Source organism: Seriola dumerili, unplaced genomic scaffold, assembly GCF_002260705.1.
Source record: "Seriola dumerili isolate Sdu_G_001 unplaced genomic scaffold, Sdu_1.0 BDQW01001995.1, whole genome shotgun sequence".
NCBI classification, from domain to species: Eukaryota; Metazoa; Chordata; class Actinopteri; order Carangiformes; family Carangidae; genus Seriola; species Seriola dumerili.
In genome coordinates, this window is record NW_019176250.1 from 64,944 (window position 1) to 209,122 (window position 144,179).

General features: G+C 40.1%; 4 protein-coding genes across 9 annotated transcripts; 1 reads left to right on the top strand and 3 right to left on the bottom strand.

The window, feature by feature from the left end:
• Window positions 1-13,024: 13,024 nt before the first annotated feature.
• On the bottom strand, window positions 13,025-16,122 carry p2ry1 (purinergic receptor P2Y1). Its single transcript, XM_022768972.1, has 2 exons — window positions 15,811-16,122; window positions 13,025-15,473 (listed from the first exon to the last, which is right to left on the bottom strand). Exon 2 carries the CDS (start codon window positions 15,442-15,444, stop codon window positions 14,383-14,385), a length of 1,062 nt encoding a protein of 353 aa, XP_022624693.1. The 5' UTR covers window positions 15,445-15,473; window positions 15,811-16,122; the 3' UTR covers window positions 13,025-14,382.
• A 21,495-nt stretch (window positions 16,123-37,617) lies between these two features.
• LOC111239156 (muscleblind-like protein 1) lies at window positions 37,618-101,182 on the bottom strand. Of its 6 annotated transcripts, none has more exons than XM_022768968.1 (11): window positions 100,931-101,182; window positions 80,959-81,970; window positions 54,320-54,490; window positions 49,602-49,820; window positions 46,227-46,466; window positions 44,459-44,512; window positions 43,458-43,575; window positions 41,931-41,966; window positions 41,045-41,136; window positions 40,621-40,694; window positions 37,618-39,504 (listed from the first exon to the last, which is right to left on the bottom strand). In XM_022768968.1, the coding sequence occupies exons 2-10, from the start codon at window positions 81,130-81,132 to the stop codon at window positions 40,638-40,640; spliced, it is 1,161 nt and encodes a 386-aa protein (XP_022624689.1). In that variant the 5' UTR covers window positions 81,133-81,970; window positions 100,931-101,182; the 3' UTR covers window positions 37,618-39,504; window positions 40,621-40,637. The 6 variants fall into 6 exon arrangements, with proteins under 6 accessions (XP_022624689.1, XP_022624686.1, XP_022624687.1 ...); XM_022768965.1 differs by having other exon boundaries at window positions 43,458-43,608; window positions 100,931-101,181; XM_022768966.1 differs by lacking the exon at window positions 100,931-101,182 and adding an exon at window positions 95,375-95,409 and having other exon boundaries at window positions 43,458-43,608.
• Window positions 101,183-123,473: 22,291 nt separating this feature from the next.
• Window positions 123,474-126,048, top strand: sucnr1 (succinate receptor 1). The gene is made up of 3 exons (XM_022768980.1): window positions 123,474-123,515; window positions 124,276-124,355; window positions 124,594-126,048. The coding sequence occupies exons 2-3, from the start codon at window positions 124,353-124,355 to the stop codon at window positions 125,542-125,544; spliced, it is 954 nt and encodes a 317-aa protein (XP_022624701.1). The 5' UTR covers window positions 123,474-123,515; window positions 124,276-124,352; the 3' UTR covers window positions 125,545-126,048.
• A 3,476-nt stretch (window positions 126,049-129,524) lies between these two features.
• Window positions 129,525-140,317, bottom strand: LOC111239164 (arylacetamide deacetylase-like). The gene is made up of 5 exons (XM_022768981.1): window positions 139,797-140,317; window positions 138,039-138,267; window positions 137,382-137,451; window positions 135,601-135,772; window positions 129,525-132,907 (listed from the first exon to the last, which is right to left on the bottom strand). Exons 1-5 carry the CDS (start codon window positions 139,935-139,937, stop codon window positions 132,281-132,283), a joined length of 1,239 nt encoding a protein of 412 aa, XP_022624702.1. The 5' UTR covers window positions 139,938-140,317; the 3' UTR covers window positions 129,525-132,280.
• Window positions 140,318-144,179: the final 3,862 nt, after the last annotated feature.

The window sequence follows — 144,179 nt, forward strand, 5'->3', positions numbered from 1 at the left end:
AGGCCTTTCAAACAACAAGTTTCAGGCTTTAATTTCAAAGCGGAAAGACTGGTGGCAAAAATTTGTATTGCTTGCTTTGGATGGTCTGTTTATAGCCTCCTGACCTTGAATTAATTATTCTATTTTCATAGTTTTTATTTCAACTCATCCTCTGTGGCACTGGGTGTGTTTTGATTTATGAATTATTCAGATGGTGGAAGATGCCCATTCATCATTTCAATAGCATCAGAGAACAGTATGAACAAAATGTTTTCCATGGCCATCTTGTGATCATGATTCACACCTTTGAAGCCACACTTGTGGCCAAAATGTGGGAGCTATATACTTTATACTTTAGGGTTTCCAAGTGTTACTCATTACACAAAAAAACTCAATATAGACTATGAAGAACTGTTATGTCTAAATCACCCCCTCTTTTTTTATCTCTTCCTCATAGCTGATTACCACAGTTCCTCCTATCGGTGTTGCCTGAGTTGTTCAGCATGTTGTCTTCACAGGTCAAAACAATTTGACCATTGTTGTATGATGTTTTTAAAGAGGGAGAAAAAGTTCATTCTTGACCCTGGAAATACTATTTTGACAAAATAATCTTAAATTAAATGTTCTGTTTGGTGTTTTTAACTGATTAAATGTGTCAGAAGTCTGCCTCAGAAAATTACATATTACTTCAGTTTGGGGTCTCAAATACCCCTGCTGTAAAACAAATACAATGGATTTTCATTCACTCTATGTCAGTGATTGGTGCTGACAGTCATTTTTATGCAGCATTACCCTTTCTAAATCCAAAATACATTTTTTTAAAGTTGTTTTATGGACATTTTTTCACATTTATTTGGACAGCCACAATGAGAGAGACATAGGAAAGTCAGGGAGAGAGAGAGGGGATGACATGCAGCAGGTTGGACTCGGCCACTGCGGGAGCCCCATATTCCAAATACATTTATTAGGTTTTCTGTTATTGGGGTTTTAATGGGGAGTAAGAACTCTCTTGGATTTAATTAACATGCACTGTGCATTTCTTTATTTTGGTTGTGAATGACTGTTTGGCTTTCAAATTTAATTAGTTCATGCATTGGTCATACAACAGATTAGTAAACTTAATTAATTGACAACTGAGTCACTTTCTCTGAGTTTGTCGTTACATTCTGAGTCATACCTCCACTGGACTATGAAAAATTCAAATGAAGCAATCAGAGAGGAACGTCACTCTTGAACTGACAACAACTATAAAGGCCATGAGCTATAAGGGTTGTGAAACACTTGATAGAATCAGTTCTGCCTTTCCTTTCTGCAGTGAGGCTTTTTGCCCAGTGGAGGGCAGCAGACTTGCATCCAATCAAGCAATCCAATCACCAAGTGCAGACCTTTCCTGCATGAGTTCAGATGTTGCTCGCTGCTCAGGTGAGCAACAGACTTGACACTGAGGGGAGAGTGCAGAGCATGTGTCATTTTACACAGAAAACAGAATTGCATGGATATTTTATGGGAGTTCATGTAAGTAAATACTAATATGTGATTGCTTTTTGATTTACGTCAGAACATGTTTTATTCATAAATATGTAACATGGCTTCCCAATTCAGAAAGAGACACAAATGTAACGCACAAACTCAGCAAGGACAGTGTTTTCTGTTGGCATCTAGCTGGATGAGAATTCAGTATTGTTCAAACTGCAGAAAGAATGAAGACAAAAGACAAAACACCATTATGTTCACCAACAAAGCTGGAACAGTCTGGAGAGAAACCGATAGAGTCATTGAAACTATGACATATAACTTTTCAACCGAACTAATTACAAAATGAATTGAAAAAAAAGGAGAGCTGGAGAATACATGATGTAAGGCAAGACAGAGAGCAGAAAACAGAAAGAAGAAGTAGTAAATAGATAGAAACAGTGTGGCTGAGATAGAGTAGACACAGGGTCTTTCATCCAGCCCACAATGCCAGCCTTTCATGTGTGGAATTTGGCCATCATTAATAATACATACAGTTCTACCCAGTCCACCACAGTTGGCTGCTGGGGGTTAAAGTTTAGGGTTGAGAGTCACAGCAGCCCTCATCATCACAGAGAAGAGTCTGACATTTTCACTTCCTCACTGAAGCTGATGGGGGAAGTTCAAAATAATGAGAAGTGCTGTGAGCGAGAGTGTTCTTTTCATGGTTTGGAGCTTGAAGGTTGGCGCGGGAGGCTACAGCAGTTTTGTAAAGTCCTCAGGCAGATGTAAATATTCTTGTCACAACCAGATGACATACTGGGGGAACGTAACTTCCATGGTTCAGTGTGGTGGCCGGAGAAAAAAAAATGACAGAATCCCAGCAGCAACGTAATTACTGCTGCTGCTAACACAATGGGAGCAATTCATCCATTAAAAAAGGAGGTGTGTGTATGTGTGCGTCTGTGCGAGCTTCCTCTAACCCACTCCACACACACACACACACACATACACACACACACACACACACACAGACACACAATCTGCTAAATTGGAATTGGAATTGGAAAGGCTCTGGGGTCCGCTGGGGTTTCACGGAAGACTTCGAATAGACACAAATAAAGTAACTGACTTCTCACCTTATATTCTTCCGCCAATGCAGCAAGTGCTTGGATGACATTTAAGACATGTTCACAATATTAAGGAAAAGGCATTTGTGTGCTGAAGGGTGTCTTTTCTCATGAGCATTTTTAGTCTAGTCTAAAATGACAAAACCCTATTGAATATCCTTAAATCTCTCCTTTTTCTCTTCTGTTGGAAATATGCTTATTTTAGCTTTCATGCCAAGAGTCAGATAAAAAGATCAATACCACATTCATGTGTATGTGCTTGATATGAAACCCCAGACAGGAGCAGTTAAAGTAGCTTAGCATAAAGATGTGAAGCAGAGCAGCACAACTAGCCTTTGTTCAAAGCTACTAAAATTACGCTGTTAATTAAGTTGTTACAAAACCAAAAGTGTAAGAACCACAAGTTGTGGTGTAACAAGAGTTTATGTGCGAGACTATTCTGCCCTAGTGCAGTGACCCCCTGCAGTCATGCCATCACTGTGAAGTAACCATGCAGTCTGCTGTTTCCCATGTTTCCAGTCTTTATGCTAAACTAAGCTAACAGTCTCCTAGCTTTACCTTCATATTTAATGGACAGAACACGAGAGTGGTAGGCCTATCAATCTTTCCATCAAACTCTCGGCAAAATGGTAGGTGTATTTCCCAAAATGTCAAACATTTCCTTTAATGGCTGCAAGTAATCCACAAAAAAACAGTTTGACGATCCTAAGATTTTAGTCATATTACATGGTCTTCTACAGCAGATGGAGTGTGCTCAGAACAGCATTAGATCCGTTGACATGAGAGCTCAGTAGCTGTATCATTTAGCCAGTTGATAAAATAATCCCAACTGAGTGTCCACTTACCAGATTTTCCCAAGGCTTTCAACCTTTTCACAGTCTTCATCATGACAGCGTGACAATATATTACCACCAGCATCTAAATGAAATAAATTAGGAGGATAGGGTGTTAATAAGGGTAAGAGTTTGATTGTGTCATTTCTAACTCTCTTTAAGATCACTTGGTATTTGGTATTTCAGTATAGTATAATACACAATACAGAAAAAAACACAAACTATGCAAATATGCAAGCTGGTTATTGCCACCAGTTTTAATGTTGTATTGTTAGGCAACCTCTAGCAACTGTAGTAATTATGACAAGGTCAAAGGAGGAAGTCAGCTGACGTAGTATAAGGAGCGACAAAGTTCATATTAGGAGAAAGTTGGGGTTGATGGACGGGTTTGTGCCTAAACCTAATCATACCATTACCATTCCACAACCTTATCCCTGTGTTTATTACTGTTATGGCTCATATCTGATGGTTGGGACAAGTGACCTATATGGTTGTTTATGCTGGAAGATTTGTTGCGGTGCAGGTGTTTCACTGACATAAATGTTTCTGTTATACACCTGCATGAGTCTAAATCAGTGATTTGACCAAGGGTCATTAACACACGATAACCAACTGCATTTCCTGGGTTTAACATTAACAAAGCTGATGAAATTGTTTGCATTGTTTTCTCACCCTCTGGCCACCATAGGCCTTTTTATTTGACTTGGCATGATAAGAAAAGCACAGTTACTGTTACTAATAACATTAAAAATAGCTCTGTTTTATTCAAGTGCGCCAATAAGCCATAACAGTGTGAAAACATGCACAACTCCAGCTTGTGTGACTCACAAGTGTAGCCACCCACCCCTGTCCCCCCCATTGGATCAATATTCATTTGACTGGTGCGTTCATGTGGTGTGAGATCAGCAGGCTGAAGCAACAGGTACTCAGGCCTCCTATACCCAGACAAAAGTGCTCGGTCACGGTCAAAATCCGCTCAGTGATCCGTACTGATGACCACTCAATCTCAACCACAGTCACTTGGCTAAGTTTAGCAGGGAATCCAGGACAAGTGGATCAGCTTACAGATACACACACACACACACAAGCGTACACACACATGTATTAGCTCAGAGGGGAATCACAATCACAGAAAACAAAAGTGGCGTACAAGCAAAAACAGTACAACCACTATTCAGTTACAGTTGTTACAGTTGTTTAGCGGTTTTCTCTTAACTGTCACACTTATGTTCCACCCCAATTTAATCCGTTACTGTTAGCAATAGTAGTTTCACAATTATATTCCTCTTAAATGATCCACAGCTCCTTTTAAAGAGCATCACTTCCCCTCCATTTTCACTACATCCCCATTTCACTTCCCTCTCGAAACAGTCCAGTCAGAGAGACACAACCTTGCTCCAGAATGTTTTTTCCGTCCAGACAGATGAACCCCTCCAGACAAGATATTAGCAGGACACCTGCGAGGTAAGTCTGTGTGTATGAAAGTGTCTGTTTGTGGGTTGGTGCATGTGTCTGTGTGTGTTGCCATTTTTCACCTCACCTAACCCAGACCATTAATCATCCACAGACATTCAGTGACCACAACATTCTCACACTGGCACCACTTTTAGTTTAGACATCCACACACACACACACACACACACACACACACACTGAACTGCTAGGATTAATAGGGTGAGGCAGCCAAGCAGCACAGGATAATAGAATCTAAACAACAAGGCTAGAGGGGGAGAGAAAAGAGGAAAGGAGAAGTAGGAAGGGGAGGTGTCTGCAGAGAGAGCAACTAATCACTGGAGGAGGTCAGGGAAGGGGAGGTGAATTAATGGTCAAGAGGGAGAGGTCAGAGGTGAAATTGGTAACACAAAGCACGTGTTGAATATAGAAAATACAAATTTAATTTTGTCAGGGTGTTTTTGTGTCTTTCTTTGATTAGCGCTCACACTCTGGATTTGTATGTAGGTGTCAGTGCAGCAGTTTTCGAGGGTGAAATGTTTTGTCAGCTATTTTCTTGACAGGGGAATGCACTCCCCTGCTGATCGTCTCTGTCTGCTAATGGATAATGGAGGAGTGTGTGCGTATGCGGAGCGTAGATGCATTTGTGTGTGTGTGGGGGGTTCGTTAATATTTGTGAATGCATTTGTGCGTGTGTGAGTAGAATTCGAAGAAAGTATGGCTGACGTAGAGAAAAGATACGGTGCAAGAAGAAATTGAACCTGAAGAGTGAAAATCATTTTGGTTTAATTTGTGTTGTTGCGTTTTAAATACCATTTCTTATTACATTTCAGACTTCATTTCTGGACGAGGAGGCTGAGGAAATCATATCTTGATTTGAATTTAATGGAGAAACCAATGGCACATTTTATGCTTTAAACACACCTAAACCAATAGAGCAGCAGCAATAAAAGAGCACCCGAGTCACCTGCAAGGTGCATCTCTGCCTAACACCCCTCCCACTGGAGGTAAGATTGTTGATAAGGCAGTTTTATCTGTGGTGGATCATTAACAATCCTGGGCCAGAACAGGAAGAACATACTGTATGAGGTAACAGTTTACAGATATACTGTAACTGTGCAGGAATCTACAGCGCACACACACATACAGTATGAGGAGGGGAAAAGAGACAAGATAATGGAGACATAGAATTAAAAAGAAGAGATTAATTAACTTTGAAGTAGCTAAATCAAAAATACAAAGGCAAAGTTAAATGCCAATTAGCACCACGTGTCAGCTTTAAAAGAGATCTGCTATCACTGCTTTTTCATATGAATTTTCAAAGCTGCCATTTTTAATTAGATTGCAATGGATTTTCTTAGCCCTTCGCTAATATTTTAAGACTTTATCAGCTTTTAAAATTAGTTGGCATTAAAGTTCTATGTGATACTGACATTTTGACTTTTTTTTTTTTTTAACCAGCAGTTGACTCCTCCAGGATGTTGCAAAGCATTTAGTTAAAGGCTACACCCTTTTCTGCCTTTTCTGAGCCATGGTGTAGAGAGGTCACTCTATGTAAGGGAAGAGATTGATTGATTTTGTTTGTTTTTATAAAACATACATGATAAAATCAAACATGTTACCATCTTGAAGTATCAGGAAATACACACTTATTTACTGTCCAGTGTCATCACAAGTTCAGCAGACTGCACCTGTGGATTCTGACTTCCTGCCATGCCTGTTGCTGTTGTGCATAATTAGTATTTAGAAGGCATGCACAAATATGTGCGGATTACATTGTTTAATTGCATTAAACATGCAGAAACAAACGAATATGGCATTTGTTGTGAACACATTCACCAATCCTTTGAAACAGTGTAGAGACAGAGAAAGAATTTCAAAATGTTTAGATTTGTTTGTGGCTGCACTTTAAACGAAAACAACACTTGTAGTACTTTCATGAGAAGATATGAGTTCTCATGCCCTTTTGCTTCTTCTTCACTCTACAGCCAGGGAGTAGATAGATTAAATATAAGCAGTGCTCCAAGTGTTTGAGTTTGTTCAGTGTTGTACAGGGCACTGTGTGTTGCTGGAATAATAGATCTAAAATTGAGAAAATACACCAAGGTAGGCCTATAGCATGCAATCGATTCCTAAACTTCTAGTAGTTTCCTTAAGAAACATTTTAAGATGATAATGGGCCCATAAATACTGCTGAACAAACTCAAGAGCAGTTTCATAAACGCCACTCGAGCCAGATCTAAACAAAAATGATCCTTCATGGGAGGTTGTAATCCCTTACAGAAACAGAGGTTTATGTCTATCCCACCACACACAGCTCAGGACCTGCCTGACAGCAAACCAAAACCTGTTGAGGAGGAGTGAACCTGTGAAGGCGAATAATGACCCTGCTTCTTACTCAGACTTCATATATGGTTATGTTTCCATTATTTATAAGTACTGTATATATAGATATGCCTACACACAGCTTGCTGCAAAGCCCTTTCCTTTCTTAGAACACAAGTTTATTCCCACTCTCTGTAACACACACGCTAAGACACCGTTAGTACGGAGCGGTGGAAGTAATCTACCGGTGCATAAACTTTAGTCTTAAGAGATTTATCATGCACCACACAGCAGGGCAGTGAGCAGACTGACAGGTTGCCAGCTAATAAAAGCATTGGACTCTCAGTGGAGTGCATAGCTCATCACCCTCAGTAGTTTCACAACTTGCAGACAAGCTGCAGGCAAAGTGGAGCTTGTTTCATAATTTAAAAAAAATGTCCTCTCTCTTTTGTTAGAGCTGTCTTCACAGCAGGGCCTTCCAGTTAGGCCCTTTGTATAGATTTCATTCTGACATAGTTGTGGGAGTTTGTTTGATGATTTTATTAAAAGTATTTCTTAAAACTCTTAAGTTTTTGACTTCATTATGAATGGTCCTTAGTTTTTACACACACACACACACACACACACACACACACACACACACACACATACAAACACACATATATATATATGTATATATCTCCATCCATTATCTATACTGCTTATCCTTATAGGGTTGCGGGGGGGGGGTGGAGTCAATCCCAGTGGGGTACAACCTGGACAGGTCACCATTATATATTATACTTGTGTATATGTATACATGTATGTATGGACATAGAAAATAAACATATTCTACCTATCAAGTCTAGAGAAAAGAAAAGCAGACATTAGACAATAGACAGATGATATGAACTGAAGGGCAGAGCAGCAGAACATGCAGAAGCCTGTGCAGTTACTGATGTGATTCGCCAAACCTGCTACATTAAGCAAGTCTTTGTTACCTTTACTTCACAAAAACCTCTCAGCATTTCATTACATGTATGTATGTATCTATCTGTATAGAACATATGCTACCACTGGTCTAAGTCAACTTATGTGGCCTTTTATTGTTAACTCTCTTTTTTCTATCTTTGTGTTTCTTTTGTCTTTCTCCTGAGGGTTTTTTCTATGCCTACTATCTATGCACATTTGGTATCGCCCCAGTTCTCAGCTACTTGTGTTCTCACACCTTGCCTTATCATTTCTCCTGCCTATCCTTCCAAGCAGCAGGCACCCTTTTATTTAGCCTCAGTTCATTTCAGAGCTACACTTCATATCTCATAATTCTTATCAGACAGGCCAGCCCATCTGCACTCTGACAACGCTCTTGCCGCCCAGCTGTGTTTGCAGAGCTATATCCTGTGAGAAATAGTACCAGCTTTACCTTTTTACCAAACGTATATTGCACAAAACCTATAGGATGAATATCAAAATAACTTTTAATTTTGATTCAACATCGAACAAGCCAAACCACATTTAGACCCTCAGATATCTTCCTCTCGGATAAGGTTAAACTGCTTTGTGACCCCATTGTGTAAAATCAAAGACGTAGGTTTGTGGATGTCAGCCAGTAAGCCGATCGTTCAAATTGATCGATGACAACGCCAGGAAGCAGCAGAAAATCAAGAAGAAGCCAGACAGGAGTGGCCGCACAGATATTGATCACAAACTTATGACAACCAAAATATGACAGCCCATGCTCCATCTCACACACCCTCTCCCTCTTCCTCTTCTTCTTCCAGTCCAAGCCATCTAATCCTTGCACATCTTATATACAATACAATATAATAATATTTATACTTGCAGCAGTCCAAACCATAAGCATGACATTACAATAAACCATGCAGTTGAAAATAATGACAGTAGCCATTTGTTGTTATGCTTACAGCATCTGTACAGTAACAGAGCGAAGAACGTATCTTTTCATCACACAAGTGTCATCATACAAAGCCTGTATTTGGCTTTAGCACTCAAACATGTATGTCTGACAATATGATGAACGTGAAGTAATTTCATGGTGTCAAAGCAGGCCAGTGCCAGAGGCGACCATAAATATATTGCATCAAGGACACTTGTCTCATTTCAAATAGCTTTTACTGTCAAAAGCAAACTCACCTTAGGCCATTGCTACTTTTCATAGCACATCATTCATTCTGTATACGTATATGTTTTTATTCCGATCTTGTCAGTATTGTTGTGGACAGTGGCACTGTTGATGTTGACATTAAAACACAACAAAATGCATGGTCACGATTGGATAATCCAATTCAACTGAAATGTTTACAAAAAATCTTCTTACTTTTATTAACTTGTGTTAGTTTGGTAAATTTGCAAATACAGTGCCTGGTAATTATTTTCATGCCGAATGTTTTTATTGTTGCTTACAGTGGTTAAAGAAGTATTCAAGTCCTTTACTTGAGTAAAACACTCCACTATCAAAACATACTTGATTACAAATAATGCATAACAAATTTACTTCAGTTTTGCACTTTAAAAATGTGTCAGTATTATCAGCAAAATGTACTTCAAGTATAAATGTACTCAACATTTGCAAATGGCTACTTATAGTAGAACATCATTTCACATAATAGTATGGGATTATTATCATTATTACTATTATGACTGCATTAAGATCTAAACAGCAGTTTAATGTTGCAGCTGACTTTAGTTGAGCTACTTTTAACCAATCTTATATAGGCTACTGTTGAGTGAGGTTTAATTTGCTGTATAATGATGAAATGTATTGTATATACTCAGTAACTGTAATTATCTTTAGCCACAATTATTTAATGTAGCGGAGTAAGAATACAAAGTAACATGTCATTAAAATACTATATTACAAGTACCTCACAATTGTACTTCAGAGCAATACTTGAGTCACCGTAGTTAACGTCTACCACTGGTTTGCACATGATGTGAAAGGACCTATTTGTAAGTTCTGCCAATACTACATAACCAGGGATAGCATTAACAGCCAGTCAAAAAGAAATGTTGCAAGTTCAGTATTAAACCTCATTTCTTTACTCGCCAAGAGCTTCCTCCAGATGTGGAAAACAACCCCCTTGTTTCATTTCTGTTTCTATCACTTCTTTTCTTCTACTTAAGTTAGCAAGCTAACCAGCTAGCTCCAGCCCTGTCCGGCTGTCTCGTCACTTTCCGATAGCAAGTCTCCGTAGCGTCCAGTCTGTCTGAAGAGGTAGCTGCTCAGAGGACGTATTATAACCTCTCGTATGGTAAATGCAACGATGGATGAAGCTCTCGTCAAGACTGGTAAGTAAATAGCGGCTAATTCTAATGTTGGCTATGTAGCTATAGCAAAACTTTCAAATAGCACCTTTAAGAGTGCAACAGATTTCATGTAAATCTGGAGACAAAAAACAAAAATATGCAAAAAATAGCAGATGCATCATATTGCAACTTATGTACCAATACTGGGAAAAAGAATATACAACAATAGGTTACATGGGTTGAGTTTCATGAGCACTGCTCATATGCAGACATACTAAATCAAGGTTAGATTGCTTTAAAGTCTCTTTAAAGTCCTCCTGTTGATAGGAAGACACGCTCCTTGGCATACCTACAAACACACACTCATAGGTTTATACAACCCTATAGACTTGCACAGTGTGAACACTAGGAAAATAGGTTTGAGTGATACATAATCATCTGTGTAATCTATAAAAAGGCATTTGTCATCCCACTTTCACACATGGGTGATCAGATTCAGCAGCAATACATACAGATTATTCTCTGGTAGTTTCTTTCATCAGGCATGTAAAATTGACTTTTAATGAATTTGACTATTAATGTTTGTGTGTGCAACTGCATGCCCAGCCTTACTGGTTAGAGCTGCGGTTTACTGTACAGTTATTATTGGCCCTTCAGAGTCTTATGTGTGATCTGTGGCTCCATAGATACACACACACGGGCAAACTTGTTTGCACTGTGGGCATGCATCAACAGCCTGAATCTTTTTTTAACTATCATTGAGGTGTGAACGCTCCTTACCTGACCAGCACAGGGTTTGGTCTGAGGTCTGATCCTCTCTCACAAGCAGGCTCCTGGCTGATGTAGGTGTGGTTACTGGGAAAATTTTCTGTGTTTTATATTTTATTTTTAAAAAGTTAACAACAATGTCCAACATCAGTACAGTCTGACATTACCATATATGTGCAACAATGCTCCATGAGGGCTCTGCTGCTGGGCTTGTTGCTGGGTTGACGCCTAAACACGCGTTAATATCGAAGCATAGCAGTAATGCAGTGCTGTAACCAAGAGTCACTGAACAAAATATTTTTCTAACAGCAGAACTGCTGTTAGAAAAATAAAGCCTTGATAAGTGCATACTGTTTTGCTACAGGTACTAAGCATTGCAAAAAGCAACATGTGTAATGTATCATGAAAGTATCATAGGGCTCCAGGTTTACATATAATACAGCAACAATGATGTGGGAGTTTATGTTGTTCAACATCGTTTTTGCAGCAGTGTCACGTGGAATCGATGGATGCACGAGAGTTTGCAGCTTAACCACATCACTGTGTATCACATGTTGCTCACCAAGGACCACACATTGACATATTGATTCTGTTTGTTTTTTGTGGTTAGCGGTAGTTTTTGTCTGAAGCAGATGGTGCCCCTGTGATGGATGTGGTTGTCCCAGCTCCCACTGTAAATCTTCAAGAACAAAGCTCAGTATTTTAGGTTAGCTGTCCTGACTGTGATTATACTGTTAGGCCCCCTCTCTGGAAAAGCACGCACACACACAAAACTTTGTTGTCCACAACTGCCATTACTCTTCACACTCAACTCTTCCTTCGGTCCTCCGCTGTGTTGCTGAACTCTCTCCTCCACACCCTTATTCAAATAATCTTCCCCTGCAGTAGGTGAAATGCAGCAAAGAAAAGCTTTTTTTCTAATTCTAGATACAGAATAATGAGATGTGAGAGAAAAGAGGTGAAAGGTGGCTGAGAAAGGGAGGGAGGATATACTGGCAAGCATCCCAACTTTCAACAAGTCAAGATTTGACACTCGGGTTCCAAAGCACTGACGCTGGCTCGAGATTTGGCGTTGGCTGAATCCAACCGTCCTTTCATCTAATCACGTGTACACAGCATAGAGGAACCAATATACATGTGTATTAATTTGCCTGCAGTCCATGAGCATGTTGTAGTGGCAACCTTTGACAATGAATCAACAAGCAGTAACCACCAAATGGAAATAACGGCTGAAACAGCTACCTAGTTGAATAAGGTTTCCCTCGCCTTTCGGGCTCTCCAACACAGAGAAACACACACATTTGCCAAAAACCAGCTATGCTGTTTGCACCTCAAAGCAAGGAAATCAAAAGCTGTTTGTCTTCATGGGCCCTGTTTGGGGGAAGAGGGTTGGTTGGTTTCCTGTGCCCACAACACCGTGCAGCCCTGGGGTCCTGGCGACAGCCTCAACACCCCTGTCTGCATCAATAACCCCCACACCATTGTGATGGACACAAAAGCTGTCTTAGGATAAGCCAGGAGAAAAAGGTGCCACTCTTTATTCCTCCCTCGTCCCCTCGCTTCCTCCTGGCTCTGTTGAAAAAGAAAGTCAACAGTAGCACAGAGAGAGAGAGAGAGAGAGAGAGAGAGAGAGAGAGAGAGAGAGAGAGAGAGAGAGGACACAACTCGGCACGAAATGTCTCCAAAACCAACAGCGTTTGCTCACACATAACATTGCACACATTTGACTAAGAAGACATGCAGCTGGTATAAACACGGAGACATAAATGCTAGAAATCAGAGACTTAAAATTACCCACAATCTTAGAGGAATTATGTGAGACTTATTACATTGTCTGGCATGTTTTAAATATAAAAATTTATTGACAAAGATACACGTGGCCCCAAATATCCTGTACAGGTGATTCACTTCCTTTCTTGACAATAGCTGACCACATCACAGATTTACAAATGTATTAGTAGAGACATCAAACATCTATGTAGTCCAGGGTAAAATATATACCGAGAGAGCTCCACAATCATTTCTCCAGAGTGACTACACTAGATACAAAACAATTATTATCTGCCAAAACACAAACACAGTGCAGTATTTACTTGAGGTATCTTATACAAAAAAAAAAGTCTTCAATATTGGTGGAGATACAAAGCAGGTGACCGAGTGTGTGTGTCTGTTTCTGCTCATTGATAAGCTATTATTCCCTATGTTACAATTAACTGTTGAGCAGTTCCAAACTGCCATGGTTGGCAAGTGTTTCACTGATGTGATTTGATAATAGACTCATGCACTAAAGGTCTGGATTAGTGGTACTGACTTGAACAAAACGGTTAACAACACAGATTCATCTGGAACGTCACAACATCCTGTACAGTACACCTCAGAAAAAACATTCACTATAGTATCATATACACAAAATACTGTAAGTATTATTTTCCCATTTTTCAGTAGGGAACAGGTTAACAAGGCAAGAAAGATTGTGGTAACAGAGCCGTTGCAGACCTCAACCTCAGGGCTGTCAAAATGAAAAACTCGACCACATTTCTCACACAGTCAGTTATAGATGCAGAAAGAAATGAGGAGTGATAGGTAGCCCTCTGAGCAGAGAGTCCCTGGTCATAGTGCATTACACTGTCTGCATGGCACATCCATGCAGCAAACTCAGGTTCAGTGCATTTACTTTTTTTCCTTTAAAAGCCATCCCAGGTACACTTCCTTAACCACAAGTTCCCGCCCGCTTAATAGCTATTGATTAAGCATCAGCTCGGTGGCTAGAGAGGGTGCTATCCATTCTGAGTCCAATTTTTCCTGATCAAATTGATGAACAGGGCATTAATTAAGCTGAAGGGAAACCTATTTTCCCCCGGCTTGTCTGATCATGATGTTCGTTTTGTCCAAAGTGTAAGCAATGCTAGCTATTCGATAAGAATGAAGAGAGATGGCTCTAACATTTAGAGTACAATACATGTACAGGACAATACAGTACGATAGCTTATCAACGTCGACAGGCTGCAAGCAAGCGATGGTTATCACAGGGTTAAATGGAGTATTTATCCTACAGGTCTATAAACCATCGTCCAGTATATTCTACATACAGCCGTCAGTCTAAACAGTGCATTTATTTATTTAATACCAAGTCCGTTGTGTTTTCTAAAGCTAACAGGGATCCGCACCCCCAGCACCAGGCACATTGAGGGGCCCTGTCACAGCTTCCTGTCCCCATTCTCCACATACTCAGCCAGGCTGTTGAGTGCCGTCTCCTCACTCTTGGACTGAAGGACATTGTCCCCCTTCCTGGAGGGTTTTTTAGTGGCCCGTGACAGCTTCCTCCTGAAGGTATCTCCAGCCAGGAAGTAAAGAATAGGATCCACACAGCTATTCAGGCTGGCCAGCCCGCGTGTCACCTGGTAGGTGGCGTAGACGCGGTTGTTAAACTCACACATGTCAGGGCTCTGGAAGTACAGCCGGGCCCTCATGTTGAGGTTCTTCATCACATGGAAAGGCAGGTAGGAGACGGCGAAGACCGCGAGCACGATGATAACCAAGTGGATTGATTTCTGCCGCAGGGGCGCGTTGTTCATATCATTGCAGATTAACGCTTTGACAATCATGCCATAGCAACAAAATATGATAATAAAAGGGATGCAGAACCCAAACACAGTCAAAGTCATGCTGTAGATGAAATAACCTGGTAACTCATCCTCAGTGGTGGTGTCATAACAAATGGTTGCATTACGCTTCAAGCCCGTCCTGGAATAATAAAGGATTGGGGAGATACTTATAACGACCACCAGCCACACCAGCACACTGGTAATAACTGCACTTTTCTTCTTCAGTCGACCCAGAGACTTGAGCGGGTGCACCACCCCAGTGTACCTGTGAACACTGATGCAGGTCAGAAACAGAATACTTCCGTAAAGATTCACATGGAATATAAAACGCTGTAGCCGGCACAGAATATCCCCGAATATCCAGTCCGTCTTGTTGAAGTAGTAGAAGATGAGGAAGGGCAGAGAGAGGACGTAGCAGAAGTCAGCCAGGGCCAGGTTGAACATGTAGACAGAGATGCTGCTCCACGGTCTCATGTGGCACACAAACATCCAGATGGCCAGGCTGTTGCCCACCAGCCCCGTGATGAAGACCATGATGTAAACAGTGGGCAGGTAGTAGAACTGGAAGCCTGTCTTGGTGAGGGAACATCCTCTTGAGTGATTGTGGAGATCGGTGACATTCAGCAGGGAGGTCAAGTTCAAATCTGTGGTCATGGTGTCAGGGGCAGAGGCAGGTGGTTTTACTGCAGGACAGGGATGGACAGATGAGGAAATATTCGATGTTTAACCTTATATTTGGTATTTGAATGTAATCATGAACACAGAAACAATAGGCTAGATTACTGGAGGCATTTGGTTTCAAGTGAAGTGGCGTTTGCATTCAAGATCAGTCGTGCACAGACTCGACACTGAAGCTCCAAACTTAATTTGAACGCCTACTGCAGTCCAACAAACACACACATGCACGCACGCACACGCACACACACACACACACACACACACACACACACACACACACACACACACACGTAGTGAGAGAGCGAAAGAAAGAGAGGATGATAAACGTTCTGCAACACTCACCGTTGAGATAGACTTGTATTCCACATTCCTATAGCCTTCACAGTTGCAAAGATTTCAGTAAACACGCGGATGGGGCGTTACGCGCTGTCAGGTGTCTTCATTCAGTTTCCTGTTGGAAAATGTCTAAAAGTTGCAATATCCTTCGGGATAGCGCTGAGTCTTGACGGGAAAAAAAAAAAAAAGTCTGGCGGCAGTTCGTCCTGAGAGGCGACGGTTTCCGACAACAGCGGCAGTGGGACGCAGCAGAGAGACAGCTGCAGACTCTGGCATGAAGAGCAAGAATTGCAAGCAGGCTCCGTAAAGCGAGAGGAAGCTCTTTGCGTTATGGAGAGGGGAGGTGCGCACCACAATAAACCACCGAGCAGCTTCCCGTCTACAAACGCGCTCCTTCTGTTCCTCCCTCCTCCCACCGGACTCTTATCAGACCTGACCTACCAGCGGCATATTGTTTAGAAATATGCATACATGCACTTTTCTACCCAGTCCTGGGAATCAAGATTAAAGATCATTTGTAAATTATAGCAGGCTTCTTTGGCAACTCTGTCTATCCAGGGGAACATTTAAGATTTAGGCTGTATAGTATAAGTGCTGTTGCAATATGAAATTTAAAAGGGAAATGTAAATTATTAGGCCACAAATCAGAGTGAGAATGATCATTTCAAAATGTTTTGGGGGTGATACTGCAGAGTAATGAGAAGAAAATTCATGGTCTTTATTATCATTCAACTTGAAAATGGACAGAGCTGTAATGGACTGTGGTCATTATGTCATGGTTATGGATTTGTCATTGCAACTCACATTTTGCATTAAATATTCTTCCACAAGTACTGTCAATCCCGGAGAGTCAATGTCCAATCAGGACACTGATTAAAATGGAAATGAGAAGGTTAGACAGGGCAGAAACATAAAAACAATATATTTCCGTTTTGTTCATGAAGCTGGTCATTTTGTGTGTCGCCCAAAAGGCTGAGACAGAAAGCTGGACATGTGTGTGTGACAGCGGCCAAGGACAAAGCAGACACAGGCAGGAGCAGCAGACAGAGGATGGTGGAGAATAGCCGTGGAGTGAGGGAGCCAAAGGTTAAGTTAATTATGCTGTGATGCCAAACATCTTAAAAATGGTGGAAAGTGGAGTGAGCCAAGACTTTAGCAATAATCTAATGGATGTTACTAATAAGGTAGAGCATAAACGTCCACCATAAACTTGGTAGATGTACATTATAGTCCATCAGAGGATATTAGGTGAGGCATAGTTTGGTGGGTTTTTTGTGTAGCCATGAAATGCCTTCATTTTTCATTTCAAATTTTGAAACAACTAAAGGAAAGGTGGCAAGGAAGCAACATCTACATATCATCAAGTTATATGCAACATGCATATTAGTATTTAGCTGCAGTGGCTACCTCAAAAGAATTGCTTTGTAGCAATAGTGGATGTTCACAAATCTGTGTACCTGTCACATGAATATCATTTTGCACAACTCCATGTGAAATACAAAGTATTACTGCAAAACTGTTAAATAGAATGAACAGCCAACTAGTCCCAATTGGAGTATACATACTTGCACGTGAACGTGAGAGTGAGAAATTATTTAAAGGGAATAATGAAAAAAACAGAAGAATTGAACATTTATCCACAATTATCTTTCTCCCTCACCAATTAACAGTTGTGGATATTTAAGCTGCTGTAAAGGCTTATTTGAGTATCTATTGCAGCATGGCAACTCGCTGTAGGTTGATAATCAGTTCAACATATCTAACAGTATCTGTAGGTACATCTGCCAAAACACAGTGTGTGATGGAATATGCCCCTTGTGGTAACAGTGCGATATCCTTTCTGTGCAGAGTAAACACAGCAAGTGTGCAGCGGTTGGCACTGAGGCAGATTTTAAAATAGGACATTTAGAGTGCATCTGCATATTCTGTCCTCTTCTGAATACCTCACCAAACCGCTCTCTGTGTTGTCTCATAAGAAAGAAGTTAAATGAAAAGCAAAGATGTAATATATAATAAAGTCTCAAGGTAGAGTGAGCAGCGTTAAGAAATGGTCTCTGCACCTGCTGTTAGATTTCCTGCCAAGGACCTGATCCCGTTTGGCTCTGACCTCCATTTTCTGCCTCAGAGGCTGACAGGGACAGAGACATATTGGGCACGGCTGGCCGCACACTGTAAGGTTAATTTAAATGTATTAAGCACCAACATTTGTGAGGTCAGTGTACCTGAACCTGTCAGAGGAGCTGCTGTGTGGTGTTAATGTTTCCACTATATTTCTAAGACATTTTTTGGTGATTCTTTGAGAGAAGCCCTTTTAAAAATGAGAAAGAATTATGTTTAGAGTTGATGCAGACCAATAAATAAAAAAAGATATTACTAAAATTATGTTTAGGTCATTTTATTTTTTTTACTCAAAAGCAAAAATTGTGTGTTTTCAGTTCTTTTTTGTTACCTGATATGTGCATATTCCTCACTGCTCCTGTTGTCTTTATTGGACATTGTGTCATGCACACCTGGTAGACAGGTGAGTAAAAGAATGAAGCAATACAAAAGAAGGTAGTCATTTTCTGTAGGCTGCCAGCAGCCTATTGAGAAATCAAAGGTTAGTCAAAGGTCACAGCAAATAAAAACACAGTCTTCCCACTAAAGCTGAGGCGGTGACGGCAGGTGAAAAAGAAGAATCACAAACAACTGAGCAGAGGTGTGTCTGATTTAAGTCAGACTTGAGTCACATGACTTAAATCAAGTCTTGACTTGGTATCCATGACTTGAGACTGAGTATGATTCAAATGGATTTTGTTTTTGAAACACGATTGTGCACCAACAATCATACACATTAAGGAATTAGATAAAACAAATTCCTAGATCTGCACCAAAATGTAATGGGTTCTTCCCTGACATATGCCCCATCCCTCCACCAAGTTTGGTGCCAATCCTTTCAGTATGTTTTGCTGATGAAAAAACAGATACAAGCTACAGTGGCTGCTGTTCATTAAAAAAAAAAAAAAAGTCATACAGAAAATTTGACATTTCACAATTCTAGTAGCTAATGAAGACAAATACAAGACCAATACATCAATGTGGTCTTTATTAAAATGAAAAAGAAAAAACAGTTCTGCATGTTGAACATTATTTATGGATAAACCTGGCCCGACTTCCATTTACTCTGCTCACACTGTCACAGCTTTTGGCGAGTCAGGTGTTCCCAGTCAGAACCAATCCATGTCTGAGGGAGCAGTGTTACACTTCACATGCCTCCAGGTGTGAAGTTAGATAAGGACAAAGTTAAAATTACCTTCTGCAGCTCCTATCGCCTCACTCAGTGTAGCCTATGGATCACTGCCTTGCATTCCAAAACCTCCTAACCACCGCTTCATTTGATCTCAAGTGCGTAAAAAGCAAAAGGGAATGCACCAAGATGTGTGACATTATTACAGACGCTTTAAAACAGGTCATTACTTGAGCGATACAGCTGAAATATATCGGAACACATTCTAAACTTTAACAAGCCCAATGGGTCCTGTTGTTTCTCAACTGCACCAGTGCACTAGTTTAGTCCCATTGCCAAAAGTCTCGAAACTGATTGGATGTAATAACCCTTCATCTCATGTCCCAGATGTAATCGTAATGACAAGTGTAAAACACAGAGGGGGAAATCTATTTGTCTCAGGCTGTGACCTGTATCTCTTTACAACCCGCTCTGCTGGCTTCTCTGACAACCCAATCACCATCAGAGTCAGGACGGCTAACAGTGTTTCCTGCTTCTGTCATTCTCATTAACTGTAGGTGAACCAGGACTCTGCAGCAACACTGAGTGAAGAAAATCAGACCCTTAGCTGTATTAGTATGCTTAGACCAGCATGCATCTGTCTCATTAGGAAAATCTAATTTGACAAATTAGTGGAATTGTGAGAAATGTATTTTCCTCTTTGCGGTTACAAATCTCTTGAGCTCTAGCGCATTGCACACCATCTTATCTCCTTTGTTCTCCTTGTAGGCTATGTTTCCGTCCTCTCATTCATCTCTTTGTTTTCTTTGTCTGCCTTTGTGCCCAGTTTATATATAGTTTTTATATTAAATTCACTGGCTTCTTTATGTTTTTTTTTTCATCATCCAATTCCAGACTCATCCCATTCCCATAAGAGGACCACCACACACAACACATGCATGTTTCTGATGAGCATCTACACTGGTATTGATCTCTCTTATCAGCCGTCCTACAGACTAGAGTGGAAAATAATTAATTTTTCTTCTGCTTCTCTTTTTCTGTCACTCCACCATTCTGCTTTCTTTTGCAAATCCTCTTTTATGTTTCTCTTGCTCTCCCTTCCATTCATCCTTATGTTTTAGATGACATCCACGTTCTTTACCCACTTCCATGAATTAATGCCTGCAGAGGGGACTTTACCCATATGGAAACTCTCAGGAGCCTGTATTTTCTCAAGCTTGTTCTGTCTTTCCAGCCTAAACACCCATTACCACTGGCGCTCTATACTGAGGGACTGAGTGAACGAAAAATTTTGCCACATTTCCAGTAATAGCGTGTCTGATAGTCTGGCTGGCTCTTTCCCCGTGGGACTCTTGCTGTAATGACACTGCATGGCTCACTGACTAACAAACTTGGTACCAAACATAGTTTCATCACCATGCGTCAGCTTTTAAAAATGTCGTGTTGTGTTTGGAGCAGGGCTCATGTTCACAGTGACATTTTTAAGCTTGCATATTTGGAATCAAAACATATTTATGATATCACATATTTAAACTCAAATATGTGTGTGTGCAAACTTGCAGAATGAATAAGCCTATTATAAGGTCCAAACTCTGATGAACTGTTTAATCCACATAGATATAAACTCATTCAATTCACGTCTTTTCTAAACAGGTGTATGTGAATGAAAACTATCATGACTCTAATTTCAGAAGGTGAGCGGAGTTTTTATTCTACAAAAGATCTGATATTAGTTCTCCCAGGAATACTTTGTAATCATGGAAAGAAACAGTTTACTTAAAGCTTCTATTCTTGATATTCTTTATATCAACAATAGAACACAGCACTACATACAGTGTATATGAAAAGGGTCACCGGTGGTGACAAACCCACAGAGAATAATAACCCAGCTCTGCAGTTACACATCAGCTTTATATGAAGCTTGTAAGCATCTTCCAGCTCACTGTTTTGGTTTTATGGCGCACAAACCAGCTGCAGAAGGCAGCAGTTTTCAGCAAAGTACCTCTGAAAACCCTGTACATACCTGCCCAACACCAAGTGGCAGACAAATTAGCAAAAAGCCAGCGAACGCAGTGGAGCATTTATCTGCTAAAGAGCCAGATATTACCCTAAAGAGTAAGTGGAGATCAAAACGGACAAGGAGAGTGAATATTGGACTTTTTCCAGGTGGCCAGAACCACTACTCTAAAGGAATTCTAATGTTTCTCCGTATCTGTTGTGTAATGTGTAAATAGCCAACTGTTTGTTAACACCATATCGACTTAAAAGGTGATGACACGTCAGTACTATGTTCACAGCTCGTTTCTGTTAGCCCAAGAGGCCAAAAAAAAAAAAAAAAATCAATGATTTTAAGATATACAGGACAGAGTTCTGGACAGACTCTAATATTACTCGTAAACACATCATCACAGTAACCTTGAAAAATGTTTGATGACATTCATAACTCATCTAAAGTACCACGCTCTATGATTACCCGAGAAGCAGCATTCACACTGGATGGACCTTAAAAGAAAGGTCAGTGAAGTCAGGTGCATTCTTTAGTTTTCAGTAAACAGCTCGGGAGTGCTCACACACACACACACACACACACACACACACACACACACAAAAAAGGTCAGCTGCTCCCTAGGGCTCCTCTGGCTGCAACTGTGATCAACAGGCTAAACCTTATGGTCAGCCCCACATGCAGCCTCAGCTCCACCTTTCTTTTTTTTTTTGGTCCTCCTTCTCTCTGCCTTCCTATCACTCTATCCAGTGGCGAATGGTGAGTATTAGAGCGAGGCCTTCAACCAGCCAACTGGGTCAAAGGACTCTGCAACAGTTACAGGTATTCGGCTTCTGCTCCGATCGCCAGTAATATAAACATGACACCTGGGTGAACACGCCAATTTTTGCCACTCTTCTGCGCAGTGACGTCTTTCAGAGCACACAAAACACTGTAAACAGACCTGTCACCTGCCCAGCACAGTGCTGTTAACCCAGAAACGCTGTGGCTACACCTTCCACTGAAAATGAGCTGCACTCCGGGGCTGCGCTCAGTTAGTTTTAAAAACACACAATCACAGTTTACAGGACTACCAACCCTGGGTTGAAACACGACAGATCCATTTTATCAGTCTGCATGGCAGCTAACAGTTCACTCCTTTCGTCTTAGTTGCTGCCAACCAGTTTAAAGCTCGTAGCATAGCAACATGCATAATGATATAAAAGTTGAAACTTTTGTCAATATTGATAAGCTACACATCGTTAGCTCAGATAGATTCTCCACAATTCAGCTGTTCAGTTCATTTAACAGAAACCATGAATACAAAAGAATAATTCATTCAGATTTACTGGCACCGTAAACCAGCATGAGAGCAAAGTGGTGGTGATTCTGTCTTTTCCTATATTATCTATATTCCTTTAACCCGTAAGGGTCCACTGATCAAATAAAGGTATTCCAGGTTGCCATCTGAACCCCAACCCCATGCAATAGCTCTGGCCTTGAGCCTTCAGAAAGGCCTAGGGCAGTGATCATTGGTCCCACCCACTACAAATCTAAATGTGATCAATTGGTGGTTAATTCACCTGCCACTTTCTAAACAAACACATGTGGTTGTAGGGGCTTCAGACCCTCTGTCCCAGTTATGAAGTCCTAACCAATGAGTGAGCCAGCTAACCTTAACCTCTCTGGCTAGGCACCAAAAAAAGAAATATCCGATTGGACAACTATTTTCATGTTTTTAGGTCAGAAACCTTTTAATTTCTGAAGCAAACTTGATAGAAAATGAAATTAGAATTAGATGAGAACAATTATTAAATGAAAGATCAAAAATAACATTTATAATGCTGATATGTTTGTACACCCTGAGGGTTCCCCACTGGCTCCATCTGCATCTCTAATATCTGACAGATGTCTATCTTAACCAAATGGCAAAGTATCATTTACTTTTGCTGGTGCACTTTGAGCAGCTGACTTTTCTATAAACTGATCAATGCAGCTGAATGTCACAGAGGCTTTCTATCAAGCAGAGAGAAGGTCAGTGTGGGTTCTGTGTAAACACCACACTAATGTAGTTCCCGCACAACCATGCTGCCAGGCCTTTTACAGTGGAGCAAGTGTGGCAAAGTGCAAAGTGTGGCTGATATTTGTATATTTTTGTAAGGCTATATGATGCAAATATCTTTTCCCAAGAATAAATATAAGCTGAAGTCTGACTTCATTGAATGATGAGGCAAAAGGTTTGGCAAAAGTTCCTGGTGATGTTTTGTGAGGTAGTGCTGACAAATCACAGCCTGGTTTTTTATCAAATTTCCGTTTAATCTGGTGATACAAATGAACCTGATCAAAATACATTACATAAAAAACACTACTGCTAAACCCAGTTTAGTGATTTTCCATCACATTTCCCATACGCACTGCAGTTCCTTGACAGGCTCAGTGGAGGTCATTGACACCTCCTTAGAACACTGAAGTATTTGTTTGTAAATTGTGGTCAAATGGATGTTTGGATGGATATTTTTCCAGCAAAGAGCACAATAATGATATCCTGAATGACCTTAATTTCTAACACGCCTCCCAGTTTTATGGGATTTTTACCCATCAGTCTGGCTGATCCTCCTTTCCAAAGATTCAATGTATTTTTGTCTTTCCTTGTTTATTTTCTCATGTCATTCTTCTTCCTTCAACTCATCAATATACTAAAGCAAAATGAGATCCTTCAGGACCTCAGACAACCAGAACACAAAGTTTATCATTATGGCACCAAGTCAACACACATTCATTGCAGTGACTCCAATTAAAGAGTGAACACAAATGTTCAATAGCAAACCCACATGTACACATTTCTTTTTCAATTTTCATTGGTTCTCTCTTAAATTTACAAATTTACAGAGTGTCCATTTATAGGCTACAATTACTTTCCCATCCCACCTGCACCAGCCCTCCACACCACACCATCTACTGTCCTCTAACAGATCCCCATGAGACTGTTCATGGAAAAGGGTTGAGAGTGTCCAGACTGTCATACACAAATTTAAGTATCTGATAAACATATCAAAAAAAGAATATAAATAATAAAAGAAATAATAAGACAAAATGGGGTTGTCCCCCCTCTAAGTCTATTCTTTCTGCATTCTCAAAAAGATAGAGCCGTGGTGACTGTTGGTGACTGTTGCCTCCATGAGATGAGAGTAAGTCTACTCGCAATTAAGGAGGTGAATGCTCTAATGGAGCGGGTTATTGGAGTAATTTAATGAAGTCACAAATGGGTTTCAGGAAAAATATCGCATCTGTGGTGAAGCATTAAAAAGACCAAAATACCAGGTATACCAGGTAGTGTGATATTTGGTTTTCACACAGGGCAATTCAAGTTTACATTAGGATAAACATTAACAAGCTTCCTGTTACTTTAATCAATGTTTAAAACATGAACCTGTAAATGGACCCTATCTAGCACAAAGTTTGTATGAGGTGAAGTGCTGCTGCCATTGATCATTACTCAGTTATTCTCAAAACACTGTTTTCCCTCAAACTCCCTCCAATAAATGTGAATTTATGCATGTAGTTACATATAATCTACCAATTTTGGGGAGATTGGGGGTTAACAGCAAGGGAGCAATGTGATCATATGTTTGTCAGTAAGTTGGAAAAGCAAAAATATTGTGGTTTAGTTCAAGAACACTGCATGAAGTAACTGTCATCAATACAGAGTTCACTCCCTCAGTCTGTAAAAGTGTATGGGTTGATTAATTAAAGCCTTCTTGATATTGAAAATCACTTTTTCAAGAGTGTCCTGGGCAAAATTGGAAGAAGTAATACTGAATTATTATTATTATTGAAATATAATTCAAATAGACATTTAAAAATCGATTCAAAACAGCCCAAGACCGGTCTAAAACCAAGTTATATATAAATTGTTTTTATTTTCAAACTAAAAATGACTTACACATCAAGATACTAAAATATCCCAAAATTTTGGCAGTAGGAGGAGAGTAAACCGTTTCTGCAGCAATTTTGCAGTTTTAACTACAGTGTCCCGGGAATGAGGAAAACAGTTATTCACCTATTTTTCTAGAACAAATAGATAAGAATGGATTTGTACATGTGTGTACCAATGCCTACAAAAATGAAGTAGGTCAGACCAACGAGCCTCGCTCAATCATTATCTCACAATATTCAAAAAATGTCTTGAATCTGCCTGAGGGTTTCCAACTGGCAGATTTAAATATATTGGAAAACGATTGTTGTTTCAGCTTGTCCAGTCTGTTTACCCTGAGGAACAACAGCTTCAACTTGGATGACAAAACAAGCACTTTTTTAAACTCAATTTGCAACGGTGAATCTGTAAAAACAGACTGAAGCCATGCACTTAACCTGATTTATGAGACGAGTCGGGTCGAATGACGAAACGTCTCCAAATTGGAGAGTTTTAAGTGTGAAATGTGAGGAATGTGGAGGGATGGATGGAGGAGATTGCAGGGTAGAGATGTTGTCTAATGGAGAGCGTTCTCTGTTACTCAATCATTTGTTTCCCCCTCGGCTGGAAAAAGGATGCTGACATACTGAGATGCTTAAAGCAAAGTGGAGGTGAAAGAGTGGGGGCTAATGGCGCACATTAGAGTAAAGCTCTTTGTGTGGCCATATGGGGCTGATGCTGACTCACAGAGACTCAGGAGCTTGGTGAGACATCCAGGATGTAGCCTACATTACCATGTTTCCAGGAGAGCTCCACATCGATCTACACTTTGCCAGAATTAAAATAGAACTAAATAAAGACTTAAATCAAATATTTCCTGGATGATTTCCATTTTTACCTAACATAACTGTAGTGCGTGCCTGTGGTAGTGCTGCGTTTGCATTTCTGTGTGTATATTTGTGCGAATGTGTAAGTGTTTTGGTGAAATATCCAATTTTGTGTGGAAGATGATAAATAAGTAAATGAATGGCGACATCTGAACGTACAGTACCTTTACAGCATTAACATTATCGTCCTGTCTGTGAGCCATCATCAGAATGGCTCTGATTCACTAAATCCTTAATGGAATAAAACCCAATGATACTGAAGGAAGTGGTATAAAGAGAGGAGGAAAGGAAATGACTTTGTCAAACTTTTCCCATTAGGCAACCAAGGTGCCGTAAAATTGCTGTAGATTCAGAGTGGAAAGCAAATGAGGTTGTGCATTTAATGAGCAGCTTGAGGAGATGAAAAAAATTTACGTTTGGTGTATTTGAGACAAAGCAGAAAACATGAGCAGTAAATCATTTCTTAGCTTAGGGATCTACTGCATGGTGTGTAAACTAGCTTGTCTAAACATGCTAAGTGTTACTCTGCACTTGGCACAAATGTTGCATACAAAAAAGAGGGAGCGAAAGAGAGAGAAGAAAAGAGATGGTGACATGTAGAAGTGAAAAAGGCATGATGCAACAAGTTTAGTACAGACTTAACTGACGATCACACACACACACGTGCACACTTGCGTTAATGTGTGCATACAATCATCATCTTTTCTCAAGAAATACACACAGGAGATTAACCACATTCCAAAGCTTTGACTCACTCGCATTCTTTTTTTCAGTTTCAGTTCAGTTTCTTAATTAACATGAGTGTTTTTATTGCAAACCACTACCATGACACAATGGATAATGGTGTGGTGTGGTTGCACACACAAAACCAAAGTAAAATGACATGTTCACATGAAGCAGCAAAGCACCTTGCCAATTCAAACAAGTCTTGGGTCGATGCCTGAGAAATAAAAGGAAAACATAGGATGCTAGGTGGATATTTTTCAGACGTTGCAGTTAAGGGTCTCTCCTTGTCAGACTGCTGGTTATCAATATTCTGCACCATGACAGGAGAGGGAGAGAGACGGATGAAGCACAGGAGGGAGGAAGACTTAAAAGGCACATGAAGGGACAGCACATAGAGGGAAGAGAGATGTGACAACGGGAAGCATTAGTGACAGAGAGAGGGACCAAAGGGTGAATGAATGAAAAGGAGAGAAGAGGATGAATATAGAGCTCAAAAAATTGGGAAAACGTACAGATATGAAAAGGGAAAGGAAGCAACAGTTTGTTACATCTGGTAGAGAAGGGAGTGCCAAGAAAGAAACAATCCATCCTTTCTTGTTGTTGGAGGCAAAGAAAAGAACAGGATAGCAGCAGTGCACCATGGGAGTTGAGGCATTTAACTAGAGATGAAGAGAAGCAGGCTAATAACCAGGTTCAAACTGAGTAGCAGTATAGTTTGATGTTGAGGGTGAACTTTGAACCACCCTTCTTGCGACGTGAAACATGACCTATCACGTTTCACTCCAGAAGTTAGAAAAACTTCACACTGACAACGCAAATGAGTGAAAGTGTGATGCTGAAAATATTCATGCTCTGCAGCATGTTGTGTGGTTCCCTCCATCCCAACAACTACTGGATGAATGCCACAAAATTTTGTACAGATATTTATAATTCCCAGTCTAGAGTTTCATGATCTCCTGACTTTTCCTCGAGCTCCACCATGAGGTTAACATTCATTGTTTTGACTGAAATGTCTTGATTGTCATGAAATTTAATTCAGACATTCCCCCCAGGATGAACTGTATCTAATCCCATCATCTGGTCTAACCTTTAATTAGTCTAATACTTGAGTTTTGGCCAACACACTAAACTAAGATGATGAACATGATACCCACTCAGTACCAGTGTGTTAGCATTCTCATGTTACCATTTAGTTCAAAGCACCACTGTGTTAAAATATGGCTTCAAAGTGACATTAATGATGCTGTATAGACTTTTTGTATTGTTAAGAATATATTTAACTGTTTCAATTTTTAACTGATGGTCAATGAATATTTTGTAGCAGGAACTTTAAAAACTGTTTTCAAAGTGGAAAAAGCCATGTCTGCAATGGAGTTCACATGACAATATTCACAACTGGGAATTCTTTAATGAAAACTCTTTTAAAGCTTTTGATTGGTGGACCTTTATGGACTTAAGGAATATGAATAATTGGGGAACAGAAATACAATGAGATGCCAGTAAATCTGAATGAACTACACTTACCATTACTATAGCCAAGGTTACTGTAAATTGAACTGAACAGTTGAATTGTGGAGAATCTATCTGAGCTAACGATGTAGCATGTCAATACTGATAAAAGTTTAAGCATTTGTAACTTTATGCATGTTACTACAGGGGGTCAGTGTTGAGTTGAAGGCCCAGCTCCAATACTGCAGTTCCCCACTGCTATACAGTATGTGTAAGAATATATTTTTAAAAATTGCTCAGTAATTACTCACCTGTTCTTGAAACAACCTCAACTGTATGCTGCCACTGCAACTTATTGTATAGTAAGCTACTTAAATTCCTCCCTTAACTTTTAGGAGATTAATGTCTTCGTTTCCTCCTCCTTCCTACATTCTCCAGTTTTTACCCGCACCCACTTTCTCATACCCATTAAACCGAAGAACAGATGCTACTTTTTTAACTTCATATCGGATAGCTGTATGCTCTGGTGAGCACCATTTTTCCAGGCCTAATAAGGTGACAGAAAGGATTACAAGAGGAAGTCAGTACAACTTCAAATACTTTGCTTCCCCAGTTTCATCCACTGGCTTGTTAATATTGGCTAATTAATATCAGATTTGCAAATACACAGATTAGTGGAAATATGATAGATTTCTAAACAGGTTCTGATGCTACATAGATCCAGCAGTGGCTCTAATGAAAAAAAAAATAGAGGCTCCTGAGCAGCTGTTTGTTCTTGTGTGATAAAGTGTCTGTCTGAGTCTGGGTGCTATTGAGAATTATTCACACACGGGTTCATGTGAAACTGCCTGCCTCAGGTTTGGCTGCCTACATGAATACACTCAAGCTGAAGGTCACATCGAGCAGCATGGCGGTGGGTTGGGAAATTAGAGTTACTGACCCTGGATGAAACAGCAATTCACTGTTTCTCCTTACCTCATTTAGACTCCCAGCACATTTTTAAACACATTTATAACTTAAATCTGATAAGGCCTCATTTCAGGGAAAAATGGCAGTGTTGTGTAAAGCAGGCAGGAAAAAAAAGAGATAAATCAAAGCAGAGGAGCTTGTGGCTAAAAAACATCCTCTGTACTGTGATTACTATCTTTTGCATAAATTGCACTAACATTTCCTGTTTGCTGCGTGGCATCAAATAGTTGAAATGTAAGAACAATGTAATCACCACACACTGGGAAGCATGTGTAACAAAATGTGGCATGACAATTCAGAGATGAAAAGGTGTGTTGAGGGAATGCTTCATCATTTTGGGAAATATGTTCTTTTGCTTTCGTGCCGAGTTAGAGGAGACGATTGATAACCACTTCTGTCCATTCCGTACACAGTAAAGGAGTTTTCAGAAAGCGCGCAAGTTTTCCGGTGATGTAGATGTTCTGTATTTTGAAGCAGAGCACAGCGCCCCAGGCAAAGCTACTGGACACATAGCAACCCTGAAGTGCTACCAGTGGATGTTATCTAACCACTGTACAGTACAGTAAATAAAGCAGGTTATAGCTTAAAGTATAGAGCAAATGATTAGCAATATGACTCAATATATCAACTTATAACTATTATAACTATTATCATAAACATTGTTTATTGGCACAGACATGAACTCAGATATCCTAAAATTAGCCCCTTTATCACTCCTTCAGTGTAATTTCTGTAAGTTAAGCTGAAATTCAGCATCTCAGATGGCAGCAGAAAATAGCATTGTGTATTCACAAGAGCAACAGCCACCCTCACTCTTCTTTTCAGGCCACCACCAACTTCCCCAGTATGGAGTTAGCATAAAAACAGGAGAAAACAGATAGCCTGACTGTCTAATGAAAAGTAAACAATCCACTCACTAGCATGTCTAAGGTTCCCATTATTAACACATTTTTTCATTTGTTAAAACTGTTGCTTAATCAAATTTTGTGGTGATTTTTGCTGTCAGTTTTTCAGGAAAGTGACAGCTACAGAACGACCTCCGGAATAATTAATTTGAATCTAATTTAATTCAGCAGCCATTAGAGATGAGATCAAAACTGTTCAGATAAAAATACATCTGAAACAAGATACGGAGAGAGGGTGAGAGCTGCATATAGGTCCTATTTGCCAAACTGCCTGTCTCAGCAATAGGCCTTTCTCACTCTTCCTAAATCACTGAATTAATTACACCGCTGGTGATTTAGGTGCCAACTGCCACTGCACCGAAAGCTTGGGTATAGCCTCAGTGAACAGGCTGCTTTATGAGCTAAACATGAATGGCAGAAATGGACGAGATAAGGAAGGGTGAGGGAGAAAAAGTGAGAAGGAGCTGTTGAGGAAACTCATTAATGAGAGGGATGGATTAAGGGTATTACACATACACACACATAACACGAGCAGCATACTGATTTACACTCGGGCTGCCCCGTGCAGTGCAGATATATAACAAAGCTTCAAATAGTCTTTGGAATGAAAGGGAGATCCCCACCTCCACCTTAACAAGGAGAGTGACACTGTGACAGAGCTGACATGAATTCATTTTGGCTCTCCACCTCCTCTTAGCCGTCCACAGAGTCCTGTCACAAAAAATGAAGTTTAGCCTACACCACAGCTGTTGCAACAGATTTTTTTTCTCTCTTTCTTCCTGTGGGCTCTGGTATCACAGTGGGATCTTTCTTTAGCCTTTGACTCTCTGTGTACCATTCTCATTCTCTGTCAAGTTCCCTCAATTGCACTTTCATTCGTCCTCAAATAGCACCAGTCCTATAAAGACAAACAACTGGCTAATTAATTTGCAACGAAGGATATTTTACAGAACGTTACATCGTGCCTTCCCTGACTTCCTCTTTCTTTTATTCTTGGCTTTGTGTGCTACACGTAACGCCGAGGGACATCCTGTCACCAAGTGAATAGTGGCTGTTCATCTCAGGGTACAGCTGTGCCCTCAGTACCCTCTTTGTATGAACCGTATTTTGTCAGCAAAATGCCCTGCCAGTTGTTATGTACCCCCTGACTTCGCTATCTAAGAGCTGAAATATTCAGTAAACTGCAGATTATGTCACTGATGTTCTGTTGAGGCTCAAGGTCATACCATACGCCTTAAAATGATGTGTAGTGGTCTGATAGTTTAAAGGCTGTAGTTCAACTACTTGCTGCATCATTAAATACCTATTTAAAAAGGACAAACATGCTTCTGTAACTTCCAGTCTTTTGAAAACAAGCACTTGTTGCCTCTAATGCAAGGCAAAAATTAAACAATTTCCCAAATCCATCAGGTCACATTTGTTAAATACTACAATAAATTGAAATACTACTCTAAGAGTTTCAGAAGTTCTCTGCTGAGATGGGCCTGCCAGGCTGCCAGAAAGATGACCATCTCAGCAGCACTGCATCTATTGGGCCTTTATGGTAGAGTGGCTAGATGGGAATCACTTTGAGTAAAAGGTATACGACAGGCTGCTTGAAGTTTACCAGATGGGATTTAAAAAGGACTCAGAGCATGAGGGAAAATACTCTCAGGTTTGGTGAGACAAAAATTGAACCCTTTTATCAGCCACATTTGAGTGCCGACATGTTTGAGTAAAATAAGTGCTTATTGCATTTCCTTCTGTTCTACAGTTATATAATATTTAAATTACAATAATATTTTTGTCATCTATAATTTTTTTTTTTGAATTACTTATTTTACAAAGCATTATGGTCTTTTAAAATAAATGAACGCTACATTAACACTTAACCTCCGTAGCAGGACCTCCACTTCAGATCTACTTAAGTTCCTTTTGCATTTTGATTCCAGTGCTCCGTCTTTAGATTTTCATTTTGGAATTTTCTCAACTTTCCCTTACGGTATCTCTTCCTGACTTTTCTCTGTGTCTGCACACGACCCTTCAGTCTCATGCACTTTGGACATTCACCTATACTAATTAGGGCCAACTGGCACATGCTTTCAATTTTTTTCAGGACTGATATTTGACTTACCCACACCTTATCTGAAGAGATCTTCTCTTAGAGCTGTATGAAGGCAACTGACTGAAGTCAGGTAATCCTCTTGGACTGTCAAAGTTGAACATTTCCATGTTTACCTGAAATTGGCAGCAAAGTAGTAAACATCAGATAACCGTGTTTAAAGAACTTTCACTGACTGGTACATACAGTAGGTTATAGTGTATGGTATAAGGGAACAAAAAGAAAATTTAGCCAAGCCTGAATGCAACTGACATTTTCCCCGAAGTGTTTTTGAACAGGATTCAGTTACATTACCCCATCACAACACAACCAAATCACAGGCCTGTTACTGGCAGCACAGCAGACAGTTGGCGTTAAATTTTGTGATGGACTTCAACCGGTCAGATCGATACCGCTCCTCTTCCAGGCGGAGATGTGCTCAGACTAACCTTCTGCAACTCTCCTACTCCCTTTTTCCATCAGCACAGGAAAACACTCTTAGACACTTAAGGTAAACAGATACACACACCAACACTTACTGCCATCACATATACCTGGATGTATGCAGACACACAAATACACACACACTCCCACATACACCCAAGAGAAAATTGGATGTTTAAGCCGTGCTCTAAGCAGCACTCAGTGAGAGTCGAGTGGTGACTCAGCAGACAGATAACAGAGAGGGAGACACAGCAACAGGGTTTAAGTCAAGGTGGGGAGGATGGTGCATAAAAATAATGAAATGATTACTTTGAAGTAAAGGTGTCAAAGAGTGAAGAAAATGATAATCTAAGATGTCTATCTTTTTGATCATTGTGCATCAACCCTGGAATTACCTGTCCGACTCTTTTTGTGTGCACATAAAACCCCTTATGATGGCTGGTTTCTCTGATCTGTTGCTTATCTCTGATCTCAAAACAAACACATCATCATTATTGTTTTATGCACTCGCATTTCATTATTTCACTTCCTGCCACATATTCAGTGATTTAAAGACTGAGTTCTGCAACCACTGCCTGCATTCTCTACAGTCATTTCAGCTCCTTATTGTTTTTCTCTCCATCTCTTCCAGTCCCTCCCTCCTTTTCTCATTATTGCCTCCATAAATGGGGTCAGTAAAAGAAACAAACAAAAAAAAACATGAAATCCAACTACTTATCTGACCCCTTAATTGAACACTCATCCACCATCACTGTTTTGTCTGTATGCAGAAATGGAAGTGCTTAAATTTTCATTGAATTTCCCAGTATTTCCCTCCCCCGTGAGGTAATTAATTAAATGACATTTGTTGTGTATTAATGGACACTTATGCCTGAGTACTCACAGCCTCAACCCCCCCCCCCCCCCCACACACACACACCCCCCCCCACCCCCCAACACACACACACACACACACACACACACACACACACGACAACTTGGTTGGGAGTGCAATCGTTTTATACTCAAACACCCAGAATCACCTACACGTTCACACGTTATTCAGCCGTCTTTGTTGTTTTAAGGGGAGCCTAATTGAAAAACTAGGGCTGTTGAGGGGGCAGTGGTAACTGAGATTCATGACGCGTTGCGGACATGAGGTCGTACATCATACTTTGTGAGGTGGGCGACAGAAGCTGCCATTATTGGATCACCACTGCTTCATTAAGTCGCCACATGACACAGTCTGCTACTAACGCCTGTGGACAGGAAGATGGAGGGAGGGGATGACAGGAAGGCAAGATATGATAAGAAAAAGGAAGGACAAAAGCTGTGAGGGAAAGAGAAGTGGGGGAAGAAATGGAGGGAAAGAGACAAAGCAAAGGAAGCTGATGACAGAGTGAGGGAGGGGAGAAAACCAAAATAGTTTTACAAGGAGGAAAGAGATAGATGAGTGAAAAAATAAAAAATAAAAATAAACACAATGGAACGAATCCACAGTCATCCACAATTTTCTATAATTCAAGTTAATTTAATGATTTTTTTTCAGGCAGATAATCTGATGTAGAAATTGGAGAGTATGGAAACAATGCATTAGGGAAATGGCCTGCAGCTTCCTATTAATGCTGCCTTCATGGTCCACGTTTCCACAACAGCTCAATCAGTGTGCTGGCAATTTCTCCATCTCTCAGCATCCAAATTTCAGAAGTTCATTTCCATCCAACCATCTGTCTATTTCATTTTCCCTGATAACAGCTGCTATTATTTCATTTGATTATTGTGGTATGATCACAAGAATAATAAACCTTCAGGAAAAATAATCTCAGACTGTTCAAATATATATTCAAAGATTTCCTTTATACATAGCTCCAATGATGGATTAACAAATATGTTCATATTATATAGCCTATGTCTGTGTGATACTGCAGTTGCCTACATAGTTCTTTCACTATTGAATTGTAACCCTCAATTGACGAGATGGTGCTATCTGGTGGCTATATTGTGCATCACATCTTTGAACAAGCAGCATGGTTTTTATTTTGCTGTAGAGGACACATTCGTCTCAACTGGCATCCTTCAGTCAGTTCACTCACACGTAGTGCAATGTATGCACAACACTGGCGTAGTGCGCGAATTTCAACAGGGTAGTGTTGTAGTGTTACAAATCAAACACCGCCTTTGTGCACTCACCGGAAATGTAAATTGCATCAGGTGACCGCGATTGTCGCCCACCTGCCGGCTTCTTTGGTCACTTAACTTCAGAATAAACGTTTTACTTTCTTGTGTGTGCCCCCAGTGTCGTGCCACAAAAAAAATGAGGCTGCCATCGTTGCCAGTGGCGTGTCTTCCTACTTCGGTGGTCGTACAAGTTTGAAAATACATTGGTGGCCCCGCCCCTTCGCAAACAAGCACAGGTGTCTTCAATTATTTTTGGCTAATTAGGCGTTTTGAGGACTGTGTGGACTTGCGCAGACAGCACTTGAACCCTTGAGGTCTAATCAGCCACATTAACTGAAAACACCTGTGTCAGTGAAGGGGGGAGGGGGGGGGCAGTCTTGTAGTTTATTTCATTTCATTTTACATCCTAAAATGCTGACATGGACCTTGTCTCCTCCACAATGTGCTCTAGGTGAATGAAGTAGGCTACCTCAACATTTCAAGATGTCCCTCAGCCCACTGACTGACTGCTTCTTGAAAAGCTGCGTCTAAATTAAGTCAGATTTCAGCAACATATCAGCATATGTCTCTATCTCTATTAACATTTTTGCTCCTAATTAGACGCTTCAGTGGGTAGGTCACATTGATGCTTCATGTGTAGAACACCAGAACTGATGTGGAGTCAACGGGTGCACTGGTAGAGACTAAACATATATCTGTAGCGTCCTAGACTAATGTTTTTATATGCTTGTTGTATATGAATAAGAATAATTATTAATGTTACTGCAAAAACACAGTAAATGGGCGTCATTCTGTCAGACTTAAGAATTAATTCAACCTCAAGTATAACTTTTGCTAGAAGGTATAACTAATTATAGTAATAATGTATTATAGTTATAATTTTTGCTTTGCTTGTTAGATTTACTTTTTGTTGCAATTAGTTTGTAGGGTTGACTGTAGAAATGAGCATCAGTTTGACAACTCCTGATGATAATTTCATTTATTTCATATCTCTTATTATTTCTTGTGACTTGGTTAGTCTTCATTTTGTTCTTTTCTGTATCTTTTTTGTATTCATCTTATTGCATCAGTAATGTATTTTATCAGTATCGCATAATCCAATAATATATATTAGCATAACACAAATTGTTCTGCCAATCAAATACTTTGATACGTTCATCTGTTAATAATGAAGTACAATTCTGAGTGCAGTACCTTGTAATGGAGTATTTTTACACTGTAAATGAAACAATGTGTCTCAAGGAAATTCTTCTTTACTTCAGTTCATTTGTAAATTTTTATTATGTTTTTTATTCATAACAGCAAGAATCAATATAGCAATACAGGCCACATGAAAAAATGTGTCAAGAAGCTACTTACTTACTTCTTATCCTTCAAAGTTGACACACCACAGGTTCCATTAATTACATTCATGACTTTAATTATTACATGATGTTGTAGTTAATAAAACCCCAGCAAACTCATTCATACCAGGTTCAGAGGGTACCATTTCCCACCTCTGTGTCATTTCTGGTTTCTTCCCCCACATTTCATTGTGATGAGATTATATTTTATGGCTTTAGACTGTGGCAATCAGTGGTTTTCACTACAGGCGGTCGGCATGCAAACATGACACATCCTTTCAGGGGGCCTGGAACAGTAAAACAAGCAGAAACAAACTGCAGCAGAAGACAGAATACATCATATTAGCACTACAAGCAGAGAAAACAAACAACAAACGAAAAAAAGTTCAGTTTACATTATATCATAAACGTAAGCATGCGTGCTTGTAGAAGATGAGAGATGACAAAGATGATCAGGACAAAATTTCAAACTAACAAGTTTATGACCAAACCACTAAAGAGTATTTCAATCTGAAATTATTCTTAAATTCTGCCTGATGTTGAACTACATTCCTGTTTGGTCAGTTTCATCTACTAGAAGCACAGCTTACATTAACAGAAAGAACATACTTATAACTATGGTGTCTGTGTTGCATGTATTTTGACTCTCCAAGTGGTGAAACTTTAGTGAGTATATTCTCAGGAATCTTTTTTTTTTTTTTTAAATAAACCACTATTCTATTTTTGTATTTTTATATATATTTTATTCCATTACATTGATAGAATATTGTATACTGTAAATACATCTTTCTGTGTAACATGTTTTCTTATTCAGTATTACTGTGTCATGATTTTTTTAAACGGTATATGTATTTCCTTTAACATGCATTCCTCTCTGAGTAAAGTAAAGAGACAGGACGTGTTGTGATTGGTTGGGCCTGGGAGGGCGTGCCCATGACACACAGACCTGTCAGTACAGGCAGGTTAGGGGACCAGACAAACCCAGTCAGGCCCTTACGCTGGAGGGTAGTGGACGCCTCCTCCGGAAGGTTACCTGGCAAACTACAAGCTGCTGACAAAAAAGAAGAGCAACACTTGGCCTTTTCTGAAACGGGTAGGAGAGTGAGAACTCAGTGCCCTTTTGATGCAAGCAATTTTGTTCAGCCTTTCATAAGATTTTTTTTGTTATCCTAGCAAAATTCCTTGTCATTATAGACATTATTTTTTTTATTCAAAATAAGATCTCAATATACATGATTCTCTCTTTTTTGACTATGTACAGAAGTGCAAAAAAGTCAACCTTTATCACCTTTATCGCCTCAAGATTCCCCACCCCACCCTTGTTGTTTGCAGTTGGCTGAGGAAGAGATGAGTGTGCAGACTCAGTTCCCTACTCACCACGTTCACCTGACCCCGCCAGCAACGCCCCTGAAAAAGTGATCAAATATGCAGCTTGTTTTCCAACATGGCCCAATTTCCAGGGAGAGTAAAAATATTAAAACAATAGTTACTATTTGAAATGGATACAGTAGAAAATAACATCTTTACTCTAAACATCTAAGAACTAGATTTTTATAATAGTCTTTTTTTTCTTATATGACTAGTTACAAACCTTACAATCATTAAAATATTACTCGGTTATCGGCAACGGTTGCCACAGTGACAACTCAGCCTCTCTGTTCTATTATTCATCACTGTTAGATACTCATATAAAACATCTTTGTTCAAAGAACACAAAAAGACTAGAGAAATGAACAATATGCATACAGTTCAACAATATGCATAACGTAGAAAATATTGAGTTTACAATCATAATCATACTAAAATCAACATTACATGGAATTTCAGGAAACTGTGCATGAGGAACACACAAACACACACTTTTACCTTATATTCATTATAAGAAAGATAAATATAATAAGCAAAACTAAAAATCAGAACTAATATCAAAATATCATCCAAACAAAATAAAGTAAAACACTCCTCATCTAAAGAAAAACTACAAGAAAGTTAAGAAAACACTGACAAAAAAAGTGACAATTACATAGTGCTCTGTGTGTGTGTTATAATTAATATGGCGTGGATTAGGCATCTGGATGGTTCAAAATGGCATGTTGCATTGTGCTGACCCGATGGTACATTCTAAGGCTTTGGATGAGTAATACAATCGTTTAAATTCTTGCCACTTTCCCTGTACTATCCACCAATTAAATATGCCTGAAGAACACCCAGAACACAACAAAAACAAAGAGTTCTAGAGATCTACTCTAAACACCCGATCCTTCATTGGGCTCGCCCCACTAGTCTACCCACAATATCTAGTAACAGTGACACAAAAAGACTTTGGCTGACTATCTGAAAACAGTTCTCAGGTAGACGTATTTAACAAATATTCTTAAATATGTCAGACTATATATACATTACACTAAATCTACTTTTACAACCTGCCTTAAAATATGTGTAACCATACAAATGAAAAACAAATCAGGTCATACAAATCACATATCCATCACCAGTTGCACTATAGATTTTGACTTCTGTATCACAGCAGTTTGGATACCAACTGACCGCCCTGTTGTTTCAAAGCTATTCATCATTACATCTTCATCATTGGGAGAGTCTTTGGTCTCTCACGCACAAACAACTCATCTGACTTTTAGAGTCAATAGACTTAATGAACATGGAGAGATCTGTCTGCACAGATCCAGTCATTTCCTGTCTAAACAACTGACATCAACAATAAGGTCTAAGAAAAAAAAAAATTAAAAATCTATTCATTCAGTAGAAGATTTGAGTAAAGCAGACAATCCGGGGAAGGTAATCTAATCAGCAGTGATGCTAGTTGGAATCACAGGTAATGACAGGTCACGACATTGGACACTACATGCTGTCCAAGAGAGAAAATAGAGACGTATTAAAGGGAAGTGTTGAGTTTAATACTTTGTAACACTGCTTGAATACCATTCATGTATTTTGAGATGTATGGCACTTTACAGGGATGCCTGCAAGGTTAAAGACATGTGCTTAAGAGATAGAAAGGTAGGCTACAAAGGTTTGAAAGACACCTCACAGACATTCAGTTGCTATTTTGCCTCTGAGTGCACTCATGTAATTTCCCTTATCACTGGTTTAACAAAATAAAATCGTAATGAAAATCATTGTGCATGCATATGTGATTCAGTCAGATTATTTGTTTCTTTTACCTCAACTGAAATACAAGGTGCGCCTTTGTGTAAACAAATGAACACATTTAGGTCAAAGACCAACAATCAATGAACAAACAAACAACATAAGTCATGATTCTTGGTCAATGGACGTACCAATCCAGCAGTCGATTTTTTTTTTAACGACCGCTCCACACATTAACCTCATTTTAACATTCAAAGTGTGTCCGGTGAATAAAGGTAAGTTGCCTCTACAGAGCGAAAGGCAGTCTGTAATGCAAATGATGTTCTTTTCTGTTGTTGTGTAATAGTGTGCATGAAGTACACATGAAAACAATCCTAACAAACTGTGCCTCCTATGTTAACATGCAGATTTATTCCAAACCAGTTTAGATTTGGTTCTCCGTTTTGCTCTTGATGTTACAGGCATGAAGGGTGACCGCTAATCTGGACACCGGCACACTCCAATTCCATCTGGAAAGAAGTTCACAAGACACAGCAAATTACAAGTGAATCACAAGGACAAATTGTAAAAAAGAGCTGAGTTGAGATTCTTGAGTTTCTTATTGTCTTGAAATCTGACCCTTTATTTCACATCAGGGACAAACAGCATCAACCCGCTGCCAGACAAAAACATCAATACTGATAAATTCTGCAAAAACCCAAATTACAGTCAGTGACAACAGTCTTTTATGTCCACTGACAATGTTGCTTGCTTGCTTTCTATAATATGTCCTATGCTGTGGGATGGTTAAGGTTACCATGATGGATTAGACAACTAAAACACTTGGTTACAGTTAGGGAAAGATTGTACAGTTAATAAAAAGGCAAAGAAAAGGTTAATCACAGTTCTGGAGGAAAACTCAGGACTCATTACTTCCTGTGTTTGCACTAAATGTTGCCATTAATGAACATAAATAAAAGATTGGTGCTGAAATGTTCAATATGAATGTAATTCCTTAGAATATTGGGCTGGATTTGAACAATTTATGAGTGATTTACTCCTGTATTTTCAAAGTGAAGAATCAGTGGCTATAATCAACTTCTTATGTATTTTGCACTTGCCAAGTCGCACATTGAACAGGAATCAAAACCACATCAGGGAGGAATCAAGGGAGCAAAGGAGGTCTGATTCACTACTGATGGCGCATGACCTCTAAAACTTCAGTGACCAAGTAAGATTTAGCAAACAGGAAATAAATGGATGTCCGGTGGCTTTGAGTGCTGAGTTCAACCCTCTTGCTCAAAGGAATAGTTTGATATTTTGGGATATGCACATTTGGTGGTTGTCTTGTAGTTGTTGTGAGGTAGGCAGGTAAACTACAACTTGTCATTTTTTACATTTTGGTTTTTGTATGTGTAATAAGAAAATGACAAATTTTTCTGCATTACATAAATGACTGGATGATAGAGATGTTTACAAAAAATGGTGACTGTCTAAACAAACAATATTGTCAGCTGTAAAACATGCAGTTGTTGCAACTCCTTCATGTAACAATTTCATAGCTGTTTGGGAGAAAAGTAACCATGACTGTAGGCTACTGGTCTGAATGCAGTGTGTGAGATGTTGAAAAGAGGTGAAGTACATACTGTTCTGATTGAGACTCCTACATCTGGGTCACATACTTGTGACTAGTCAGATGGTCTGCAGATATTATTGGAATCTGATTGAGAGGGGGAAAAGAGAGAAAGAAAAGGCAGAGAGCGATAAACAGAAGGAGGGAGAAGGAGGAGGGAGACAGGGACATCAGTGGAAATGAGGACAAACACCACTTCAACCTAAATTGATAATAAAGATAAGCATAGTAATTATCTAGATAATCACAGTATTTGCTGACCTGAATAGTTTGCAAAGATCAGAGATGAGCCTCATGCATTCATGCATTTTTCATTAAGAGGCAAATTGAAATCATAAGGTTAAAAATAAATAAATGAATTCAACCAACAGATGCTGAAAAGTCAGAGCTGATACCAGAAGTAAAAGAGAGTGAGAGGAGACAGGAGATGGGCAAACCTGATTGGCTGTTGCGGTTGCAAAGGGAACACTTGTGGCAGATGTGGTGGCTGCAGACACAGTGGCTGGAGTAGCACCGTGCATCATGGGTACTTGGAGGGAAAGATCACACAGGCAGTTGAACCAGAGCAGATATTTTTTTTTATGTTACACTTAATTTTTATGAGAAAGTTTTAGTGATCTTTCTAACAACAAAACTTCAAGAGTCAAGGGATAGCGACAGGAAGACACATCAGAGAAATTCCTAAGAGTACAAGGTAACTAACTAACAAATTGAAAAGCAAAATATAAATACAGATGGTAGTACTTATTTTATTGTCTATTTTGGGGCATATTCATACTTCCTCCATAAAAAACTGCAATAACACTCCAATTAAAACATAAAACAAAAATTAAACTTACAACAACCTCTACTACTTCTACCACAACTTATACTACCAATAATAAGTCCTCATGTGTACATGGCACGCATAGCCAGACAGTATAATGAGATGCTCCAGAGGTTAGAGAGCTTAGGATGGAAGGATAATGAAGCAGGGGTTGGGGGGGTGGGGGTGAACTGCAACAAGCATTAGGTGACAGACAGACCTGTGGCAGAGCAAGAAGAGGTTCATTCCATACCACAAAGATGTATTGCAGAGTATAATAAAACACATAGCTCCCAATTGAAATTACACAATTAAGTTCAAAATCATAATTTGCGTTTCATGTTTTATCAGCCATCCTATCATTTGCACTGAAAAGAGATTACATATGCCATTTTGGTTTAATGTCAAAGTCTGAATTCACAAAACGGAGAATGTGCTCACACTATGTGGTGAGTTGAATGAAACGTGAGTGACTAAAATGAGCTCAGAGATAATCAGTAAGGAAAGCTGGCACCTACCAACACTTGTTGCAGGTGTCATGCACAATATCGAGCCTGCCCATCATGCATTGCAGCAGGGAGTGGAGTGAATAGGGAGGAGAAGAAATCAAGAAAAACCATTACAAGTGTTACAAGTCAAACAATAATGGATTAAAACAGTGCTCTGATTATTTAAACCCTTTGGCCTTAATGCAATAGCTGAAAATGTAACAAAATTGATTACTGATAAATACACATATTAATCATTGCTTTATACACATCACAGTTGCTGCCAACAGACATACAGCACGGCAAAGGAAGCATGTGCATGAAAGCTCAGAGTGGGGACAGTCGTGGTAGTCTGCCTGTCCAGCCCCAGTTTACTGTTTGACTGCTCCATTAAATAGAAGGGCAAATTAAACACTACCAGTGGTCCCATTTTCCTGTCAGCCGTGTAGCAGCTGTTTGCACAGTGGTAGTTCTGAATGACCTGCTTTCAAAATCCTCAAAGTGTGTTGCAGTGACCTGACAGTCCAATAGTGTGGGACATATGAGGATCTGAGTATTCGAATCTCTCACAGACGGGAATCGATGGCAGGCTATTCTTAGGCTGTCAGATGAGAATATGGGACACAGTGTAAGATGACTACGCAGCGGCCAGAGGAGAGTGGTTCAAATAAGCTGTGTGTGTGTGTGTGTGCGTGTGTTGCACAAGCTGTATATTAAGGGCATGATTTTCACTGGGACTAGAGGGGAGACAAGTCCTCTCTCTCTGCAAAATCCCTGTTCTGTTCCCCCACTATGCAGCTTTAGTTTGATTTACTCAATAAAAGCTCTCTAAACTGTGTCATCTCACTGTCCAGCTGCCTAAATCAAGGTGAAAGAAAAGAAAGGTTGATAAAAAATGTTGATCGATCATCTGGTTCACCTTGTTATTCTGTGCTCACTATAATGAGATGCACTCAGCTTTTGGTTCTCTGGGTTTTGCCTGTCAGGATGCCCTGACTGCAGAGGCTGGATACAGCCTGACAGGAGGCTCTGGAGATACTTGTTAGGGCCGAAAAAACATAATGGGAACCCCTTCTGCAATGTTTTTGGGATAGGTTTTGAATTTCAGTTGATTATGTGAAATGGAAACACTTTCAGAAAAAGAAATAGATAATAGATAATCAATCAAAAATGAGGCAATAAAAGACAGTAGAAATGATATATAGTTAAGCCATTAATAATACTGATATTAACAGAATATGGACGACTTTTGCTATGGCAGGAACAAAGACCATTCTATCACAATGTGTGAAACTAAGCTCTTATGCTAAATAAATATGCAGAAGACAGTAGTTACAGTGTCTTAAAAAAACAACAACCCTGCACACACATGTGCAATTAAGTCCATGCAAGTGTTTCCATCATGTCACCAACAATGAAATCACACAGTCATTCAGCCATTCACAGCTTGCGCCAAAACATAATCAATGAGTTTCATGAGAAACTACGTGTGATTTGACAGCCAGTACTGATGGGATAACTGCCACAAACATGGGTTAAAGAAAGCTCAGACCTTACCTGATGGTATGAAGGCAGCCTGCTGTTGAAACTGCATGTTGGCCAGGGCCTGTTGGTACTGGAATACGCCAGCATTGAACATTGTGGTGGCACCGTTGGCTTTTTCAAGTGCAGGTCTCTTTGGTAAAGGAGGCAAGACGGGAGGGAGCCCCTGATGAGGGGACAACACCAAAATAAAGGGATGGGAAGTGAGGGAAATAAAAGGATGATAGCAGTGACATTCAGGACAGAGAGAAGAAAGAATTTCGTTAGAAGATAAAGTTGCCCTTCCAAACAGCTATTATTACAAACACTGGCAAGCAAGCAGTGGACTACACTACCTCTGTCAGAGCAAGACAGTGGCGCTAGCTGACAAACTGTGATGTCTATCTTGCTAGTGACAACAAAACACAATCCTCAACACAATGTCATCAACCTCATGATATGATTTTAAAAACTGCACACAATATAATATCTATATAAATCTTTCTGTAAACAGAACTATCATGACAGCTTTAATACAAGTTATTGTATTGATTGTTGGACCATCAACAGAAATGATGTAGTTAGGGAAAGCTGCACTGCCAACTCCATGATAATAGTACACTATAAGCCATGTTAAGACTCTCATGACACCTCTTAAACAATTACACATGCATTATGGGAAGTGACAAAATCATGCAAAGACTACCATACCTTAACAGACACTAAAATACTACATTTTCATGCCAGCAATTAATTGCTTTTTAAATTCACTTAAGGTGATGAGCTGACCATCGACAGTGAAAATTGTATAGGGTTTCCTATTCAAGTCCTTTTCCTTTTTGGCCACAGATGTTTTAAATTAATATTCAAAATGATCAATTTGTTTATGTTACACAACCAATGGCTGCAATCAGTTCATCACCCCGCAGTGTTTCCTCAGTTCAGATCATTAAGTATCTACTGTATTTTAGAACTACAAAAGCATATCCACTAAATCACAGCTACATGCCAAGCTAAAAGGTGAAAGGTCAAAGTACCAGGTCAAAAGTTGCGTCGAGGGGTCGCTTCAGTGATTTGACAGCCGATTGAGTCTTAATTAGCAGGCAGCGAGCACATGATGGCAATGGGCCAATGGGGTTCAAGCGCATTAACATAAACCAGCAAGCGGAGGTGCATCATGGGGGCAGCAGTGCAGTGTGGGTTGGTGAGAAAAAACAAACAAAAAAAACAAACAAACAAACAAATAAAAAAACAAATCATTGAAATGCAATATACAACAATAACAAGACTAGGGCATGCACATTAATGGCTGTAGGGTTACTGAAAAGAATTATGGCCCTTCACATAATTTATTGTCAGAGGAAAATTCTGTTTCACAAGCTACAACTTTGAGTGCAATGGTGTTCTAGTCCAGAAAGGAGGATTAACCAGATTTGTTACATTCAAATTTAAGGAAATTCTATATTACTGTTTCCGAACAGGCTCATCATGTAATATATGGCTACATGGCTCCTGCTCCGGATGCTGGGTATACTTACAGTCTGCTGTGACTGGACAACCTGCTGTCACCACTTTCTGAACAAAGTCAAACACTGTGCAAGTTCGAATTACAAATACCTTTTGTAAAACTGGCACAATTAATCATCCATTACCAACATAAAGATTTCCTGTTTAAATATAAAGCTGGTGTATTCGAAAGCTGCTTCAGGACGTTCTTTCAGATATCAGATAAAAACACTACTTTTTACACTGTATAATTTGTATGATTTGATATTTCCTGGTCTTTATTATACTATTTTATTCTATTTATTGTCATTTATTTGGCTTTACTGTTTCCCGTATAATTTAATTGATGTTTCATATCCTTTGTGTAAGCACTTTGTAAGTGTGCTATACAACTAATCCAAGTCTGTGGCCACACTGTAAAATTAGCTTTTCCACCACTAATTGTCATTTTAAATGCCATTGAAGCTAATTAAGACTAAAAGAATTAACATCACACAGAGAAGAGAGGTAAAAAAAGTACTGGTAATGTTCAAATATTATGACTAATTTGACTTTATGGAATAATTTAAGGGTGAAGGGCTAACTGAGATCAAGTTTATCCTCCTTTCTGGGTTGCATAATGAATCTATTATACTTGGCTCAGCAAAACCTCATTGTGTCCTTTTATAAAAAAAAAAAAAATATCACTGCATTGCAGAAACAGGATTGGAATGAACAGTAGTTAACAATTTAATGTACCTACTGACCTTGAACAGCAGCAAAATACACTGTAGAACTAATAAAGCAGCAAAACAAGGAGGAGCAGGAGGAGGGGAGCAGTAGTCTCAGTCACATACTAGCATGATCACTACAGCCTGCCGCTAATAAAGCACACATCGACTGTATCTTCATAGTGCGTTGTGTGTGTATTGAGTGCATTGTGTCAGAACTGAAGGGAGCAGGGACAGTGGAGACTGGAATGTGTGCAAGGAGCTTGAGTAACAGCACAGGGGAGAAGATGTTTCAGTCAACATCTGTGTCACAAGTGTTTGTAGTACACTGTATGTACTCAAAACCCAGATAGAATTACCCAGGTCATGTTTATGTGGCCCACATCAAAATTAGAAGAGCTTAATGATTTGTTTTATGTCATCACATAAAAATCAAGACTGGCTTGTCCTTGATTTTTAACATAACAATACTGGTTATTTGATTTAAGTGTAATTCCTCTGGCTGCACAGGGCTGAGGAGGCCATGATACTTTAGATGTTCCTTTGCTTGCGTCCTTCTTGGTGGTGTAATCTGTGGACAGATACCTACCATGGCTGCAGCAGCCGCAGCCTGGTTGACTTGGTGTTGGGCGGCTTTGATCTTGGCCTGCAGGTGAGCTGGAGGGTGAAAGTACTTGCACTTCTCCCTCGAGCAGCGGCCCTTAATGTAGTCCATACACACAGTGACTGTGTTGTCGTTGGTGTCAATCATAGTGCTATCTGCAGGATGGGCAAAGCGACAGTCGTTCTCCCCACGTGTACAGTTGCCCCGCTGGTATTCCCGACACACCTGGGGCACAAACACACATTTCACTTCTTTTATTTTGTTTACATGACATTACAAATTTGATCATAAACCTGAAATACAGACACTTGGGTACAGAAAAACACACAAACATCAGACCCACACACACACATTATGAAGTTACTGTTCACTTTACTTCACATTTGATGAAGTAATCAATCTGTGCAGTCATTTCAGAACTTGACAATCACTTTACCAGACAGAGCTAACCAATCTTAATGACAGGTTTGGCCATTACTGTTGATTGATAAGCAGAACAGACCGTAACCAGCATTTACAGACTCATCAATCACACAAACTTTATCCATTATTCAAATGAGCTCTGTTGATGTTCTTTCTTATACAAAACAGAAGGGGGCAGCACCTGCGTGAACAGTTGGGAAAGTGATTACCTCAGCCTGAATGTAGGAGCCCAATGAGGCTCCTGGGAAATATGGGGCTGGTTACCCTCAAGGGAGGCTGTAGCTGACGTAATCAGCAGCCCACACAAAATAACTCTCTCTCTAAGACACATACACACACACACAAACACAAACACAAACACACACACAAACACACACACACACACACACACACACACACACACACACACACACACACACACACACAAACACACACACACAAGGTGGGTGCACATATAATTTATGAGGCAGCATTTTTTTTTTTTTTTACAGAATTACATTTTGGCACTTAAAAAGCTCTGCAATAACTTAAGATCTCCGTTTGAGTCTGCCCTACCCTATACCCAATGAAATCTCATTTCATGGTATGCTGTATCGATCAATCAGTTATTATGAAATAAAAAAAAAAAAAATTTACCAAATGTCTGTTTACCAGTCTCACTGTCTGCATGCATAAAGGATTTGATTTGTGGTGGACCGGCTGCCAGACAAAAGGCCACCAGCGCAGTTATCTACAAACCAAACCTGCTCTGTCTCCTTTCATGACAGCTCATCATCCACAATCACTGATTTGCGTGAGCAACGGGGTAGGAGTCGTCTACAAAGATATAAATATACGAAGGCACAGCTACACACGCATGCTCACACACATTAATTCCCCACCACTGCTATGATCACCACTGTTGCTACTGGTCTTATTTAAAAAAAAAAACAAAAAAAAAACAGACTGCCTTGTTGTCAGGCAGATGTTGGAGAGGCGGGTGAGGGAGGGAGGGAGGGAGGGAGGGAGTGAGGGAGGAAACAAGGGAGAGAAAGGAGAATGTAAGAGTGGCTGATGAATAAAGAGTAAAGGACAGAGATGGGGATCAAGGAGACAGAGTGAGAGTCATTGGGCGTTGAAGTGAGTGTTGCCGGCATAGAAAAAAAATTAGTGAAGAAAGGGAAGACAGTCGGATGTTCTCTGAACCAGGTGTGTTTCTCTGAACAGCAGCTAATCATGCATTAGACAGAGCTAACCCGGTGAAAGTTCTGAGTTGGACAAACAAATAAATGGCCTGTTAATCATATTTCTGTCCCCATGGTAACTGTCCCTTTGAGCCATTTACATCACCATGGTTGCAGGTAAGCAACATATGATTTTATGCATGCTGAAATGCTGCAGTATGGCTCTATACAAGATAGAGACAGAGAGACTGCTGGAAAACATTTCTCAGGAAAACAGTCTGGAGGATTGTCTTCTAAAATAGGAATTTCTCTCGGCCTCAAGGAAACGGTCTGTAACATATCTTCTGACTGCTATGTGTGTCAGTCCACTGAATTCCAGCTATGTTTATTTTGAACTACACACTAGAAACTAAAATATGGCTGGCCCTTTTCTCTAAGATATTTTTAGCAAACCTAGTTCCTGATAAATGAGGCTAGGATATGAATTCTCCCAATAAAGACGCTTCACCAGCACACACAGGGCTGAGCTCTACAGGCAGTGTTGACCACTGGCCCCAAATATCTAGAAGGGAAAAACACTGAAAATTAACAGATTTTTGCTTCTACTGCCAATTATTACATTTGGCAAATAAATATTTCATATCTGTTTGTCTGTTTATTGGACTTTGGTGCAGAATGCTATCAATCCTTTGCCAGACAATCCCTTCAGTTGCCAGTCTGCGTCAAGACCTGCATGTTCTTCTATTAACAACAACTTCTTGCCTCCAATTTTCCAAAACTTAAATTTTCTCACCAGTCATGACTCCTCCGTGAAATTCAGGCACCACTCTGTCCTTTGTCTCTGTTGCCTTTTCTCTGCTTGCCCCAACCCCTCCCCTGATAAACATAACATGTCTACGAATTGATTTCCTATCTTTTCTCCTGTCACTGACCCTTTCCCTCACTCTGCATGTCGTCCACTTGTTAGTCGGGCCAAGAGACTTCTTCAACCTCACCTCCATTAATTACCCAGCCACCCAATGTTACATTTTAAATGTAACCTTCCTAACGTTCTCGCACGCCTCCTGCCTGCCTCCAACGATTTCCCCATTATTCTGCCGCGAGTGTTCCCCGGGTGGGGCTACATAATGGATGAGATTGACTTACTGTCCAATTAATGATTATCTGAAAACAGCTAGAGGAACAGCGCTCATCAGGTTTCATGACTGATTGCTTTCATAGAAGAATTAAAGATTTTTCAGAAAATTACACACTGGTACAGTATAACTTGAGGTTGTGTCAAACAATGTTGTCTCCTGCCTGTTGATGGGATGCAGCGACGGTATTGTTTGTAGAGGGATACTCTCATTAACGCCTCTTTCTCTTTGCTTAAGTCTGGGTAATAACTGTATTATGGTAATGGGATATAGTTACTGTAAAAGAAACTGTGTACCAGATACATAATTAAAGTCTACAAACAGAGACTGTTGAAGCAAGACTTTCCAACCCATGCCTTTAATATTCAAATAAGCACAGCCCACATTTCAAAGCCCAATCTGTTTGTATAGCTGGGAAAAAGATCCTCACCGGGTGCAGTGTTTACTAGAGTTTTGTTAATCTATCTTTTAATCTGTGACTGATATGAAAGTGACAAAATAATTATGCAAATCCTCTCATCTGTGTGATCAGTGGTGTGTGTGTGTGTGTGTGTGTGTGTGTATGTATGTCCTTATGTGGTCATATTCTTCCTATTTATCCCTTCGACTGTCAGCATAAATGTGTGTGTGTTTCTCACCTCCAGTCTGTCTGTCCTCATGAGTTTCTGTGCAGCAGCAGCAGCAGCAGCAGGTACGGGGACACTGGGGTTGCTGGTGACCAGTACAGGGGCGCTGGGCAAGATGTCAGCGGGCATCAGGCCGGGCGACACTGGGCCAAGGTAGGGGTTAAACGCAGCAGCCGCTGCTGCAGCAGCATTGGCATTGGTTGCAAGGCTGGGTGTGACTGAAAACATGGGCTGTGGGCACATGGAAAATGACAGAGTTGGTCAAAACTTTGCAAAATCATCCCAGATTTCTCACAAAGTCTATGTATGAAAATTGAATATTCAGTTATATCTGTCAATAAGTATAATGCCATCCTTTCTCGCTCTTACAGCACTTGAAGTTATATGACAGTAGACGGTGAAATAACAGATGTATGCAATTATCAAAAGCCAAGCTGAGGATAGGAAGAGTGGTGGTGGATGTGGAGAAAAAGAAGATGGCAAAAACAGACAATTAATGGGCTTACATCTGAAGCAAAACAATGTGCCTTGTTTGATGGCTGCTTGTCTTTCATTTACTCTGACACAAAGAGGAAGCCTAGGCTTTGTATCTGGTGTCACATCCCCCCTACATGGATCAGATGGAATCACGCTTCATACACCAGAGATCATAAGGACAGGAGTAATAAGGATGAGGGACGTCAAGCTGTGTGTGCATGTGAGGGGGGGAGAGAGGCTATACTATACTATACTATACTATACTATACTATACAACAATGTACGTGTTGTGCTGCAGTTTGAAAGGGAAAGGCATTCTCCAAGAGGGAGCATAAAGAGTATGCTAGCTGACATAGCACACTGCAAATTTCCCCTGCACGTTCCTGACCTCAGCCCCAGTCTGAGGATTGTCTCTTGAGCCCCTGCCAACACGACACAGTGAGTAATAGAACAGCAGCAGCCAGAGCTGGACATCTACATTCCTCTCAAAACCTCATCGCTGCTCTGGGATGACTCAGAGAAGTCAGGAATAATGGCGTGGACTTTCTAATTCTTCTACTGCTGCTCTCTGGGATGTTTGAAGAATTATGTCCTATCACAAGATGCTCCAGAAAAGTAGATTTGCCTCTCTCAAGGTGCTCAGACATCAGTTTGAGACATTCATAGCTCAAGGTTGGGATAAGATTAGTATGATATCATTGAAAAGACTCACAGTCATGAGGATTTAACTATGCAGTGATGTCATCCTGCAAGAAGTTTGTGACCTTGTTAAGAGCCTTTCTGTAACGTCTCCTCACTTACCATTGAACTGTTTCCAATAATGATAAGACCATACAGATTCTTGATATAAATAACAATCACAACAGATTCAAAACGATTATATGAAATTGAGCATATTTACACTGTAGGAACAGAAAAAAAAATTCTCACTGCATGCCTCCTGTCAGCAATTTGTATCACAGCAGTGATATTATGTGTGTGTACTGTGGTGCTTGCTTGACAATCTTCTATTTACAAAGATTTCCCTTTTTACTTACTCTGCATCCAAACTAGAAAAGTATATTGAAAGGCATTACAAATACAACTCAATTAAAAGTTAGATTCTAAGATTACAGATCAAAGAAAACTTTCCATATCAAAATTTTATGTAACAACCAAATACTAAGACGTTTTCATCAGTGCATTGAGGGAGAACCACAAAAGTTGCTTTCAAAGAACTAAATAGAGAGCTCAAAAGCAACGTGATGACTTAGAGCAGTGTTTCAGTGTCATGCTAGGTCATGAAATCGTGTCTTTTTTTAAATCTGATGTCAAATGATCCTGGGAAATTTGAAAACATTATGCAATCAATGTTTAAAATGTTAAACTGGCACAGTCTTTAACGTTGTATAATAACCCTGTTTTGCTGATCATTTCTATAGTAACAGACTTGTTCAACAATAATAATTGTTCAATAACATTAGTTAACATAAGACACTGGTCATACTAGTGCAGTTTTTGGTACTTCTGTCTTGGCTTCGTTTTTCAGACTTGGAAGTTGCAGCTCCATTAACACTAATAAAAGACTTAAAAAAGACAGTTTTTGAGTTTGTGATTTTAAAGATGCTACTGATTCTAAATGTTCACCACATCTCTACTGTTTAATCATCAAATTTATCCACTGAGGAAGAAGAAACCTGAATTCATATATATATATATATATATATATATATATCAGCTACACTGAGCACACTCTAGGCTTTGTTTGTTATGATGCAATCACTTTTCAACACTAGACTATCCCTGCTTGACCCCCACCGAAAACATGGAAATACATCTAATTATAGACGTGAGACACCACTGGAATGCCCTGACTTTGTGGTTTGATTTAGCTTTTTTTATACACTGTCTGCACCAAACAAGTACACCAAATTTATTTTGGTGGTGTTTTTTTGTTTTTGTTTTTAAATGTGAGTGAGTGAGTGAGTGAGTGAGTGAGGATACAGTTCTGTAGATAGATATAACTATGAGTCTGTAATAAAAAGCATCATGAGCACCATCACTCACAGCCAACTGTAATGGACCCTAATTAGTTCACCCTCTGTACAGTTCCATGCATGAAATGAAAGCACTCTCCTACGCACTTGGAGAAAGAGGGGGGCAAGTAGAGACAAAAAAAAAAAAGTGGGAGAGCAGCAGATAAAATGTGGTAGAGATACTGAAGATGGGGGCAGGAAACTAAGCTAAAGACACAGGGGAGGGATAGAGGAAGAAAGCCTGATTCCTGGAAAGGCTAGTACCCAGTCTTACCCTTTGTTCTCTTTGCACACAACATGGCTCTGTTTTCTTGACTCTTCTTTGTAGTGCAGGTCTAAAGCCATCTCTCCTCACTGCTGTCGTCCTATCTTCTTCACTTTACCTACCTTTCTCTACTCTGTCCATTTATCTCTTCCTGCCTCATTCAGTCCTCCCTTTCTTCTTCTGCTGTGTCCTTCTCTGTCAGCCTGTCTTCCTCCTCCTCTTCCTCCTTACTTTCTCTCTCCGCATGACACAAACAGAAAGGGAGGACTTTGCAGTCCCAGGGAGATCTATTGCTTCTTTAAACCCTGTCATGGTTTTCTCTGTTCCTCTCAATGGGCCTCTCGACACTGCCCCTCTTCCCCAGATGAGGGTGATAAGCCATCGGCTAAGTGTGCACATACGTGTGTGCGTCCAAGCATGCAGCATCTGAAGCTCTTTTGAATAGCTGAGACAAATTCACACCACTGCTCTCTCTTAAACATGAAGGGACAGAGGGGAAGACACAGGATTTACTTCAAGTCTGACTGACAGATCTCACTGACTCTGTAAGGTCTCACGGACAGGACAGGGAAGAATTCATTTGAACTAGCTGACCGGGGCTCCCGCCGTCACCTTGAAGATCCTTGGCGCATGCAGCGGCGTTACAGAGCAGTTTCTGAGGTAATGTGCTGCATGTGCATGTGTCTGTGCATGCGTGGATTTGAGAGTGTGTTAATGTGCGTAATAACAACATGATACTATTGATTTTTGTATAAAATAACTCCTGCACCAACAGTAGTGATTCAATTCTGAGCCCTCTTCTTCAAACATTGCTTATTTAATCCAGGCTGACATGATGAATTTAAATGAATAACTCAAAGTCAACTTACTAGCCTTTTCTGGAGTGGCTACTTGCCACTGAGAAGGAAAAAGCTAGAAAGCGGATCATGAGTTAAGACTGTGTTTGTGAAACTACTGTTTTTAAGGTCAAGGCTGAACTTTCACACTCAAATGAACTGATCCTGTTAGTTCTCATCCAGCTGACCTGGTTCCTCAAACACAATTAGAGAACTTATTTGTTCATCTTGGCTGAAGTTAATTTGAAATAAAGAAAACATGTAGAGAGTCGTAACCATCAGCAGTCCTGTGCTGATCATGATGATTGCACTCATGACTGGCTGCCGTGGCAGAATTGCTTTAGAAATTACATTATAAGTTGATTTAAATAATATTCTTACCTTAGACATATTCAATTAAATGAAACCCCCATAAAGCAGATTACAAGAACTCTTAAACCGCAGATTAAAGGGATAACACATTTCCAGCAACTTTCCAGTTCAAGAGTTGTGGAATCAATCTCACTTTAAATGAAAAAATCCTTTCAAAATGCTATAAATTAAATGCTAAAACAGAAAGTTTTTGCTGATTCATCTCTTTTGCAGATAGTACTGCAAACTAAATTTCTTTTTTTTTAAGTGTACTGATTTGATTTTATTGCCTTGCATCTTTTATCATGTATGCTCTATATTGTGAAAATTCAATTCCACCAAATAATCTGAATAAGCCTGCAGTTGCAGGTTTCATCTTAAAAGAAAAACTGCAGTTTATTACAACTTTGGTTTTATTTTCTTAGCTGTGATCATAAATTTGATCAGATATGAAAACATTGCTAAGTAATTTCTGAGATCTAGGAAATGCAGCAACATCACTAAAATAAGTCCAGTGGGAAAGTGGTCAGACAATTATACCAATATTAAATAATCTATCTATCTTTGTTTTCCTATATATTATGTTAAAGTGCATCCGGAGACATCTTCAGAGAACCAAAAAATCCAGGCTTGTGTCAAATTATCTAAACGAATCAAGTTAACTCAGTTATCCACATATGAACAAAAGGGCCCTGCACACTTGTGATGTATTTAAATTTCAGTGTGTGGGAATTAAGTGTTCAACTACAGATGTGTATATTTGCGTTTGCATATGTGTTCTCTCACCACTGGCTGTAGCTGTGTGCCAGGCATCATGGCATTAGCAAGCTGCATCTGCTGGGCCAGCATTGCCATGTTTTTCTGCTGGATGAGGTTGTTCCTTCCATTGATCTCCAGCTGGGTCTTTAGGTGAGGAGGAGGATGCAGGTACTTACAGTTCTCCCTGGAACAGCGGCCCTGTTGCGGTGAGAGAGGAGGAGGAGGAGATAAGGAGGACGAAATAGAAAAGAGGGAGGGATAAAGGTGGATAGAAACATGGAAAGAAGCGAATTAGTATAGTGCTTCCTAATGTAAAGAAGTAATGAGCCTTAACCCAAGTTGCTGCCCTCTCATTTAGCAGGCGCTGACCTAACATTCCTGACATCTGGGTTTGTCGTAAAGAAGACCGATCAGTTCTGCTTGCTTTTCCCCCTCTGTGACCTAAGCTGCATGCTCGCTACCTTCCCCTGTTTTCTCAAGGTCCCATCGAGAGACAAATTAGCTTCAAGAGCAAAGATAAAGAGGATTAGTTGTCTATCTGCCTCTGCTAACAGATTGGAATACACACAGCGAAACAGAGAGAGACATCACTGTCCCCATGATGATATGGATACTCTGCTCACTTTACACTTATTTTACGTGAACTTTTGAGTGTTCAATATGACTGCGATCAATGATTGTTTTTTTATTATCCATTAATCTGTGGATTCATTGAGTGGACAGGTTATATTTTGCACTGAGTGCATTGTTACACAAGTAATTTTACTTGAGTTCAATTTTCCAATACTCTTTCCATCCCTGATAAAATAGTGAAATAAATTAAATAAATGAAAATTTCCATTGTTTTTTTTTTTGTTGTTTTTTTAAAAATCGCTGCCAGTTACTGTCAATCAACTAATCAATTAATAGACCAGTTGTTTCAGCTTTCTTCTTCAACCTCTGCAGGGAACTGTCAGTCTGATTACATTTATAAATGTCTTCTTTTGTTGAGACAAATTACATTACAAGGAAAAGAGACTTAAGTTCAAAGGGAAAGGAACTTATCCCTTTGTTTAATAGTTGTTAAGAAAAATAGGAACAGGAAATGAAAAGGAAAGACAAAGAGGAGAGAAGCTCAGCGTTTTACCTGCCACCTGAACTGCTGCTGCACTCTTCCTCTAACCAAAGAGGAATTGTTTTGGCAATTTCAGTTAGGAAAGACCCACACTCTCCTCTGTCCTACTACCTTAGAAGCTACGCCACTTGATGCCGGATGTTTTACAAGGCCCAGTGAATCACTATTGATCTCTCCCAATTGAGATGAATGAGTTATGTGTCAATATTTTACATCATTTCGGAAAAGAACCGGATGGAGAACTGATCCAGGATCGATACAGGACTGGAGACTACTGTGACAATAAACATACACACATCATGGCACTCTATCTAATATTCTGCTTGTGTCTATAGACAGTGAGGTGTGTGTCTGGGTGCTCGGTGCTGAGGGTGATTATATTCATCCAGCAGCCGGCAGCCCAAGGGGAGAAGGAGGGAATGTAATTTACACTCTCATAATGCCTGCTCCACTGAACACTCCCCCGAATAGGTGTAATATCTTAGATTTTTACTCCCCCTTTCTCCTTCATTCCCTTCCTTTCACCTCAATCCCACATACATCCCGAGCCCCATGCTGATATTTGCTCTCCTTATCATGAATGCAGAGCAGTGTAGACACGGTGGTGCTGCTGTGATCTGTGTATGTGATCATGTTCATGTATGTGTGCAGAATGTGCAAAACGGAAGTAATACTCTCTCTCTCTCTCTGCCTTTGTCTGTTCCGTTCTTTCCTCTTCTCTCGCCTCAATCTTCCCCCATCAAAATGCATCCTCTGGCCATCTCCTCCCATTACTCCTTTATATAAATCTACTTCCAAGGGATGCGGAGACCAACCCTGCGACACCTCCACAGTACCACCTCCCATGGGGAATTAAAGGTTGGCTGTCATGCTACTGCTTATCTCAGTGAGATTACCTGCTGCCCACTGTGGCCCACTATGACACCTGCTTTCACAACCTAACACATACACTCTTCCACTTTCCCTCTCTTCCTCCCACCTCTCTTCTCTCTCCTCCTTTCGTCTCCTCATCTCGCTCTATCTCTCCATCGCTCCCTTTTATTTCCTCATGCAGGTCGTTCTGCCTAGCTACAGCGGGAGAGGCACTTTGCATTGGAGAGCAGCAGAGTGTCAAGAGTTCTTCCAGCATTTTCATTGGCTGAGAGCTGAGAGGACTCGTATTCCCAGTCTGCCAATTGGCCTAGAGGCACGCATTAACAGTGCTCCTAGTCTGGCTCATCCCTGTATGGCTGTGACTATTGATCAGCACTAATTGGTTAATGTCTTTTGATTTTCAGGGCACATTCCCTCTGGGTGACTAGATACGAGCTAGTCAACTCCAGCCGTGTGTGTGTGTGTGTGTGTGTGTGTGTGCATGTGATTAACTGTGACAATACAGCATAAAATCCCCCAAACATTCTTTGAATACATAGATTTTTAGTGGTCACATTAAACAGATTTTAAACACTTTACCGTTTTACTATATATACTGGGAATAATTATAATAATAAACTACAATAAATAAATTGCAAAATAATCTGACATTTTGTGAATAAAGCCAAAGAACTGGTAGAAAAAGTCATTGTAATTGTTATATGAGTTGTTACATTGACATTTTTAGTAAATAGGTGGGAGCAGCCTGTGAGCTTTTCTGTACCAAATGTGGGATGATGACTACAAGGTTTCACCATTTTCTCAAAATATTATGTCTTCAATCTCAAATATGTGTCTTTCTTCTCATACAATTAGGATTTTATTAACAAAACTTTCACAGACCTTTCTTGTATTTGTATTGGTGTCCCTAAAATTCCATTATCATGCAATGTCACTTTAAAAATAAAACACGGTCCAAGTTGAAGAGTTTTGAACTAATAGACACATTGAAAAGTTATAACAAGAGTTTTAATTCCATCATTTGAAAAACCTTCTACATTCTCTGACGAATCCATGATAAGCATCTAACTAAAGAAAATCTCAAAACAAGATTTTTTTTGCCTTGAAATCTTTACTTTCAGCAAAGCTGCAGGGAAATTAAAGAAGACTTGGAGAAAAGTAAAGACAACATTGTGATGGATCAAAAAGGCTTTGTTGGGGAATGTTTTTCCTATGATGGTTATGTTCCTCTAATCTCCTAAAGGGCAAGGTCAGTGGCTTTAATGTGATTATCTGGCTGCTCAATCCGTTATAGTTGTACAATAATACAGTATTAAATTTTTCTCCAGAATCACTTATGATGCAGTGCAACCTGATCTGGATAACATTCTATGTCTATCATCACTATTATTATGTGTTTGAAAGAAACATCGTAGAGTATTTTGCTGGAGACAGACATGTGAAAACATTATGTGGATAAAGTATTAATATTAGGATAAAGGTTTAATCAGAATGATTAGTCGTGTAGTAGTGAGAATTCCTCTCTGCGTTTTATCAGTTGCATTCAGAAAGGTCAGTATCTTGACCCACACCTACCCCTCTGTTTTTTCACCAGTAGAGTCATTATCTGTTGCTGCGTTGTTGTTGTCTGAACAGTTCAGTGCTGTGTGAGCCTGAAGTCCCTGTTGATCACTGCCTGTGATGCTAATGTCCTGGCTTCTCTCCTGCCTCTTTTCACTGCTATTTTCCCTGCTGTCTAAACAACGTCAGTACAGGTTAATGGTGAGCGTGTCTGAGCCAAAGCAGTTCTCCCTGTGGCTAGAGTGGTGTGACTACCAGACTTCACTCAAGTTGACTCTGTTCCACCTTCACCTGTCTGCCTGTCCTCCACTGAGACGCTAATATGCTAACAGACTACCTGCATCTGTCTCTCACACACTCTCGATTGCTCTATCCCCCTCCTTGTCTCTTCTCTGTCTGCCTCTCCCCCTCCCGCCCTACCTCTCAGCTGATTGTCTGAGCCAGTCTGTTCTCCCACAAAGAATTCACACCTAACAAATCATATTCTTTCTCGATTCAAAGCTACAAAACATCTTTTAACATGTCAGGTTGAGGTTTTGGTAAACAGCCTCCACATCTCATCACCAAACATAGATTCTGAAACTTGAACCAATTTGCAGAGGTCTGGCTGTGCCAATGCACGGTTTCACTTTCCTTTTAATTGGCAAGCCATTAAAATAAAGTGAACCAGCTGTCATAGTCCCATTCTTAAGTGTATGTGTGTGCATGTAGGAGCAGGGTAATGGAGCATTCTGCTCTTATAAATCACCTTGGCCTCATTACACTAGGTAACTTTTTGCCGTATTTCAGCCCCTGGAATCACACTCACATGCAAACAGATGTATAGACAAATGTGCAAGGGCACACACACACACACACACACACACACACACACACACACACACACGCAAACATTTTGGGATGGCAGAATGTTATTGATGTTTATTAATCAGTACAATGCAAATAACAAAGCAAAATTAATTCCTATGTATATATGCAGGTACACATGCAGACAAACACACACATACATAGTGTATGCATGTCCTACCCTTGAGTTACTTCAATTACAACATTTCCACTGCAGTTTCAGGTACGCGTGTGGCTGGTTCTGGCCTCAGCAACAACATGGTTTTAATCAGCATCACGTAATCCTCTGTGACAAGGTTACATCAATGAGGCCGTCCACAAAAACAACAGTGAGTCAGGACAGTTTGCACTAAATTGTTTTTTTAACCCTCCAATCCCCAACTTCTGGATCCACCATACTTTTAAAGCTGCTCTAATCAAAATGTTTACATCAACAATTGATGGAATGATCATGCATAATGTGAACGAGGTCAATCGAACTGACAAACCCACAGTCCCACCTACGGTTTCCCTTAGCTCTACAGAGGATTTCAGCGTCTTTCTGAACCACAGTTCAGTCTCACTGCTCTCATCAGCCTTGTACCCAGCTGTAGCAAGCAGGTGTTTTCATCAAAAAAACAAATAAACCAAGTGGACACTAACTGCTCAGTCCCAAACATAACACAGACAGAAAATAGCAACTAGCAGGTGAACACAGTGAAGCATTTGCAGCTAAAGAGTTGGTGGATACTGAAACAAAATATTAGACTTACACTCATTAGGTGACCAGAAACATAACTCCAAATGAACTCTAACGTTGCTCTGTATCTGCCACATGTGTAATCTGTTTGCTAACATGTTTTCTACAACAACTTTATAAGCTGATAATATGTCAGTGTTCCTCACATGGCCATTTTGTGTTATCATGCAGTGCACACAGATAGATAGATGAGCAGGTTACGTGCATATGGATAGGAGTTATTTTTATTCTGAAAGTGTGATAAAGGTAAATCTTAACCAATCCCCTGCTGTACTGTAAAAGCTAAAATGCAGGTCATGTGCACCGAATTCATAAGAAAGCATAACATTTCTGTTGTTGTATGTTATCCAGCAACGTCATGTTATTGCAGCAACCACAAAGATATCTCCTGTTGCTGCTGCTCTGTCACTCATTTTCTTCATGACCCCGGTTATTTTAATTCTGCCCTACTTTTTCATCATGTGCTTTGTCCCTCTTTTCTCCCCAGGCTTCATCTGTTTGGTCCAAGTCATTCAAATGAGGGGTTACAATTAAAGGACAGTAAAATAAAGGTTCCTGTTAATGATCATCAAATGCATGAGACCCCATCACATGTTTATGAAATCCCTGATTTACTATTTTGTGTGTTTGTGCTTTAGGGCTATATGATCAAAACACTGTCAGTCCTATTTGTTGCCTGTGGTACTTTGGCAGCTCTCTGAAGGATGGGTCTGTGGAATCCCAGAGAATAAAACCCATGGCAGAATTCCTCTCACAGACTAGCAACAGAGACAAAAACAAGAACAGAAGAGGAGGGAGGTAGACAGTCAGACATGTACAAAAACAAAAAAAAAGAGAAAGAGAGAGAGAGAGTGAGAGAGAGAGAGAGAGAGAGAGAGAGAGAGAGACAGATGCAGAGTGTGCTTTTCCTATTAATATTAATCAAAGCAGTCTGTGCGAGTGATTTCAGCAGTGTCTTTGCTGGCAGATATCTACATCCTCCAAAGTGTTGAATGGTGCATTGCTTTCCACCAGACCCTTCTGCACGTTCACTCCCGTAATCACCCATTGATTCAAAATGATCTTTTAATCTACCCATCCAGAATGACTCATTCCAACTTAACCACACGTAATCCGACAGCCTCTGATCTTTTCCGCATTCTCTCTCTGCTCTCACTGTGTCTCACCTCCCCTCAGACTGTGGCTGCTGCTGCTGCGCAGTGAACACCGTGACCAGTGTGACAACTGTAGAGCTCAAGTCTGGACAGCCACCGTCCCAAACCCCTGTGCATTATCAATTCTCTCCCAATGGCACCGCCTCTCCCTCCTGTTCCCAAAGACAACCATCAATCAAGGAAGCGCCATCTGGATGAGGGTCCGTGACAAGAATACTTGCCCTTACTGACACACGAACACACACACACACACACACACACACACACACACACACACACACACACACACACACGCGTACAGGGGTATGTACTTTCTTGACCAAAGGGCCTTGTTGGCAAGCATACGTCAGACAAATTATGACATCAGACACAACACAAAGAACAGCCTGTCTGAGGATTGAGAGTGCTGCCAGACTGGCCAATAACACAACACACACACACACACACACACACACACACACACACACACACACACACACACACACACACACACACACACACCACTCCAACTAAGTGTGGACCACTAATTTTAATCATTTTGGAAAAAACAAAAAAGAAATATTTTAGGTCCTCCTTCATAATTTATTTGCGAAACTGGTTGTGTAATTTTCTTTTAAAAATTCACAAGATGTGATTTGCAAGCCTGGCTGATGTACCTATTAAAGAAGGGACCTCAATAGCCCGTATTGGAACTGTTTGTGGTGAAAACAGACTGGGACATGAATATAAAACAAGGCTTTCTTGATATCTCTCTAAAATGAATCATTTAACTTTATTTTTTTAACATATGAACATCTTGCTTCGACAAAATCTTCTCTAAATGATCATGTAGTGTTGCACTCTATATTAGGACTATAGTGGCAAAAAGGTGATAACTATATAACGTGTATGCAGTGTATATTAGTAGTTATTAATGAAGTAGTCTTCACTTTGAGTTTATAATTGAAACTCATAAGGATCAAAAGCACATCTTCACAAATTTCAAGAGGTCCTGTAACACATCTTAAATCTTTCATCAGGATGTTGGATTTAAATAATCACCAAGGATTGAACCCTCAACCTTAAAATTTAACATCAGTCTTCTAACATACTGAGCCATTTTTGGTCAGAGCCTTGTGAGATGTATTTCTTAGAGCATTGGAATCTTTGGGTGTTGGATTTCAGTGAGAATAATGAGCAAACCTATGTCCTCAAAACTTCCAAGCCCTCCTCTAACATCCTGAGCTAGTTGTGAAAAGACAATTGCCCAATATTTGTTGGAGACTTTAAGCGTTTACTTTAGATGTTGGACTTTTAAATTTAGTGCAGGACCTGAGCATTGAACCCAAGACTTCAAAAGTTGGTGGTCCTCTAAACAAGACATACTTGAGCTCTCCCTTTTGGACATGGACAGAGCATCACAATGATTGAAGCCTTGACCTCAAAACTTCTCAATAGTCTGCTTGCTCCTTGAGCTATGTGGTCAGGATCAGTTGAACAGTGTTTTTAATGGACTTTTGTGTCCGTGCTTTGGAAATCAGACGATAAAAACTCAATGAGTTACCTGAAGATTGAACCCACAACCTCACCATGAACCATTTGGACAGTCTCTTGCAAGCTGTATTTCTTAGAGACTTTGAGTCTTCGCTTTGAATGATGGACTTTACTGAGTTCACTAAGAATTCATTGAGCCTCATGACAATCAAACCTCAGAACTTCCAAGCAGTCATCTGACATGCTGGGCTAGCTAATGATAGTTCCAACCTTTTTCTTGGAGTTTTCGACTGTTTCTTTTGGGTGTCGTCCAAAGGAAAAGTTGGGACCACCTTTGGTGGATCATGGTGGCCAAAAGGAAAGGTATTGGATTAACTGGACTATTCAGAAGTTTGGAGGTTGTGGGTTTAATCCCTGTGAGGTGCATTACATTTTTAAGTCCAGTGTCCAAAGGAAAGAATCAAAATCTCTAAGAAATAGAGCTCAAATGTCTCTCTTCAAAAAGGTCAGGGAGTGAGACAACTGCTTTGGTCCCTTGAGGTCTTTGGTTTGAGCCTCAGGATCTGCTGTGAATTTTGAAGCAGCATAAAAGCATCCAAAGGCTTTAGAAGATATGGGTAAATTGTCTGACCAAGTAGCTCATGATTTGAAAGGACTGTGTTTTTTGAGGTTATAAGCTCAAACCTTATGAGGCTGCATGAATTTTTAAGTCCAAAACCCAGAGTGAGACTGAAAAGTGCTCAGCGAGGCTCCCAGTGCAAAGGGAAACTCATGAAGCGCCAACGGTGTCTGCTTTGGATTTAGAAAAAAACATCCTTTTCCAATATCTTCTCTGTCTTTCCATGTGCCACTGCTAATACTAGATGTCTATGTAAGTCTCATTATCTTCTTCCAATCATTTATCAAATCCGGAACCACCCTGATGCATTAGTATAATAGCCTGGATCAGTTAATGACCATAAAATCTCATTTAACTGGGCAGAGGGATAAGTCTTTGAGACAACGACATAGATAGATATGTGGACAGAGGAGTCACAGGCAATGATAGAAGGCGGTCACACAACACAGCTAGTAGAAACTGAACACAGAACAACTCTGCTCTAGCAAATGAAACTCCTCCACGTCACAAATGATGCAGAGTCTGTGGAAAGCTTTTAGCCATAGTGCTCAATTAGACAAAACACCAATTATAGCCCCCAAAAGCACTACTTAGGCTGGCAGTATGTTAGCATGTTTTGGGTGGGTTTGGGTACAAAATCGTTAGCACAGGAAACTAATGATGGGGCAAAATCATTAGCTATCATGGGTAATGACAGCACTCTACCACTGTCTGGCTGAGCTGTTCCTTGTTTGTTATCCACTGTTGTACATGGCTGAAATGTCTGGTTTAAGTGGTTCATGTTAAACTGACATTTAACTTTCCTGTTCTTTGATTATTATCAATGTTTGATGTTCAGTGTTTCATTTGTCAGTTTCACATTAATCCAGTTTTATAGGGCAAAAAATAATGAAACATATAACAAATGACATCACCTGTTCGATTAAAGTAAATGTTTGAGCATGAGTGAGTGTGTACTGCATTCACAAAATATTCTTTAGACCATAACTAACAGCTGGAATGAATGTTTATGTCAACCTCCTAGTAACTGCCTGACTCCTACTTGGTGATAAGAACTACTGTAGTGTCAACAAAGCTGTGGCCGAATGGCTACAAGGTCACTCTTACTTGTAGTTAATATCAGTACAAATACACACGATTCAGCTCATTTAAAATCAACTATACATAGTTAGTTTGTATGTGATGTCACTTGTTAACAAACTCCTACAAATACGAAACAGAAACAGTATCTAACTAAGCAGCTAACTCAGTGCCTATTCAAAGGATATGACTACAAGGCTAGTAGTGGGGTTAACCATATTGGAGTAATGAGTGAACACTTTCAAGTTGAAATAATGGGAGATTTTCCTGTTCTCCCCATCTTGCTGACTTTGTGTGAATGCAGTTTAAAGTCTCCGAACAGTCACACACACTGCCATAATAATATTTGGTTTTCAGTTCCAGTGTAACTTGTACAACAACATGTAAACAACAAATAAACAACAAATAAAAGTACGATCAGTAGAAGAATAAAGTTCAAAAGATGAAAAGCTGAAAAGATCATTGGAACAACACACTAAGGCTCCATAATACAGATCCAATACAAATATGGCAAATTTCAGGTAAACACTCAGAGACACCAAATCCTGCAAGGTTGGACGGTGGGTCCAGGTGGGCCATGCTGAGGGCAGCGACTATGCAGTTGTAACATTACAAATTTATAGATGTCCTGACGCATCATTTTAAGGCACAGTTTCGGAATACAGGCTGTGTGCATTTCTCCATGGACTGTTTCGATACTTTTATATACGCCGAGTATTTATAGCACTTACTCTTGTTTTATAATCAAAATAAACATGGAAATCTCGCTTTCTACAATACAGGACCTTCAATGAACTACAGTAATTGCTGTTTCCTCCCTGATTGTAGGCTGATGTGTGTTCATAGTTCCAGTGAAATGCTATCTAGCCAACCTCTTCCGTTTCTTGTTTGTTTTCCATTTCTTTTTTTATGCTTCAGGAATTCCACTGTCAATTATGGTTTAAAGTGCGCAGAAAGGGCTCAAAAGCTAATTGGAGAGCTCAGTTGCTGATTTCACAGTGGGACATCCCTGAGCCTTTGGCAGACAATAAAACTGGGCCGCAAAATGTAGGTCTGTATATCATGTGATTATCAGAACCTCTTAGGGTTGGACAAATCTGGATCAGTCATACATAGCTGTTGCTGACTGCTTTGAGAATGAACACATTAAGATTTCCATAATCAGAAAAGTCACCGCAAGTGTTTGAGAAAGAAAAAACGGTGGGAAAGGGAGTAAAAGCATTAAGTATAAAGTCAAAGTCACCAAGTCAGCCTCACTATGCTCCTTTAGTGACCCTGCTTTGGTCACATAAGATGTTCATGGCTCGTAAAATCTGCTTGAAAGGGAGGATGAAAAGGTTCAAATGAAAAAGTCTCTATAGTGTCTCTCCCTCTCCGGAGGGTGCAGTATAGGTGGCAAGTGTTGTTCTGGCTCCTGCGGGAACTTCATTGTAGAATTGTGCGAGGCAAAGTCTCTAATTAGCTTTGTTCTCATTAGGTCTACAACACTATCTCCCCTCAGACAGACAAACACACACACATTCACCATCATACACACACACACACACACATAGATAGTGATGTGGAGGGAAGAGAGAGAGGCCACCCCACAGCCCCTGAGATCTGGCCCTTCTTCTCTATTTCTCTTTCAATTAACCCTCTTCATCCATCCTCTATCTGTTCATCTTTTTCTTCCTGCCTTCATCTCTCCTTCAACACTCCTTCAAGTGTTCTCTGTTCACAATCTCTAAAGTTTAGACTAATTCAGTTTTATCTCCTATTGACTGGGCCAAGGAGGCAGGCAGAGAGCAGAACCATTAAAACAGCCTTAATGAAAGACTGGTGAGCAGGCACACAGGATTCAACAGCTTTTAGGCCTAATTATTTTCTGCCCATCTTTGAAACGCTCATTCTGCAGATATATGGGCCTCACTGGCTGCTTGGAACAGACCTTTTCTTTTTTAAATCTAAACCTCCCCCATTTTTCACATCTCAATCTTCTCCCATCTTCACACTCTCCTTAGATTGCTTCACAGCCATTGTCATTAAGTCTTCATCAAGAGTTGGGCAAAGACTTTTTATTTTCTCAATTGTTTGCTTGTGTCTCTATTTGAAGTCAGACACTGGAGAAAATCAGAGAGTGAAAAAAAGGAAAAAGACATTATGAAGTTGTCCTTGTGAATGAACAAAAGATGCGTTCTGACAAAGACTGGCAGCTGCCTTTGGTTTGTGCTGTGATCTCTAGTAGCTACACAAAGTTGCTCCAAAGTGAAAACAAAAAAACGCTGCTGGCAACAGGCAGGGTGCTACCCTCATCCAGTGACAACTCCATTAATGGTCACAAACAAACACAGCCGCATGAGTGACCAAAAATTGTTAATGTGTCTCTTTGTATAATGATCTGAGGCGGGATTTAGTATCAAGTGACACTGCTTTTTTCTTTGCGCTCCCGGTAAAATGAATTGGGATCAGATGCAGGAGAGTCAGAGGGCTGGAATGTTCTTTTCTATTCTACCTCTGATGAGTCATGGGGGACGTGGCAGATAATCACGAGACCACACCCTGAAGCTTCCAGCTAACAGAGTGAGAAAAAACTGAGAGAAAGTTGTCAAATATGAGTAGAGACATCTCTTGTTACATGAACATGTGGTACATGTCACACACACACACACGCACAAACACACACACATCCTCCAACGAAGAGTGCCACTGTACTGGCATCAGTAGCTAGTGTCATTGCCTCGAGGTTAAAGCAGATAAGAGAGGATTAGCATTCATTACTCCATGAAGAGATGATACCCACCGCAAGCAAGCACACACACACACGCACACACACACACACACACACACACACACACACACACACACACAGACAGTGATGCACAGACATACCCAAGGCACACATACACAAAAAACTAGGAAAATAAGCAAAATGGCCACAGTTTTTTTTCCATAGCTGCTAAACAGCTTCTTTTTTAGAAGACTAGATTAACAATCAAAGGGAAAGGCATCGGGAAATAACAGTAATACACAGCAACAGCATGTAATCCTTTGTATCACTGACAACTGCACAGCTGAAAAATCCCCAGACTGAAGCCTGGGGTATTCATGATGGATTCTGACAGTGTTGGAAAAAAGAAAATAGGGACAACAATAGAAAAGAAACAGATCAAAATGATTTATATTTCCGAATTTGATGTAAGAGCTTTTAATTTATTGATGTTTTCATGCTGAAGTTACCAATTTTCCATCCAAGAATGCTCAGCACAAAAGCAAAAGTTTGTAAAAAACAAAAAAACAACACAAAAACATTCAAATATTTATATACTTTTTTTTATTCCTTCAGGACCTTGGCTTCACCACTGCAAAGGACCATTCAGCAGGTACTGCCTTGTTCTCATAAAGACACACAACACAGTGAAAGTGAGGGACAAAGAGACAGACAGAATAGAAACAGAGTCATTTGTAGGTTAAGGTTATATTTTGTTAGCGCGATACATCACATAGAAAAGCATGACACGGTGTGTCTTAATTCCCTCCCACACACACATACACACACACACACACACAAACTGTACGACACAGCAGAGGGCCATCACCCCTCCCTCTCCACGTAGCGCCTTCCGGCTGCACACTCATCCACATCGATCCACATTGATCAAAGTCGGCTTGTACCACTTCAGCAAAGAGCAGGGGAACAGTGGGCAGGGTGATCACCTCCTCTAAGCCTCTCTCGCAATGGACTCATCCGTTGTCAGAGATGCCACTGCCACGTACTATAGTCACAAAAGTAGTGTTTTCTATCCCCAAATCTCATTAAAAAGGCATAAAGGTCAGAGGAAAATGTCAAGAAATCTGGCCTTAAATTGAACTGAAGTTAGACTGAAGCTTAAAGTACTTGTTTTGCATGAACACTGAGGATCTGATCGTCATCTCCAAGTCATGTAGATCACGTATTTTGTGATATGTAGTCCAGTCTTGACTTCAAATATCAGCAGGGAAGCTGCAGTGAGAGACAGCACGGTGACAGACAGCGTGCTGTCGGCAGACCCAACACAACACAGCTGCTGGCTCTCTCTCTGATGGCTGAGCCTGATACCGCTGTAATCCAGTTAAAGCCTTTTGAAGAATCACAATGTCCAACAGCAAGCCCTGCAACATGCACTATAACAATACAGGGATATTACGGACATTCTTCAATCCTGTGCACGCCGAACACACGACTGACACGACTCTCGTTCAATTCTACGCTCTCCTCCTCTTTTATTACTTTCTCTCCATCCATGCACCATCTATCTGCTGTTCATTCCCCTCTATCTGTCCATCACTGTCCATGTTTCACCATTTGATGTCTATGCACCCATCCATCACTCTTTCACTCTATTTCAATTCATTTCGGTGCTGCACAGTCTCCTTTCCTCTCTGGATATAATCTGCTCGTTGACACCACCCTCCTCTCCGTCCGTCTCTGCAGGGATCACATTCTTTGCCTCATATTTAATGTCATGATGATGCAATTACAGATGCAGGCATTTCCGCAACACAATTGGGTTCTTGGGTCATTTCACTGCTATTTTTGTTTTTGCTGCAGACTTGCATGAGATCAGGGTGGAAAAAAAAACAAGTGGATTTCACAGGTTGGTGTAAGACTGTGATTCACAGTTGATGTATTAACTTCTGTAGAAAGAAAGAGGGAAAGAGAAAACCCACGCTGAAAGCAGCAAAAAACATCCGCTTCATAATGGTCATGAAGGATCAATACTGCATGGAGACAAAGTGCTGCTAAACAGTGTGGTTTCTGTTAATTAGCACTTCTATAATGATCTCTCTCTTTTTTCTCCTCCTCTTTTTCGCCACTCCATCGCTTTGTGTACTTCCCCTCCCACTCTCACTTTATTGCTCCCTTCTATTAAAACCCTTTCCTTCTTTGGCTTCATCACTTGTTCATTCCTCCGTCTAAGTCTGTTGATTCTGTCCTCCCAACCAATGTTCTCTCAGCAGAGAAAACAAAGCGAGAGGAGGTATTTGAGTTCTTTTCATAAGTGTGATAAATATCCCACTCCTGTGTTTGTGGCTGATGGCTCTCAAGGATGAGATTTAATGAACCTCTCATCCAACTCTGATTATTTTCTAATTAAAGGAGTGAGTGATGGGGGCAATGAGTAAATTCATGAATGCATGTTTATGACTGCAGGGGAAAAAATAAAACAACAAACACGCTGATGACAGACGCAGAGACAGAAATCATACTCAGTCGAGCCTTGTTTACTGCACTCCCTCAGGAACGGAGGTTGTTTGGCAGAGAGAAATGTTTGCAATGCTTAAACAAATTGTAAATCTAAAATCAAATTCACTTATATGTGTATATGAATGTTAAATGCCTATCATGTAAAATACGTATTTCCAATTTCTAAGTTGAATTAGTTGCAACTGAACTTGCCTGCTAACAACTTCACTGCAAGCACATTTTCCATTATGCTTGGTAAAGCATTTGGTTTAGAAATGAAATTCAACACAATTACTTAGTATTTCAGTCATGCTGTCTTCTAGAAATTTGGCATTAATATGTCTTGGCAAATTATTGCATTTTAAAGGCAACATAATTGCTGCCTGGATTATGTTTGCTGCCAACATTTTTTTTGTTAAAGACAGTGCTCCATTTTTGTTCGACAAGAAAGTCTCATGGTTTCATGTCATACCTTGTACTTAAAGTCACTTCTTACTTTTTCAATATTTAACCAAGAGTCCCTTAACCTAACCATAAACAAGACTAAGAGTCTGCACCCACGCTACAGGCTCTGTGAGCCTGCACTTAGGCTCATTGATGCTTTGAGCTAAATGCCAACGTCAGCATGCTCATATGTGCACAATGACAAAGCTAACATGCTGTTGTTAGCAGGTATAATGTTTACCACAAAGTACCGCTGAGGTCGATGAGAATGTCATTAGGTATGACAAAACTAAGTACGACTAATAAACCAAAAATATTGACGAAATTAACTTTTGGCCTGAGGTTAAGGGATCACCAAAGTCACTAATATTCATCCTCTGGGGAACATGGATTTCATGACAGTCCATCCAGTAGGATTTCTTAAATTTCACTCAAAACCACAAATGTAAAGTTCCAGCTGGTGCTATATCAAAAACTAACCAAAGTCAATAGGATTCCTGCTCTGGGGACCATGAAAGTGTTCCAAAATGTCATGACAATACACCCACTAGTTTTCTATGAAACCAAAGTAGCAAATGACCAACTGACATGACCGATATTGCCATGCTACCATGCCTAGAGCCATACTGCTAGCAAGGCTAAAAATGTCATGCCAATGGCATTACCTTTGTAGGGGTGGCTGAACCCTAACATCAAAAGGTAGGCAACAAACAGGACTGGTCAGCAGTTTCTCACATGGCTAACACATATAGACAAACAACAATTCACGCTTTCAATCACATCTACAGATTTAGAGTTGCTAATTAAGCTAACTTGCATGTCTTTGGACTGTAGGAGGAGACCAGAACACCCAGAGGAAACACATGCACATTCCACACAGACGTATCGGGCAGTCAGTTTCGGATTCAAACACTGCACAGAGACAGTGCTAACCACTGCATCGTCATGCTAGCCCATACGGTATGTTTAATCCAAAACAATAACAGATTTACCCTTTGTTTCCAATTTGATCATCCAAACTCTCTCCTGTCCCATTTTAATTTCTCTCTTCCATTACATCATGGTTTGAGAGCTATCATGCAATGTCTTCCATAACGACACACGAAATACATAATCAATTCAAAATGTCCAATAACATAGTAGTGAGAGACTTGCTCAGCCTCCAACTTCCTGCCTGTTGCAGTCTGTAATACCATTAACCAGGCACCAAAGCCACTCTAACGTGATTATCTACCTGCTCATGATTTCAGAGGCCTCTTTCTGCTTTACTGAGATCAGTGTGTGTGTCACTGTGCGTGTGGGTGACTGCGGTAAAGAGTAAGCGCTTGTTTGCTGTTTGTGTTCGGGGTTGAAAGTGAAGGATTACGCTTCAGAAGTGCAACTGCATAGCACCCAAACTCCAGAGATTAGATGAGGAGCAGAGGGTCAGTTACAGAGGGGGGTGGGGGGTGGGGTGGAAAGGCAAGACATGGGTAGACAGACTTATGGCGCTGCCAAACGACAAAAGCAGGAGAACAAGTTGGCAGACGACTCGCTGTCCTGGAGTGAATTAATGTTCCGTTACTCCCACTCTCCATCTACTTCTCCCTCCACCCCCGTACACCTTACTTGTCCGCAGTCTAATTTAAATGTTTGTTTTACCGCATCACTCTCAAAGAATTACAAATGGTGTGCTTTAAAAGCAGTCGGAAGATGGTGAGGTAAAAGACGTGGGGAGGAGGAAGAGGAGAAGGAGGGGTATTTGGTGTACTGGGAGAAAGACGGGGAGAGAGTTTAGCGAGGTGTGGAGGGGGACCAGACAGACTAACAGGAATGGATCAGGCCATAACTGATTAGATATTCTGTTCACAACAGCAGGAGCAGCAGGAGCAGCAATAGCATTGGGACATCACGACTCAGCACGCAGAGATGCTGATATTACCTTCAGACTGTCTAAACGTCCAGGGCCCTCCAGCCTCGTACAAAAACACACGCAGAGGTTGATATACGCAATGCTAGAAAACTGCCTCAGTCATATGTGGAGTGAAATTTGCATGCAGAGCGCTGTAGTTTGAGGTAACATTTAGATTAAAAGGGATAGAATGAAGGGTGCCAAAAGGTGAAAGAGAGACCATTGCATGTGGTGGGAGGCTATTCCTGAATGCCCTTGTATGTATTTTGGCTCTGATGTTGTTGTGTCATGTCTCCATGCTGATGCAGCATGTTTAAAGATGGATGTGTGTGTCTGTTTGTGTTTGTGTGTGTGTGTGTGTGTGTGTGTGTGTGTGTGTGTGTGTGTGTGTGTGTGTGTGTGTGTGCCTATGCTGAGACAGCGTATCCACAGATGGATGAAGAAATGGTGGCCTCTCTGAGGACAGAGAGACATTTAGAGGAGACTTTTCGAGGGAGGACTCGCGCATGAGGAGCCAGACAAAGTTAATAGCTGCTGGCTGTGTGTTCACAGCTTACTTCATGGCAATGTGCTAATAAAATCCTCTTCATAATGTCATGCATAGACTGAGCTATGCGAGAGATCAGATATGGTATTCTGTATCCTGTTTAGTTAGGCCCAAAATATATTCTATAAATGGATCTGCAGAGATGATAACAGTTTAGAGTACACCCACATGGTAACATTAATATTTTTGACTCTCTTACACCAGTAACACTGCTTTACAAAAACAGTACATGTCCACATATATGCACTAATTTAAAGGCACAATTGAAAATTCAAAAGAAACAAGAGCCAAACAAAACCAAAATACAAATACAAAGACAAAAGTATGGAAGCTGCTATCACTCACTAATTTAACGAGAAGTTTCACTGAAATTAAAATTAATTGATGCTGGGAAATCAGTAAATATATCTTGGATGTTTCTTTTGACTTAAGCACTCAGTTGGTCCAAATGATAATATCATGTCTCTTTCTGTAGTGACAGTGGCACACTATATAAGCGTTCTCCAGGGAGTGTGAAGTCTAGTGGGAATCAGTGATAATGTTAGCAAGCTAGGCTAACTAGCGTCCACTTTCTGAGTGGAATAGAAAATAGCAGCACAGTGGATGCTCCCAAATGTTGCATGTTGTGATAGACAGACAAATGACGGCCAACACTATAAGGGCTTATTTATATTTATATGGTAAAATTACTGATTGGATCTTTATGACCGATCTGACTAAATGACATGAGCAATCCACCTGAAACTGTTGAGATGTCATAAATTTCTTTGTTATATTGTTATTCATACACAGTTTAAATTTGGGGAGAAGAGAGCACTGCTCTAGGATCAGTAACTGTGGGAGGTATTTGTGGAGGTATATCTAAATCTGGACAATCAGCTTTCTCCATAAAGGGCTGTCAACTCTGGTACACATTACCAACTGACATCAAATTCACTCCAGACAGATTCCTTGAAAGGTTAAGGGCTGGCTAAAAGCAAACCAGAGCTGTACCCAATTTAGTTGTCGTCTCTTTTTATACTGTTCTTGTGTATGTTTTTAGATAATTTTAGGGTATTATCAGTTGTGTTGTCTGTTTTGTGTTGTTTTTGCTATTGACTGTTTCAATTCCCTTACACATGCAAAGCCCAACAAGGGACCGGAGTCGAGAATTAGCAATAGCTATAAAACTTTTCATACCCTGTTTTGAAACTGTTAAATTGCATTGTCCTGATCAAAATAAATAAATAAACTAAACTGTTGGTATCGGTATCCAGAGACAAAATATTGAATCTGTAAACTCCTATTTAGGATCACATTCACACTAGGCTGTCTTGATTTGAAAATGCTCTTTGGGTCGTTTTTTGTTCATGCCCAAAAAACAAGCTTCAAGTGAACGGTCAGCAAAGTGGATAAATACAAAAACAGTGGTCTAACATTATTTATAGACAGGGAAACTGAGGTTTTGGAGAACAATGAAGTTAAAACTGCTCAGACACAACAACCTAGAGCCCTGGTGTGGATGCACATCTCTTTCATGTATAAACAGCAATTTCAGATTTAACCTTAAAGTCTGATGACGCACAATGAAGACACGTAAGCAGTGTCCACCATGAAAGTATGATTCATCTCTTAGTGATGGTTGGTCACAATAAAAAAAAAAAAAAAAGAAAAAGAAAGCCTGAGACAAACAAATGTCTCCCAAAAATTTGATGAAACATGATATTGAAAATAAGATTTTAAAAAATCACTGTGTGTGAAATGGAAATGAAAAGTGTCTGGGATGCCTGTGAGAGACAAAAAAAAAAAATGGGTGGGGGGGTGAGTAGAGACAGATTAACAGAGGTAATGAGAGGAGAGGATGAGAGCGAAGAGCATGACAGTAGAATACAGATACAGAGCAGATTAACACTGTTGGAGTAGGTTTCCCTTTCAAAGAGTTCTTATCCAATATGCTGCATCCCTCTTTGCATTGCGCACTCACATACACACACACACACACACACACACACACACACACACGCACGCACGCACGCACACACACACACACACACACACACACACACACACACACACATAGCTCTAACTCCGTTTTCTACTGGGCTCTCATCTCAATAGATACTGCCTTACCTATTCCCCTGTTATCTGTTCTCACACTCACCACTCACATACACACATACATTTTCTGTGTCTTTCCAAGGACTCTGAAGTACACACACATAGGTCACCATACATTCACAATGTTGCTCAGCTCATATTTGAGTGGCTATGTTTGTGCAATGTGAAAATACGCAGCATGTCTGGTGTATGTGTGCGAGCGGCACTCTCTAAGATACAGCCTATAGTCGTTGATCATTCAGACGGAAAGAAAGAATGCCAGTCATAACTCACACACAGTGACCAGTGGGAAACATGGACATATATTACAAACATATTTCTGAGCATACCACATTGATTCAACACATGTGGTACATTAAAGAACATCAGTGTTGTTGCTTCAGAGCCTACAGAGTTGTTTTTTTCTATTTTAATAATTGGAAGGCACTTTGGGGAATTTTGAACAAATATAAAAATGTCTTATCTACATTTTAATTACAATGTACTGCTCTAATAATGTCCCAACAGGCATGTCAAAGACTTTTTTTGTGTATAAATACCTGTTTGTGTGTGTGCGATGAGTCATTAGATAACAGGGACTTTGTGGAGAGCAGACCTCGGTATAGACCAAAGCCACTTTCCAACCATACTTAGATTGTTTTTCTGTGCTTTTCCTTTGCTTCTTACATACACAACTTTTGCTTCTTACATACACAACAAAAATCTGAAAAACATAACATGGCACTGGTTCCACTTTATAAAAGCCACTATACACTTGAACAGGCTGTTTAAAGGGATTACGGGTTCCTAATAAACAAGCGACATCACCATAATCACAGTAAGGAATGCTGTGTCTTATAGCAATAAGTTCACTAATTCTCAAGGACATTGCTACAATCCTCACCTTTGGGATGATGTAATGCATAATGAAACACAAAACAGTGTAGTAACTTTGATATACATACATAGCAGCATGTTTTCATTAAGCTCAGGCAATAACAGCACCTTTTAAGGCCAGCTTTCCAGTTAAGGACATGGCTAACAGTGTCCAACAAACTGGAGCTGAACAGCATCTGTGACAACTATGTGACTAAGTGTTTTGCTAAATGGCCAAGAAGCCTGAAACAGCACCTGTCTGGTCAGCCGCACATTATCCGATTTGCTGATCCAGTCTTCATATGACACCGTTAAACCACTGCAGGAGTGCGAAATTAAAACCCTGGAGCACCAAATATAAGGTAAGTTTGGCTTCAAGTTAATAACAGTCAGACGCCACACTGGCCAGAAAAGATTTCAATACTTCAAATATAAAGTGTTCATTGAACTCCTTTGTCTTTGTCAATCTTTGCTGTTCTTACAGCCGTGCCAATCAAATTATATCACACGTCTTATTAGCCGATTGTTTTACTGTCTCCATACGCAGAGCTAGAATCTAAAGTTTCTAGTTACTCTGCCGTCTCGTTGGGCAATTAGCATAAATTAACAGTTAATAATTAACAATACATGAATAATTTTCATTAAAATAAAGTAACATTTAATTACTGATAGGCTGTTGAAAATGTGACATACTGTATTTACTCTGGTTGTCACAGGCTGCCATTGTAAAAGAAAGAGAAAGAGAAAAGAGTGAGAGGAGTGTGAGATTAAAACAAAGAGGAGAAAATACTTTCAACAGCTTTTTATATTGACCCCACAACCCTAGACCTCCAACAAATCTGGTTGGTTCACCCCTTGATGTCACATGTTTAGGGATCATTGTTATACCAAGTGTTCAACAATTAAATGAGAACACAGACCTTTTATATTTGCTGACAAATCCACTGGTATGGAGCGGCTGCAGATTCAGGAAGGTTTAGTTCAATGTTCTTGTTGTTCATTCAACACAAAGATAAGTTGGAGCAATTTCCTACAAATGTTCAGCTTTTTATCTCCTCATTTCTGTGAATTCAATAAGATGCTTGTGATAACATTTTCTGTGAATTCCAACATAAAAGGATCAGGGGATTTTGTATTCTCATACATCAGATGATCAGGTGGTGTCAAAGGTCTCTTGTAGCTGCTTATGGCAGCGTGTTCTCATAATAATTTTGTAGTGGGAACATTTTTTTATTACTTTGTATTTGCATTTTAAATCATTGTGCTAATTGAATCAAAAATTTTTTCTGACATGTGGTCTTGATTATGGGCTGGGGGACACAGAGTTTGAATACTGGTTAAATTAGCAAACTGCCACTCCAATCCTTTTATTTTAAAAGATCCGCATAAATAGTCCATGCAAAAAACCTCTTGCTTTCACAGAAAAAAGTAAAAGAGAAAATGTATCTTCAGTATATATAGCGCCTTTAATGTCAGCCTTGTCACAAAGCATTCCCCTTACAAATGTAAAGTAATCACTACTAATCTATATCCTGGAGAACTTTGAAGTTTTTCATCAAATGTTGTTTTCTGGGAAACTAGTAAATTGGTAAATCCTCAGTGGGCTTGTTACACTGCATGTAAACACTGAGTACCAATCTTCATTTAGGGCTTAAATATAATCAGCACAAGAAGAAAAATCTTTGTAGATAGGAAAGCTGCAATTGCACCAACCACTCCTCAAAACTGGAATCAAATCTCCTATCTATTTCTGATATAATATATTCCCCATAGACAAAATTAATTAGCAAATGTGTAACTTCTGTAAAATCTGTAAACTTGAACAGTGTAAAAATTTTGCAGGTTTTTCACCCACCTAAAATCTTGTCAGTATTAAATGCACAGCCCCTGTAGTCTTGAAATATGGCTGTTAAGAAGATGCCAGTTTTATTCGTTTCACAGAGAACAGTAGCTGTGGACAGTTATAATGGATTTCAACAATGACAAGATTTTATGGCAGAGAAAAAATATCAAAATGTCCTTAGAAAAGGATGAAAATCTTAATGAGATAGTCAACCCATTGTCAGACAATTTCAGCATGGTCATCATTACCCAGTCCATCATACTATAGTTGAGGCCCTGTGGCTTTTTGGCTCACTCTCACCTGTTTCCCATCACAGCCCAGTGGTGAGTTTATTTTACTTCGTCAACCTAAATCCCCCCCAGATTTTCTTTTTATTCACTTCCAATGAAACCAGCTTTGTCTCCAGCTGCTAATAGCAACAACCTTCTGAATTCCTGTAAAAGCAGCCAAAAGAACACGCAACTGTTGTTTGTCTGTGACTTCCACATTCAATGGTCCAGAAGCAGAGGTCCAGAGTTTATGCACCAGATCTCCTTACCAATAATATTAGCACTGCGCTACTGAGAGAGGACATCATTATTCATTATGAGTCATTCTTAAGATGAGACCAGACAAAGCGTGAAGAGAATTTCAGACATTGTGCGATTGCATACGCTGTCATGGGAAGGACTCAAGCGGGCGCTAAAGACATCCGTTTGCTCTTAGAAGTGTGAACTGAGACGAAGGCATGTGTGGAGTTGAACATGTTTTTCTGGATCCACTTAATACATGTACAGAGACTAGAGGAAAAAAGAGAGAGAGACTGTTGGAAAATAACAGAAAAAGAGGAATTCCTGTTGAGATCTGGCACAAGCTCACTTCACACACACAGGCTTGACGCGAATGTAGCTAGCTTACCAACAGCGGCCCTTTGTGCAGACATGTTGGTTGTTTGTGATGACTAAGCACAAAGTCACTGTTCAGCAGTAAAATTCATGCAAACAACTTGAGGGGAAAAATCAGGTTCGAGGTTTAGAGTTTTGCCTAAACACACCTTTAGGCAGCTAAAAGTCGCTGCAGGAAAACAAAAAAGCCCAGCTTTAAGAATTTGAACAAACAACCAACGCAGAGGTTGAACTATCAGAGCTGAACCAATTCAGTTCCATCAAGAAAAAAAAAAAATCTTCAGCTGCACTCCTGACAAAAGTAAATGAGCAAATGAACTCTATGTCACATAATTTGAAATTTGTGCTGTGTACCTTGACTGTGCCCTCACATCTGTGCAAGGTTGCTTTTCTTTGTTACCGTGGTGCTTCCAGGCTGAAAGGGTCAGTTTCTCTGTAATATTGGCCAATCCTACAGAGTCTGCCTCTGACTCATTTCCTGGTCGCCTCTATCACTCCATCCTCTGTTACGCCACCCATCAAATGGAACTTTCCACTACATTCACCCCTGACTAACGCCTTTTCTGAGATAATACTGAATGACTGAATGAAATTTTTATGAGAGAAATGGAACAATAAAGACATCCGCAGATATGGACTAACTGGCCAGAATACTTGAGGCTGTGGTTTAAGAATAAAACAGAAAAGGAACAAAGTGCGTTTATTAAATCTGAGAAAGACTATTTGAATACAAAGAGAAAGATGGAAAAAGCAAGAAAGCTACTCAAATGCCTTTCTATTTCTCCTGCTACTGGCTCTCCCCTCCTTCGCCAGCCTGCATTCAAAAGGAATGAAGGCCGGGTGGTATGACAAATTGTCCAGGAGTGCGAAGCCACGTGTACCACAATCCATCCCTTTACTCCCTTTTTTTTCTCTCCACATCCTGCAGCCTGTCCTTCCCTATCCCCTTGCCCCTTTCTCCATGCCTAGCTATGTGTTATGAATTCATCTGCAGATAAAGCAGATCTATCATTCTGTCATGGAGGCAGGGAAGGGAGGTAGACTGTGGAATGCCCTGGCACTGAGAGCAGGGAAGGGCTCTAAGCATAGTGCTACGCTTCCTCGCACATTCCCTGCTGCACCCTCTCCGGCTCAGTCTGCTTGTCTATTTTCATGATCCATGCAGTGCTCCCGCAGCCCGTCTTACCTGTACCAACCAAACCCACCCCAACCATCCGAACCAAGCAGCCCATAACCGTAATAACACAGTGCATGGCTTAACAAGAAATCCCACCTCCTCTCACCCCCAGTTATAAACCCACAGCTTACCAGTAAGGTAAGCTCTGGCCCGGATTGGCTTGACTGACTTCCAGCGCCGGTCTCCAGTTACACTGGATAACACCCTGCTTGCCAATCAGATAGGAGACAAATTACAGGACATGTGCACAACACGGTAGACAGAAGAGTAGGATCCAGAATCATTGTGCCCACTTGAGCCAAAATACCCAGATTGACTTCACTGATATCGCTGTGTCCAACACATTTACAGTATCTGGAATAATGAGATAGCAGGCGGAAATACTGCAGTGTGAGGTCTGTGCAATGTGTGTGCATATGTTGTGTGTGTGACTTACACTGTACTCTGCATATGCACATGCACACATACTTGTCTTCATGACCTTTTCCACACTCTCTCATTGTTGTTGGTAGATTTATAGTGTGACCTGATGTGTACTCAGTGTCCGGGAATCCACAACTGTGTAAAGTGTATACGGTACCTTTATAACTGAAGGCATAATGGATAATGTGTTACTTATATCCCATTTGTTTTCTTTCTTATCTTAGCTTCTCCTCTTCTGAAAGAGTTTTAGTTGCAGTAAGAAGACTTCTGACTTTGTTTATATACTAACAAATACATTTTGCAAGAAATGTGTTATAATGATTCATATATTATTATTTTGTACTTGTACTTTTGTACTACTCACTTGATTAAAGTTAGGAAAAGGGTCTTGGTTACAGTTAAAAAAGTCCATTCTGACTTTGTCGAATACTGACGTTTAAGACAAAATATCTGGAAAACCATTGACATTTCCATCCAGCTAAGCTGTACTTTGTGTTTAGTTGCAGATGTTTGCATGCTAATGCCCAAAGCTAAGATGGTGAGAGTGGCAAACATAATGCCTGACATTAAGAACATCATCAAAGAGCCGCTATTTGTTGTCTCCAAGTCTAATTAAAATGTTTTTGTCGCCCAAACCTAAGAAACACGTGAGACTCATGACACAAACCCCAGCCTCCAGTGTCAAACTCCTGTGCTCTGTCCACCTATCATTCACCACTACACTTCCCAGTGACTTCTGTGCAGTGGAAGAATGTTGCTCTTCCTGGACAGGCAAAAACCTACTCCATGAATATAATCCAAACAGCAATAACGCTCACACAAAACTCTAACTCAGTATGAATTATTATTGACGTCTTTGACCAAAACTTAAATCAAACACTTTAGTCTATTGACACTATCAGCTGTGCTTTTAAGCATCAGCTGAACAGTTTTTGCCACAATTAATATGTAGTGTTCTGTAATTAATCCGTTAATGCAATACTTTTTATTTTATATCACAACTTCTAGGCCCAGTCCATTCTATTTCCCTCCCTTTTTTCATCGCCCCCCCCCCCCCAAACACCCCACCCCCCCCCCAAACACCACCACCACCACCACCACCACCACCACCATCACCCCACCACCCACCGAGAGAAAGAGAGGAGCTGCATAGTGGGAGTGTGTTGTCTCAGTGCCAGGGCAAAAATAGACAGTAAATTACAGAGCCTTCTGAGAACACCCCACTGTGCTGCGTGACCTCAAAATAACACACACACAGACATACACTCGCAGACTCACATACAAACATGAAATACTCTGTATGCTGTCCTACTTCTATATTTCTCACTCAGCCTGTTGATGTGACGATCACCCAGAAACTTTTGCGATGTGCCAACGGACAATTCTGCGCTAAAGGTTGTGTGCTAGTGAAGGGAAACTCTGAGTCTGATTCACAGATGTTAATGTGATTACAGCCACGTCTCAGCTTACCAACACACACACACACACACACACACACACACACGCGCGCACACTCTAAAAAGTTTTATTTCAGATATGTATTCATCCCCTTGCCATGGCTTAACTTCATGCTACTATTGAGAAAATATGTCTCACTCAGTAGTAAATTCACTGCTGTTTGCTTGCAACTTAAGGGAGATTGTTCTCTGAGGAGTTTGGTCATTGCAAGTGACAAAGGTTTTCCTGATCTTTTCTGCATCAGGGCCTGAATCTGGTAAAAGCCCAAAACAAAACTTACAACGTTGTGAGACAACGCTCGCCAACCCTGCAAGATATAAAAAAAATAAATAAAAAAAAAGAGAAGAAGATGAATGAATATCACAGGTGTTTGTCCTACTCACCTTGAGTGAGTCAAAACAGGCAATGACTCTGCCATTTTCCACTTGACAGCTCTTGGCAGGGTGGGCGAACTTGCACTCGCTGTCCGGTCGAGAACACGTTCCTCTCTGGAATTCCCGACAAACCTCCAACGTCAGCCACTTTGTGTCCCGGATCGGTGTCACATTCACCGCCATTTTGAACCAGGCAGAAAGGGGCGATTGAGAGCGACAGATATCCAGCAAATGCAGTTATGTGTGCGTCTGTATGTTTCTAATGACACTGGGACGAATGAGAAGAATGAATAAGTAAATGACATGGGGAAAAAGCCAGTTTTAAGAGGTTTTGTCCTGGGGCTCTGATTCTGAGGTGAAGCCTGTGAGGCCTGGGACTTGCCTACCACCTGTGACCCATCCTAAGAGTCTGTTTGTGGCTGTAATAGGAATCCTTCACCGCCTGTCACCCAGGGCCTGGGCTGGTGACGGCCACAGAGGTTTGCTTTGCAATCTCTCGTCCTCTCTCTCTAACACACACACACTCTCCAGTTCTCTCTATCGCCTCGCTCCACGGCTGAACTGTCAGATGAGATGAATAGCAAAACACATTATCGATTGAGTTGGCCCATGATGAAAAGATGCAGGGCTGGAGGAAAGGAGGAAGGAGGAGAAAGAGGAAGAGACGGAGAAGGATGAGGTGGAGTAGGCTGTGGTGGAGGGGACAGCAAAGCGACAATCTCCTTCCGCTCACTGGAGCCGATAAAAGCTGTCTGTCTTCGGTATCAGACTCTGTCTGCAGATGAGAGGGGACTGGTTGACTTCCACAGAGGAGGGCTGAATGGCATGGATGTAGATAGGAGGGAAGCAGGGAGGTGTCAGTGGTGTGGAGACTGGCTCAGTGGATGAGGTTGGCAGTCCTGGCAGTCCTGGGGCTCCTAGTGTGGCTGGCAACTCCAGCAGACATGGACAGGCACAGAGGCAGAGGTGGCTTCAATGGAGCCAAACAGCCACGGGGGTCGGCGGAAGAAGGCACTTCTCTCTGTGGAGAAGGAGGGAAGAGTGTCAGTGGAGGGGTTGACACTCACACATACACACACAAACACACACAACTCAGGCACACGTTTGGATTCATACACACAGCTTCATTCGAACATGTTTCCCATTCATTCCTTCGCTCGTCCTCCCTCAGAGTAGCCCTCACAGAGACTGCCAGGCTCCCAGCTGGAAAATCAAATCAAATACCATATCGCTAACAGTAAAGCTCACGCATTCAGGCGCAGACAATTTATTTCAAAGGAAGACAGTGAAGAAGTGAGAGAGACAAGAGATCAAGAGACAGAGAAAAACAGGAAATAAGGACAGAAAATGTGTGTGTGTGTGTGTGTGTGTGTGTGTGTGTGTGTGTGTGTGTGTGTGTGTGTATTATATGCAACGATATTAATTAAATATTAATTATATCATAACAATACTGAAGTAATACATTAAAAACAATATAATCTGCATATATATAATCAACCTTTACAACTTCAATACAAAATACATTTAAACAAAAGGAAAACAACAAATAACAAAGTGCAGGAAAAGTATTTTTACACTTTCATAGGGAATTCTTAATCTAATCTCTAATGGATAAATAAGCCATCATTTCACAAAACAGCTGCAATTAATCATCTCCATGTTAAGAAAAACAAAAGAGCCTCTGTTGTGAAATAGAACATTACAAATGAACAAATGTTTGGGTATCAGAGTATTGATTAGTGAGTTATCAATCTGCCCATCCCTGGTGGGATTGGAAATGGCCAATCTGCTGGCTGGATGGCTCCAGCATCAGTGTTGGCAGGTGGCCAGGTAAGACAAGCGAGATAATGACTAGATGAGGTCACTATGAAAGAGGGAAAGAATGTGACAAATCTTTCCTCTTTTTTTACTCCTGCATGCTCCTTGAATCCTCTCATCCAGACACTCTCTGACCTCTTTGCTCACATCCGGATGTTGAAAGAGCAGACTCCTACAGCTGCTACGCTTACAGTAAGTGCCCTCAAACCTACGTCCCCCATGTGGTTACATCACTTCTGGGCCCCCCACACTCTAACAGATGTAATGTTTTCGTGAATATGCTACCATGCAGCTCTGATATCATCTTTACATAAAACAGGCAGCCAGACAGAAGATTGTGGGCAACTTTAGAAGGACTTTATTTAGAGTAACCTCTTATTCAGGTAGCCCTGTTATTCACACAGAAGTCCTGTTCCTAACTCCTCTTTACTCCTGAGCCGACTACTGTGTTATAGTTGTGCTCAGACGTGTATTCAGAGCCCCACTAGCAGCCATGATTGTGGTTTGAGTCAAAAACAGAACGTCCTACTGGGCTGACACTGCCTGTTGAGTTTCTTTGTGTTTATGTGCTGCTGATGGGAAACACCAACATCTAAGACTCTACAGTCAGCTGCCACATGCTATTTTATTGGAAAATAAAGTCATGACAACAAACAGCAACAATGATGAATGATGTGAAAAACTTGTATGTGGTTGCATCTTGCATTGAATGGTTACTATTTGACAGCCTTGATGCCAGTTTCGTACCAGGAAGTGGACACGCCATGACCACTTTTTAAAAAATGAAATGTATCGATTGGTGAGAAACATGCGAGAAACAAAGATGTGGGCCTTGTTTCAGTGAAAAATGTTTCTCTGACCATGGACAGACCTCAAGTCCTGTACCTGACTGGAAAAACTTTGACCCTCAGCCGACTATTATCAGCCTATTAGCTAAGTTCTGCTACCTACATGTAGAGGATGCAACACATTTAGGCATTTCTCTCTGGTCTGTCACACCCCATTCTGGGAACTGAAAGTAATCATAAACTGAAACAGAAGATCAGTCAGATTTGAAGAGGGAAAGTTATTTCACAAAAGTGATTCACAGCTATTTGTCACAAAATAACCCTGAAACACGCGGAACATCACAGACTAATGATATTTACCAATGATATAGCATCAAAGCACTGAAATTTCTAATACTACAAAAAACTGTTGGCTTGACGAAAAGTGAGGTAAAAAAAAAGAGGAACGTGAGAGAGGAAGGAGGAATTAAAAATACTCCCTTGGTCAAACATTGATTGCTTATGTATCATGCTCTGGTCTCTTATTTAGGCCAGTCACTGGCCCAAACTACTTTTTCAGCCCAAAGCTGATATTTTGGGCTGTGTGTGTGTGTTTGTGTGTTTGTGTGTGTGTGTGTGTTTGTGTGTTTGTGTGTGTGTGTGTGTGCGTGTGTGTGTGTGTGTATGTGTGTGTGTGTGTGTGTGTGTGTGTGTGTGTGTGTGTGTATGTGTGCAAGACCAACAGGCCAGGGCAGCCCACTGTATCTGGCAGGAAGACTGTGGTAAGGCAGAGAATATAGGCAGGGTTACCATTACCAGTGCATTAAATATGGAGTGGCAGAATACGTCCTCTGCATCGCCAATCCTTCCTCTGAACTACCTGACCTCTTCTGTAACTTTCTCTTTTTTTCTCTATTGCGTCGCAAAATCCCACATGGTCGGTGGCATTTCCTGCTTGCGAATAAAAGCAGGACAACGATATAAAACACAAATGAATCTGAAGTTTTTTCACTTAAAGGGAAGTACTGCATGGTGCTTTTCAACTTGGTTCTTTTTTATATATTTGCGGGCATTATGATTTTTTGTCATGCCAAAGGTTTCATAGAGGTGTTTCAGGTATGTTTTTCAGTCGTTAATTTCACGTGCGTCTGACTGCACAAACAACAATTTCAGTTACGGATGCACCAATACAATCCACCTGATCAGTATCATGGCCAACACTGACATTTGACATTTTCTGATCCACTATCTGATAGGACTTATTGGAGATGTGTCTGATTTGCAAATAAACACTGTTTCTTTGTCATTGTCATTATAAAATTCACTATATCCACTATCGGTTACATTAACTCACTGCAGTCATTGGTGTGACACTTTTCAATTAAGAAGGGAATAAAGAGATTATTAGATCAGGAGGTGGTATTGGCAGGGCTGCTGCACTGGGATTGGTATTGGGAAGGAAAAAGCCGGATCAGTTTATACCTAATTCAAAACAAAACATAGCACGCCCTGCAGAGGGCTAACATTGGTGCTACTGCTTTGCTAACAAGGTGTAATTTTCACTTCGGTATGACTTTGCTCTCACCACCTCCTGTTGTAGACAGGAAACACAACTCTGGTAAGCAGTATGAGCCTCCTAAAGCTTTCAAATAAAACTGAATTTTATGAAAACCCAGTTCGTCTAAAAGTAAAAACAAACATTACATTTTGTAGCTAACCGCATGAGAATCTACTTTTGGGGAAACGGAAAACCAAACTGGATCTATGTACTGTTTCTGCATTTCTAAAGATGACAGTTCATGAATGCGTTTTAGGAATGTAACATTACAGGTACAAATTTAACTCTACACATAAGAAGCCCTGCATTTTGAATGTGTGTGTGTGTGTGTGTATTTGAGGCGAACAGAGTTGCAAAATGAGCAGAAGCAAAAAAAAAAAAAAAAAAAATTACCTCCGTTTGTAAGACGTTTTTAAATGTCAAAGTGGTTCTCAATAAGAAAAAAACAACAACAATGCAAACGCTTGCACACCTGAAGGTACAGTTTTTGGCCAGAGATGTGACTCACCTGCTGCTGCTATGTCAGAGGCTATGGGTCTAAGCAAAGAGGAAATGTGAGTTCAGAGAGACAACCCACTAAAAACCAAGGAGCACTGCACTTTGGCATGCATCAACATAAAAGAGAATATGCTCCGTTTAAAACGACAGCGTGATTGAAAAGGAAGCAAATAGCTGGAGAATGTACACAAATTAGATTGGACAAACTTGCCCTAGAGTCCTAAGGCAATGTCACGCTAGTTTCCTCAAAGGAGTTATGTTTTCTGTGGACTTCTGTGCACTTGTGTAATACCCCAGTGGAAACAGCTATGACAAAATGAGCAGCCATGATCTTTAATATCAAATAAGGTAGATTTAATAAATGGGGCTCCACCAACATGTATTATTAGCCCTGGTTCCACACCGATGTATCTCATTTCAAAATCTTGAACTAAGTGAATATCAAAGAAGTACAGCACATTTGAAAGCCGAGAGTGAGTGAGGCTCAAAAGACGAGGCTCACGTCAAAACAGAGGGTTAAAACTAAGGGGTAGAAAATGTGAGAAATGACTCTGGTGTTGAGGAAATATATAAATAAAGGAGTCATCAATAAGTATCTTAGCATGTGTGAATAATGCATGTGGCCATTTCCCGTAGCCAGAGGCAGGAGATATTATTACACCCTGAGATCAAGGTAATAAGTTGGAGAGGAGAGGGGGGGTAGAGAAGGCTGGGGATATTACGCGCCCCCAATCGCCTTACGCCCCAACTCCCTCAACACACAAACATAGCCGACACACACACTGACACACACTTTATTAAAAGAATAGAGAATAAAACGTTGGCTAAACATTGCGACTCACTCCTGACCAACTTCAGCTGTTGACATGTGGTCTGCACAAAGCAGAGTGCAATGCCAAGTGTCACCGGGGTTCATGTATCTCCTTGTTTAAAGAAAGCCACCTGATCCGGTGCTAATCCGTCTGCTAAAACGGTGCCACTCATTTAGCCGAACTCAGGATTATTTCATGCCTATGACAACTCTCCAGGAAGAACACACTGATTTAGCCTCCAGTGACACCACTGCTGCTGAATTACTCACTGTTAAGACCAAATTACACAGACAGTACTTTTATAATTTTCACACAAACTGCAAAAATTTGGTTTGTTCAGGGATTCACAGCAAAAACTGGATTCTGTTCATCATCGATAATCGAACAGGATTAAGAGTTTTGACAGCTTTGAGACACTGTGCTTAGGCACAGTGGTGCTTTGAGCTAAATGCTAACATTAACATGTTAACATACTGATGTGCTGATGTTAAGCAGGCACACACCAGTGTTCATGGCAATCCATATAATAATTGTTGAAACATTTTGCTTGAAATGACAAATGGTCACCAAAGTCAGTGGGATTCATTCTGTGGGTACCATAAATGTCTATGTAAAATGTCATGGGAATCTATTAAATAATTGTTTAGATAGTGTAGACCAAAGTGGAGGCCGACTGGAAGACCAATATTGGCATTTCTAGCATGGCTATAAATAATAACTGCATGAGTTTGTTTACAGTGCCAGGGAAGCACAACATTTTTTTTTTTTTTTTTTGCTTTATGCAGCTGTGCATCTTAACAAACTAATGGGCAGTGTTTAGTGCAAGCCACGTGGAATTGCACTGTTAACACAAGCCACATTCAGCCCTGCATCTGAGAGCAATACACAGGGAGAAAGAATGAGGAAAAATGTTGTGAACAGGCGCCAGATAGATAGGAGCCATTTATTCAACTTGAATGACTTCCAGAGAAGAAAAACATGAGGAAAGGTGAAGAGAAGAAAGAAAGAAAGCAGGTTCCTGCATGTTTGATTTCCTATGGGTGACCTTTGAAACATAATAGACCAAGAAGCAGAAAGAGCAATGGTCACAACTTTGTGGACAGCAAAAGGAAACAATTTGTTTCAAAACAAAATTTTCCAAAGAGGGTCACAGTGTAAACTCTGATCTGGTAAAATATCTTTGGAGCAGCTGTCTAGCCATCAAAAGGTCTTGTTTGTTTAGGCGGCAAGTTAACGGTTCAGACATTCCTTAAGTGTTACAAATTCAGTGAAGGGCTCAGAATCTGATTTTTACGCTCTCTCCCTTATGATGTTGGGAGATATAGCTGATTTAGAACGTAAAGATTGTAATAATTCAGCTGAAATGTAATTATGCATCAAGTTTATACAACCGGTCAGAAGTCAGTGGTGCATGCTCCAAAAAGCAAAAGACAGAAAAAGAGAAGGAAGGGAGGGGAAATTCAGTAATGTGAGAGGTTAAAGGGCGCTGACTGCAGCAGCAAAAAGCAGATGCCGGGCGCTTCATATTACACCGCATCACCGGCTGACCAGGATATCATCTATATACGACCTGAGCTGCCCTTTATACTGATAGGAGCATCAGGGAGAAGGGAGGGGGGAGGGCTGTGAGAGACAAATAGAGTAAAGCAGACCAGAGGTGGCGACAAGGGAAGGATAGAGGCTAGAGGAAGAGTGATGGGAGGCAAACAGCAGTAATTAGTACAAGTTGGTAAGAGACAGAGGTTGGTGTCTCAAAGTGAGAAGGGAAAAACAAGGTGAGCACTGGCAGGTGTAAAAGAGGAGGAATCAGAGGGAAAAGCAGGGAGGGAAAAAGTAGGTTTTTGTTCCATTTCAAAGCACCGCTGGCGCTTCACTGTGATACCATCTTGACATTTCTCATTTCTCTTCATTTATCTTTCTCTGATCCCCACCTGTTCTCCTTTTCTATTTCCCTTCACGCACGTGCTTCAGTGTTTTCTGCTTTTTCTCTCCCCAAATCTTCCTTCTTCTTAGAAATCTGCTCGCCTTCTGCTAAGTTGCACTCCGAGTATCATGTGACATAAACAACTTTGTGAACGTGGCTCGTCTTTTAATAGTAGCTGTCCTCATTTTGTTTGCCCACTGTCTCAGCCCCCTCTATCTCTCCTTCTCGCTGTCTCTCCTCTCGTTCCTTGTTCACACAACACCTTATGCTGCAGTACCACAGTAATGTGCTGCAAGGTCATCATCGCCACGGCAACTGAAGAAACCATGTTTAAAGGAAGGATAAAGTGGATGATGGTGTCAGGTCCCATCTGATATCATAGCAGTATGGTTGAAATCATTTGAAAGGTTTCAGATGCCCTCTATAAAATCTCAGTATCGCCCAATAGACTCAGAGAATGTCCCCTAATGAGGCTAGAGCGTGGAGCTAAGGTGGCACCAAATCATTTCAGTTGAACACTTATCCAGAGACAAGTTACTTTCTACTGTATTAACCAAATGTTTAACAAAATGCCTCTTACTGGGTCTTATCACTAACTGTATAAATGTAACCTTTATCAACCCAAAATAACAAATCCCTCACCATCATATCCAAAATGACTTTGTGATGTCACCAAATGTAAGGAGTTGTATTAAAAAAGTATACGTGAAATGTAAATTTATGTGCAAACAAGCCACAATCATGTGTCTAGTTCAATGGTATAACCAAGGAGTACACACTGATATGCCTATACAGTAATGGAAAGATCAACCTTCTCGATGGCAATTCAACCTATATCTAACTGCACTTACCAGGATGAGAGAATCTGACACAAAAGTTTCTCACAGTGCTCTGTCAACAGAGCTTGACCCTGTCATTTTGCTGTGTGCTCGATATTATCCCTGACCCATATTTTCCAACTTCACACTTGAGCCATATTTTCACAAATCAGTACAAGTTGTGTCACAGCGTTGTATTAGCCCAGAGCAGTGTTAGACTTGTCAACAAAAGTATGTCAATAAATATTAATTTGTCCTTTTCCATGACAGAGGAAAGACTAATACTAAATAAAAAGATACCTTGTAAAGAAGAAAAAAATATGACTATGATGTAGCTTTTGTTGACGAACCATAAAACGACAGAAGGATGAACAAATGTGAATAACTGAGTAAAAGTGGATAACTGTTTTATTCCAAAATCTGCAGCATCACACATTGAATGCTCCTGATTGGTAAAACACATCTTCCAATGCCCTGAGCTATCTCAGAAGTTGTTTGAGCTGTTTGACCTGTTGCAAAACTAAGCAGCTTCTTTCATTTCAGTGATGTTCTGTTTCTGCCAATTATTCTAGCTAATGTCACTGTTTCTTGGAAAGAAAAAGCAACAGATTTATGGGCTAAATTCTTCTACAATCCCAATGAAATTTAAACAAGAAGACAGCAGCAAAACAGCTGCAACAAACCACAGAAACAGTCAGACACTGACACTGACAAATATAAAAACATAAGCTAACATTAATGAAATATTATCAAGTGTTATCTTTCATGTTTATAGACTAGTAGTGGGAATGACTGTAGGATTAATGTAATGTGCCTAGCACATAAACGTCACAGTAGACCACATTAGTTCCACATTATTGAACAAATCTTACCGTATTTTTTTAAAAATTACATATTTACAGTATTTTGCTATCCAGTACAATAGTATATAACCATTTGCTGTAGGATACAACATGGACAGACAATGATACTAATGCCAGGGGGACAACAGCTAACCAGCAGAGGGAGCAAGACGTTTCATTCTCCATAAATGCAGCAAATTGCTGCTATATGGAAACACCATTTTAGCTTTGCTAGGTGTATGTTATTTTTTCAGTGTATTGCCAAAAAGAATAAAAAACAGCTGACTAGGCATCCATAACACTGCATTTTATTTATGCCTAGAAATGTAGTACTGTCATTTGCTGTGGTGTAATTGTATATTAAGTTAGTGTAAAATATGCTAACAGCAGCTCAGCTAATATGGGGATGTTCATCCCAAAAGTTGTCAGTTAGGTTATGTGTCGTAGCAGAATATCCAGTATCACAGAAATAGTAGAAATACGTGCTGTCGTCAGACACAATTCCAACATAGCGAAAACGTTGAGTAAACATGCAAACAAAAATCACTGCATAAAAACGGGTTCTTGTGCTACTTACTGTTATATAGCTAGCTGGTGTCCTTAAATACTATAATATTAATAAAGGAATATTTAAGATTTACAAGATTTACATAATATCCTCATTAATGATGGCGACATGGCTCATTGAGAAAACATTAAGTCACATGATTGTGAATAATGGATGGTGGATAATAAGTTTCCCCTTTTACTCTAGCCAAAGTTAGAGTGTTTGGTCTATATAAATCTATACAAAAACTTTCCTTAAACTGCTTGAAGAACGCTGAGTGACGGGCATCTCTGCGACATTAATGAGCTCAAAAACCTTGCTGAGGGGATAACAGAATTAATAGGGTTCACACAAGAACCCAGTCAAAGAAATGCTCGGTCCCTACCCAAGCTTGAGATTTGATCTGACAATCTTCAGCTGAATGCTGGTCATTCTGAAATGATACTCCATTACCATGATATTTCCACAGATTGTACCATCGGGGTAATCTTAGACTCCAGTCCATTCCCTGGCTTGTGAAACACACATGAATTAGTATTGACCACAAACCATGAGACAGCAGATCTGTATCACCTACAGAGGATACACAACTATAGAGATGAATGGAAGGTCAGTCAGTGCATTGATATTCAGGACACAGTCATATGAGTAATATGTACGCATATGCACACCATCAACTATCTCTCTCGTGCGCTCGATCTATCTCACGCACACATAAACGCACACAATCTACGGCTCCCTCCTTCAGCTGGAAGACAAACAGAGGGGAGGGGAGACGACGAGGGCAGTCAAGTGGCACGTGTGCAAGCTGTCGTCTGCACAGTGATATCAGCGCAAGTGTTTAAACAGCCTGACACGCACAGAGACGGGGGGTGAGGCGGTTATAGTTGACACCCTCATGAATAGAGATGTGAGATAATATGTGTTTAAATACATGGTTACGTATTTGTTTGTGTGTGTCAGGGGAAGGGGGAAGGGGGAAGGGGGGGGTTACATGTATTGTTCACATATGCACACCTTTTGTTCATCTGTACAACTACTTTTTACTCACATCTTCACTGCAGTGTGGGCTACCTGGCTGTGGTTGTGCCAGTTTGGTGTAATGCAGTGGCAGAGAGGGTGTCATTGAGTTCATGGACATAAACCAACCCACTGCCAGACCAGTCTGCTCCTCTCAGGAATAGCAATGGAGGTGGTGTGTGTGTGTGTGTGTGTGTGTGTGTGTGTGTGTGTGTGTGTGTGTGAGTGTGTGGGTGGGAGGATGGATCGAAAGATATTGGAAAACAGGAAGAATGAGAGGAAGAGTCACAGAGACAGACAGACAGACAGACAGACAGAGTAATACACAGACAGTGAGTGATAGAAAGGAGAGACGTCCAAGATATAGATGTGATATGCGGGAGGGAGGTAGACAGATGCCAGTGAAAAAGTAATCTGCCCACTTTGAAAAAAAGCTCCCTTGCGTAAATTTACCACCTCCGCATGTGGCATTTCAAGCACAGGAGCCTTTATCAGACAAGCCAAAAAAAAAAAAAGTGCACACACATACACACACACACACACACACACACACACACACACACACACACACACACATACACACACATAATGTACAGTCTTTCGTTTTTACTTCATGCAGACACATGCCAAGCTGCACAGACAGTACATGGAGACAGGTGAAACGGGATCATAAAAATAAAAGAAGAGAAAGACAGACTGACAGATGGACAGACAGGTAGACACAGGAGAGATGCAGGTGGTATGGCCTCGGATAGTGGAGTGGAGATATTCAGCATATAATGAGATGGGAGCAGAGTGAGAGAGGAGTTTCAGACACAGAGATACAATAACTACAGCAAGATAAGAATAATTTCTAACAAACTTGGGCAGTGGAAAATCCTTGACAGGAGACAGTTCAGTAACAGCAAGATGCTCACTGATTACAAGCTGAATGGCTGAAAATCTTAACGGCAAAATTGTTGTATAGATTATGAAGCGCAACAGATTACCGCTAATGATTTGTCCCTATGTGAATTTTTGACATTCCACAGTCTGGTATTTTTGATCAGATCAGGAAATACCAAAAGAATGGATGCTCCCCAGAAGAAAATATCAGTTTTCCAAGTCGCAGCCACACACACATACTGAAGTGCAGAATCCCTGACTTGTCATCAGTGCAGCATTTGGCCAAACAGGGGATAATCTGTACTCTTCAGCTGTCTATGACCAGTGATTCAGTTTGACACCTTAATCTGCGGAAATCACAGAGGGCTCCTCCATGGAGCCAACTGTATTTACTATAGATTACATCTTCCACTAGTGTGCATTAGTCCAGTGACAGCTTTGCAGACTGCAGGGAAAACAGCAATCATACACCAATGACTGACTCACTGTGATTTTGCGACTCGCCAAATGGCCTCGTAGGAGTCCCCCAACCATTTGTCTGAGTGACTGACTGTCTATCTGCCAGTTAAATGCCCTGTGTTGAATATCTGAGGCTTGGGACTCAAAGTCATTTCCACTCATATTGTCTCGCTGTCACCTTGATCAGAGCATCCGCCCTATTTTTTTTTATCTTGATAATTGAATCATGTAAATCAGGGTAATGGTGTGCTCATGTCATTATGCACATACACACACATTTTCTCACACAAACACACTGCTCATCTGCATTCGACAGACTGCCCTGTGCCTGCTGAGGACAGCAGGGAGATGACATCACTTTTAAAGGACAGATTAGCTGAGGCATGAAACAAGAAGGTGGGGGAGGAAAAGAAAAGAGCACAAAATCATAGAAAAACCTCACTCCTCTTTTTTTTTTTAATGAACCCAGTCAAATGCAGGTACCCATGCATCCTCTCACCCTCACTCTCCCCCCGTTAAAGTCTCTTTCTTCTCTCACATACAGTTGTTTAGTCAGAGTCGGACGTGCTGTGAAATTCAGTATGTATCTGAGTGCCTCTGCGCTCTTGCTGTTCTATACTCTAATGACCTTGTAGATCTGCCTGCTCTGATCTGCAGAGAAGCTTTTTCAACCCACTGAGAGTCAGACACCGAAAGAGTGAGCCATAAAAAAAAGCAGAAAGACAGAGAAAAAGACAGAGAGCTGCAGGGAGAGAGACAAAGACAGAGAAGGGTGAGGAAGTGAAACTGTGAAAGAGGCAGAGGTGTTGAGATTAGTGGGTGAAAAGAGGGTGTGTACTCAAAATAACAGGGAAAACATAGATAGATTAGAGTTCAAACCATGGCAATTAATTTTGTTACAAAAAATAAGTGTGTAAATAAACTGCAGTGTTTCCGCTGCCATACATATTAATACATGGACCACCCACAAATTTCCATCAGCATTCAGGCAACATGACGTCTTCTTTCAAATTAAGGTTCTCACTTTCACTTCTTTCACTTTTCCTTGTCACTCCGTGTTAAAGTTTCAAATTAAAAGTCGTTCACCTGCAAACCACTGCAAGGCTTTTATTGTGAAGTGTGCAGCCACAGAAGGTGTAGCCTTAGTCACAAAGGTTAAATGTGCTAACTCATGTATTTAAAAAATGGTCTACATTAAGGAATTCTTATATTTTTCTCTTTTTTGTCAGTCAGTCAATTTTGAAAATTGCAAATGTGAAACGGTAAAAGAAGATGAAGCTGGATTAAGCTGTGGAGCAGTAGCTATGGAAAATTCATCAGCAGTGAGAAGGTGTGCAAATCATATGGAAAAGTAGTAAATAAGTTATGCATGTTGTTGATTAATTGACCTATATTAACCTATATTTCAGTATACAAACAAGAGTGTTGTAAAACATAGAATCCAGCTTTTCAAGACAGTTGTGTCGATTCTAATGATTTGTCCATGAATATGAAACAGATAGGCCTTCACAAATCCATTATTCAGTTTGTCCCATCCAGTCACCAGCCAATACCGCTTACATGTTGTCACTGGCAGAAATATAACCAAATCTATACACACAGCTTCATTAATTTACTCGTTTACTTTCTTAATGGCTGCATAAACTTTATTAAGCCATTTTGTCCAAATTATGTAAACCTTTTTTGGCATTTCCATAAAATGCAAATGTGTGTGCACATGTATGTGTGTTAACACTTTTGTGTGTCAGAGTGGCACCGACAGCCAGGGTGAAGCAGGAGTCTAATCATTTCCTGAGGGCAGCTGTAGTGTAAACACTAGTAGTGCTGTCATTATACAGGAGGAGTGTTGGGCTGTTCATATGTGTAAGTGTGTGTCTGGGTGAGTCGGCGTGTGTGTTTTTGTTTTCATTCATTCATCCATAAACGTGAGAGCATATTTAGCTTTAGTGTTAACAGTAGGAGTCACACAACAGGGATTTCAGTGTAGTCCAAGAAAGTAAGAGACAGAGTGTAGTCTGCCAGAAAAAGGGAATGTGTGTCAGTGTGTGTGTGTGCGTGTGTGTGTGTGTGTGTGTGTGTGTGTGTCTGTGTGTGTGTTAACTACTCTGCGGAACATTAAACACTAACGTTACCCATTCTTTTGTCTGCTCAGCTCTTTTCCACATTAAAACTGTCCTGCCTCAAACTACCACACATTAACAGTCAGGCACGGTGGCCGTCTGTATGTGTACACACACACACACACACACACACACACACACATGCACACGCACTTACTTAAAAACAGACACATAAGTCACTCAAACACACATCAACACATCAGACTCAACATCCAGATGGCAAATAAAAATTCCAAAAGCGATATGGCAGAACAAAGCAGAAAATGTACGCAGGGTAAACTCTGTCTTGTGTCTAAACAAACACAAAGTAACACACACCAAACACACACATACACAGAGTAAACAGCAAAGACTTACTGTATCTCTGAAGGACTCATCTGACTGCTGCTGAGGGGAGAATGGAAAGTGAAAACCTCATGCTTGCTTCGCGGCACTCCTCTCTTTCACTCCCTCCGTCACTGCCCCCTCCTCCCTCCTTTTTTCTTTGCTTTCTCCCTCCCCTGCCTCTTTTCCTTCCTCCTCCTCCTTCTCCTCCTCCTCCTCCTCTTCCTCCTTCCCTCCCTGTCCTTCACTGCCTCGCTCCCTCTCTCTCCCTCCTTCCCTCTTGGCAGAGCCCTACTGTATTCAGATACACCAGTCTCCATAAAAGGCAGCACAGCTAAACATGTCACACATAATTTATCCACAGCAGGCTGCAAGTTCACCTTTCACAGCTCGCGCTTGGATCGTATGCAAAAGAGGGAGGAGAGGAGAGGAGGAAGGGAGGGCAACGCAGGGGAACTTAACTCAGACAAACTTCTACTGTCAACAGCCACGTTCCCACAATTTCACACTGCTTGAGAGTGTGTGTGCAGCTGCGTGCATGTGTGTATGTTAACAAATGCTGACAATCAGACCGTGAAAATGCTACTGGAGACCAAAACGCAATTCACCTGCACTGTTCCAACACCTCCCTCTCCCTCTTCTCCTCCTCCCTGTCTCTCCACCATCTGTACCTGCAGACAGTAAATCTCATACAGATGCTGTTTGTGAGACCTGTCCACCTGCACGCCCCCCTTTCTCTATACCTCCCTCTGCTCTCCTTATCTGTGCTGCTACCTCCATAAAACATGACTGTCAAGAGCAGAGACAGAAGAGAAAACTGCAAGGCAAATGAAATTAAAAAAAGGAGGAGTTAAACCATTTTGGAGCAGAGCGATGCAGCGACTAAGAGTGCAAGAGGGGTGAGATAAAAATAATATGTCAACAAATAAGATGCCACCTGGAGTTCTGCCTGGTTGCAGCTGTAAGGATCAGCACTATTCCCTCTGATCATGTGTCAGGATTTGTACAATCAATGGCTTTAAAACACATGCCTGCTGACCCCTCTTCTGCCTCTACTGTTTCCCCTGGTTGAGTGTTTTCAATCCATCGCTTTTATATTGCACTTGAAAGAAAAAAAGAAAAAAACAACAACAGAATTGCAGTATGCAGAGAGCAGCTGTGGTGAAATAAAAGAAAAGGAAAAAGCAGAGAATAGGGAGAAAGAGAGGTTAGGAATAATAATAGCTGCACTTGAGTAGCAGTGCTAGCTGATAGCTTTCTCCTCCCTCCTCCACAGCTTCAGTCCACTCACAGGACAGCAAGAGTCACAGCTCTGTTGCCATGGTGTCTGACTCCATCAAACACTACGTCAGGTGCATGTGTGTCTATGTGAGCATGTGTGAGTGCATGGTGTGTGTGTGTGTGTGTGTGTGTGTGTGTGCGCGTGTGTGAGTTTGCGGAGGTGTGTGTGTATGTGTCAGGTGGGTGTTACCAAGTGACTCAGAGCCACATCACTGACTTGTGGCTGCAATATATCAGGGTGTTTGGAATTTATCATTGTATTGGCTTATGCATGCACATGTGTGTGTGTGTGTGTGTGTGTGTAAGAGTGTGAGGGAAAGGTGTTGATTGAACAGCAGCCTGCCCTCAAAAGCACCTCTGATGGATCTCTGTGCTACTCTGTGTTAATGTTTAGCTCCAGCTTCTATAAATATTTATCAATTCGTTCATAGAGACAAAGCAATGCACTACAGACACCAGTAATATGGAATTTTGATTTTAGAGCTGGCAAGTGGCTGTGCCCAAAAAAGGCCCTGCAGTTGTCTTCCAGAATTACGCTGAATTGGGAACGGGATGAGGTGTCTCCCAGCACGTACATGCATTGTAACTGTCTAGAAAAAGCTTGAACAGTTTGTCCGAGTTATACAATTTACCGTTTTCAATTGCCCCATTTAGTGCACAGATGCCAGATAAAGATTTAGTGACATGCTCATGGACACTTCAGCAGGTCATCTGCTGTCCCACATTTGCCAAAGTAGTAATACCACAATGTAAGAAGTAATCCATTACCAGTAAAAATCTTGCATTCAAAGTTTTACTTTTGGCCACTTGGGGGCAGAGAGAACAAGCTGTAAACAGCACAACACTACTTATTATCACCTTATAAAGTTGTCACAGTGAACTTGCTGGCAAACAGTTGCCAATTTACAGATCCAGCAGATACGGAATCATCATATTCGGGGTCATGCTTCTGGAAACATGGCAAATCTAAGTCCATTATTCACTCTTCTTTTACCTCTAATTTGTTCTCTACCCACTCCAAGAGTAAAATGACTCTTTGGCTATTATGTTCACCAACTAGTCGTTAGCTTTGTCTGTCAGCCCTTTGGTGCTGGATAGGAGTGCACAGTCCGTTTTTAGAGCTTTTTCACATGAAAATCTGAAAGACTGAAAGTGAACCTGAATGTGTCCTGTCAGTGTTACACTATATTATTTAAGATTATATTATTTAACTTTTACTAATTGTGCATTCAAATTTAAGCAGCATTGTAATGTTGTAGCTGACCAAAATGGAGAAAATCTAAACTAATTTATATACTGTTATAGTTCAATTTACTGTATAACACTGCCCTAAGTGAAGTACTTACTTCACCTGAGACAAGTAAAGTGCAAAGCAAAACGGCAAAGTAGAATAAAATAGGAACACAGGTAAATCACAAGTACCTCATCATTATACTTAGGAACAGTACGTGAGTAAATGTACTTTCCACCGGAAAGTAGAAACAGCACAGTGAAAGGTTTTGGATTTGCAAATAACTGCTGCAACTGCAGATAATTTAATGCACACTAAGGTTCCTGCTCACTGCTCTGCTGATGTCTGTGTATGGAGGAGAAAATGAAAAAGACTTTTGAGCCTCTGCTTTCAAACACGAGCCATCGTCCCTCACATCCGTGCTCATTGTGATCACATCGAAATGAGGCCACAGATCCATGAACATGTGGACATGTGTCCCTAATGTTCCAGATCATTAAAGACCAGAATTAAGGAAAAAAATGAGAAAAAAAAATGAGACAGGGGTTGAAGTTGGACAAGGAGATCTGGATCCATATATCACCGTTGATCCATGTTGTTAAGCACAGCCAGAGCTGGACAGAGAGTAAAAGAATATCTACTGGAGAACCTCAAGGATCTTATGATGGAATGGAAAATCCAGCAGGGCAACCCAGTGTGTGTGTCTGAGAGGTTTTCAACATTCAGAACAGACCTCTGCTCCATTGTTGAGTATCTAAGGTCAAATCATTAAGTGGATCATCTTCAAACAACAGCAGCTATTTCAATCCGTTGAAACTGCATGACCTTGCAGAGCCTCTGCACCTTTCTCCTCAGTCTGAACAGTTCTCTGTTCAGGTACCAACATATTCTGGGGCCCCAAAATGTGACCTCAGTGGAAAATGTGGGAATATGTCAACAAAGAGCTCTATAGCGGACCAGTAGTGGAATAAATGAATAACCATTGTTCAAAAACCTGCTAAACTCTGAAACTCCCTGCTGAAAGTGCTATGGTATGACCACAGTTACACAGAGCCCTGCTGGATTTACTCTGCTGGATTTACTTTTGTGATCTGCTTGAGCCAGCATTAGAAAGCAGCCACTTACAATATCTCTCAGCTTCATCTCGAGCACACTAAAATGCACACACTTTCAAGAACACATTATACACCCTGATAACTACAGTATGCAGACACGTACATTTACAGTTTTATCAGACAGTTTGAGTCTCCCAAACACCAGAGCTGAATTAGTAGAGAGAGGAGATATTGATGCTGCTGTCACAGAGGTGTCTGGTGGATAATTCTATCACGTGACGACACAGATAGTGATGGGGGGCTCTTAATGAAAGCAACCATAATGAAATGAAATTAAAAAGAGAAGCCTCTCCATTTTGAGTTCTGACAGGTGGGTTTCTGCAGGGGAAGAACAGATGTCTGCTAAATGGAGACAAACTGAATATTCAACTCAACTGAGTTTTCATTTGATCTGCATTATGGCTTTTTTGCATTTCATTTCCTAAGCCATAAATGCTCTTTGCATAGTCTGTGTTCAGCATATACAGCTTCCAATGTCCACATAACACACACTGTCAAAAGCAAGACGCAAGACTTACAAGTTTAACAGTCCTAACGCTCCTCAGAGACTTTCATGTGGTACAGGATATTATGAATAAAATTACCCTGACCTGTATTTTATTTAAAAGCTGGATTCTGAGATATTGCAACAATGTTTTCCTGTATATCCTTGTATATCTGACATTTAAATTATGTCTTTTTGGAATTAATATCTAATTTAGAAATCATCAGTTTCATTTCAAAACCTATTTCTCACTCTAAGCCCTTTTATGACCTTCCGCTGTGTCTCCACATGACAGTGTTGAAACATGATTTCACAATGGGGTCCCAGGGTGGAGGACTGAAATTTCCCATTTGAGACCTGAGGTAATAAAGTTTAAGAGTCCCTTCCCTAAGCTGCTGCAGTCGCGCTTTCCAGGCTGTCTGTGCTTCTGGCGCAACAGATATGGTCACAAGCCTCAGTGGCTGTTAAACCACAAAATGACCCGTAATGGAGGAGCCACACTTCTACCCGCCTATCAGCTTGCACTGCTGTCATTTGACACAATATGAGACTACCTCAAAAACAGAGGTTGTTTTTTTAAGTGTTTGTAGTGTTGTAGAGCCAGCTATTGTTATTTTAACTCTCATTACTAAGAGCTTTGGAAACTTAATCATAAAAAGCCTCATCTGTGATTGTCCTCATGATGAACTGTAACCTCTAATGCCTCATTTGTTTAAGTTGTTTTTGACTGGGCACAATAGGGTTTTTATATATTATTTATATTTTAAATTACATAATTAGTCTTACTTTAGTATTATGTGAAACATATCAGACAAAGTCATCCAATATTAACCGGTTGTTATGGAAATAAACATTTAAAACTAAACTTCACATATTACTGTTAAAGTCCTATTACTTTACTATTTTTGAAACATTTGTAAATTTTCTAATTAACTTCTGACTATTCACAAATATCATAATATAAATATGCAGGACTGTACCCAATGTGCATGAAAAAGTTAAACAGTCTTCAGAATGACAAAGTGAAGTTACCTTTTCCTAAAAGTTACAGTGTTCACCAGCACTCCAATAATATCAGCGTATGCAAAACCTTTCCAAAATATTCAAATCAGCTACAGCTAAAGAGTATCTGCAAGCTGGAAGGAAAACTATGCAAAAACAAACCCAGTGATAGACAAAAGCTGACAGATATTCCACATGCCTATCAGCTATTTCAAATCTCCTCTCTAAGATATATCCTCGGTTTGGAAAAATCCAAAACAATAATTCCAAGTAAGAAAAAAATAAAGCAGCAATCACTAGCAACAGGCAGGGAAGTTGTCGGAATCATAACATGTCAAATATTAATGACACCCTGTTGTCTGTATCGAGCAACTCTCCCCTCTCCTCCTCTCAAAAGGCAGATGGATAAAGACGGATGAGCAGACCATCTTGTGAAGCCAGTAGCCGTCCACTCGGTCAGAGAAAAGCTGTCTTACCTGCCTGGTTGTCAGTGTGTTTCTCTTGCACTCGGTCTGGGTGTATGAGTGTGTGTGCACTCACACACAATCCCCACGAACAGGAACTGATGAATCTGCACGACTTCAGCCCTGCAGCGTGCAGTGCATTATGGGGTTTCAGTCTCTCTCTCTCTCTCTCTCTCTCTCTCTCTCTCTCTGTCTCTTTCTCTCTACTGTGTGTGTGTGCGTCTCTCTCTCTTCCTCTTTCTGTTGGCACAGTGTTAGAGGGGGATGTCCTCGCCTCCTGTCTGGAGAGAGGAGGGTGAACTGACACGCGCTGTGTCCACACACACACACACACACACACACACACACACACACACACACACACACACACACTCACACACAATGCAGAAGAAGCCTCATGATGACGACCGCCGCGGCTGTGGTTGCCGTAGCAACAGCCTCCCTCTCTCCCTCCACCCCTCTCTTGCTCTTGTAGCTCTTCTGGCTCCCCCTCAGTGTATTCTGTTTAAATAGTGAAATAGAGTGCAACAAAAAACAATGTTTCACAAACTGCACTCATTCTATTTGCCTCTACTTCTTCTATTTGATATTTACTTAAAGCCTTTAACCTGACTGGCTGGTAATGCAGACATGAGGAGAGGTCATGTGATCAATAACTGTTGCTTCTGCCTTCTGAGATAAGGAGAGGGTGGTGTGTACTCAGAGGGAATAAAGACAGACACACGAACGTTTGTGTAAAAGCACATGCAAAATGCAAGCGAATGGGAGAGTGGTCTCAAACCTTTGGACCCCACTGTACATCGCTGAGCTAGTGTGTGTGCGTGTGTGTGTGTGTGTGTGTGTGTGTGTGTGTGTGTGTGTGTGTGTGCGTATGTGTGTGTGTGTGTGTGTGTGTGTGTGTGTGTGGGTGTGTGTGTGCGTGTCTGTGTGTTTGAGTGAGTAGGTTGATTTGGTTGTTCCTGGGAATAGGCTGTAGTTCCTGTTTGTGGTCTCTGTCCTTTTTCTCCATTGCTACTGTTAGTGCACTGAGGCCTGCAGCCCTTTGATAACACACATTTCAGTCACATTACCAACAAGGGAAGTACAGCTAGACTGACAAATGAAATGAATGGGTTGTATGCACACATGCATGCAGGCAGCAAGACACATAGGAAGACTGAGTGGGCCCTCTGGTGTAATTATTTCAATTTTCATCATTTTTCACCTTCCTGGAAGTTGGCTTTAGCTGTTATTTAGTGGGCCCATTCAAAATGATTATTGGAGCTCAATGGGTTATCAAGGAAAGAAAGGGTTAACAGACAGAGAAGGAACAGAGCGACAGAGGGAGAGAAAGAAAAATGGAGGGATAAGTACTGTAAAGGAGAGAGAATGAGGGTGAGGAAGTAAAGGAGACGAGACCTCCTCTCCACCGTCTCCCATGGCGACGGAGTGGGTGGAAGGCCGTGGCTGTCCTTCAGGCCCTGTAAATCAGCAGCTCACAGCTGAGTCCTGCAGCGCAGCCATTGCACTGGCAACCCCTAATGCTCAATCTTTCAACATCTTCCTGTTTTTTTTGTTTGTTTTTTTCTCGCAGCTGTCATCGCTCTCTCATCGCTCTGTCCTGTCATGCTCCAAATCCAGCCTGACCCGACAGAATCTCTGTCACCAAAACACGTGCATGTTCACCTTCATACGTTTACTGTATATCAAGACAAGTGATGGCATCGCGCTAGAAAGAAGCTAGGTGGTCAGACCAGTTAAGAAAAAAACTACATCTCCCACAGACCTGTTCTCCGTCTTTCCAGTATCCATGGGAACAGGTAGGAACTGGGATTCACTGAGCATTGATTGTTGAAATTCTTGCGAGGATGATTTAATCAGTGAGTTTGGAAAGTGGGAGCAACAGGTGGTAGTGAGTGTACCAGCATACGTGTACTTGATTGTCGATGCAGGTGACCAATTCATACTTGCTGCTCTACTTTATTCTTTAGGTCTGTGGAGAATGTTCCACTAAGTTAAAGCTTACTCCTCCAGGCATTCAGCGCTCTGCGGGACAGAGTCAATAACAGGGGCTTTTCCGTGGCATTTTTTGCCTCTGGAAGAAGCATATATCTGAGCAAGCTGGCATTATCACTGAACACTCATGTGGTCCGAGTAATGAAGGGTCCTTGAGTTTGAGGGACACTGAATAACCTGCTCAGATTTGAAAGGCAGGGTGATTAGTCTACTCTTTGGGACTAATGGCAACAGCAGGTGTCCACAGGCTCCGTGTGCCACATCTATTCATTAGAGACATTAACACTAACCACTCGCACACATACACACACACACACAGAGCTCACCGCTCATTGGAACCATTCATTAACAACGTCGCAGTTCCCCTTAAGCGCAATGACCATTGATTAGGTTTATGCATAATGATGGTGGTGGAACTGCTGGTGTAATTATTACTACCCTCAGACTTTTGTTCACCTCGGTTTAGATTTTTTTGCAGCACACCTGAGCTGTAGGCACTGTGCCTCTCTCTGCATCTGTATATCCATAGCAGACCTACATGGAGTATTACTGTGTGAATGCTGCATTACAGGACAGTAACCCTTGCACATGCATGCAGTGCAGGATTCATGGGTGGGGAGTGGCGAGTCTGTGGTACCAATTTATTTGTAAATATTAATTTGAAAATTAAATAGCATTCGTTTTTTAGCTTTTTGGATATTCTATGAGTCACATCACAATCCACTGTGATTAACGTATATCATTTCACACACATTAAAATATGAACATTGCAAACCTCACTATAGAGACTTTAAGGCCCAGTAAATAATTTGTTTTGTGTGATCTCAATACAATGATGATTTGAAATTTTATAGATACTTTCAGAACACCTCGTTGTTATTTTATCCTCCATCTTTATTCTCAGCACCACGGGTAGCCCTCAGCAACTGGCTAAGCTAGCAAAGGTCAGTGCAACTTGGGGTCAAAGTTCAACAAATTTGAACTTTGGGCACAGTATGTATCTGAATAAATCAGCATTCCCAGAAAGAAAGGGGAAAAAAAAGAAACCCACCACATCCACAGTTATGGAGGAGGCCCACACAGTAGATAGTTTTAGATTGTTTGTTAAAAGCATTTTTGTTTTGATCAAATGAGCTATCAGCGGATGTAGGGACTGCTCTGGGAAGTAGCTGTTTGAAATATTTGAGTTGTGCCTTGCGTTATCAGATATAATTTAATATGTGAAAGATAAGTGGTCATTGTATTCACTGTTGCAGTAGTTGAAGGATAAAATGTATCCTTCAACTTCCTCCTCCTGCTGTAAGTAATAAAGTAAGGTAGATTTCTTTTTTCATAGCTTCCACAATTTATCAATGTTTGCTTTAGAAGAGAAATTGTGAGCTTCCATAGTAGGTGTCACACATATGATCTTTAAGCTCCTGTATCATATTGCATGCACAGTGAAAGGAATGTTAAAACAGAGGGAATAATCTGCAGTGAATAACATTAGTTTCCTGGTCGTAATCTCACATATGCAGGTACAGTACACGTCCTGAAAAGTCTAAAAGCTTTAATTTAACTATCCTCTGATAGCTACAATTGCTTGTGGCAGAAATATTTCTAAAGGCTCAGTACCACTGAGCATCTAAACAGCACTGCATCTCAAACCACAATTTAAAGAGAGGGTTCCTGGGTGTAATCTGAACTAAAGTATTTAAGGCTTGAGTTCCAGATGCTGGTGTCAGGTTGAACAGGCTTTTCAAATGGTGCATCTGACAGCAAAATAATATTTACCCATTTATTTTTAAATACATCTTCCCTGATCTCTATCTGAGAGACGGAGTGCGGCTGGGTGAGGGGTTCGATGTCTGCCTCTGTTATAATCAGTCTGTTCCCACAGAGAGAGACTCACACCAAACAGAATGGGCAAGAGTCACAGTGTTGAATTCTTTTTAATATTCTTTCACATGCAGACTATCGACAGTCCCTTCAGTACCATCCCAACAATATAGGCCTTTTGCCATGGCAACTGAGAGAAATATTAGTCATGCCAAAATTAAATAAAGCTTCATATTTTCCTCTTAACAAAATTATATCACCTCTGTAATTGGCTAGTGGAACAACATTATCAAAACAAATAATTTAGCTTGATCTTTGCAGCAAACAGAAAAAAGCAATAACCTTTTAAAGAGATGCCTGACAAACAGTATGTACTAATCTGTTTCCTGATAAGGCTAGAGCCTAAAAGAGAATGCCAAAATGTTGTCGTCACCCTCACATTAAAAGTTGAGTTGAGAAACATCCACCACACAACACCAATGAAATGCCAAGTGCAGCTTCTGTGATGACCAGAGAAGTCACAGAAGCAAAAAGCAACAAATCTCAAGAGTTTGGCAAGAGTCAGAATATTCTCGACGAATAGCAACTCAGTAACCCCTCCCATATGAACAACACATCCAAAAAAGCCTTTGTTGTGAGGCCAGGTGTAACATTTAATCGCTAAAAAAATAATAAAATCATAATAGTTTATTCGAAGTCACCTTGGAATGCAAAGGCTGACAATTATGTTGAACTAATTTGGCCACAAAAAGTACATGAAAATTCCTTAAAAACAAGAAGTGGATATCCTCAAAAATAGGGAGTGCCTTGCTCCTAAAGAAAACATGTTCAGCTCAATGCTTTGATTTGTTTTTTTTTTAGAAATGAGATGTCAATAAGTGAGCTGTTGAGAACGCTGCATGTAAGCAATGTTAAAAATATGCAATCAGAAAGTTAAGTATTCAGTATACATTATACATAACCCCCATTTGTTCCAATTAAAAGGCATTCAATCAAATCTGCTTACCGAGGTGATCGTCCTCTGGCTGTCAGCTTGACAACCAGTTCAGCACCGCTGCCCCTGACTGCGTTCCACAGATGAATGCCACTCCATTGTTGGGACAATAATGTGATTTGTTGAAAAGTGTTAGAAGAAAATTCCTTGTTAACGCCACTCAGACAGAATGGTGCAATGTAGCTGCAACCTTGTCTGTTTGTGGCGGTGTCTTTGGGGGTGCAGAATGCAACGTATACTATATGCTTACAGCTAAACCAGTGCAACATGCAGTACATTCGAGTACTGAAGATACAGTCAGCTGCCTAAAAATGCAGAGAAAAGAGCTTGTACTATACATCAAATGCAAACATGAGGAATACTGACTAAAATGAATTTCCCTTTCAAAAACCTGTGAAAATATGAGAATGCTAAAACAGCCTGCATAATAATTTACAGGAGGTCAGGCTCTGTACATGGGAGAGACGCTGACATCTCTGATAACATAGGTTACTCTGGGGTTTGATCCAAATACATGACCCTGCATAGAGAAGAAACAGTGTACTGAAAAATAATACACACATACACACACATGCAGTCTGAAGCCCTTGGACATACACATGCATACACATGAAACAGGGTGGGAGTGAACAAATCTCTGCAGATTGCCCTTGGTAACTTACTGTTTGTAAATATTCATAAGGACAATCTCTAGACTCATCACAACTAGCAGAGAGACGTGTAAATGTGCGAGACGGAGGGAAAAGATACGAGGAGATAATGAATATTGGAGAGCGTGTTGAGAAAGCGAACAGATGCTAAGACAGAGAGACAGAAGGGTGAAGGATAACAGAGGAAAAACAGAAACATTGGTTTCATTATTGGTTTTAGTAGTTTAGACATACTTAGAACTGATTTTTTTTTTGGGTGTAAAAGATGCGCATACTTTTTGAAACTAATTGGCAATTATGGCAGCATACAAATGCATAAATAAAACTAAACTGCTCTTTGCTTATGTGGAGATTAATAGTTGATCAGAGATACATGAACAAAACGATCAGGGGAGAATATGCAACATACCCGGATCACCTTCTGTGATAACGGGGTTGAATTCAAAGCCCAGATGACAGTAACATGTTGAAGGAGATTTCAGGTATACTGTATATGACCCATGTCAACAGTTTGCACTTCAGAAATTTGACTGTTACTTTTGTTTTAAAAACAAATCACCTGCAGCAGCTCCCCAGGCTATATGAAATCGAGATTTTCTGTTTGATTGGAAAAACAAATGCCTCATGAAATAATATCGCCAGTGGTGAATGTTTAGTCCCCAAAACACTGTACATATTCATTAGATAATGTTATTCACCAAATCAAGTGTATGGTATTTAATGATTTAGAACACTTCTTCATTTCTTATTTCTTATTTATAATTCAAAGTCTAATTCAAGTCAGAATATCTCTCCCTAAGGAAATCAGCAGCTGGTTATAGATGCGTTAATCACAGTAGAGTAGAGCAGATCAACCCAGAAGTCAAGCTATGGGGAAGTCCTGGTAGGCAGAGCAGATCATGTCCACTCTGTGCACCATATACACCATAGGCCTCTGCTTGTCTTCTATGTGTTCTTTTAAGGTGGTGATATATAAAGCTACCTTCAACTCAGCCTTCTGAGAAAGATACTACTATATTGTTCCTGCAAGAAATCAAGATGCTGACCTTCTGAAACTCTGCCCGGCTGTCAGGGGGGATATTCTGAGTGGTGGACGGTGTAGCTTATTTTAGGTGAGGAGGATTCTCATTTTCCTTTTGTATTGATCTCAAGCCATGTACATGCTGTACACTATGCCTGCTACCCAATACAAAGATCTCCTCTGAGCTCAGTAATATCACTTACAATGACCACAAGAAATGTGAAAAATGAGGCATGCCATATTTGTTCCGAAAACAATGTTCTCAGCACTTTTTTTTTTGCTTTCACTTATGTTTTGTCCACAAGTCACACGATTCTTTAATGGGCTTTTCTGACACAAGACAGGTCAAACAGATCAACCCTCTGCTTCTGTATCAATTTAAACTTTGGCCCTCGTGAAACAATAATAATCATGACATCTATCTCTCCTTTAGCTAAAAATACGTCTGTCTCTAAGAGGTGCTGGCCAGCTTAATAGACTAATTAAGTCAAATCCCAGGAGTACTGTAACAGCCAAATGAAATTAAAAAAAAAAAACACCTCACACAACACTTTGCATTAGAGCCAGCAACTTGGTATTTTTGTTCGTGTGCAATAGATTGCATTAATATCCCTTTTTTAATCTTCTTTTTTTTTTCCCGATACATGTACACCATGCAAATCTCTGTCACACACATACTCCCCAACGCAATGATTTTTCACTTTCACGCCCTTTTCCCCTCTCCTTTTGAGACAGTAATCCCCAGCTGCAGCACTAATAGCATTAGCAGAGCATATCCAATCCCCTTAGTACCCCGACAGGGAGCACAGAGCTCAGACCTACACTGAGACAGACACTCTGAGGGACTACACTACCCATACTGCCTCAGGAAATCCATGCATGTTACTCAGCTCATTACTGATTAAAGTAAACTATGACAAAGATTAAATCAAGAGAAAAGGGTGCAATACATTATCAATATTATCATAGAGACACTGTGATACAGTTATAGTAGACTGCTGATTGATTGGTTGGAGGTACTGTGTGAAGCGACAGTGAAAGACTGGATAAAGAGGGTTAGGTAATAAGGTAACTCCAAGACATTATTTTATCCTATTTGAAAAGTGAGCTATGTATAAGTGTGCGACATGGAGGTAGAGAGAGTAATGGGATTTAGGTCTAAAAACCATGGTTTGTGATTGGCTACAGGGATGGAAATGGCTGTTTGAAACACCACTTTAGTGTTGACTAAAGTATCTCAACAGCTTTATGAAATTTTCTTTCCCAGGGGATGAAGCCTAATAACGTTCACGATCCCCTAACATTGTGTCATGTGTCATATGTCTTCATGTGTCATGAAGTCAAAATTTAGATTTGTCCCAAACATTGGTTTACAGCCAAATACCTGCAAAACTAAGCACAATCCCATACTTTGTGTTAATTAGTAAATGTTAGCATTCTAACACGCTAAACTAAGATGCTCACCATGGTAAACATCATACCTGCTATTCATCAGTATGATGATTGACAGTTCATGCCTTAACTAATTAGTGCCACATAATAACTCATTTAGTGTGATTCTTTATGGTATTAGTATTGAAATGTACTGTACAGCATACAGTACATTTCAAGAAAACACATTTACTGCTGTTTAGATTTGGCTTTTCCATTTGTCAGTTGATGCCGTCTCATTTGTACATAAATCACTCTAAATATATTCACTGTGTGCGACTTGTGTACATATGTTTGCATGACAGTACATATTATAAAAAATTATGAAAACTATATTGAAGAATATGCAAATCATGTGTTTTAGATGAGCAAACAACAACAACGTAAAACAATGATAATGAATAATTTCAAAACAACAAGTGCAAACTCCAACCCACTGTGGACTTGTTCACAACAGATTTGAATTTCTCATTCTTCTAAACAAGTCATCACATGCACAATAATCGTTTTCAACTGTCAAAATCTGTCAGGCATATATGAATATCATTACAGTAATGTAGATTTTTTGTAATATTTTGTTAAATTAGTAGATTGCCTGTCAGGTAAAACTTGAGCTTCACTACCACTTCACATCTTACACAAATGAGTATGGATTTTGCCAAAGAACATTTATAGAGCTTGACCAAAACAGAATCATTGCTGAACATGAAGGAACTGGACAGGTACTGTATAGACAGAAGGACCGGCCTGCTTGAGGAAGAGGAAGGGGTGGTGTAAGGGAGGGGGGCAGAATAGACAAAGAACCAGAAAAAAAATACAGTAGAATTACATAAAGTCAATACAAAACAGAATAAAAGTCAGTGAATGCCTGAAACTGTGTAAGAAATACATGAGGCACACGGTGCAGCAAAGGGCCGTGCAGTAGAGTGCAGTGATATTATCTAGTTGTGAATTCCAATGTGAAGGACTAGTCGACTACCTTCTGCTGGTGGCAGAAGACATGCAAACAATCGTGGCAGAGTTTTTACACCTCAGCAAGAGCAATAGATATTCAACAGGGTGATAACAAATAACGTTCCAGATCCAGAGTGTAACCTTAGAGGACAACGGTGTCTTTCAAAATATGAATTCTGTAAGCATCTCAACAAGAGCCAGAGTGTTGAAAAGACATCAGATGACCATGAAAGAACTAGAGAGAAACTGTGACAGAGTGAAGGACCTGCACTATGTACAGGCAAAGTAGTGGTGTGCACTTGAACTACACCTAGTATATTGAGCAGTATTATGTTTTTTTTTTTTTTCTTTGGCCTTGAATTTACAGAGAAGAACACAGAACAGTTTTATTTTTGTGTAAGTGTATGATTCTACAGTAACTAATTTGATATTTTATTGATTCTGTTATAGAGAATATCGGAGGGAAGGAAGTGAAATCCCTCACACCCTTCTGTTTGTGGATGAGGCTGGTTTCAATCTGGCCAATGACAGGAGACGTGGCCAAAATGTTACAGGCCACCGAGCCACAGTAGGTGTGGCAGGCCAACACAGGGCAATATCACTACAATATCACTGTGTGCTGCAATTTCTGAAGATGGTGTGAGTACACATATTCCCTCTACAAACATCTTATCACTGAAATCGAGAGAGGTTTTGTAATTGCGTGGGATAATGTAAGCTTCCGTCAGACGTCATCAGGGAATGGTTCACTGTCCACCAAAGGATGCTGATGCTGTTGCTTCCACCATATTCTCCATTTCTCAGTCCAACTGAGGAGTTACTTTGGTGGACGCTATAAATCATTGATCTCGAGACCAAATGTCTCTGCTTGCTACAATGGATGCTGCTTGCGAAGCCGTCACAGCAGAACATTGCACGGGATGATTGTGACATGCAGGAAGATTTTACCCCCGTTGCATTGCAAAGGAAAATATCAGCTGTGATGATGCATCACCGTGTTACAGTTTAAGGTCATACATTATTTTCCTCTCAATGAATGGTTTCATGTAAAACCTTGTACTTTTGAAAACTGCATCTGAATAGTGTTCAGTTTGAAACACAATATCATTCACATATGTCGACAAAGCAGTAAACATTTAGTGCCAATGAAAAAATAGGACAAGACTGAAATGTGAATATAAGTAAAATTTCCAGGGTCCACTTCTGACAACCATTGTCCACACAATGCCAAAGGGACTTTTTGTTTTGAAGGCATTGACTTTTTATACAAGACAATAACTTTGTTTTGAAGAATGAGTTAAATGTTTTGGGTGAGTTATGACCTTTTGCAGGTGAGCTACCATGTTGTGCTGTACCATATAAGCTGTTTTGACAAATGCACCTAGAGCTTTGAGAATGTCAACACTGTTTCGAGAAATGAGCCAAAGCAAATGAGAAAAACTGTAACATAATATTTCAGATTAGAATTCACAGCAGCATTCTGGGGTGTTTGGAGTTTGCTGCATTGTTCCTGAATTATTCATTTACAGACAGAGCAGACAGGCATTGGTTGTTTGCTTATGTAAAAGCAATTTATGTACATGTGTTTGTGTGTGTATGTTCTTGTACATTTGCTATGTGTCTGTGTGGCTATACACATGTTCGATGTTTCTGCAAAGCCACAAAGAAAGAACATGAAAAACCCTGCCTTCTAAGGCAGAGCAACACCAAGACAACCAGAAGAGGTCTTCCTCTCTCCCAGCCCCCGTTAGCCAGCCTGCCAACCACTCTGCTTCTTGACTCCAGCTCCATCTCCCAACCGTTACCCATTGCTCACAGTGAGTCACTGACTTGAAAACAGACTGCAGCCTGCCACAGCATCAGCTTATAAGTAATCATTCCACTATGCAAAGTCAATATTGTGTTGTTTTTTTTTTCATTTTTTCCTTTTCCATGTGTGTGAGAGGGAGACATAGAAAATTATGTAGACACATGGAGGGCAGGAAGAAGCTACAAAGGAATCAAGGGGAAGGAAGGCGAAAAAAAAGAAAAAACAGAGGCAGTTGTGTGTCAGGCCTAAGAATGAGCTGTAACCTAATGAGTGTAGATGAAAGCTGACTGTCTGAGCTAACTCAATTCTTTGCTCTGCTAGTCACAGTTCTTAGCTTAATGATGTTTGCTCCAGACTACCGATGCCTCAGCCAATGCTGGATTGCCTTTTTTTGGTCAAATGTTTTCCTGTGTGCGACGACCCTCTTCGCTGCTTGCATGTGTAGAATGCCGAACTTGGCTCAGGCCGCACACGGGATGACATCACCCACACTGTGCAGCAGACATCCGTTTAAGACATGTTTACAGTGCTTAAACCACCAGCATGCCTCTATGCTCGCTCGTATAAACACAGAATGTGGCTGACCATGTGCACACTTGTATGTGTACGCAGTGTTTACACAGAACAGATAAAGAAATATAACCGGGGCAGGAGGTGAGGCTGCAATCTGTGGGGCTTGTGGTTAAATACAGAACAGGAATGAAGCTACAAAAGGGCAAGGATGATCCAGGGAGGTCTTTGTAAAGGGTATCAGAGATTTTGAGGGTCAAGGTGTAGTGTGTACACAAAGGTGAGGAGGCATGATTCTTGCTCAGGAATGCTGTAAAGCTGTTTGTAGAGTCGAGCAGGCCAATGAAAAAGCTTAGGTGTTGGAGCTCTGCCAAAGCAGTGATTGGAAAAATGAAGAAAAGGAAGAAAACAGGAAGAATGGGAATAAAAGAAGAGAATGGTATCCATAAAGAGAACTCAGTGCGGTTTGTCCATTGAGGAGAGTTTTACACCCTCGGTAAGAATGCAGCTCATGAAATCTGGGAAGCTCTCATTAGAACTGGATCAAAGCCCCTCTTACCCTACTGCAGCATTCCTACCAGTTCTCATCTTCACTGCACAATGCATTCATCCTCTTTGTGTCGTGCTGTCTGTCAGTAGCACATCTGTTTCATACATCACTGTGGTTCCTGAGCAGATTGCTATACCCATGTATCTGAGCCAGATTAAGGCATATATCTGTGTGTCACCCTATAGTGGAAAGGTAAAAGAACATATACCTTACCCAAATTCTCAGTCTCTCAGTCAAATGGTGTGAAGTAATTAGGGCCAATAACACTGATAAACTCCAATTATGCACAACATAATACACACCAATAGAACGAAAGGATTCAATAAAAATTACTTTTAAGCTTCTCAACCTTTATATAATTGGCAAAAAAGATCAATTCATGGTAACTCTGTTGATATTTAAAGACTTATGGTTTTAAATAGAAATTTGCCTCAGGACATGTGAGCTCCTCCCTACCCAAGTATATATGGAATATAGGTCATAGAGGTTAATTCAGTGTCAGAAAGAAGGTGTAATATCATCATGGTGGTGGCATCAGGGTATTGATAAAAAAAATTTAAAAAAAAGTTAATTTGATCGCAGATGTGAAAGAAAGAGTTGTATGTGAAGGAGTAAGAGATTTACTGTATTGTAATAGAGGCAATTCTAATATTGCTGTGCTAACATGCCCACAGTGACAAAGCTAGCACACTGATGTTAAACAATTTGCACTAAACACTGCGGCTGAGGCTGACGGGAATGCCATAGTTTTGCATAAACAACAGTGTTGGACAAATTCATATTTTGACCTGATGATGGTGTGAGATGAAAAGTTATGATATAACCACAATTATTACAATTTATCCTGAGGGGGACATTTCATGGGAGTAGCTGCGATATTTCAGTCTGGACCAAGTGGTAGACTAGCCAACATTGCTATCCCTAAAGCCATTTTGCTAAAAATGCAGCTAAAAATGTGGAGATGGGAGAATTTAAAACAGAGGCATTAAGTTGATGGGACTTTTATGAAAGACAAGGCAGTGCTTGGAATTACAAAGCAAATGAGGAACTGCAGCAAGAGTAGAGAGTAGAGAATCTATGCAAGTTCGTTTTAGATTTATCTCCATCTGAGCAAAAATCCAATTAAGATCTACCCCTCCTTGACCACACACCCATGCAGGCTCCCCTTCACAGCTCAACATAACTCAAGGACAGTGAGTCAGACAGCCAATATGAACCTAATCTAATCCGTGGTGCTGAAATCTGAGCCGCCATGAGACAAGAAGAGAGCTGTGATGTCACAGGGCAAGACCTCTGCCCCGTCTACCTGCTGAGAGAGGCAATGAGAGAGGGAGCAGGATGGACGCAGAAGATGGGAGAGACTGCTTCGCTCGTTCTAACACTGATATTTTTTTTCCTGGTCTGTGTGCAGCAGAGCACGAAGTTGAGACATTAGTATAATGCCACTCATAATCGGCACACAGGGAGTAGTGAAGGGAGAAAAAGAAATAGCAACTGGCCAATGAGGAAAGACAAAGAAGGCAAAGATGAAAAAAAGAAAAACAAACAGAATTTTATAAAGCATATGAACACTGGGTCAGGTGCTAGAAAGAACGTAAAGAACACCACATGCACAGACATACACACAGACATGCATACTTTACAGACTAATTTTATCATGTTACAGATCCATCCATACTGAGAAAACAAACAGGGATGAAGCACAAACATTTAAAATCTTAGTGGTTCAGTTTCTCTACTCTTGTGAGCACCAAACATGGTTTCTCCGTATTTCCGCTCTTTATTTTCTTAAAACCAACCAGACTGAGACAAATTCCTGTGGGTGTGTTATTTAGGAGAACTGTTGACCACTTCAACAATGGCTGGCAGAGTGAGTCCCATCATTTGGTGCCAACACATACAAGCCAGGAAGTCAAAGACCCCACAGAGAAAATTCATCATTCTCCACCTCTGACATTGAGGCCTGATATAGAGATATTTAAAATCTGAGCAGTCAGGGGTTAGACTTAGTTCATAATCGTAGTTTTTATCATGCCAAATTCGCAGTGAAATACATCCAGATTATGTCACTGCTCAGTGCATTGTTTTCCTCCAAGCACCTATCGCAAGCTCTCTTTTGTTAAGTGTGGAGACAGATTTCAGTGATGTCCTCCGTGGTGCTATGAGATTTCCCAGTCCCCTGACACTGTGTGACACCAATTAGGAGGCTGCGGATATGACAAGCCATTGGTCCACACGCTGTAACTGACAAAAAAAACCTCTCTAGCTGTGTTTCTTTGTGTGTGATACTATAGTGAAAAGTGAGGGAGCAAAACTGAGACAAGTCAAGAGAATTACAATGATGAGATAGGAAGAACCCTGACAGGAAAGGAAAAGGGAGGGGGAAAAAAGAGAAAGAGGTGGAATTGAGTTGAAGCTGAAAGGAAGGGAAGAATGGCTGATGTCAGTGTTGCAAAGGGAGGTTTTCTGTCGTCAGCCCTCACTTGACTGTCAGCTGACAGAGCTGCCGACTCAGAACTCACAGGAAAGGAGTGACAAGAGCGCTGACGTGCTGTTAGAGTACCTACAAATCGGAGAAATAAATGGTACTTTCCCCCTTGCTGTTAAGAGCAATGTAGAGTATTTTACAATCACCACAGAGGCTTAAAAGATGCTCACTAACTCTGCTAAACCATTACAATGTGTTTTACATAATATGACCTGTTTCACAGCTCCCACGTTCCCCAGCAGCAGCAGTATGATGTCATCAAGTCAAGACACAGAACAGGAGGGCCATTATTTTCTGTGCGGTGCGGTAATGTTCACATCTGTAAAACCTGGTGATGCCGGTAATGAAACAAGAGAGGACTTTGAAAAAGGCCCTGAGGTGTGTGTAATCTGCATGTGTGTGTGTGTGTGTGTGTGTGTGTGTCTACAGAAAACCAATGCCACCTGCCGAAATGAATGATAGCGATTCACGTGAACTCAGTCTGACAAGGACGCAACAGGCAAATCACACACAGATGTTGCTGTTCGGAGTGCACCCGTGTGTCACAGCAGCTGCCAGTTTAATGCGTGTCATAACTTGTGAAAAATCCACAAAGGCTCACTCAAGCTACCGTTTAGGAAAACTAAAAGCAGGCAGCTGCTGCATTTCTGATTTTCTCATTATATAAAAATGTATGCATACACTAACCATGCATTATCTTAAAATTTGCTTTGGGCCAAACACACCAGGGCAGCATTAAAGCCAAGATTTTGTATGAGCTTCACATACAGATATCATCTATCTGGATATAACCACGGCATGACATTAGCTGTGCTTGAGTGACCCTGAGAGCTGGCAAACAGAGACTGTGTGAAGTGAAAACATGGCAAGGTTAGATATTAGCCCCTGCTGAGGCCAGGAAGCCTTAGTTCTGCAACGTGTCCTGTGACTAGCGTAGCGATTAGCTGACGGTTAGCTGACCTGATGGTGGTTTTGAATTTATACGTCCCAGTGGACAGCAGAGGCAATCATATCAATAACGCTGAGAAAGCCTGACACAGCATACACAACCAGCGTGTGTAAAACAAGCCTCTGGAGCTGCCGTGACTGAAAATGAAAAAGATCCAGTGCAGGGAAAATAATACAGAAAAATATGCAGCAAGAACAGGGTCTAAACTGAGAGGGGCTGCAGGTCCCAGACGTCCTGTTAGACTACACACAGTAGAACATGGGGCGTCCTGGCTATTTAATTACGTTTACTGTCAAAATGAATGCCCTGACATGGCTCAGTTTCATCACCTTGTCAGCTGACTTGTCACCTTGTCAGTTTTCATCACAGCTCCAAAGTAGATGTTTTTCCTCCTGACAACTTTTAAACATGCCAAAGTGCACAGACCTGCAGTTTTGACATACTGTGTACATGATCGACTGTAGACAAACACAGGAGGGTCAAAAATAATGTAGTCAGGACATGGAAGAAGCAGATTATTCCAGTTGTTCTGTTTCATAGTGATTGGGTTACAAATAATCTGAGATGCTGTAATTTATGATACATTTGAATGATAGTTTGAGGTTTATAGGGACTCTGGAATTTTGAATAAATTCAAATAATATCCAAAAAAATGCTACTTTTTGCCAAAGTCTGACAATTACTTTCTTTGTTAGTGTTGAGTTTTATTTTCTTTCTGCTGCAGTCAGGAGAAAGAGGAAGGGGGAACTTAATTTGACAGTATCTCTGACACAGACAAAACTATCAGCCTAACTGGTTCTCTGTGACGTGAAACTGTAAATTGGCCAAAAAGCAAATAGTCTAGTTGTGTATTTTCCAAAGTAACGATCATATTTCAATGAATCAGAATGACCACACACAATAGAAACATGAAAACAAGGACTGTTTGGAGGCTTTTAAGGACATTTTTAAACCAGTTTGTGTAACCAGTTCAGCTTGTGACCACAAAAAATTTGATGAAAGGAGGTGAAGCCCTCAGTCTCACCCTTGTCTGAGCATGCTGCTGCTCAGACAAACACTGGATGAATTATTGAAACACCCTCTGACTCCAGACTATGAGAAGATGCTGGAATTTCATGTTAAGAAGAAAATAAAGGGAGACAGGACTGAAAAAGAGTGAGAGAGAAGGTTGAAATGATGATAGAGCAAGACAGAAGACTATGGGAGAGGGAAAATTCTACAAATACAGAAGTAAGCACTCAGAGTTGAAGAGGAGAAGGGTCATGTAGAGAACACAGAGCAGAGCTCTAGATGACTTTATGCTGTGCTCATAACTTTCGGATGTACCTCAACAAACGTGTGTTAAAAAGAAACTATGCCTTCCGTCAAATCTCTGACTTCCTCTGTTCCTACCTCATGTGAGACATACTATGACACGCTTAAGCACACATTCTACATCAGGTTTTGATCCAATTAACTCACTGTTAAATGTGAAGCATGTTGATAATTAGTGCAGAGTTGTAGTGATAAAGCTCTAAGTGTGTCACCTTCCAGAACTGGGACAGTGTAAGCTACAGGGGCTAATGGGAACACTCACTCACAATGGGCCAGAATGAAACACACACACATTCACATCTCACTCACGTGTTAACATCACAGTCGACTTAAAGTAATACCCATACACTGTTGTCATGTATTCTTATTTTATTAGCAGAATTGATTTTTGGTGTTTCTTTTAGATCAATCATTCGTTTTTCTCTCTTTTTGTGTGTGTGCATGTCTTTCTATTTTTGTGTGGAGAAATTTCAGCTCAAAACCACTGTAATGAGGACATCCCTACATTGTAAGGACATTCTGGCCGGTACTCACAATTTCAAAGGGCTGTTTGAGGGTTACAACCTTTAGATTTAAGGTTAGAATTAGGTTTAGGTTAGATTTAGGGTAAGGGTTGGGGTTAGGCAGGGGCTTGGGATGCATTATGTGAACAAGTGTTCTCGAGAGTGTGTGTGTGTGTGTGTGTGTTATGAGGGAACTGTGACATACTGATTGGCACAGATCCACCTGCTTCTAACAAGTTCATCACAAGCTGAGTTATATTTTTCTCTTCTGTCTTACTGTTCCTCTTTCTGTCTCCTTTTTTGCAGCTTCATTTCCATCTAACTGAAAACAATTAAGACTTGCTCAAATATATTGTCCCCTTTAATCCATTGGAATGATTCATAAATACATATCTATTTTTTTTATATCTTAATTATTTTAGCTATCGCTACATAATTCAATCAATGTAATTTTCCACAACGGTAAGACAGGATGCTCATGGACTTTTAGCCCTCTCAGAGTGTTGGGCTAACACTGCTCTCTGCTGGATGAAATTTGTGTCACACAATGTCTGCTAGGGCTGCTGCAATACATATGCTAATTTTAATTTATATACAGTTCTCTTCAATTTGAACACAGTCTGTCTTCTAGTTTCTTGCAGAAACACATACACCACAGTGACATCTTAACAGTTTTATTGGCTCCATTGACTCCACAAACACATGCACGTGCAGGCCGACGGGAGAATGTTGTGTTTTAACTACATTCTGGAGGGGGGGGGGGAAGATTGGAGATCATTAACACAGGACAAAACATTTATTTTTTCACAGTTTTATCAAGTCTGTGTTTTGTCTTGTACATTACTGGTTAATGTCACTCTTTCATGGCTCTGAAAAGTATTTAAATTTAACACAGAAAAAAAATCCAAAATCAGATATGAAACTGGTGATGAGGGATTGCTGGTAAATATTGCGGTTTTATTTTAAATGGTAAAACCCACACATGTAATCTAAACACAAAATTTGAAGTTGGAGATACAGAGAAATACAGCACCAAGGCATGTTAGATAGGGTGATGTATTAGCCTGTGCGCACACTCTTAATACATGCCTAGAAAGTATTGAAGGTTATGGGAAGTCTAAAAAATGTGAGGAGAAAAAACTATCTTTGGTGATGTGTGTATCAAAACCTGGGTGTTTTTCCAGTGGGCTCCTAATTTTTTTGCATTTACCTCCAATATAAATATTGAGCACTGCTTTCTGTGAGTCTCTATTGATCATTTTCAACTGCTAAACTACCTGTGTACCTACAGCATGTATCATATTTGACCTACAATCCTAAATAATGCAAGTGCTTTTACATACAGTTCCAAACACATAATTTACAGACCAGTCACTTTGAATTCTTAAAAATGGTTTTAAAGGTGTGTGTGTGTGCATGTGTGCATGTGTGTGTGTGTGTGTGTGTGTGTGTGTGTGTGTGTGTGTGTGTGTGTGTGTGTGTGACTGAAAGATGAAAGATGACTGTGAAAACTGAAAGATGCATCCACTTGTAAAGACAACAATTTGTAATGTATACTGGTTGTGTGTGAAATGACAACCTTTTAACAGCACTTTCTACAGTGAAGACTGACACTTTTTTGCTATTGTCTGCCACCAGAGGGCACTCTCATTATATAAAATGGCAAAAATATTAGAGGAGGAGGCAAATTGTTTTGACATAGCATGTTACATATCAAAAAATTAATTTAAAGAAAACAAAGAAAAAGTACTTTGAGAGTGCTAAGTAAAATATACAGTGGGCCTATACTAAACATTAAAGTAAATATTACAAATTACAAAAGCAAGGCAATTATTTATCAATTATTCAAGTTCTGAGAAAAAAAGCAACATTTTACATCTGTGTCCTTAAATTACCCTTTTATAAAGCAGATAAGCTACACTGCCTGTCTGAACAACACAAATGTATAAATGGTGCTGTATCAATAAATAAAAGACAAAACCTAGAAAGCACTGCCTGTTGGTCTGAGAATCTTTCATGGTAGAAATTAGATGAATTTTTTTCTTGTGTAATCTGGAGCAAGGCTGCTTAATTTTAATTCACAGATGATCACACATCCTTTAAAATTTGTATAAACTGAGGGACCTACAACCTAAGAGAGCCCATGTCAGTGTTAAATACAGACAGAGATGTCATTCCCCCACTTTTGACCTCCACAAGAACAAATCGTAACACTACTAAAGCGCAAAAATGCTGAAAGAATACTCTTGATCCCATTGTCATGTAACCAAACAAACCACTGTCAGTCCAGGCTGGGTTTCTTAAGGACATACCCATTCTATTATACCTAGCTTACTTTCTCTGCAGGCCAAGGTAAAAAAAACTACCCTGACTTTGTCTCACATGTTTCTCAGCAGTAGGTCATGTGCTTTCTAAAGGCTGGCCAACATTGTAAGCTTTGTTGCCAAAATATACTGTAGGCTCCCTATCAGAATCAACATCATCAAGATCCGGGCGTGTTGTGCAACCACAGGCGCTTGACGCAACATTGATAATTCAAAAGTCAACACCATGGTATTGATTTATTATCTGCATGTTCCAAAGCAAAGTGAATGAATTATAGTCCTAGTTGACATGATTTTCACATTATTAAAGCATATCAAATTACAAACATGAACTGTATCACACAACAGTTTAATACAGGTTTAATACAGGTTTGGTCATGAGAGTCATTATAATTAAATAAGTAGTTAACTAAGTACTTTACACCTAACTCATCTAAACTACTACTAACATACAGTTTTATCTAAACTCTACCAGGTTCATTTTAAAAGGGTCCAAATTAAAGATGCCCAGAAATGGTATGCCCACAAAGGTTCAAGAAGATGATCAGGTTTGGGCTACATCTACATCAGTGGCGGCTGCTGGTCTTATAAGGAGGGGAAGCTCATTTTCGGCCTACATCATAAAATGTGTCCGTTTATTCATATGTAAATTCGCAGAGTGACAGAAGAGAGTCGCCAAATACAACGCTAGTCGTTTTTAACAAAGACAAAGTCGCTGAGGATCAGTAACGTCTCCAGATCAACTCCGAACAACGGAATGAAAAACTTGAAAAATACTCCGGTGGATGCTTATACTTCAAGATCGCTGATTCGCTCATTTCGCTGTCAATCAAAAAGGGACTCAGTCTCAGACAGATCATCCAATCATCATGCAGAAGCCGATCGTCCGGGCCAGCCCACTGCCCCATAGACCCCCAGAGACACTGAGCGTCTGATGGGCGGGACAAAGCCCAGCATTTATCAAATGACCATCTAGTTTCACTGCAGTGGAACAACCCACTCTATGCTTCCCCATTGAAGTCAGTAGACGCTCGGCATCTACACTGTGTCGGTTACCTGTGATAAGTAGCTGATTCTGAACAAAAGATGAACGTGTTCTAGCGCATATTTAGTCAATGAAATGTACACACAACAGTACATGTTTGACCACCTATTTTGTTGACATTTTAGGGGAAGCTGAGCTTCCCTTGCAGTCTTAGAGCAATCGCCACTGATCTACATACAGTCCCACACTGTCAAGGGTTTGAGTAACTGAGTTGAGTAATTGCATTAAGAAAGCCATATTCTTATTTGTCATTAACCCATTCAACAACAGATTCATATAATAAACCAGCACAGGTCTATAAAACCATAAAATTAGTTAAACCTAGTCCTTACTAACCTAGCCGGAAGTTGCGCATGTATTGGATCATCACTTCATGTTTCATCCTTTGTCCTTTTTTCTAAAGTTGCTTTTTATAGGTAAATAAAAACATACTGTTTGTATTACAAGTACTCATAATTTGTTTCAGTGCTATCAACAATTTAACTATCAACAATAAATGCACATATAAATAATAAATGATGAGGAAAAATGGGGACAACAACAACATGATTAACTGGACAGGGACGAAGAGGTGAAATGCTGCCTCCTATGGAGGTGGATCAAGTAGCACAATCTTACACATTACACCTTTAATCCACTCACCCATATCTTTAGATGACTTAATTCAAATGGATAGTAACTTCAGTTTAAAAAGGTGTACTACTTGTATCACTAGGTAGCGAATGTGTTACACATGGAATAAACAATTTTGGTCCACTTCCAAACTTCCTTCCAGTTTTGCTGAACATTTGAATGTTACTGAGCACATTGGAATGAGCTCACATAACTCTAAATTTAAAGGATGAGTGTGCTTGTCAGTTTGTTGACTTAGGTAAAGCAGCTGATATGGTTGATGACACTGTACTTTATACACTGCAGTCACTTGGACTTGATGATTCTGCTGTAACCTGCTTGGGAACCTTTCTGATGGATCTCAGGTGCTTTCATTGGTCATATACAACTATAATATAACTATAACTGCTTGGCACATTATGTTTTAGATATTTCATTATATTTAGATCATATATTAAGATCACAAAGTTGAGTTTTTTTGTGCACCACAAAAATGTCACAATGGAAAAAAAACTTTACTGTCCATAATATTAGGACGATGCTTTTCAAAATATGTGACAATGCAATTGTTTGCCTTTGCTAGAGATGTACATGACTGTTGTGTGAAAACAGTTGGTGATAGTGCAAAATATTGACGATTCATCGGGGTCTGCTCTGATTGAATGAATGAAAGGCAGGCTTTTTATGCACTAAAATGGCAGAAGGGGTGTCAGTCCAACATTCCAGTTAGGTCATTACAATGAATTGTTGGTGTCATCTATAATGTCATTCAGTAATTAAGATTTTAGTCATTCCTTCAAGAAAGTTTCTCTGCAAATCAAGAATTTGATTTAATAATTTGTACTAAATTACATTCCATTCCATTTTCCAAGCAATTTCCATAAAACTACTAGGAAAAACAGGACTTGTCAAATAAAGAATCAACCCTTCAAACTACTTTGTGTGCTGTTGTTTAGACTATTCTGTAATAATGCATTTTGTTCTCACTGTATGTGTTTTGCATGTAAAATCTTAATATATAAAATATATCAGGGGTTGAAAAAGTCAGAAATTAAATGTTGTGCAAAAAGGTTTGAATAAAGCAACTATTCAAAATGGTGAAAATTAAATTTAATCAAATGAATTAATTTTTTTAAATTAATGAATAAAATGTGCTGATTTGAAAGTAACTAATCAAAAATCAAATTAATAATCGTTTAAGAGATTATATGTGAAACCAACACAGGAAACAAATGTGTTCGATCTGACTAATATAAAAGCAGGAAGTTTGAGGTTTGAAGTGTGACAAATCTAGTGCTAGTTCATGACAAATTAAATGACAGATAGGCAAGTTTGTGACTCATTTCTTAACAGGAACAAACACACTTTATTTGAACCTTAAAATTCTGAGAAGTGGTCAGACTGGAAATACATTGCTAGCGGGGACTGCATCACTGTGAGATTTTTTTTTATAAGATAAAGAGAAGTACTGCCCAGGATGGATGCATGAACAGCTAGCCTCGAGAAAAAATAACACTACCAAAAATTGTTTTTGTTAATTCTCACTGTTTTAGTCAGTTTTATCTGCAACAACCAAATACTCCAGTTTTTTGCCTGAAACTAGCCATATTCTTCCACTCTTCTGATATTGTAAGTACGACCTTAGAGTAAAGTTCAGAAAGAGACTAATAATTCTCTAACTCTTATTTATCATTAAGTTTCACATCTTAACTATTTATGGCTAATGTACACAATGGCACATACTGTAAACTGTAGTTAGGCATGCCTAAGCCTATTTCTGTTCTTTATTTGCATCAAAGTATCTGCAGTACATCTGTCCTCATTAATTTAAACAACGATAGTATTTTTAAGCAAAGTGCATAGATGAAGGTGCATTTGGTGGCGTTAAGAGTCTAAAAATTCCTTGCAGTAAAATGAGACTCACAGCCTAACTTACTTTCAAGCAACAACAATGTTTAAGAAGGTGTTGCTGTAAAGGCCAGTGTAGATACTGGCAAGGTAGAACTGGAGGAGGTTTTATAACGTAGACTGTTCGATTTCTTTATGTGTTGTACTCTCTTTTAGCTAATATATGGCCCTCGTCTCAGTTGCATTTTGATGACTACTACTGGTACAAGCTAGTCATATCCACTTTCAAACTGTGTGAGGGCTGGTCTGTACTCCTGGACTGGAGTTTCAGGTAGCAAGACAAAACATGGGCATACAATTATAAAATATCTTACAGTAACTCTGCCAGGAGGTTTCGTTTCCAAATTGTATATGCAAATGACACGCAAAGTACCTGTTTGTTCCAACCACATGATCCAACCATATGCTATTGTAGTTGTTTTTCCAACCATGTCATTGTAGAGGCACCATACCCTCAGCACTCAGTGTTTACTGTTTCCAGTGTACAGATAGTGGCTGCACCTGTTCATGGTCTCACTCTCCATTCACGCTAACGGCAACTACTAGAACAACTACACAATGGTGAGTATTATCCTAACACGTACAATATTAATGTTGTGCTGAATGTGGTTAGCTCTCAACATAAAGTTAGTTTCTACTGTACCTGTTACTGATGGCTCCAAGTCGTAAGACTTTGTTTCTATTATTATTAACCCATTTGTTTCTTCTCCCTTACTTCACTCCATTCCCCTTCCTTCTCTTTTCCTCTATTTTCTCCTCTTCTGCTGTCTTCTCTCCTCTCCTCCTCTCTTCTCTGTAGGTGTTCAACTGTACAATGATAGATGTCATGCTAGAGAGATACTATCTGTCACCATTTTATGCGATTGAGTTCTGCATTGGTTTCCCTGGCAACCTTTTGGTTGTACTTGGTTACATATTTTGTTTACCAAACTGGCAGAGCTGCAATATTTACCTCTTCAGCCTGGCAGTGTCCGACCTTATTTTCCTCTGTACATTGCCACGCCTCTCCTACCTCTATGCAAATGACCAATCGGAAACCAATCCTTTTGCTTGTGTTATCAACCGCTACGTCCTGCATGTCAATCTTTACTCCTCCATCCTCTTTATGGTTTGGCTTTGCATGGATCGCTTCCTGCTAATTAAACATCCAACACGGAACAACTACCTGCTGAAGAAACGGACAGCCCTGATTGTGACAGGGCTAAGCTGGCTAGCTGTCAATATGGAAGTTGCTCCAATGATAGTACTGATGGTTCAAGACTTAAAGAGTGGAAACTGGAGTCTCTGCAAGGATTTTGCCAGCCTAAAAGGAGATGTTGATGTATTAGGTTACAGCCTGGGGCTAACCTTGACTGGTTACATTGTTCCTCTGTTTGCACTTTGTAGTTTCTCTTACAAAATTGCACATCTGCTCCATGCCCAAGAAAGGGCTCTACAGCGCAGGACAACATCATACAGGCGGCCTCTCAGAGTTGTTGCGTCAGCCGCAGCCATATTTCTGGTTCTCTACACTCCCTACCATGTGATGAGAAATATCACAATAGCATCTCGGCATGCCTCGGCAGGACTTAATCAATGTACAAAGATGTACATACAGGGCATGTACATCTTGACTCGACCCTTGGCTTTCATGCACAGTGTCATCAACCCTGTCTTCTATTTCTTCATGGGTGACAAGTTCAGAGAGCTCCTGTTCACTAAGCTCAGAAAGCTGGTCAGAAAGACAGAGCAGCAAAGACAACCAGCCTGACACAATTCAACACAACATCCCTGCATATGCCTACACGAAAAGAGACACACATCAACATAGTACATCCACACATTTATATCAGTGCTGCCCTTACATAATGTATTTTGTTAAACGTTTTGTTGATATGCTTTCCCTTACTTTGGTGTTTTTAATTTTTTAATATATTAATTGATATAATGTTCAGCCTATATGTTATTTTCAAACTGTCTGGTATTTTTAAGACTGTATGAGATCTTTGTTCTTGTATGTACATATTTATCATGCCTGTTATTAATGTGGAAACTTTATTGCAGTGACCACACATTTCATTGCTTATTATCTGGAAACAAAACATATCAACATAACCATAAAGAGGAACTGAGGCAAAGTTACATTTCATGTTGACAAAGTAAACTAACTAGTAAAATAACTTGATACATTTAGAGGCTATTTTTATATTAATGCTCTGTTTAAGTATATACCTGTATCTTCACTTAGGTTGCTGTTTTTATTTGTATTTGTTGAAAAAGCATATTTACTCATATTTTCAATTGGATGAAACTGAATGTGCATGTTTTTGTCATTTTTATTACTATTTTTGGGATGTTTGTGAATTAAAGTTAATATTATATTGTATCATTTTTAATGTAATCAAATAAAGTATTCAGACCCCTTTAAATTTTTCACTCTTTGTTTCATTGCAGCCATTTGCTAAAATCGAAAAAAGTTTTTTTTTTTCTCATTAATGTACACTCAGCAACCCATCTTGACAGAAAAAAACAGAAATGTAGAGCTTTTTGCAAATTTTTTAAAAAAGAAAAACTGAAATATCACATGGTCATAAGTATTCAGACCCTTTGCTGTGACACTCACATTTAACTCACATGCTGTCCATTTCTTCTGATCCTCCTTGAGATGGTTCTACTCCTTCATTGGAGTCCAGCTGTGTTTAATTAAACTGATTAGACTTGATTAGGAAAGGCACACACCTGTCTATATAAGACCTTACAGCTCACAGTGCATGTCAGAGCAAATGAGAATCATGAGGTCGAAGGAACTGCCCAAGGAGCTCAGAGACAGAATTGTGGCAAGGTGCAGATCTGGCCAAGGTTACAAAAGAATTTCTGCAGCACTCAAGGTTCCTAAGAGCACAGTGGCCTCCATAATCCTTAAATGGAAGAAGTTTGGGACGACCAGAACTCTTCCTAGACCTGGCCGTCCAGCCAAACTGAGCAGTGGGAGAAGAGCCTTGGTGAGAGAGGTAAAGAAGAACCCAAAGATCACTGTGGCTGAGCTCCAGAGATGCAGTAGGGAGATGGGGTTCCACAAAGTCAACTATCACTGCAGCCCTCCACCAGTCGGGGCATTTATGGCAGAGTGGCCCGATGGAAGCCTCTCCTCAGTGCAAGACATATGAAAGCCCGCATAGAGTTTGCCAAAAAACACATGAAGGACTCCCAGACTATGAGAAATAAGATTCTCTGGTCTGATGAGACCAAGATTGAACTTTTTGGCGTTAATTCTAAGCGGTATGTGTGGAGAAACACCACGCACGTGCTCATCACCTGCCCAATACAATCCCAACAGTGAAACATGGTGAGTGGGCAGCATCGGGGGTGTTTTTCAGCTGCAGGGACAGGACGACTGGTTGCAATTGAAGGAAAGATGAATGCGGCCAAGTACAGAGATATCCTGGAAGAAAACCTCTTCCAGAGTGCTCAGGACCTCAGACTGGGCCGAAGGTTCACCTTTCAACAAGACAATGACCCTAAGCACACAGCTAAAATAACAAAGGAGTGGCTTCGGAACAACTCTGTGACCATTCTTGACTGGCCCAGCCAGAGCCCTGACCTAAACCCAATTGAGCATCTCTGGAGAGACCTGAAAATGGCTGTCCACCAACGTTCACCATCCAACCTGACAGAACTGGAGAGGATCTGCAAGGAAGAATGACAGAGGATCCCCAAATCCAGGTGTGAAAAACTTGTTGCATCATTCCCAAGAAGACTCATGGCTGTACTAGCTCAAAAGGGTGCTTCTACTCAATACTGAGCAAAGGGTCTGAATACTTATGACCATGTGATATTTCAGTTTTTCTCTTTTTAATAAATTTGCAAAAATTTCTACATTTCTGTTTTTTTTTCTGTCAAGACGGGGTGCTGAGTGTACATTAATGAGAAATAAAATGAACTTTTTTGATTTTAGCAAATGGCTGCAATGAAACAGTGAAAAATTTAAAGGGGTCTGAATACTTTCCGTACCCACTGTATATCTCAGCTAAACTAATAATAATTGGGTGTGACTCATATTTCCAATGGAAGGTTATGCAAGTGATGGATGGTGACAAGGTGAGGGCCTCTGCCAAATACCAAATATATTGCATTCACATAATAATCCATTGCATGTGGATGCATTGCATGCAACTCCAGTTACTTTTTTGATCAGTATCAATACTGTTATTACTAAAATACCAATGGTTTCCACCCCTATTGGCTAAAGCTCTGGCAAACCTTTTCTCAGATTTATTTCCTGTGTAATGTGAAGCTTGTACAGCAGATTCTGAGTATTTCTTAGAACCTTCTTAGAACTTTCATCCTCTTCAACTTTTATCTAGATGTTTTTAAAAGTGTCAAACATCTACAACTCAAACATTGAAAAAGGGTAGTTGCTACCATGAAAAGAGGGTGACCATCCTGAAAATCAGTCAAGGAAAACAGATACATGATTTGATCTCTGTTGTCTTTGTTTTTCCTGGATTTAACTGATCCCAGCTTGCTGAGTTATGCAGCACCTTACACTTTGACCTTTTCAACTGAGACATAAGCAGGAATTTTATTTTCAAGAAGCCCCTTGTTTTCCAAAGTGCGTTTATTGTATAATTTTGTGAGGACAGTCAGGGTTTTAAAAACATTTTTTAATGGGTGACAGACGCTTAAGAATAGAGAATTGACGGGTTTGGATTTGGCTGATGTGTAAGCAATGCATCACTGTCACTGCAGCATACAATGTGTAGCCTTTGTTTTATTTATGTGACTGTGTGTATTTGCAAAGTATGGGTTATGGTATTTCTTTGCTCTCCCTCTTTTCTGAATCACATCATTTACTCACTTCATCTGCTGTGAAAATGTTGTTGCAGTATGGAATATTGTAAGTCAGCCTCCTGTTTTGACACATACATCTTTTTTCCATAAAGCTCATCTTTAGTGTTGTTTGGTTTACTGAAACATAAAAGAAATATCAGGATATTTTCTGATATTTTCTAATAATACTGTAATATTTATCTTTAAAGGTGGAATCATCTGGTGATCTCAGCTCTCATGAAAGTCTCCTTTTATATTGGACTATCAGTGACCCTTGATGCTTACTAAAACCCTGAACCCTCATTAAAGACAAAAACACACTTTACTTCATAGGGCTTTAAGACAGCAGATAGGATCAGGTGCTTTCTTTCAGTCATGACTAATCACACCATGCTTGATCCATCATTTGATTTATATTGGCATCTATCCTGGAATGAGAAAAGAAAAGAAGCATGGATGAAATATTGGGCTGTGTTCTGTGTGCGAGTTTCAAGTTTTATAATAACAGCCAGAGGAGTGGTACTGAGCCAGAGCCAATGAGAAACAGCAGCAGAAAAGTATGTGTGGGGACAAATACAAAACCTGAAGTTCTATATTACGTTTAATGCGATATTCTAATGCGATAATATATTTTTGAAAGATAATTCAATATGGCAGTTCAGACAATTGAGGCCATTGAAGCAATTATAGGGCGCATGGTCTTTTTATAGAATTTTAGGAGGGTTGCTATATGTTAAAGCACCTATTATAACCAGTAATAATATTGTGGTGATAAAATGCATGTGCAATGCAAATGAGTTATCAAACTTAATTTGAAACTAAAAATGAATAAAGAAAATACCTTGATAGGCTTTGGCGTCAGATTTTTCAGAACAAGACCTTTGAAAATAATGATTTATTTTCAATCCTTATGAAGAGTACATTTACAGAAAGTGTGGTACAAAGTGCATGTACACAAAGTGCGTATTTGCATGAGCAGTACGTGTGCTCGCTTACTCATGCATAGTCACATTCCTGCATGTGAACAGAGCAAGTATTTGTGCAAATTCCATACTGTATGTAAGTATAATCTGTGCAAAACCACTATACATTATTAACAGTTTCAAGGAATCATTTGCTATAATCCATTTCACGCTACTGTTATTAGCCCTCCATAGCTTTGAGGGAATTCGGGAACAGTCACACCATTTCACATACTTAGGGATAAATAAGTGCATAAAGTACCTGCATGCACACCTGCACAAGGCCAGCATACAGTAAAATATGACCTGCACAGTGTAGCACATAAATAGTATCTACACCCAGGAGGCGTGGAGTGTTTTGTTTAATGTGTCCTGATGAACAAGAATGACCTATTTGAATCATGCTTTTGGACAAATGGATTGTTCGCACTCATGCATCATCCTCTTTGCTATCCAGAGAAAAACAAGATCAACTGTACTCTCTCTCTCAGCTATATGAACCCTCAACAGATCCAAGGGGGAATGCTTTACCAAAGTGGTGCCAAGTGGGTTTAATGTGTCAGCCGGTCTACACAGAATATCCTTATCACCATATTATCCTGTTCACTTTCACCATGTGTAATGGACAACACTTCTGTACTTCTTTTTCCTTCTATTTTAGTATGTCTTTCTCTTTCTTACATAGAATGTGATTGCACACAAAGTACAATTCATCAGTAGTGAAAGGTCAAGTCAATTTATTGTCAGATAACATCGAAATTAAAATTGATGCAAATCATATGCTCTCCAAGAGGCAATCCAAAACAAAAATAGAAAGTTATATTTACAACTGAGAATGTAGCATCGCTTAAGCAAAAGAGCCAGGTTTCTCAGTAAAGCTGTCACTTGTTTGAAAAGTTACATACTTTATGTGATAGTGTACAGTGTATAAAAATGAGAAACTGGTAAAAAAAAAAGAAAAAAAAAGAAAGACCTGCCTAAAAGCTGAGATTTCACCTGTTTCATAATACAAGATACAAGTCCTTTTGAGCAGTAAAGCTTAAAAACAGTGTTATCCAGAGGTTATGAAGGATTATTTTTTGATAACCTTTACCTTGATGTCGTCTTTTAGATAGCCATCCCATGTTCAGAGAAGTCACAGGGTGATGTCACCCACAGACAGAAGGATAAAAAAAATACAAGGGAGAGCTATGAGAATGGTTTCAAGCCACCTAATATGATTGTTGGGCCTCAGGGACTGCAGTCATAAATACGCAGATCAGAGCTATGCATACAGTCTTTCTGCCAGCCATATAATCTCCTGTCTGCACACTGTTCCATGTTACAAATTTTATCATGAAACTGGCAGTTGGTCTTGCACTAGCAACTTGCTCTTACAGAAGCAAAACCTATAATAGCTTATTTATTAACATATAGAAGGTCGAATTTATGATTTAATGAGCTTTATTCTTATTCTCAAATGACTGCACTTTTGGGATCATCAAATGCAAAGCTGTTTACTCACATTACAATAGAATCATGCCTGAACAAAGAAGGAGGTAGTACATACACACACCCCTATAAATCTTATTATAAATGTTACCGAAATTCCCTCTTGAATATTATCCATTATTTTGCCATATTACTACATCACATTCAGCTAAGCTCAATCACAAAAAATGTGTGTACAAATGGTGTGAAGAATGTCTGGAGGTATGCACATCGTTACAGCATGGTTTTCACTTATAAATACCAATACTCTGTATGGAATGTGGCCCAGATGTGCAGCCATTACAAAGAAAACAAGCATACACCTTTTTTTGTTATTCTTCTGGAAATGTGAATAGATACAATAGGATGTTGTGCTAATTCACTCTGCAATTTTAACCATTTACCATATAAGCACATACCAGCACTTGCTTACACAACTATGGGCCGATTCTGTCCTTGTAAAATATAGTGTTGCTGTATTTAAATGAATAACACTTGCCAATTTTTGATTTAATGTCAGCAACCACTACATGCAAGTTATGGTTTTGCAAACACATCAAAACAATCCCAGGTTTCGGTGTCAGCTGCCCTCAGTGATAAATGTTGATTTTGGCTAAACTGAGTACATTGTTTTTGTTATGAAAATCCTATTCTGCTTTGCTAAGACTTATACTGGATTCTTAAAACCCCTAATGGGATAGATCAGATTTTCTAAGTGGTATGCATTACTAACTAATAGCATTGATAGTGATGCAGAGGACATAAGATCAGGTACGTGAGTCCTGGGGTAGGAAAAAAGGATGGTCAGCACCACACAAGGCCAGCTGACCAGCTGAGAGAATTTTTTAACTATCTACAACACAACTTTAGTGATACTGCAGGGTTTGATTTTTCCCTTGAGATCTCTCTGGGCAGGATTATGTTTGTTGGACAATAAACACAATACTACTAGTGTACATGAGTAATGAGTGATGTCATATGTATGGTGTTGTACTCAAATAACCATATGTGAATAAATCTAAATTGTACTATACTAAGTCCTGTTTCCTGTCCTGGTATCTAATATAATAAAATGCATGAGTGGGAAAATAAATGAAGTTAATATAGTTCTCAATATATTTACAGAAAAATAGCATGAATGAAGAGAAAACATAAACAACAAAAAGTTGAACACCAGGTGGGAAAAAAACAAACATTGGTGCATTGTGTGGAAAAACTGGAATGAATATTGATAGTCAAGAGTTTTTACAAGTTTTCTTTGAGCCATTCGATATAGTTGTCTGTCATGCGACGTGCAATGAGGAAGTCAGTTGGCCATACGGTGAACATCAGCGCTCCGTGAAATCCTGTGTCATAATGTTCATGTGTCACCTCAACACCAGCAGCACGGAGCCGTGTGACATACATGATGCCATCATCTCGGAGAACATCATACTCACATGTAATAATGTAGGCTTTGGGCAGAGAGTGTAAGGCCGTGTCTGGAACCAGCAGGGGTGATGCCCTTGGGTCAGCAAAAGATCGGGATGGTCCATCCATCCCAACTGCCTCCACTCCAACTCCCTGCACCACAGCAGGAGCACTGTAGTTGTATTCTCTATGATATGTTTCTGGCAGAAAGGCGCTCCAGTTGACAAACTTCAGCAAGCTGGAAGACTCAGGGTTGTTGTGGGTATTAGCCATCATGGCTTTGAAAAGGGCCTTGTCGCTGGTGAAGTATTCACTCCAGAAACGCACCATGAGGGTGCGGGGCAGAATGGGCATGTCCTGATTCTGCTGATATGAAGGAGTGTTAAGGTCCAGAGCCTGCAGCACTGGGTAGATGAGTGCTTGGGCCTTCAACTGAATCTGCTGCCCAGACTCTTTTTGTAACTGTGAAGAGAGACAGAGAGTTTGGCATGTATTCAAAGAAAATGGGGTATTTCACAACAGGGTATTTCTTAATCAGATGAAATATAAGCTGGAAGTTTTAAATAAACCAGCATCATCTGATTAAATGCACTAGTCACAGTTGTTTACAGCAAGAATTGCATCAGCGCCAGTGTTTATCTGTCTCTTCACTGAGCTGCATAGCAACTGTTTCTGTGACCACACAAGACCTACAACAGGCTTACCTCATGGATATAGTAAGTTCACTGGTTTGGTACTAAACCAAAACCACTAAACCAAAACTTGCTCATCCCATAAGGCAAAAAAGCATCTTAAGTATTTTTTGTTTTGATTGTCTCGTCATTAATAAAACAAAAGCATAATTTAGGAGGTCCTTAAAATGTAAAAGGTAGAAACATCACCTAATAAGAACATGCTTTAAAAGATTAAATTATGTCATTGAGAGCAATTGAACCTATCCTTATGGGCTACTGCCTTTACACTACCATATCAAAACAGGAGATGTCTAATTCATGCACTAGTAGTAGAATGCAGGTTGCCCCTCTGTACCAGAAGCACCAGGACAGGACAGTTAGCACAGAACCAGTCGGGGACTGCAATGAGGGTGCATCATCATGGGGTCACTCTCAGGACAGTGTGTATCAGTGAGTGCACTGTTTTTTGCCTTAAAGTAAAAGGATCCCTATCTACCAACCTGATGTCTGACTCACGGTGTCACACTTCTTGCCAAACTTCAACTAATAGGGCATTCATTAAATGTGAATCGTGTTGGAAAGCTGTGAATTGAAGCACACTGAGGGATCAGCTACTCTACATAATGCAACACCAGAAGCTTGCCATGGCCTTAAACAGTGATCTTAAAGGTCATAGAGGTAGTGTTCTTGTTGGCTGGGATGTAGCAAATTTCTTTGAGTTGTTTCTATACCCTTACTGCATTAGGTGCTGTGTCAACCTGGCTGTGCGCCACAAGGCCGACCACTCAGAGTGGGCCATCAGGTTAAGGTCTGAGGGTTTAATTATGCTTCTCTGGAGATACATGTAAAAGTCTTTGCAAACCTGCACAGAGAACGCTCAGAGGAGTGGAGAGCAAGCTGAATTGTCCAACATCCTGTTAAGAACTTTTCTTTGGCATACATTTCATCACAGTACTGCCACAAGTGATTTTCTAGCACAGCATAGAAAAATTAATTCCTCATCAGGGCATTTAATATAATTCCCCATCTCCTCTTCATTGTTCCTTCACATTACATTAATACTCAATGAAAATTCTTTCACAATTGTTTTGCGAATAAAGTGGTCTTTTTATGTCACTGAAATTGATTTCCATTTCCTGACGTCTTTTACATGCTCTTCACATTGTTGTTTACTACACATGCCATTGCTCTCCTAGTGGAAACGCATACCAAGAATCCACACAAGTATAAACGAAATACACACACAAATATGTCTGAATGATATCTACATATGTCCACTTATGGTGAGCTTGGAGGAACATAATTCCAGCTTTAAACCCTCATCCCGCAGTGCTGCAGTAGTTCTAGATCTGTGTTCATTTATTTTTTAAAACTTTAGTACTTGTAGGGCAGCTCTTGAAAAGCATAACTGTCTGCATCTGGGAACATGAAACATAGAGGTAGACATCAATCTCTAATGTACACAGAATTGTATACGCAGGACAGGCCTTCAACCAGCATAGGTATAGGACGGCTCTAGTATTGCTGGTTTTCCTAGGAACTAGGAAATAACTCTCTCCCTCTCCCTTGTGCCCTGTTCCTTCATGTGCAATCATAGATTTCCATTATTATTCTCCCTATTAGCTGAGGTACAGGAAACAGAGGGCTTGATCCTCACCATAGCTAGTATTGGTCTTCCATGCCAGCAGCAATGGGAACCTGGTGCAGGGCCAATAATATGATGATACATGCCCATGGGGAGGAAAGTCATGCAGAGTCCTGTAAAGCCATTCTTGGCTCTTAGGCTAACGTCACAGTTGCTAAAGAAAAGCATTGGAAGACTTGGGAGAGTGCTGTCCTTATAGTGCCAGCTGCCCTTGTGCTGAATTGGCCCATGCTGGCTTAGTGCATGCAACCAAACCTCATTGTTCATGAATGCAAGATCATTGCAATGCATGCATTCTGTGTATACAAAAAGTAGTATTTGAACTCAACTTTCTTGTCAAGAAGCACACTCTGTGTAAAAATGTATTGAAGCAAGGGGATAGTACCAGAGGATTCACCCACAACCTATACCTAAATCACTATTACAAAATTAAATTCCAAAGAAATTTCTCATTGCCTTGCTAAGGCTCGGTCTCTGCACCCTCATTTTAACTGTTCAGGTACCTGCTACCCATGGGACCACTTAACATTTAGAGTTAACAGCTAGAGCTTTTTTCCCTCTTTCATGAGCATCCACTGATCTTGGAATACAAATATTCCCAGACTCATGGAATATTTCTCAGAGCAGTTTGTTTACTGTGGTTTTGACATTTGTTAGTGCTGGTCACTTGAAATAGTAGATCACTATTGGTTACCTCAGACCCAGTAACGTATACTTTTTCTTGTGGTTCAATATCTTTTGACTGGCTCTTGTATTGTGTCATCTCTTCATAAAGTTCTTCTTCTACATGTGTACCACAAAAACAGAGCCAACACAAAAAAAAATAGATTCAGTACCTGTTGAGAGACTGCAGCTGCCAGGTTCCCCCCAGCGCTATCCCCAGACACAGCAATGCGTCCTGGGTCAACAGCGTACTGGGCCAGCACCCCCTTCTGGAAGAAATGTTTGACCACATGGTATACATCCTCATATGGGACAGGGAAATGGTGAGCAGGGGCAAGGCGGTACCTGAAAAAACAGAAAGGTGCAGATTAAAGCTAGAATATAAATAAACATGAGCTTTGAAGGCAATGTGACAGTATACATTTTGAGAGAGGGAAAATAAACATGTTGACATTTTCAAGGGGATAACAGGTGGAAAATGAAAGTAAAAATTAAAGCGGAAAGGATGTAATTACAAAATGTTAGGCAAATTAACAAGGAATTTTCTTTCAAACGTATTACTTAAATTAGTTTGTTAACACAAGTACAAACAGTACTCAGCATTCTAATTTCATTTGATCATGTTTGGGAGAAGAAATAAGTGCATAATTAACAATTAACGTAAATCATACAATTAGTGGTCAGTATTTTCACATTACAATTGTTGGATGTTTAGCAACCTCTGTATAAGGTAACTATAAAAGAGAGAAAATGCTCAAATTGACAGATTATCATAATACACATTAACTGAACTGTACATTTGCCAGATTTATCCAAGTGACTAATATTTACTTGCAGTTCTATTTAAAGAATTATCTCTTCAGACAAACATATCTTCTAGGATAGGTGTAACATTAAATAAATGTGGTGAAATATGGAGACATAACTTTTTATTAAAATTATCTTCTGGTAAGGTAAACCTGTAATCAAACTATCCTGATGTTTCAGTTGCACATCCACAGTGTTTTGTAATATCCATTCAGCTAAACAATAGATGGAATTACTAAACCCTTTTTTTAAAGGGCAGTTCTTTAAAAGCTATTTTAATGTATTGATTATCCTCTGAAGTCACACCCATGTTATATCATAATTATATTTCATATTTATTTCAAATAAATACCTCAAAATCAGCTTACTTCAAGTGTTGTGAACGGCACCTGCACTATTGAAATGAGGTCCATTACATACATTCACTTAAAGTTGTATGTTCTAAATTTCACATTGTGTTCTCACACTGACCTTGTTGGTGTCATCTGTACAAATGTTTCAATCTATAAACTGTTACACATGGCTGACTTTGAGATTGTGAAATGCTGGAATTATTCATTCAACGCTTAACAAATTGCAGACAGGAATTCAGATGAGACAGATAAGGCAATGCCCTCACACACCCAACTCCCACGGTCAAAGACAGTGTATCAACAAGCATAACCACTTCATAGACACAAAAAATAAAGTATGATTGAGTACTGGTCTGTCACCTAACTGCTGACTGCTAAAGATGAAAAACTGTGAGTAGAGAATTTGAGGACAGAGAGAGTACAGACAAAATAAAGTCACAGAGTTGAGAGACAAAGTTAGAGCTGCAAATTCCAAAAAACAACAGTGAGAGTAGCAATGAAAACCGGTTAGCTTCACTCTACTGCATCCTCACGTCCATTTAGCCTGTGACTAATAAGGGAGGACAGGCACATATGACAAAAGAAAACTGTGCGTGAGGGACAGACAGAAACAGTACTTTTTACTATCAATAATACAAATACAACATGAATTTGGTAGCTGTATATGTTAAATGTGCCGATCTTGCCTAAACAACATTTTAAAGCTTGTTTATGGGCAAACAGTCATTTTTTACACAGCAGTTTGTGCCCTACATTATCTGCATATAACAAGCTATAAAATATGAAATACTTACTCCACAGAAAGAACGACTGCATCTAGCTCAGTGACAATTTTTCTGGCCAGGAGATCATATGGACTCATCCCTGCATAGACAGAGAAGACAGAGACAAATCAGAACAGAGATTCCAAAGCAGTACACCAACCACAATAGTATACATCCATCCATTCTTGATATCATCCAGCACCTTACAAAAGGGTAACACTGGAAGCTAGAGGAACTTCTTGGCAAGACCCATGTTATTGTAATTGTTACAGGCGCTCAGCAGATTGCAAGAACAGCATGACATGTGTCAAACTGCATATCATGTCTTTAGGTTTTGGATTGGCAGGGGTAACCACCCTCTGTGGTCCCCACCACTTCAGCAGACGGCATGTATTTCTGGAAGAACTGTGAAAGCTTTGTGGCTTGTGTTTGACAGCCTGCTCATTATTTATGATCCTGTCATAATAGCTGTCATAGGGAGTCTGTATAAAGCTGTAAAGTCATTTGTAACATCAATCAAACAGTGAATTTTCAAAATACTTTCTCAGAGTAATAGTGGGATTACTGTGTGATGAACACATCACAAGACAGGTATTACCCATTCATCCATCTTCTTCCCATCCTTAAAAGTCATAGAGTCATAATGTTGTGTGATAAAGGAGATGACAAGCCAACCCATCAACTTACGAGAACTCCCCAGACACCATCCTCCACCGTGTAGGTATATGACAGCTCTCCTGAGTTCAGTGTCACTGCCCTGCTGCTTTGGCTGGTAAAGCACCACCTCCACTCCATCAAACTTCTCCTCTGTCACCTTGACATGCTCATCAGACACAGGCACTACCTTTTCAGCCAGAGTAATGAAGTACATTACCCCCATGTAGTCCTTCAGCCCCAGCAATTCACTAAGGTCTGCCTGAAAGGAGAAGAAAAGAGACAGTATGAGATATAAAGTAGAGACAGACATAATACAAAAATCATCATTGTTCATCAAACCTGAGTCATTACCATTATATCTTGTTCATATAATGAAGCTATTGCTTGCAAGTTTACCCTATGTAAACAATTACTTTGACCAAAGCTCATAATATTCAAAACAGAAAGGGCTAAGATGCTAAAACTCTGTAGCCATATAACAGAGATAAAGAGAGAGATTTTAGTCATGTGAATGTTGCCTGGTAAAATGTCAACAGCCCCCTACAGTTATTTGTTTTGAGAGGTCATAAATTTTTCATAAATGTTTAAAAAAAAATGATAAGTTATAAATGCATGACTCATAGTCCATTATGTCTTATGAGGTAGACAGTCAGCGGCTGGCATGAGGCTTATCAGCTGATGCACTTCTACTGTGACCACAACAAAGTCATCAAACGGTCATCCACTCCGAGCTCTATGTACTATCAGGCACTCAAATCAGTCTGAAAAAAAGAAAAATACTGGGGCATTCTACCTCTCTGCTTCAAAGGACAAAATTGATTTGTTTGCTGAAGTGAAATAAAAAAAAGTCTAATAGAACAGATTTCAGTAAAATTCCATAAAAATATAGTCTATTCAAAATTTAACTTAATGTAAAAATGTTGAAGATTTGGTTTAAAACACAAGTGACATATCAGTCACTTGCTATCAATGTCTACATTCATGTAGACATAAATTTGGCTATATAATATGCTCTATATAATATTATCTGATGCATTGGATAGCCTGTTACAAAATAATAATGATGAGAAACAGAATGTTCTATATTATAATATTCTTCATAACTTTCCTAAAATTATTTTGAATTCACAAAGAGTTTAAGTCTTTCAAACTTAACATTATTCTCCATATAGCACAAATAACAATGTCCTGTTGTGTTAAGATGGACTAGCCTGCACTTGCACTTTCTTCCACTGATACTGAAATATTTATTTAATCATATATGTAATATGTAATGGATTAAGTAGCTTTTAATAGTGACAAAGGTGTAGCAAAAATAAAAACACTTTTCATTCTCATACTAACGTTACAACCATGTATGCACTACCTTATTGTGTTTGAGACCAATAAATTAACCGCACCACAGTGGGCTGCAGTAAACCGCAGGCGTCTAACGGTCATAAACAGAGTCTAGTTTCCTTAATAGGGTCTATTATTAGAACAGGTGAGCAGGACTATACAACACATGGATTAGCATCTGACATAATCTGGTGTAACCAGCATATATATCTACATCAGCAAAATACAATAAATGTTTAACCTGCCACCTTACCTGAGAGAACAAACAAAAGCAAGACAATTTGCGTATTTTCCAATTTAATAGATGGTTGCTACCTAAATATGTATTAAAGTGAAATAATAAATACATGTAGCCCACATAAACCTACTAGACAGCCTATTCTATAGGGATTTAATTCTTGAGAGTGTAGCAGACCAAGGTAGCCTACAAGAAGACCGTTTTTTCCTTACCAGGTGGCTGAGACTTCTGAAGAAGGAGTTGGTCAGCATGAGTTTCCATCTTTCTTCTATCTCCTCTGGAATTGGCTCATAAATATAATAAGCGGTAAAAGAGCAAAGGGCGACGAATAAAATGATGCTTACCAACCTCATTTTACAACGTGCGTCCCCAGCAACTGACTGCAGGGTGCAAACACAACCAGGCTGTTAGCTGCGCTTGTTAATAAGTCACTCCGGTGCGCGACAAGGCTTGAGCTCGGAATTAATTTTGGATCCAGACCAGCTAAATATGACAACACGTGTCTGGTGTCATTTGATGGTTATCGGCGTGCATGTTCGGAGCTTTTCTTTGCTGCTCGTGCGCGTGCCGTAATGCATGTCTGTCTCGTGTAGCCGTAGAATTAATTGAAGTGTCAGTGATATGGAGACAGGAGCGCGCACGCTGTGTACTCACGAGGCAGAAACGGTCCCACGTTGGTCCGCACCGCAAATTCCTCAGGTGCCTCCCAAACGTATACGCAGCTTACACGGGACGTGCGACGAAACTTTGTGCCAAGATGCAACTGATGCACAGCGTATTAAAATAGCGACTCACGCATGAGGTTTTACAGTTTCGCTGATGTTCCAACGTCAAAAACAGACATATTAGGCCTGTATTGATTTCTTACGGAAAAGCCACTCCAGATTCTTGCACAAGTGTCAGCTGTGAGCTCCTCGAAATAGCCGTCTCCTGTGATTTTCGGGTATAAGTTCTGCATACAAGTCGCTTTTTAACGAGAGAACCCTTCAGTATCGGTGTAACTCGTAACCTTGTGGCCGCAGCATAATGAAGAAACTCTTTACTGCAGCTAAACGGCTATGGTTGCAAGGCAGCCTAAGCTAATTATATTATTTGTGACAGAGCCAGATGAGATGTCTCGTTTCCTGGCAGGGATGACTGTCAAAGCAATATGACTCTCATGCACTCACGTTTTGAAAGGTTCCTGCACGACGAACTGAGTTAGAGCTACAGGAGTTTAACAAAGAAGTTGTTTATGAGATTTATTCTCCTCCCATTACACGATATCATTTCGTTTTTGTTTAGTTTAATGGCAGTCTTATACCCACTTCATCATGTCAGCACTGCTGACATTTTGTGGCATGCAGTCAAACAGGTCCACACAGGCTGTATCTCATATTATGTCAAGTAATATTAAAGTCTGTCAGGGGAAGCTTAGGCCAGCACATACAGGCAAATCACATATCAAAATGTACCAAAGGAAAAGCTTCTTACAACAACTTTAAACACAAGCAACATTTTCTAATGACAGGTTGATGACATCAGTGCATTCACAGGGATTTACTTTGCTGCAGACTTTATTCTAAAGTTTCCCTCGGAACAATTACACATTGCCAAAAAGAAGAATGGAAAAGTATATGGTTGCACTGAAAAAATGCAGTTTAAACAAGAGAGGGATTTAACTCTCCAAATCAAACTTCAGGCTCTCGTGTTTTCAGATTCAGAGATTATATACAAAAGTCTCGGTGAAGGTGAGGGCTCCTTTAGTGGCATTTAACATTCTCTGAAAGTAATTAGTTCTGTGTGTTTTACAGTACTTAGAGGTCTCTTCTCAGAAACCTGAACCACATGCCTCCACGTGACTTTGTGTTAACCTCTGTGTTATGACCCTTTCAAACTTTTTCTCAGTCAAGTTGGAATTTGGAATTTGTGTTTAGGAGCAAATGTCTCCTTCTATCAGCCATCCAACTCTATTAAGATGCAATCTGCAGGATCCAGCGTGTGACGGAGGCTTGGTGAAAGCCTCTGTGAGACTGATCACTGCTGAGCAGTAGAATACTTAATCTCTTCTCTGAATACAAAATCACACTTCAGATACTCAGGGATTCTCCCTGGAATTCCCTCCCTCCTTTTCGCCTCCAACCACCGGCCTCCTCTCAGCTTCTAAGGGAGACCACCTCAGTTGGTTAGTAAATCTTTCATGGAGCTCTCTTCACTCTTTGCATCTTGTAAGTGGGGAGGACGGGTGTCAGAGGGTGCGTGGGTGGGGATGTTGTCTTCATCTACGTAGAGCCATGCTGTGCAGTGCTGTGCCACGTGGCTGCCCAACACCCTCCTGCATGTGGGGGTAGCTCAAGCAGATGTGACTTTGTGTCTGAACTGACTCAAACAAGGAGTTTGAGTAGTGAAGTGTGAACATGTGTGAATATGTGTTGATGCATTGTGTGTTTGCCCGTGTAAGCCAGTGAAAGCCCACATGCCTCCATGTGAATGCGTGTGCATACAGATAGGCCATGTTTCATTCCTTTGTGCGTGCGCATTCTTGAGCTTAACACATCTACAGAGGCATATCAAATTCTTATAATTAAGGAACCCAATCCAGACTTCCACTGCCAATGGTAAGTATGAGCTGTAACTTTAATTCACAGAGCCCCTGGTGAGGCAGAGCGGATGGGCTGCATGACAAGAGGCATCTGAAGGCACTCTATTCTGAGTTCAAGCTGAGATGAGTGGAAGGAACATTTTTTGATTAAAATAACCAAGAAATGGGTTTGGGTGCATTGCTAACTTCAGCCAACTAATGTTGTACATGAGTTTCATTTAAAGGGTTTATCTATAAATTGAAAATCTCTACTAAATGTGCAAACAAGCTCATCAACTGCACATTTGCAAATATATTAGGAATATACATGGGCTAGCTCTCTTTGCATGCAAAAGTCTTCTTAAACAAATGACCTCCTTTCTCACATTTATTTGAATGTCACACTGTTTTCCTTACAGCTTTTATGCTAGCTGTTAACACTGGCTTCTTCATTCCTGTACAGTGGGAACATGGGGAAATATCCATGAATACATGTGGATAAATATGTATTTGTGAACAGCTTTTATTCATTTCTTTTACTCCGTTTTAATCTAATTTAATTTATGGGATTATCCCATTCTCAACAAAAACAAAGCCGTACTGTAAATGCATATGATTAAATGCAAACACATTTAATCTGAAGCTTATGCTAAACTCACTCTTCAACAATTCTCATGATCTTCAAGAGTTGTTTTAAGAGAAAACATAAGACTTCCTTAATGAAGTTTATAATTTCATGTCAATTATCCTAAAATTAAACCAACCTGACTCAAAGACAGAGCATTTTTACCTCATACAGTATGTTGGTACATAATCAGCAAATGCTGGAACTCTGGGTGGATATTAGCACAAAAAATCTACATCCTGTTGTATTTTCAAATGATTACACAATGACAATATGTGTTAATTTCTTTGCTGTTAGTCTGACACATGTTCCATTGATAGAATATAGCATAAAATGATTCAATGGAATATAAATCCAACAAAGTAACAAAACCTCAGTGTACAGCTCACCATCTGTCCAACAAGTTGATTAGAAGAATTTTTTCTCCAGCAATGTACAGCACAGTTCATAAAGTCCACCACCATCAAAGCTATCATTGAATAGTTTAATATTAAATGTGTAGCACACATCCAAACACAGCATTCAGCCAACATATACGTTGTAGTCAAACTTTCAAAGGCATTAATTACTTGACATCAGCACTACTGCAGACTTGTCCTTCATGATAAGACACTTTCACTCAAGCTATAATTTCCCCACATACAAGTTAATATGCAGCAGCCTGAGTTTAATGAGTTCACTGTGGAAATCACATTTGTTCATCTAAGAAATCTGTGTTCATCTAAGAAAAAGTGTACTAATATCATTTATATAATAATAATTTTCATGTTTATACTATCAACAGTATCTGGGCTGAACATGAAATTCAGTGGAAATCATATCAATCATATGTGGGCAGTTACTTGTTATCTATTACAGTGTCAGATTGTGCAAGCTAAAATAGGGGAATGGAATAGAAAATGCTTTTTTTCCTTGTTGTCTGTTCAGCTTAACAGAACACAATATACCTATGAACTTGTCGTGCATTGTATTTATTTACAGTAATCCTCTGGGGTTGAACAGGGTAAATCAAGTGGCTTTGACTTCAAGCTGTAGGCCAGAAACAGAGCCACAGCCTGTCCATTTGTAATTATGAGCCTGGCAGGATGCCTCGTGCTGTTGGTCCATCTTCTTGTCACTAGTCCAACCAAAATACTGTGCAATGGTGCATCTTGACATACCCACAATCACAGGCATGAAATGCCTGTGATTCACTATTTTAGTTCTTCTGTCCTACTAACTTTGAGAGTGTTATCACAGGAGCCCATTTGTACCACTGAGTAAACAATCGACTACCAAATTAATTGAAATATAAATACTTCATATGAAGATGAAATAGTGAAGAAATTTGCCAATTGATGGAAAAACAACAACTTACATCATGAATGCGTAAAAGTGAGGTTTGACAATTACAATCATCAATCATGAAAA

Excerpts from the sequence above, each read along its gene's own strand:
- p2ry1 (XM_022768972.1), bottom strand. The coding sequence starts at position 15,444 with ATGACCACAGATTTGAACTTGACCTCCCTGCTGAATGTCACCGATCTC.
- LOC111239156 (XM_022768965.1), bottom strand. The coding sequence starts at position 81,132 with ATGGCGGTGAATGTGACACCGATCCGGGACACAAAGTGGCTGACGTTG. Across the intron at positions 43,609-44,458 it reads TCGACGCAACTTTTGACCTG|GGGCTCCCTCCCGTCTTGCC; the intron begins GTACTTTGACCT and ends TCCCCTCATCAG. Across the intron at positions 41,967-43,457 it reads GGCTGCCTTCATACCATCAG|GCTCGATATTGTGCATGACA; the intron begins GTAAGGTCTGAG and ends CATGATGGGCAG.
- LOC111239164 (XM_022768981.1), bottom strand. The coding sequence starts at position 139,937 with ATGAGGTTGGTAAGCATCATTTTATTCGTCGCCCTTTGCTCTTTTACC. Across the intron at positions 138,268-139,796 it reads TCAGAAGTCTCAGCCACCTG|GCAGACCTTAGTGAATTGCT; the intron begins GTAAGGAAAAAA and ends TTCTCCTTTCAG. Across the intron at positions 135,773-137,381 it reads GCAGTCGTTCTTTCTGTGGA|GTACCGCCTTGCCCCTGCTC; the intron begins GTAAGTATTTCA and ends CTGTTTTTTCAG.